The sequence below is a fragment of the Bactrocera oleae genome, chromosome 5, assembly GCF_042242935.1.
Source record: "Bactrocera oleae isolate idBacOlea1 chromosome 5, idBacOlea1, whole genome shotgun sequence".
Taxonomy (NCBI): Eukaryota; Metazoa; Arthropoda; class Insecta; order Diptera; family Tephritidae; genus Bactrocera; species Bactrocera oleae.
This window is the reverse complement of record NC_091539.1, coordinates 70,629,956-70,737,027: the sequence shown is the minus strand read 5'-3', so window position 1 is coordinate 70,737,027 and position 107,072 is coordinate 70,629,956. Positions and strand designations below refer to the sequence as shown.

Here is a 107,072-nt window from a genome sequence, read left to right as displayed (position 1 = left end):
AATTAAATTACATTTGCCATTAAAACTTTTTAAAATATAACTAATAAAATTTATAATTGCCAAACACCGCCTTTCCTAATCATAAACTTACGGAACGACCCATATTATTCTGAAGAAAATCGTTCACAATTTTTAACCAATAAAAGTTTACTCTTTAAAATAATTTTTAGTATAACTCTTTAATATAATCTAATTCCACTTAAACATATCAATGTTTGATTTATCTTATATGTGATGGATTTCTTCAGTCACAATTCCATCGTCACTTAATGCAACGCATTCCGACATTCTGATTTTCCAGTCTTTGAATTTTGGTTGCTTTTGTAGAGAGTAAAATTTACTCTTTTTGTTATTTCTTAAATAGAATGCCGTTCGAACCCTAAAATACAGTGATAATAATCTTCGTACGTATTAAATGGCTTTCAATTTTCAAGGAAGGTCTTAACCCTTCTTATATAATACCAATCCTACATTTCGTCCTCACTGCTGGTAAAAAAAATAGCATTTGTATACTTTAGAGTAGCTGTTTTTCAACTTTCGCACATTTTGCTCCATAATGTGGACCAAAACAATTCCTTGTTAGCGATTTGTAAAAATCATGAAAAAACATCAAAGTGCCTTAGAATAATTAAACTTTACACTTTAATAACTTTTTTGTTGGATATCTTTTGTAAAGAATTAAATTTCCTAAAAATATAAGAGTTGAGATTTGTTTTGAAATAGTCGATAGTGCGATATGAATATTTCTTCTAATAGTAAGGAAAAAAAAGTGAATCGGAAAACGGAAGACCTTCCTATTAATATTAAGTGCTGATGGAATTTAGAGAATTTTTTAAGGTGTCTTCCAACTGGTTTTGCGGAATATAAAATGAGAAATAAAATAATCGGTGTTTTTTACCCACTCTAATATGCTTTCATAACCTTCGATTATTCAGTTAGTACAAAAAATGATACTCACAAACTTTTTTTGCCATCATACACGTTTTTTGCCAAGAAGGAAGTGTTCAAGTAAAGCGACGGGCGGTCAGAAGATGATTTTATTGGGAAATAGATATGGCTGATTATAGTTATTTCCATTAAAAAATTTGCTTTCTGTTAAATAAAAATAAATGTAAACTGAGTATTAGCTTTTTAAGAAAATTAAGCCAACATTAGTACTCCCACTACCAAAACTTGCACATATATACCTCTCCGACTTCTCTTCTCACGTCTCTTTGTCGTTTGCTCAATTTGATTAATTGCTAACTGATTTTTCTCTCAAAGACATTCTCTAAACTAAATTATTTCTCTTTAATTACGTAAAAACAACCACACACACTTTGACTCTTCTCATTAGCTCATATTTTAACCTACTTTTTATTAGCTATAAGGACTGTAAATCTGCATCATTAATGAAATTACTTCAAAAACAACAGACTTGTTATTATATTTTTTGTTCTCAACCGTTCAGAACCTAATGGGGTTGTTGTCGGATAACTAAAATATTACAAAATATATTTATTAACAAGCATAATGCACAGTATTAGCCACTTATAGGCAAATTTAAAAGCAGTTTTATCTTTAGTTTTAAAAATGATTTTCTTGTGATTCAGAAGACAAGGCGATTATTAAACCAGATTTATCGTAATGTACTGATTTTTTTTGTGAAAAACTAATTTAAATTGATTGACTGAAATATTAATTTTAAAATTTAATGATATTTTGCTGATATGAATGCAAACATATTTGTATTGAATTCAATTAAAATAGCAATAATGCATTGAAAGCCCTTGCAAATACCTCAACAACAGAAATGAAATGATAAATGCATTGAGGTAAATGTTACATTGGACTAAATTAAATAAATGGCAAGTTCACTGCATGTGTGAGTGTGTGAAAACATTTATAAGCGGAATATAAACGTTAAGCTCAAAATATCTCAACCACAGTGGACATTATTGCCATCGAATGCCAAAATAAACTTACAGAAGCAAACAAGGAGCACAACCATTTATGCCGTTATATCTAGCAGAGCATAATTATTCAAAATTATGATTGAAATTATGGCGATTGCTACCAAAATGAGCTTTACAGAGAACTCTGGAATATATTTGAGTGACCGCAATTATGTTTGCACTTTTGCCATGTAAATATTGAGGCAAATGCAAAATCAAATGCGTCGCAGTGCAAATATTGCGACGCCTTCTGAATTTGTGCGTGTAAGTATTTTTTTGTGTGTGTATGTATGTTTGTGTCGTATATTATTTTGTGCGCATGCAAATAATTGATTCATTCAACAAACAAAGCCCGCAAATGAAGCCATTCAACGCTTATCAGTACTGCTGGCAAATTGCAGCAAAGCAGGCAATCGGCGGGGGAGATGGCAGTCTCCAATTTATTGCAATGCAGTTCGATTAAAATTATACGTCAGCAATGGAATAAAAAGCTTAGCGGAATGCAAATACATTGCGGCGATAAGCAGCGAGCACATAAACGGCATAACATTGCACTGTGCGCGTGTGTGTGTGGGCGATAATAAGAGATACATAAATAGATAGATAAAGTTTGATTTTTTGTTTAACTAAATTTATTTGCAAGCGGGTCAGTTAACCACACAGCGAGTCAAATGACTGCCAGCCAATTAATTGCTCTGCTCCATGCAGGTTGCGTATACGCCATGGCGGTCTGTGTACTTATGTGCAACAAATGATGATTACTTTGCATGCCACAGAGTGGGTGACTGCCGTCGCGGCATGACTTTCACAAATTAAAAAGCCAGAGCTGAAAGAAACAGCACAAGTCAACTAACGAAAATCAACGCGAAGTTATTCCAGAGTTGCTACTGCAACAACAGCAACAGCTGCAAAAGTGAAAGTGAAATTGCGGCAAACAGCAGGTTAGTAGGTCGCAGGTTAAGAACTCGCAGTGGAGGCGTAACAATTGCTGGCTAACTAATAACCACAGCATTAAAAGGGCAGCAAAAAGGCAGCGCGGGAGCAGAGCGCAGCAAAAGAATTGCGAAAGTTGGAAGGAACGCAGTTACAACATACACCCGGGCACAGCAGCTGAAGTTACTCGACTTTGTTGCAAAAATGGAGCAAATGAGATTCCCCAAAGCGCAGCTGGAGTAACGGGAGCGACTGAGCCGCAGCACCGCAGAGACCGCAGCTGCAAGTGAATGCAGTGGGAAAATTGCGATTTGATGAAACCGAAAGAAAAAACGCTGAAATATGGGGCATAAGTACGCAAGTACACAAAACTGTGGCGAAGAAAAGAGGAGGAAAGCGCGAAAGAAAAAGCAGCGAAATGACTCGAAGTCGTAAATCACTTAGCTTCATTTAAATTGTTAGCATAGGAAATCGTCGTGACAAAAAGCGCGGCAACAACACGCGGAACCATGTGGCATGTGTGCTGCAACTATGCGCAACTGCAACAACAACAGCAACCACGTCGAGGCAGCGAGCACGACGCCGGAGTGGCACGTGCAGCGGCATGGAAATCCGCATTGGCTTCCTGCGCGCCTTCCAGTGCGACTCAGGAATGTGGAATTGCGAAATGGCGGAATGAAGGAATGGAGGAATGTGCAATATTCATATCGTTATGCTTGCACGTGTGTTTGTGAGTGTGCGTGCTTGCTACATGCCCCAGTGAACTAATTACGCGTCGAAAGGACAATGCCGGCAAAGAAACCGACGGCAGCGCCGATGCGAGCACAAAGGCAAATGAAGCAGAAACGAAGAGAAATGAAGAGGTAGTGGAAATCAGAGTGTGAGGCAATAAAATAAATAAAAATTAAAAATTAACAAAAGCGTTTAAAATATATAAATAAAAATATAGTATCTTAGCGCACGTGCGTGTAACGCGTAAGGCTGCGGAAGCACGTAATTCAGTTGCATGCCGCGTCCAGCGCAGCTGTAGCTAACGGAAACGTGCAATAACAAAGCTTCTCTTATTTGTTTTCATCTGCTTTCGGCTTTGTTTTCCACCACATTCGCTTGGCACGTGCTGTTTCTTCCGCAGGTTTTCTTTTTAATTTGCTTTGATAATGCGGCAAAATGTAGAAACAAAAGCTGCAAGGACTTATTTGAGTCTTAGCTGCCTGATAAAATTACTTTAGAGTATCATATGAAGCGACATCTGCAGGAAATGTTTGCATTTGCTATACGAAAGCTTTGCCGGAAGTTCCTAACATGAGCTTTAAGCTTTCGAAAATTAATTAATTGTTAAACTTAAAGCTGAGTAAGCTTAATAAGGCTTAAAGTCAAGTGGCCGGCAAGCTTTGAAAATATTTTTCCGTTAGAAATTTTCAATACGGATAAGAGTGTATGTAGCGAAAAGAAACATAGAAACATATCTTTAGATTTGCTGGAATATCACAAGAAATTGAAGTTATGTACACTAATATCCTAAAAAATCGTTCCGTTCAACTTTAACATTTTCAAAATTTACTCTGGCACTTTTAGACACCATCTAGCAAATATCTGTTTCAGGATTTAATTTTTGGCTTGGTTTACTGAAATCGTAAATCACATTTTTGTCTAAATGTTGCTAATTTTTTTTTGATTTTCACGTGTACCTCAGTTACCTACTCTAATTCGCTTTTTCACTTCTACACTCTAAGAAAAAGTCTCAGCAGACTACACAAAAAGTTCTCGAACAAAATATGAAAGTGGTAAGAAGGTGTAAGTAAATGTTGGCTGACAGAGAAGTGTCCAAATAGATATTATTTTATTAAGGGGTTACATCGAGCTTTTTTCTAATATGAAAAATGTAATATTTTATTCAAACTTTCTATTATTCCGAATATACATATTTGAAAAAGATTTTGTAAAATTTTTAAAGCAAAAAATTTAAAACTCGGTCATTACGACGTCGTTTCCGGCAGTCCCTCGGAAAAAAGGTGCTTCCGCGTTGACAGCAGAGTTTCTGGCAGGATCATTAAAAGCAAAATATAAAAAATAGGTGTTTAAACTAAGACCATTAATATTCGACGGAAATGAAAATAAAGTGAAAATTGTATTTTTGGCAGACGTTTTTACAAAAACCTTCAAATTTTGATTAAAATTTCTCGACGTATTTTGTTTTTTTAAATAGTTGTACCTGAACAAAAAAAATCCTTCGCGGCAAGACCTTGTAAATTATATCTCAAAGACGTGTGCAAATCCTGACAACCGACTTTGAAAATACTCTTTCAAGAAAAACGCGTTTAAAGTTTTATGTGAATATATACCTGACCTCGAGCGGCAACTCTTCAAAGCTGTAAGTCTAAAACTATTCCCGGTAATAGTTGAGAATTTTATACGTCATGAAACCCATGTCATTTAAGTCATGAAACCCATGTAAGCTCTTAAAGATTATGGTGTCTAAGAAATTCCTAAAGACAACAAAATGATTTCGAGTTCGTTTAAAAAAGAACAAGTGATTACACTCATTAAAAATATAGAGAAAACTTAGTTCCAAACCTCTGAACGGATATTACTGTAAGGAAAAAAAAATCAACACGAGTCCGGCATTGCTGAATCGTAGAATTGCCTAAAAATTAAAATTATCTTTCTTGACCATAACTAGTGCTTTATCCTTTCTGATTTCTTTTAACTGTGCACCTCGCTTTTTCCCGATAAGTAAGCACTCACCGATTCTGCAATAAGGACTTGTTTTTTAAATACAAATGAGGTGGATATATTTATTTACGGTCAAAATCATCATACCATTCAAGCGTCTATGTTATTACCTCAAGAGATCGTGGATTCGTCAAATATTCGACATTTCTCCAAAACTCCTTCCACAAAAACCACATTGAAAGCAAAAAGAATTACTAAGAGCTTTGCAAAACTCTCTCATTGTTGTCGGTTGATCTGCTGTCATTAAGTGGTACATTAGTGGTTGATAACGGTATTGTTTTTAATTTGGCCAGCGTGAGGCACGAAGGAGCGGTAAATCACTGAAGCAACTCAACGTGCACACAATTGAAACAACACAGTGATGGCCACAAGTGACAGCAGAGCACCATTTTATACGCCATAAAATGACCCACAATTAGAAAGAACCGAGAGAATGGCCGTTTGCTGGCTGCTGGCTGTGTCTTCCCCATTGTTTATGAGTGCATGGCTGGCGCTGGTGGCAGCTGAGTGGCAGTGGCATTTGTGTGCAATCATCTGCAAGCACTAAACAAGCAATAAAATGAAAAAAGCTGGAACACAAAAACAAAATAACGGAATTTTATTTGCAGACAAATATTTGCATTGAACAAATAAAGCGCTGGCAGCAAAAGCGGACACGAGGAAACTGGGTGGGGCTTGGTAGAAGGGGGAATTTGAATTGTTATGTTGTTGTTGTTTTATTTCTTAGTTTTTATTTTGCTGTTAACAACGCTTTCAACATGCACGTACCGGAAGCGGAAGCACTCTTTCGATTGACCTCTGTATTGGCCACGCAAAACACCCAACGGATGTGGTGCAACAAAACTTCGGATTAACATGTGTTTTTGACGCTTATTGAATGCAACGGGATGCTACATATTTCTACCACTCTTATCATTTATATTTATATTTATATACAAATGTTGTTGATGTTTACTTATTCAGGATAAATTAAGCATGTATAAGCATACCTATTTAGTATATAGGAAAGTGCTTCAACATAACTACTGTTAATCCATTTTGATTTCTCTTTCTATAGTTGCATGTAACTTTTGCTGAGCATAACCTGAAGCTTTCATCGAACTCTGCAATAACAGTATCGATGATTTATTCATCATTTCATCTACCACTTACACATACAAGTTTACATACAGCCATGAGTAATATTCTCAACTAAAGCAACTCTCTCAAGTGCACTCAGCCACGACTTTATTCTATTTTCTTTGTTTTCGCAAGTGCACATTCGTCTGGATATATTTTGCGTATATTCAATGAGAAATGCTGTATATGTATTATATAAAAATATGTAAGTGTATTAGGGTACTTCAAAAAAAAATACTACCCCATTGCACAACTCTATGAGGTCGCTTTTTATACCCTGAATGGGTTATATTAAATTTGCTATCAAGTTGTAACACCCAGAAGGAAGCGCTGGATACCCTATAAAATGTATATATAAAAGATCAGTATGATGAGCCGAGTCGGTTTGGCCATGTACGTATGTCTGTATATACGCGTGCTAGTCCCTCAGTTTTTAAGATATCGTTTTGAAATTTTGCAAACGTCTTTTTCTCCCAAAGAAGCTACTCATCTGTCGTAACGATCGATATTGAACCACTATAGCATATAGCTGCCATGCTAACTGAAGGTTTGGAATTAAGTCTTTGTTTTTTTTTTTGACGAGAGCATTTGGCTGCTATACAAACTTATCGATCATAAAAAAGTTGATGTATGGAATCTTTTGTGATTATGAAGGCTTTGGTGTATCCTAAGTTAACGATTTTTCTGGTTTACTTTAGTTAATGTTCATAAAGTTTAATCTTTGAGCTTTGCTAAACTCTTAGAGAAAGTGGAGACTTAGAGATGTTCTTGATGGGAAAGAGTAGTTACAGATATTACCAACTTGCTTAACTTAACTTCAGAATTTATTTTTGAATTGTAAAAATCACCATCAGCAAGAGTTCTTGAAAGAAATTGAATTCTCTATAAGAATCCGCATTGTAAACAATTTTATTATAAACGGTTTAAAACTAGTTTCATTTTTATTCGAAAAATATTTTATACGACTTATTTAATTGGAAAACTTTTAATGCTAACCGGTACCTTTTAAATTTTAATTAAAAACCCTACCTTCCAAAGATATTTTTTCTTTGTTTATTGAAGTATTCTAGCTGTTGCTTTTTTTGACTCACCCTAATGTGTAAGAACATCGAAAAATTTCGACATTCGAGATCATGGATCACACACATAGTAGAGCCATAAAAGTTAATTGCTGTTTTGTAAAGTAACATTATTACTAAGGTCGTAACAACTTGTAAAACATTCAAAACAGAACTTTCGAATTCGAAGATACTATTTTTTACTTGTTGTGTTGACATTTTTAAAACGAGTTAACGGAAAGAATTCGGTTTGCAAAGAACTTAATCTCATCGGTTGGATTTAGATGCATAATATTTGACAACAGACGCTTAAATGTCACCGTTTTACAGAAATTTTAGCGACATCTTGACATTGCGTAAGTTATTTCGCTTGCGTCAAAAGGTCTAATTCTTCGAATTGAAAGGTCGTCTTTGTGCAATACTTTATTTGGGAATAATACAATCAAAATCCGTCTTTCACATGCTTTGACAGTTAAGCATTAAGACTGAAACGGAGATCTATGTAATTTCAATGCATCCATTCTCAATTAGCATTATCACCGATTACGCAAAGATATTTACATATATAAAAGTTAATTTTAATTAGTTTATAACCCATAAAAACAACAACTACTAAGCAACCAGCAGAACAACAACAATCGTAGTCAAATGTAACCATTCCAATGAGAATTTCATGCAAACAAATCCTAATAATATTAAGTCGGCCACACCTCCCCCTTCCAATACCATTGAGCGTTTTGCTGCATTTACGCAACACACATAGTAACAAATGCATGAATATTTATATATAAATGGGCATCAACACGGCTTTGTTTCATTATTATTTATAGCACTCTACAAGCGCTTACTCGCTCACGCTTCAACTTCAGCCAGTTATGTGTATCATGTCCGTCCACTTAGTTGTCTTACGTTTCCCTGCTGATCAGCACTATCGTTACACTTGTGAATAATTTATGGCGCTTTCAGCTTCCAGCTTGTCTGCATTAGCTTTGCATTTGTGCAAACGCCCAGAGTCACGGTCAAGTGCATTTTCCATCTTCGCAGCGTTCAACTTCTGTCTGTTGGTATCCATGATTGCACCAATATGTGTGTGTGTGTGTGTGTGTACTGAAACTATTCTGTCTTGCTGTGAGATTCTTCATTAAATGCTTGTTAGCCGTTAAGGACCTGTTTGTTACTCGCATAAGGGCAATAGTCATTGATTTATTGTTTGCTACTTAAATTACTATCCCGTTATTTTATTTGTTGTTTGCTTTTTTGCTTTCACTTCTCTGCTCAGAATTTTTAATCAAATTGGATAACAAGCAAGAAATAACTCATTAATACGATGGCAATTATTAAATTTTGCTCACTTTTTTCTTTTTTGTTTCTTTTTGTTGACACTTGGGTTTGAAGACAAAGTTACACTCACTATCGTAGAATTGTATACGACTCTTATCAAATTGAAAGTTGCAATAATAACCTCTCCATTGCTGGACAATGTAAGTGCAAGTGCCTGCATGTTTCTACCTCACCTTCCTCCCCAAAACTTGGACAAATTGCGAACTCTAAGAATTGGAGAATGTAGAATGTGTTACACATATTCAAGCTCATTTGGATCAGTTCTGGTTAAATTTGATCATGAGTGTAGAACTCATTAGTAGAGCAGCTATTTCCTCAAGAACACTAAAACATTCCTTTTTTTAAATAAACAAATACGTTCACTCAACAATTATAGAAGCGAAGATTTAAAATATTGTTACATAATTATGCACTTTTGCCTGCTCCTCTATATTCATATAGAATATTGCGATGTGAAACTGTTAAGACTCACTTCTGAGACAGTCCAAGCCATCTTGTTCTTCAAATTAGACACAGAATGATTTGTGGTGTAACTCAACGACTGAGACTCTCTCTACTCTGGTTTTGTAATGAACTTTTTTCTATTGCTACTACCAAAGTCCTTAGTTTTCGAAATTCATTTTCAGTCGATTGAAAGCGCGAAGAAGAATATCAAAGAATATTTTGATCATTTTGGTAACACTGTTTCCAATTTTTACAACTAGCATCTTTTCACTCTTCATCGTCATGATAGACACAATTATTTCTGATTTACAACCGAAATATACCCTGAATATTCTTAATGAAAGGCGATTTGGACCTTTGAGACCCTTGCTAATGTCCCTTACCCTTACTTTTGCGGATAATAACGTAACACATAACACTGTAACTTGCATTTAGCCATGCCACTGCTTCACACAGCGTCTAGTTTCTTGCTTTCTCGAACATGTTGCAAGCGTACTTCATGCAACTCACTGGCAGAGCCAACCAGCAGAGGAATGGTCACTTTCGTAAACAGTTTGCCGGCATCATTTTCACGTGACGGTACTTTTCTCTCATATATTATGTGGGTATAAGTGTGCCAAGTGTATAGATATCAATGTTTACAACAAAAGTGTTTACGTGAATATATAAATACTAAGGCATTTTGGCGCGAAGAAATTTTGTGCTTCAACCATTGGTGTAAAAACATTATAAACAAACAAAAGCCGAGTAGATTGATTACATAATTATTTAATAACAATCGGTTTTTTTTTAAATTTTACTGTTATATATTTTAATATTATATAATATATTATTAAATATTAATTTTATTTATAATAATTATTTATTATATTTATTTTTATATATTCCTTTTTTATGTTTCTTAAGCCATTTTGATAGCTCCTGCTGCCCAAAACAAAACTATTTATTAATGCTTACTACTTTTTGTGGAAATTCTTACTTCAAACACTTTAAATTTCAGCACTGTAAGTATTTGTATTTAAATTTTAAATACACAACTCCACTTAGGAAGCAAACTAGATATATAATTTAATTTCGAAATGCAACAATATATCATTTTAAATATTTCATAGACATTGCGAGGCTCCTCCGAGTAAATATTTCACTTGCCAGCATGTAAATGTGTGAGTATGTTTGCGTCTATTTGTGTTACAACTGCGCAGAGCGGCAACGAGTGGCTCCAGCACAATGGCAGCTATAAATTTTGTGGAAGGAACTGAAAATATGTTAGTGACACACAGTGCAGCCATGAAAGTGAATTTTATCTAAACTTCTGCACTTTGCAAAGATTTGTCTTCTGCTGCACATTGGAACTTTCACTTGTGATTCTTTTGCGCACACTTGGCGAAATCTTACAGGCATTTCTCATAAGCTGGTGTGTTGTTGCTACTTACACTTTATATGCATATATATATAGTTATATTTATTTATATATATGCATCTATTCTCAGCGCAGCGTATTTGCAATGCATGTGCGTGAAGTATGCAGTAAGTATGTAAAGTTGCAACGCCAAATGAAAGTAAGCTCAATCTTGGCTTTAACTTTAGTCTTTCGTAGAAAAGAAACTTCGGCAAAACAAACTATTCACATTGAGTTAAGCTTCCTTTGTATGCTTCTGAATAGCCTCATGTCAGTGTTTCTCTTGCGTTGAAGCTCTTTTGCTTCTGAAAAGTGTCCGCAACATGAACGGCCCACAACACACACACATGTGTACCTGAGCTGCCTGCGGCAAGAGAATCCAATAATGATAAGCTGCGTTGAGGGCTGGAAAAAATGAGTGCATAAATGTCCTTCGCAGAAACTGAGGTGGAATATATCTGCGCACAGTGTGTCAGTCAAAGCAATGAGCATCGGCAGCAGAGCAAAAGAACACAGCAAAAATTGCAAAATCAATTGTTTATTTCAAAAGTTGTTGGCGGCATTATTGCGCCTAGTTTGTGTTTGTATTCACTTGGCTGCGGTCCAACCTACTTTCGAATATTTGAGTTTGTTACACGATTAACGGCATTGTGGCGCGTGTTCTGTGCAACGCTGCAATTTGCGCAGCTAAAAATACAAGCGCTCACACACACACACCCACACACACACTTTTGCAATGCAAAGAGGATGCAAGAGGGCGCATGACAAACATGTAAGCGCATGTGTATGTGTGTGTGCTGTGTGATTATAATAGATATGTGAGAGCCCTTGTGTATAAAGGTAATGAGTTCTATTTTAGTCGTTCTATGAATTCAGGCTCACCTAATTTTATCTCAAAAGCAACTGAATTGGTGTGCTAATTATACACACCTGCCACACATATGTATGTGCTTAAGCCTCCGTGTTTTTGTGTGTGTTAGTAGGCAAGCCTTTTGCAAAAAGCAAAACAAATGTTGGAGTAGACATTAGAATGGCGTGAAAGTTAAATGAGAGCTTGCAAAGTGCTCGTATTAGAGCGAAAGTGAAATAAAAATACGAAAAAGGAGAAGAGAATATAATTAGCTGTTGACTAGCAAGCTCTTAATTATACATTGATTTTCAAGTTTGATTTTTTGGAATGCTATTTCCGTCAGATTACGAAAATTATTTTAATTATCAAATTTTAAGACTCTTAAGAGTTAATTTTAACACTGATGTATGTTTATATTAAAGCTGAATCTTTTTATGCGAAAAGCTTACATTATTTATAGAAATTTTGTATTATTACCATTTTTGATACCAAACAAGAAAAAACTTTAACTTTGGCTGCACTCAAGCTATAATAAAATAAAAATTTTATCGGGCATACACAGACGAACAGACGCTCAGATAGACGGACAGGGCTAATCGATTCAGCTCGTCACGCTGTTCATTTACATGCTATATACTTGTAGTACTATATAATATAATATTATAGGGTCTGCGACGTTTTCTTCTGTGTGTTACCCTGTTTAGGCTCTAAAAATAAAGATATCAACAGCTTCATAGTAGAGAATTCCACAAAAGAAAAATATTTTCGGAAAGTTTTTAAAATTATTTAAGGTATTTATATCAAATATAATTTACGGTTAAGACGTTTTTCGGGTTCCAGGTTAAGCTTTCCACATGTTTGTGGTATGTGTTCTGTTCTCACTCGTTAAATTGGTGGACTTGCCAGACTCCAAACGAGTAATCAATTCTTATGAAAAACTTTTTCAAGGCAGAAATCGCTTGATCGCTTGCATTGCCATTGCCTGAGCGACACCTGTTAGAAAATTAAACCTTTTAATATTTGTCGGAAATTAGCGTCAAACCCAGATACTGATTACTACTCCGATATTGCGATTACTGTATGACTTGAAATAAAAAGGGTAAATACGAAAATTGAGTTCGTGTCTTAAACTTAAAAAATTTTAAACTTTTGGCTACAAATGAGTACACATACATACTTTTAAACATATTTTGCACTTGATGCCGAACATCCCACAAGCGAACATTGTACTTAGTAGCTATTTACTTAACGCGTGTCTGGCGCTGTCTGCGCAACAGCAAAAGTTTAAAGTGCTACGAAAAATGTTACAATTTTGTAACGGTAATTGAAGTGCATGCTACAAATTAGCTAACGCTTGGAAGTTTTCACCAAATAAAAATAAAGCGTAAATATCAGCAAGTGAAGGTGCGCGAGAAAAGTTGCACAAAAAAGTATACGGGTTAAGCGGAAGTGGAGGTAATGAAAAAGCGCAGAGTACAGAGAGACAATTTTCCTTTTCATTGTATTTATATTTTAAATTTTTTCGTCGGATTTTAGATGATAAATTGTAGGAAACCCGAAAATTAATAGTTAGTTTTGATGACAATAATTATTTCTGTTTTATTGCTGTATTTGCAATTAACAACCCGCTAGACAATAGTCAAACAAAATTATATTATTTTAATTTGTATCGCAAATATAATTTATATATAATCAACCTATACAATATTAATAACAAATCTTCTAAGCGTCTGCCTCTCAATAAATGTTAAATCATATGGCAACCCTATTTTTGTGAAATTTTGCAATTAATTTTTTGTTTTGCAATTAACTTAAACATACAATTTGCGCAACAGGTTTAATTTTTTCAACAGCTGGCCACCCTATTCAAGAAAGCATGAATTTCCAAACAGGTAGCACAAAATTATATGCATGCCTAAATTTTACTGGCACATTTTTTATTTTAATTTGAATTTTTCATTTCGTACAACACACTTCAAGCATCACTTACAGCCTAATATCCTTTCCATCGTATCTGTCTTGGGCGTGGTGTAAAGTCAGCCAGAGTTTGCAAAGATTCTTCAACAAAAATTTTGTAATCTATAAAATACATACGTGCATATGCTTGTAATTTTACATTAGCGCAGTTCAACTTTGGCTGCCTAACTGTAAAAAAACGTAATCTCATACCTTACATGTAATTCTAGCTCGGCTCACAGCCTCATTGCCTCACACACGAACAACTTCTTTATGTTCATAGTTTGGCAAAACTTTTTGAGGAATTTTACTCATTCATAGCGCCAACAAATAGCAGCAGCGTCGCACACATAACCCAATTTTTCCTAAGAGCACACCAGATAGCTCTTAAATCTTTTCATGCTTAACCGAGTCCCTTCTGCCATACGTCTCACCTTATTTGTTGCACTTTCACATTTTCTCACTTTAAGCGCACGTTTAAGCATTAAGCACTCGAAAGTCATTTGTTGTTGTTGGCTTTCTTATCTCATCGCGAAATTGATAATGCCGAGTTTTTTGTGTCTAAAATATTCTCTACTGCGGTGATGAAAACTTTTTTTGATAACGGTTTTTAAGACTTTAGACTTTCTTTTAGATTTCGCCAAGTTTTGTTGCTTTAAGCAAAATTCTTATCAAAACAATGTCATGAAAATATATTAACTTAATATAATAATATAAAAAATATAAATAAAATTGCATTTATTTTGAAATAATGTTTTTACGTTCTCTCCCTCTCTCTTTCTCTCACTCGTATGCCATGGACTAAATATTTCATTCAATTATCGCCTTCGATAGCTCAGTTGGTAGAGCGGTGGACTGTAGTGTAAGGCAATCAAAGTGCAGATATAGATATCCATAGGTCGCTGGTTCAAATCCGGCTCGAAGGAAATTTTATTTTACTCTTTACTATACCCTGAACAGGGGTGAGCTGAGTTGATTTGGCCATGTCCGTCTGTCTGTATATATACAAACTAGTCCCTTAGTTTTTAACCAATTACTGAGGCTACCACAATTTTTAATTCTAGCTGAATTGATCTTTAAGTGACAAATGTGTTACGCATAGGCCTTCAATTAAACCCTTTCTATCTATAATAAAAATTACTAATTATGAAATACAAAAGAAGTAATGCTGCAGCGAATATTTTTTCTCTTGGAAAAATTATTTTGATAAAAAGTAGTTTTGTAGAGTCTGCAGTGTGAACCAGGCTGCTTCAAAAGCACTAGTCAGCCAATAACTAACACACAACTAGTTCGACAGGGCCCGTCAATATTTTTGTACGACAAAAAGCAGAATGACGTTTACGTCTTCTCCACCTTCATTGCTAAAATCCGCGTCCAATTAGACTGATACAACTAAACTTAATCCAACAATTGTACTCGTGTGCGTCCAAACAAGCGCTGCAACAGCGGCAAAGCATGCAATAATAACGGTACAGTGATGAAGCAAACAAAGAAAGATATTCGCTTATGAATGCACACACTTATTGCCTCACATATATGAATGTCTATGTATTGGTTGTATGCCACTGACTGCCCACAAAGGTCAACAGCGCTGAGTGTTAATATTTTCGCCAGCATTTGTATGTAAGTGCGTGTGCGTGCAATGGTCTGTGGTGGCGAAACTCTTGCCACTGTGGCATTTAACGCCTTCGCAGCCGCTTGAAAGCCAGCATAAATGCCACATGCAACTGGACTTCACTGCACAGAAGTGTGTGAGTGCGTGTCAGTGCAATAGTAGAGTTGTGGATGTGTGCCTGTTTCTGTTTACAAATATGAAACAATTGCAGTAAACAACAATAACCGCTTGGCGCAAACAAACACTTCTCTCGTCATAACAATAAAGCGACCAGCTAGCACAACAATAGCAGCAACAACAACAACATCAACAATGCCTATAGTGAGTAGTGGCGCTGCTTTGTTGCATTTATATACTAATGTTTGCGTTTTATTCTGAAAACGGAAGCGGCAAGCGGCACGTCAAGTGAAATGCCAAATTGCTGTGGGCACTCGCCGTGCTTCCTTCTCGCTTTGCCTCCTTTGTCCTCTATTTGGTATTTATATATCGCAATTCATATCTGCTTGAGAGGCGTGGAGTGTTTGAGTGAGCGATAAACCTGTAATGGAGTGTTGATTCAAGGGTCATTGAAGTTGCAACAAATTAAAGCTAAATTGTGTGTGAATTAAAAAAAATTGTTGGCAATTGTAGAACACAATGTGAGCTGAAGTCATGATATTAAGTTCACGTTGAATTGTGATCTTTTTTTATTTAATTTTTTGTTGGTCTTAATACCTGCATTTCAACATGGCACCACCTGCATATATAGCAAGGAGGAAGGCAAGTACATATATAATAAATGGTCATAGATACAACTAGTTACAGAACCGCTGAGTAAGATGTAGAAATAGTACTAGTGTATAGTGAAGTATTTCACAGTACTAAAGACACACCTTTGAAATATCAACTTAAAGTCAAAATACAAATTTCTTTTTAAACTAAATAATGCCCAAAAATTTTCAAAATCGTACGACGGATGACAAGGCCTCTTGGAACTTGGGCTTTTTGAAAAAGGGCACCTTCATCAGACACTATTATTGTGAAGCTATAGTTAAAATTTCATGTATTTAGATATGTCTAGTCTTCGCATCGGCGGTTTAAGACAGTTTCTAGAAGAATAATAAATCTTTCTTTTTCACTATTTTCACTAGAGATCTCGCCAACTAAACTTTGTAGAAGAACAGATTCGACCAAATTGTCCTTGAAAAATATTTAATGATGAACACTTTCAAGAGAGAAAAAGTTTTCAGGCAGCATTGAAAAAGCCGTAACAATGCTTAAGAGTGTCCTGGGCGGTTGGAAGTCTGTATCTGGTACACACACTGTCTTCAGTCTAACCACTTTGAACACTTGCTCTGATAACGTAAAGCTATATATTTGGTCACCTGGGAAGGGCTTAAGTAGCCGAAATAAAAAGATCTATTGGTATACAAAAATAAATACTACCGCGGCACAATTACTTTTATTTTATTAAGCAGAGTTGCCTCATCAAAGGTGAGTGCCTCCAAGCAACGAGCGCACGAACTCACTGCATTTGCAACATCTGAGCTTTTGTCAAGTGAGGCGAAGCCAGCAATGTCATTCAGAATGATTACATTTTTACTAATTAATTTTTCTTTTTTCACTTGCAACAAGATTGTTTCATCCGGGAACCTGCTCAGCTTGCGACCCTTCTGTGCCGGAATTCGCGTATTATGAGCACTTTCGTAGTTAATGAAAACTTTCGTTTAATGACTTCCTTTATGAACTGCGCAGCGGCAGCCAACAGCAGTCAACTTAATCGTATTTGCTAGTGGCAAAAGCGCCAGAAAGTATGCAAGCCATAACTGCATGGCAGCTAACTAATTTCACTACATATAAATAATAACGAGTAAAAGTTGCGCAGCGTGTGAAAAAAGCGAAAAGCGAGGCACAATGAAATTTGTCACAAAGTGCGAGATCTTAAGTAATGCAGCAATTAGCCGCACCGCATGCCGTCGTGCAACTCGCATGCCGAATGCCACGCAGACGGTGTGCTGCCTCAATGTTGCGGCATGCGGCGTCTAATTGCTTCTCGCTGCAATTTCGGCTTAATAAAGTTGACATTATTTAATAACGGTATTTGGATATTTGCATATTTTGAGGCGACTTTGACAAATTTACCACGCAATTGCACTTTACAATTCAATTATCATGTTGCAAATGTACGAATTTAAGTTATACAAAACAAGTTTACGGTTATTTTTTCAATAGCCAGCTTAACTAATTGTTGTTAGAAAGTTTTCGCGAACTGGTTGCCGGCCATTATTTTAATATGTATTTACACAATTTCCGAAATTTAATCTTGCTCTCCTGTATGCAGCTATAACGGTAAACTATGTGCTCACTTATGCGTGTATGTGTATGTCAACCTGCTTTGCATAGCGCTGCACACATCCTTTGTGCAGTATTCAAATTCAAAGTATGCCACACATTTACAAGCGCAGCCGCACACCGGCACACTTGCAGTCTCGACTAGTGATGAAGCTTCCAGCAAAGTGGCATAAAAAACGTTGTGTCGACGTTGCGAACCCATTAAGCGAATTTAAAGGCCACTATACAAAACAGGAGGTGTCATTTGGAATTTTTTGATATACGATATTAAATTTTTCGTCAACTTGAATGTCAGCTATATGCTATATCGGTCCGATCTGAACAATTGATCAAAGATTATAGCATTGCCTTTGACAATAATCGATGCCAGATTTCGTGAAAAGGTTGTCAAATAAAAAAGATGTGCATACTAGGGTGGAGCGAAAAAATTTTTTTTTTTGCTTAGCCTGAGGGTAAAATTTGTAGATTATAAAAAATGTTTGAAAAAAAAAATATTTTTAAGACCTAGAGTCGACTACTTTTAAAGTAAATTTCGTGTTAAAATTTTTATTTCGTAAAAAATTTTTGATAAGTGGTCTAGAAGCTATGGAGAGTCCTCTTTCTGGCCAATTAAAATTTATCAACTTAAACAAAATGTTTGTGGTACCTATTTGAGTTTTAAAAAAAAACTTAAACGACAACATGCTTTCCTTAAGCGTTAAAATAAGTTTTGAGTCAAAACCCGTTAAATTCGGTCATTTTTATATAAATGTGAAGAGTTTAAGCCAAAAAAAATTTTAACTCGAAATTTAATTTAAAAGTGAGTGAGCCGCCTCTAGATGTTAATTTTTTTCCAAAAGTTTTCTTTTTTATAATCTACAAATTTTACCCTCAGGCTAAACAAAAAAATTTTTTTTTCGCTCCACCCTATTACATACAAGCACTTCATTTTGATCGATGGAAGCTATATCCTGTAGTGCAGATGAGCAGCTTCTTGGGGAGAAAGAAACGGATGCAAAATTTCAGACCGATATCTCAAAAACTGAGGGTATTGTGCTTACACATACAGTTGGACAGACAGACGGACGGGTATGGCTAAATCGACAAAGCTTATCTCGCTGCTCATTTATATATACACTTCATAGGGTCTCCAACGTAATTTTCCGAGTGTTGCAAACTTCGTGGCAAACTTAATATACCTTGTTTAGGGTAAAATAAAAAAACCCATACGACCATTTGGCGCACCCTTTAATTACAGACTCTATTTGCACTTCTCTACTCACACAAGCACACATATGTGACATTTGTGTGGCGTCCACCGACCGACCTGATAATCAGCAGCGCAAGTGATGCTCGTAGCGTGCTAACGCTACTATTTCGTGATACCTCGAGCACTTTCCAGCAAACTACCAGAATAACAATGCAAAATAAAGCACAAAGAGGTGCACCAAATCGTAACTGTATACCGTTTCCACAATTTTCACCTGTGTGTGGGTGTATGTGTGCACTTTGAGCGTGTTTTTTTTTCGTTGAAAGTTGCATTGCGCTTTCACCTGCCCGACCTTGTGCCTTGCGCTGCATAAAAGAGTTTATGATTATATTGTCGGTGGTAATGTGCGGCGATTTTTTGTGCACTTCTTAAATGTGCGCCATACCCGCTTGTTGACAGTAAAAAATTTACATCGTTCTTTACTGTTAAGCATATTTAGTAAACTATTTCGAATGAAACTGCCAAGAGCTTAAAGCGCTTTAAAGTTTGAAGGAAAACTGTGTAATAGAATGCATGGAATTATTGCATTATTTACCGTAATTTGTTTGACTTCACCGCATGTAGATGACAGCAGCACCATTAAATACACTGCGTTGCAAAATTATGACACCAAGAGAGATTTGCATGCTTGCCTAGAGGGTAAGTAAACTGATGAAAGCTCTTTTGAGAAAAGTTTAGTATGGGAAACTTTAATACAATATTAACTATTGTTACTATACAAAAGCATTTTTTTTTTTAAATAACAGTTAACTTAAATGATATATGGCGTTATTTCGTTCATCAAAATCGACGTGTTGTGTTGCGACATGATTTCCGTGGAAATTAATCCTTTTCGGATATTTGTTCCAGTTAAAAACATATGAACTAAACGCAATTTTCAAAGAAATCGTGTCAACTCTGAAAAAATTGATATTTGGCCTATTGCGAAATTATTTCTTTACCAGGGGTGGAGGGAAGTACAGAAAATTAAAAAAACACCCCACGTAATTTATGGACGCCCCCTAACCTAAATTATTGTAACAACCATTGCTTGAGACTACAAAAGGTTCCACTAGATCTAGATGACATTCTTTTCATTTAAATGCGCTCACAGAAGCAAAATTATTTTTAGTTACAGTTATATAATTAGTTAACAATTTCTTTTTTTTTATAGTCTCGCAATTGCTTTGAACATTACTATCGGTAAGTTCATCAATCGCTTAATGCCCTCGACAAAACTCATTTGAAGGTTGTACACTAAGCAAGTTTTGAAAGGAATTAGACCGCAAAAGAGAACAATTTTTCTATATTGATGTTTGAGATATAGCCTTTGAGGAATCAGGAACTGTTTTTTGAGCTCTGTATTTCCCCGTAACGATAAACTAGTGTTTTACAAATACAACACACGCTTCAGAGAGTTCAGCTAAAAATGCCAAACATTTTTCAAATATTACCCACAACGAAGAGCACTAAATTTGAACGACGGAAGCTTCCTGCGATTTTCTTTTGGTTTTGTTTTGTTTTTCAGTTTCCTGTTCAGCACAAACTAAGCGTACTTTAGATCAGCAAGAGCAGATTTTTACGTAAACCGCGAACAAACTAATGAGGCTAATGAAATCCTTACAACAGCAAATAGAGTCTGTGTTCTTCACGATAAAACTCTTTTTTAGAACAAATATAAAAAGTAGTATGTATAAAAACATGTGTTGAACTTGAAGAATGAACTCATAGACCTTGTGAACAATCAATCCGTCCATATCACCTTGCACCATAATGTGTACAAGAAGTGCAAAGAGGGGCTGGTCTTGCCTAATTTTAGTGCACAGCAATGTTTGTAAAAGCCAAGTGAAAAAAAAGGGTTTAATATGCGAACCAAGTGCAAAAATAGTAATATGCTTACATTTCAATTACACAAAGAATGAAAAGAAAAAAATATAAATAATTCCGCATCGCGCTCCACACAGCATAGAGCAGGCGGCAACTCGTTTGAAAACACACATGCCAGCCGCATATGAACACAGAAGCCAAAAAAATGACTAAATTGCGGGGATTTGGTAGGTAAATAAACGAAAGCAACCGCAACAAAGCGTTTAACAAACGTGAAAGGAATCTTTTAATGAAATCTATTCGCGCTTCACTCACGCACGCCAGCACGCGCTGAGCGACTCTGTAACTCTTACACTTATTGCGTTTGTACTTTTGTTGTACTTGTTTTTGTGCTTCTTATTTGCTTTTCGGTTTTCTTTTTGTAAACTGCTTGCACTTGACTGTCAGAAAAAGTTTGCAGCGGACTTAGCGGGTTTGACGCAGCACCGTAAGGAGCGCAAAACTCAAATATTAGCAATGCGAGCTGTTGCGCTTAAACTTTGTAAAAAGAACAACAACAACAACAAATACAAGCAAACTGAAAGAGTAGCTATAAGTTGAACAGGCAGCGGTAATGCCACAAAGGAGCGTGCGAGAGACGACAAGTGTACGAGTAACCGGAAAGCCGCTAGCGCCACTCCGCAACGGTGCATTTGGGAAATTTAAGTTTTGATGCCACTTTTGTTTGAAAGGAGCAGCAAAGGACTGCAATGGCAATGAAAGTTTGCACTTTTTAATATCCATGCGCAAATAAAATTAAATAACTGTATACTTGCTGTAACCATAAAGATAGATAGCAGTTCTCAAAGTGTGATATCTCTCCTCTTCATTTGCGGGAGAGAAGTGCAAAAATATAATTCAAATTATGATGATGCAATTTTCAGAAAATAATTTATTTAAAACTCAAAATCTAATTTTGCAACAACAGTTAAGTTTATGCACCTTTGACAAAACGGTGTAATTAGCAAAGAAACAAAGGCTTATAACTCCGTATTCAATTCAGAAACTCACATACGACATGTGTGGTCACACATGAGCTGAAATGGTATTAAGTGGACTTAAATCTTATTTCAACCATCTGTCTGGATGTGATTTCAGACTAAGTTATTTGACCACCTGATTAGTTCTGTGTTTGTTTTTTATGAATCCAAAAATCCTCATTGAATTCTTACCATTTCTTATACAACTCTCTAATTACATAAAGTTGAGCCCATTTCTCCGTCTTACAAAAAAATGTTCTTTAAAAGTGAGAAGATGAACTTACGAACCCAAGGAAATTCTTACGAAACTCCTACCCACTCCATGGTACCACCCCAAGCGTATTACCTTTCAAAATTGGAGAAATATCAGAAATATATACATACGTGCATACTAGGGTGGAGCGAAAAATAAATTTTATTTTTACTTAGCCTGAGGGTAAACTCTGTAGATTATAAAAAAAGAAAATTTTTGGACAAAAAAAAAATTTAACATCTAGAAATCTAAAAAAAAATTGTTGGACAAGAAAAAATTATTTTTGGCTTAAACTCTTTACATTTATATAAAAATTATCGAATGTGACGGTTTTTGGCTCAAATTTTATTTTAACGCTTAAGGAAAGCATGTTGTCGTTTAAGATTTTTTTTTAAACTCCAATGATGACCACAAAAATTTTTTTTAAGTTGATAACTTTTAATTGGACAGAAAGAGGACTCTCCATAGCTTCTAGACCACTTTTCAAAAACTTTTTTCGAAATAAAAATTTTAACTCCAAAATTTACTTTAAAACTGAGCTTGAAAAAAAAATTTTAACTAGATGTTAAAAATTTTTTTTTTTTGTGGTCCACAAATTTTCTTTTTTTATAATCTACAAATTTCTCAGGCTAAGCAAAAAAAAAAATTTTTTCACCCCACCTTAATACATACATTATGGTTAGTTTCTAGTGCACGGCATTGAGGTTAAGTCCTTTATCGTTGCCTTGAATGAGTAGTACAGATTCGACTTAATTATTATATCGCTTTCTTAATGAAAGCGCTGCGACGTGTAGAAGACTCAAGTAAAGTAGAGTCGGTGGAGCGTTCAAGACATTAATCTTATTCAGGAACTTTCTCCCCAACCGTCGAAAAATTCGTGGAAAACCTGAGTTTATTTTCCTACAGCAGCTCCACAGATTCGTACTAATCACAGAGACAACTCGACAGCGCCGTGATTTCAATAATCAGAATAGAGCTTCGGAGAGTATATAAACCTAAACTGATCCAAGTTCACACTTCAACGCTTCACTATAAATCTAAAACTAATGCACATTTCATATTTTCTTTAGAAAATTCCTAAAAATAAGTCTGTTCTAACCTCTAAATACACTAAAAATATTATATATTAATTTTTTGATATCGCCTTAAAATAGCATGACGTGAAGTTTATATAATATGTTCTTCTCCTTTTTCTGCAATGACAGCCGAAAGTATCGGGTAACAATTCCGAGCAAAGCCGCATTGTGGGACAATATTTAGCTTTTTAGTTTAGTTGATGAAGCTTTAAGACAGAAATACCCATATTCATTTCTACGCATGTTTGTGTACTGTACCGAGACCACATTCAAATGTCCAATTGTTCAAACAGAAAAATGAACTTTATTTGATGTTTCCACAACAGAGTTACAGAAATTTAAACACAATGGCAATTGCGGAAAAGTTGCGAAAGTTGGACAGTTGTGGTTATGTAACCTCATTCGCCACACTTCAAGCATTTCCGCTCAATTAGAGCAACAGCAAAAAGTGACAAAAAGTTAAGTAATATGGCTAAGCTGTTGGCTTTTTCTAGCCTAAGAAAGCTGCGAAACCGAAAGGGACTTTGTATGCAAAACGATGTTGCAACACGGCGCACGCACAGCAAATGCATTCGTATGTCTGTCCATATAATATGCAAACAACGTAACAGACAAACTTGCCGCCACATATTCTACATATATGTGGGCGTGTGTGTGTGTGTGTGCTGCGCAGTTTCGAGAACTACTCGGCCAACACTTTTACTTTGTTGCAGCGCCGCCGCTGTGTGAACAAATTTGAATGCGAAACATGTATATATTTTCCCTGCCATATAAATTGCATTTTGCAACAGTTTCCTGTAAGAACTGCAATTTCCGTTTCCGCTGGTTTGCCCTGCTTCCGTCTCATATTCGTCTGCTCTCAACTGTCTTTTGCATTTCCAACAAGCGATTTGCATTATTTTCTCAGGCGTCTGTTGTTTCTGCTGTTGTTGTTATAATATTTTTGCACCATTCATGCGTGTGTATGTGTGCGTATAAGCGTGCTCTTCGCAACAATGTGCACAGCCCAATCGACCACCTACTCGTGAAAATTATCTGCTACATTCTCTGTGTTCACACGCACGTCAGACCGTCTCTGCTCGGACATGCATCCCGCCAATATGTCAATTTCGGTTGGCATGCTGACTCTGCCTCAAGTGTGGCAAGTCGGTATACCTGCAAATTATTTCGTAAGTGCATCTGCAGATATGTGCGTGTGTGTGTGCGTGTGTGGGCATGCAAGTGGAGCTGTCTGTTTACTTTCAACTGTCCAGTGATCCGACAGCTTATCTGCAACTGCAAGTCTCTTCTTTCTTCTGCATGTGCTTGTGTTCAAGTGTGGCAACATGGCGCTTTAGGTTATTTTTTTAACTTACTTTTTAGTGCAATTGTGCCAGCAAATGTGGCAATTTTTCATTCAACCTAATTCGTGTGAATGCGGCAAATAACTTTTATTTGTGAAGTGGATTTATTTTATTTTTATTTTTTTCAGAATTTTTTACTTACAATTTTATTTATTTTGACAGCATGTCTGGAATTTAAAGTGGCTTATCAAGGCAAGAGTATGGTCCATATAGAAAATTGCAGCTGCTTTTTCATGCAGTTGTGTTGAAGAGTAATTTTTAGACTTTCTCTTCATAATTCTGTTGACAAAATTATTATCTAGTATTTTCTGTTAAAAAAAGCTAACACAACTTTTAAACGATTTCAGATTTGTTTTTGAAGAACATACTTGAAGCGAAAGGCGCCGAAATGTATGGAACTCTTCCGGCAAAGTGTATTACTCCGATTTCTCACATTTCATATTAATTATCTGAGTTGCAACTATGAAAAAAATCAACCTGAGCATGATCTTTTTACAAACTAAGAAGAAGTTATCAGAGGCTCTGGGTATAACATACGCATTCTACTAGGATTTTTTACTAGAAAAACCATACCATAAATAACGTCAAATGGGAGCCAAAAAATACAAAATAATTCAACGAAAATATTTTAAAACTTTGTTTTTATTTCAACTTCGCCTTTTCTGCATGATAGCTTAAATTTTCTAACTAAAAGAATTTTTAGAAGTATTTTAAAAATTATACCCTAAACAGGTTATATGAAGAATGCTACGATGTTTGTAAAACCCAAAAGGAAACGACAGAGACCCTGATATACTTTATACATAAATGATCACCGTGACGAGCTGAGACGATTAAGCCATGTCCGTCTGTCGTCTGCAAATATGCGAATTAGTGCCTCAGCTTTTGAGATAACGATCTGAAATTTTGCACCCGTCCTTTTCTCCCCATGAAGCTGCTCATTTTTCGGAACAGCCGATATTGGACCACTATAGCATATAGATGCCATACAAGCTGACCGATCGCAATCAAGTTTTTGTAAGGCATCTTTGTATTTTTGGATGGTATTATAGCTTCGGTGCAAGCAAGTTAACGTTTGATCTTGTTTTTAACTTTAAATTTTAACTGCTATATACAAACATATTTAGAGCAGTAGTTCACACAACTTACATCTTGACTAAGAGGACAGTGTCACAATTTCTATTTTATTTCAACCATTATTTTCTTTTTCTTTTTTTGCTCAAACTTTCAAAATGTTGCATAATAGTGAGTATGCAAAAATATGAAAAGAGGCTTATAAAGCAGAGAGTGTATGAAATTCAGGTTGCCCGTTACTGTGGCAAAACGCATGCCAATCATGCCGACAGTTGGACAAAGTGAAGTGAGCGGCACGAGCACAACGACTGTCGGAGTACTGCAGCGCTGTTGAACTCGACAAGTTAGTGTTGAAGGGGCTTATCAGAGCAGTACTTATTCGAGGCTTTTTATCTGCTGCTAGAGATTTTTATATGTCTATATCGTATATATATATATATAAAAATAGTTGTGTGTATGCATTAAGCGAAACTGCATCAGTTAGTTTGTGGAGCGCCATGGCGTATGAGTGACAAGTGCGGCGTCAACTGGCGACTTATAGCTAGGCGTTGATGCTCCGCAGTGGCGTACGGCGGCTTAACGACACAAAACCAACTATACAAATGACGTTGATGTTAACACTTAACGAAATGAAATTCTTCTCGCCACTACTGCTGACATGTGACATTTGCGTGTGAATTCACTATGCAGAAGAATGGCAGTGAAAAGGTTTTCGTGTACTCGATTTTGATCTCAAAAAATGACACAATTCGCAAATGCTAATAATGTTAAAATGTGGGTCTCTTATTTCTTATCTTGCATTATTTATTGATTTTATTAACCTAAAATAAGCAATGAGTTTGGAACATATCATAGTTTTTACTAATTTGAGCCGATAAAATATATGATTTATTGGGTGAGATAATAGAGTATAGCTTCTATTTGTGCAGAATATGCATATCAATGAAAAGCTTTATCATATTATCAAGTATACTTATTAGTCATCTATGCATGTGCAACCAAATTCAGTAATTATCTATATCCGCCCTTACCTGTATAGTAAAACAGCTTTCTTTATTTTATTTTGTTTTCTCACTTCTTTTCCATGTTATATACACATGTGTGCCTAGCAGAAATGGTGTTGTACACTAACACGAACAAACGTTATTCAACACAGCGCCGCAGACACATAAACGTATGTCTGCGAACTTCCACCTCACGGGCAACCATGGTGTATGAGTAGCCATGTCGCCTTTAAGGTGGAGTGCTTGGCGTATGAGTAACCATATCAGCTTTTAATAGAACACGGCGTATGAGTAACTATGTCACCTACTGTATAAAATAAATATTTTTAGCTTGATTCACAAACTTTTTGAGCTATTTTAGACTCTAGTCCCAAAAATATTCGAGAAACAACGTTTGCCATTATTTACAGGCATGTGTGCAAAAATAGAAACACTGCTGATATTGAACGAACTCGAGGGGAATTATATAAGAATTTTAACACAAATTTTTACTTAAATTTTATTTAGTAGAAATTAAATTTATTTCCCAATTTTAAAAGAAATAATATTTTTGTTGTTTTTTGGCGTTGACATAAATTGAGTTTTACAATACCTTGCGGTAAATTAACTGAAATTAAATTAAGGTTTGATGAGAAAAACAGAAATGTAATGTTTCATGAGTTTTTAGATTAGAAAATAAGTGAAAGAAACTGATATAATACGAAATTGGTGATAAATAACTTAAATATAATTGGCGCTTGCGGGCATTCGAATAAAATTTGAAATTTACTAATATTGTCTGTTACAACTACTTACACAGTCAAATACCAGTATATGAGAAAATTTTTCTACTCCCTAACTTAATATGAGAAATGGTTTATTTTTATAAATTGATTATTTTATATACTTGTACATATGTATGTCTAGTCTATATCTGTAGTAGCTAGCGTTATAATTGAACTGAAGTGAATCTTAGGAAGCGCCATATGCGTGCAACTTCTTTATGGAAATAAACAACTACCATTTACAATTTCTTTTTTATGACGAAATTTGTTGATTTGATTTCTCGGTATAAAATTTTACAGTCTAACTTCCGCGAAGTGATGATTATCAACACATTAAAACTGTTAAATTGTTGGCAATCACTATTGTAATTCCAAGTTGAAGCGCTGGCATAGTTTTCAAACATACTGACTTCCATACTGACATACATATTTGCCTTTCCACATATCTAAACCAAGCAACAAAATTTTGTGGTAATTTTTAAAACTAATTCTCTTAGAAAATATTAGCGCTAGATAACTATATGTTTTTCAGATTCATATACTTTGTGCTAAAGCGAATTCACGATCAAAGTAATTTTCAACACAATTTATACTACTTTTAAAGTAAGTTTGTCTACAGGGTAGCCTAGGAAAATATATAAAAATTATTATATATAAAAATCATAAATTAATCATAAGCTATAAATTATTTTCATTATTAATTAATACTTTATCCATCAAAGCCTGTAGCAAAAGCTGTAGCTTTCTTGTTCAATTTAAACTAGTTTGCTCTGGACAAAGCAAAAGTTGCGCACACCACATTGTTTCAAAGTCCCATTATCGGCCAATTTATGAGCATATGCAAATTGAAATTATAAGTAAACGCATATTAGAGCACGTACTGCTCGGCATTACACATATACATATCTACAAGTATGTATTTGTATGTAGTTGTATGCTAGCGAAAAGCGTGTGTAAAACTTTGTCTTTACAAGGATTGGACGTGTAATTATGCAGGAATTTCACTCGTTGGCGAATTTTAAAATTAATTTTTCTGCAATTTCTTGTTGTTTGCTGCATTTACAATCACACGTTGTAAATGAAAATTGCTTGTAATCAAGATAGCTAACAAATTCGCTTGCAAATGTAATTGGCGCCAATATTGGCGCAATTACTTTCCTTAAATTAGAAGATTTTTTAAATGAAAGAAATTTTGGGAACGAAAAATTGCAAAAACTATTTCTTGAAATGGTAATTGAATTTGGGGTTTAAATATTTTAAGAAAAAAAAAGTAAAACCTGCAAACTAACGGACTATCTCACCAAAAATAAAAACCTTGCCACAAAAATGTATATTAAAATTGCCTTGCCACCTTTGCTTTCAGAGCAAAATTAATATTTTTATTGCGATTTCGCTGCAAAAGGGATGTGCCTTCAAGATAGCAGCTTTTGCGCACGGCACTTTTAATAAAGCTCTTTACTTCAGACATCACATCATTTTTAATCCCACGCGCTTCACTTTCACACACGCACATATATAAATGCATATGCACTCATAATTCCACTTTTCATTTATGCACCACTCCACACGCACACACACGTGCTCGCACTTTAAATGCTTTCACTCTTAATCTTCGGCTTCTCGACCAATTTTTCAATCACCCGAAATTCGCGAAAAAGGAAAAACACTTCGGTGTACTGCTTGATGCAATTGCTACATGGCACACACACACACACGCTCGCACACAAGTTTATTCAGCAAGTAAGTAATATGATAAAGCGCGCTTTGGAGTTGTTCGCCTGCACTTGGCTTGCAGCAGCGCTGCGTTGTTGTTGTCAGCCGTGTACGCATTTGATCGGTTGATTGCGCTTTTTATATCTCTTAATGTCTCAGTTGCACTCATACACACATACACTTACATTTTTACGTGCATTTCATGTAAACCGTAGGCACCGCAGAATCGAATGTTTGGTCATTTGGTTTGCTTTATTGCTTCACTTGTACTGTAAGCTTTTCCTCTCCAAACGAAATGGAGTAAGCAGCGCATATGAAATGCCACTTTAACTCTCTTATCTACATAAAGTATGAACCATTTACAGAATGTGCCAGCGAATTGCAAATATGTATTGAATGTAATTAAATTATTTGTGGAATCGTTGATTTCTTTCAAAAAATGCAACTGGATCAAAAATCACTACTTAAATCTGACCAATATTGTTAAATAAAATGACGGTGTTTGTGGGTTGATGGATCCATCTTAGGTCGCAAATACGCAATTGCCCGTTTTTGTATACTGGCTCCCTTTACTTGCTCAAATATATTTCGAATGTCAGGCAAACCGATCTATAAGGTGGTTTAGGTTGGTAAATATATATTGCGAACATGTCAGATATCTTACTATAAATTCAGTTTTTCCATACAACTATGTTTCAGCGCCATCCTGCGGATTCCGTAATTTTGAGAAAACTCATTTAGGTTCAGTGAAAGCGAGATCTTAAAAGTCACACACACACACATACACATATATACAATAAAAAGACAAACAATAAGAATTCGAAAAAATAAAAAAATAAATAAATAAAAATTGCTTAAAGAAGTTATTCATCTTAGTCAGTATCAAACAAATTAATTGTATCCATTATATGCAAACAAAATCAACAAAAATTGGCAAAATATTACTGAAAAATTCTAAGAAACTTTTTGATTTTTCATTTCTATTTTCCCGAAGAATTAATTTATTTTCATATTTTTGCACACTTACAAAGTTGGTAGCAATGTCATTCAGCTGTGTGTTCGAAACACACTCGCTTTATCCTATTACAAGCTAAGCAGTGTATCGTTGCGCGTCGAATATGTAATCAATTGGAAAGTTCGACCCAATTAGCTATATCAGAACATGGCTTGTTTTGTATTAGCACACGAATGTTTGCTTTTAAATATACACATGTATGCGTGTATATGTATACGAATTGCACAAAAGGCGATTTAACTACGCGCGAAATCGTCTTACTAAAAGCACATGCAGTCTTGTTTATTAAAACATTAGTGTGGTGTAATTCGAATCACAAATAAAAATGTTTCCGTACAAGAACTTGGTTTTAAGCGGTTCGTTTCTATGGCAGCTATTTGCTAGAACTCTTCGGTATTGGCGGTTTCAACAATTGAGTAACTTCTTGGGAAGAAAAAAACGTGTGGATGATATCACAGAACATAGGGTACCAGTTCGCGTACCAGTTCGCGTGGGTGTGACTAAATCGACTCAGCTTGTCACGCTGAGCAGTTATGTATTTATCACCTCACTTTTTCAAGAAAGAGCTAAATATTAAAAGTTTGCTATTTAACCCCAGTGTTTTAAATATGTATATCACATTTTAATCTCCTTTGGATTTTTTTTTCTCATATAAGTAGTTTGCCTAAAAAAACAGCGACCCGACCTAATGCATCTTCCGACCAACAAAAAAATAGATAGTCTTGTGTATATGGCCTAGTCTACATTACACACTTTGCTCAGTTTGACACTGCTCAGACCTACGCTGTGTTTGTACTGGAAAACATTTCAAGCGGCATGATTAAAGTCAAAAGCAATCTTCATCAGTCAATTATTAGAAAATTATTTTTCTATAATTAAAAAATTATAAAGATAAACTGATATAAAAAATAGATTCAAATATTTACAGCAATGCATAGCTTGATGTACCACATACTTCAGTCATAAATAAAAGCTCAGCATAGACCATTAGGAATAAATAAGTAAGCTATCTGTGTCAAAGAATCGCCGTTAAAACACCTTCAAATAAGCAGAGACCAACGTGTGAAAACCCAAAGGACAATGACTTTAGCACTGCTTTGCAAGACAACGCAACATGTCGCAAGCAAGCTGCATCAAACTTGTTCGACACCAATACTTATGCGCTTTTTATCGTAACAATTTGAAACAGTTAAGCAACGTCATTTTAATTTGGTGATTGGCGTTAAACTTGTTACTTTTATATACTACATATGTGAATGATTTGAACTAAGAAAACGATTTAGTATTCAATGTGAGACAGAACATTATTTTAAGGGAGAAGAAGCAAAAATGTTTCTCATTACCGTTCATGGTATAGTTCTTAGAGTATAAACGGACTCTCATTCTTTTATATAAAAATTCCTCAAACATTCCACTTGAACTTATAAACCAATAGGAGCTTCAACGATGCTCTTAAATAAGTCGACAATTCACAAATTGACTAAATTAGTGGTGTGGCTGAAATGCCTGCTAATATTATAATAATTGTGAATATTTGGAAGTCAATTAAAATCTAAATTGCTGACTGTGCCGCTTAGGGTTTAGTAATGAAGAGTCAGAGTATAAAATAATGTACAGCTAATAAAACAGGCCGAGGCTTTAAATTATAATCCATTTATAGTAATTTACAGTAATACCACCTACTGAAAACACGTTTTATTAGTGCTTAAAAAAAAGTTTAGCAGTAAAACAACAACTCAAGTTCCAACCTTAGTTTTCACGTACCGCAATGCTTAACACATTCACTTAAGTCATTATTGCCGAGAAGCTCATCAATTCTGAGCTAGTGAGACACTAAAGCGTGCTAAATCATTTGTAAACATTTCACACGCACGAAAAAGCTTCCACAAACAGCGCACACACACCCATACATTGTCTAAAGCAGAGGCAATAAAGACCAACCGGAAATTAACTGTTATTAGCCGTCGCCAAGCAAGAGGCCACAAAAAGCGTGGCAGATCGTCGGCCAAAAGCTCAAATTTCCAGCACGAACACCAATGAAATAAAATGGACGGCAACAAATTGAAATGGAATTTAGTATGAAGCAGTTAGCTATACTAAAATTAGCAGTCAAAGCGCGGCACTTAAAGCAGCCACCTGCCAAACGCCACCAAAGCGCCGAATCGCCACACACGCGCCACGCTTTGAGAGCTTGTGTGAAGTAGCGACCGCACTTAAACCTGCCTCTCAGTGTAGATGTTGCCACTTTGGTATTGTTGTGGTAGAAAGCGAAGCGGTGAAAATCCACTTTAACGGCAAAAACACAAACACACGCTCAGAAAATTAACTGTAGCGCAACTAAGTCAAGCGCATTTGTGTATGAGAGAATTGAAAATCTACTTGCAAACAGCAGCGTTGTTGCAACAACAACAACAACCACACCAACAATATTAACAATGGCAAAGTAAGGAAGCACTCAACCGTTTACGGTTTTTTGTTCGCGCTTTTTGCACAGCTTTCGTTGTCATCGCGACAGTTGCATTCGGTCTACCACAAAATTATCTGCTCTATATTGCTTGCAACTTCATTTTCGCCAACGTTTTTATGCAGTTAGTATACAGTTAGTGCTTATTTTTTGCAAACAAATATATTTTATTTATTTAGCTTTTCTTTTTCGCCAGCAATTCCTGGTGATTTTAGCAGAACGTAATGTTTGTCGCATTCTAATTGCTTCAGGCGCTTTTTATGTGTATGTGTGTGTGTAGGGCGGTGTGTAGGGAGAGTTTCAAAGCAGCTTAAAAATTTAATTGGTTTTGTTTCTGCGCGGAAACTCACTTTTGCGCTGAATTATTAACTCCATCATGGATTTCCTTCTTAACGACTATATTTTTTTACTTTATGAATGTATATAATGTTTATAAATGTATGTATGTATATAATGTACTACATAACTCCAAGCAATGGCAACCAGCATGACTTACAGTTTCTTAAAAAGCAACAATTTTTTATGGTTACATCACTCCACCGGTCGGCGATTCTCCTGCATACCTCGTAGCATGCATATAAAAGAACAAATGTGTACGTATATATATATCTACATATATATATATCGAAGTCCTTTAAACATGTTCTGTATTCATACGTGGGTGCATGCAATGTGATAACTTTTATTTTTTGTCAGCTCCTGACAGTTGCATATTTTGCATATTCTGATGCATGAAATTTGCATACCTCTGACACTGATATATACATATATATATTTATATATGTGTCACTGACATATACGTTATGGATGTGTGTGCGTATAAATTGCCACAGCATAAGTAGCTGTCCGCTCTTCTACACCGCTGCATAACAAATTAGATGCATTTCAAGTGGCTTTAATGTTTCGCGCATATTACGCGGTTGCAAGTCAACAATCAACGGTGCATCTTGTGCAACCGTGTACAACCGCAAGCCACAAACCGCCGCAGTTCCACTAACTCAATGAATTTACTTTGAAGTATCATTGTTTGAGCTAAAATCGTGTTGCAACAACAAATTAGAGTCATTGAAACGCACTCATCGATTTTTATTGATGAAGAAACGAAAGTAATCGGATGTATAAAAATATTAAATTATATCAATAAATGGACGATATCATGGATTGGTATTGCTTGATCTAAGCCACGTTCTCGAGAAATATAGCTTGGTAACTTGTGATTTCAATACAATTCTTAAGAAAGAGTAATCTGCACCATTTACTGATAACTGAATAATTATTTTAATTAATGTTTAATTTTCAAAAATTTAAATTTTAATTTAAAATAAAAAACTGAAAGCATTTAAAACTGATAGCATTAATCAACTATTTTAAGTCTAGAAATTAAGGATCAGGAATATTGAATACGGTATTTAGTAGTTAAACTAAATCCCACATAAAAAGTTGCGCATACGCCATGTATTTCATTTGATTTATTACGACAAATAATATAACCAAAATAGTTTTTAATTTACTTTGCAAGAAACAAATACAGTGCTAATAAAAATGTAATATTTAAATAACTCTACAGATTTACTTCCCTTTATGGCCTTTATGTTATTTTCTCAGCAGTTCTACTTGATTGCAGAAACTTAGAGACTATTATCACATAAGACTTTATCTAAAGTCAACACCAAAGCCGTGTCATTTGCAAACCGCAAAAAGGTCCACAAAAGCAAATCGAAGCAGCAGCACAAGCTAAGCAGTTGCAAACTAAAAGCCTTCAAGTGAAGCGAACCTCCTTTTTGTGCAACTAAGGAGCATTAAAGTCTAATTTCAACGCTCCTGCAATGCGGCTGGCACAGCTGGTAGGCGCAGTAGGCGCAGCATTCACAACTACACGCACATGCCAATCGAAGTTGTGTCTTCGCATTCGTGCAACTTCCAAATTGTCAATAAATGCGCATTGAGCGATTTCCGCAAACTTTTCTCAAAGTGTGCCAGTAAAGCAACCAAGCCGTCGGCCAACATCAAATGCCAATACATCGAGGAATCCACAGGGAATGTATCCAATACAAGCGCCAACACATAACTGTGGATGAAATCAAATTTGCCACATTCCAACAAAGCAAGCAACAAGCAAATCTCGCAAATGCAATTTGTGTCGCCAACAAAAAAAAAAAAAAGAAACACATTTCGAGCTTGCGAAACTAAGCTGGTAAGGCATAAAGTAAAAGCGTGTACAAAACTAGCGCAGCCACAACCGGCAGCGGCAACGGCAGCAGCAACAGTGCTGCAAAGTGGTTCAAATTAAATTTCGTTGCCTGTAATAATTTTGCATCCGCAAAACAAAAACACATACCAGAAACATTGCCACAACCATCGCAAGTCATTCGCCTGGCGCGCAGATAACATAGAAGTGACAAATAACCACTTGGCTGGCACATAGATCAACACACGCCAGCCCTGTCGCTTATGACAGTTGTTGAGCTGCGGCGGATTGCTGATTGCACTGTGTAGTTGCCACTTCACGACGCGCTCACTCACCGCGTCAAAGTCTGCGGAATTGACTTAAGTAAACTGCTAAGCCAATAAAGGTTGCTGAGGCATTTCCGGCGCTGCTTAACGCTTTGTGGTCTCCTCAAAGAACAGTGCTCGTGTAGGAACGAGTATGAAACCATAGTAGCTTCCATTAAATTCTCTGGAAACCGATGTGAATAAAATAAAGTCATTGATCGATGCAAAGCTTTACATATGGGTTGCTCATGTTCTTACAGAACGAAATTTGCTGGTGGAATTTCAAAGCGATCTTTTATTTGGAGCTTTTACCCGACAATACTACGATTAATTCGGAAGTATAGTGAGATCAGCTGGACAAATTGAGGGATGCACAAACACAAGAGGCCAAATTGGTCAATAGAAAAGGTGTAGTGTTCCACCGGTACAAGGTTGAAGACTCGCCAAAAACTTTTGCAGCTCGAATGGACCCACCACATTCTCCAGACTTGGCACCTTCGAACTATTACTTGTTATGATCTCTGCAAAATTTTTGGGATAGGAGAACCTGCACCTCAAATTAGGACGTCAAAAACCACTTGGACCACTTTTTTGCCTGCAAGGATCAAATATTTAATGCGCGTGATATATATATTTTGCCCGGAAGATGGCAAAAGGGTATGGCTCAAAATGGAGACAATATAATTTTATCTGCTGTTACTTCTAGCGTAGTGTCTGCCGCATTGTCCTCTTGAGGTTATTGGTTCCTAACTGTTGTGTTCTAACTGCTTCTTTGAGGCTATGTAATTGGCAACTAGTTGTCTAACACGCCCTGCTCTGAGTGGGGTTAAACGAAACGGAAATTTAATAAAATCGTATATTTTTTTTATAGTATTGATGTTGCACATAATGTAATAGTTTTATTCACCAGTTAGGAATCTTTGTGAAACTTGAATAACGTGTTCCATTGGGCAAAATCAATTGACGAAATATCAAGTATCATTACGAAGTCACATCTCAAATCAACAACCACCATTATTAAAACATTTGTTTCTAAAATTTTATGACACAGAGTCAAAATCGTTAAATCCCCACTTCGCTAGCATTATTTAAAGTTTATGTTCAAAGCAGCAAAATTGCAAGAGCTCTCTAACGAAACCATCACTAAATTACTAGTAAATAGTTTTATATCTAATAATGAAAATTAATTTAGAATAGTTTAACCTCATTCTAATAAATAACATATTAACGTAATTTTTGTAGAGAAAATTAAAGCTAATTTATGGTTTTGGCTCCAGTAATATCTAAAATATCCGCAAAAGAATATCCAGAGGCTCCATTTGGGCGGTTATACATCTTGGTTTCTTGCTATAATCCTCAGAATCTGGCAAAAAAGTGTTTCTCAGAAAATCCATCAGCCTTTCAGATGTCGTTGTTATTTTATGTTTCTCGTAAGTAGTGCCCCTTACTAATACAACTCCCCTTGCACTCAATCACACACAAGCGGTAAGCTAGGTATTGTTAAGCCTCTTTGTCTCAGCTAATAAAAATACTGGAATGAAATGTACATGCAGGAAATACTGAATATAATGATATTGAATAATTTTGACTATGACATTCACATATATTTAATGAAAAGCCTAGATTATAATGGTAGAAAAAAGTCAATAATTTTTTGAGAAAAGTAAACGATTTTTTTTTCACTGATTTTACTAATTATTAAGTGATCGAACTGATATTTGAAAGATGTGGTAAAATGTAGTGTTCAAATTTGTTGCGCCACCCAAATAATTTTTGATGTTTTGTGGTTAATCTTCCACAACCACCTTATTATTTTACTCTCTTCTTCTTAACTCTTTTTATCATAAATTTATAGCACTCATATTATCACTTTCTCACTGGGTTCGTTTTATTTCCACTGCACCGCTATTTGTGCAACAAAATCCAGTGCAAATGTGTTTCGGAATTTACAGCTGGGCGTTAGGGTGTTAAGAAAGCATGTCATGTACAGGTGCACATACGTTCAGACAAGCACATGGAATTTGTAATTCTAGTCGTTAACAACGCCTTGGCTTCCAAATGCATTTCTAATAGATTTTTAACGTTGAAAAAAATGTAGAAATCAATTGCGAAAATGAATTTTAACCAACGAATTTCTTTTTTTGGATCGTATAAACATATGGAATGTACATACAGTGTATAGGCGCTAAACCTACTTGAATAAATTGGACAAATTTTTTCGAAATATGTTGCGGTTGGTATCTCTTCTTGTCCATTAAATCATAATTTTTTTATAGAATCCGAAATTATCGAAAAATTATGGCTGTCAACTGTATTATACTGTATTGAATTTACTTCAGTGTAAACCAGAGCTGCCATCTTCTTAAAAAAGCAAAATAACGAATAAAGTATTAATTTGATAATGGGTTCCAAACAGCCGGTATTTTAGTTTTCGAAAAAAAGTTTCACCTAATTTAAAAAACAACTGTTTTTGAAAGAAGAAACTATTGAAAAAAAAAATCAAAATACTTTTTAAGGTTTTTGAAAGAGTTGCGAGTAAATTACCAACCAACTATAAATTGATACCCCAGAACGAGAGTCAAAATTAAAAATCGAAAATTTAAACTGAATATGAGACAGACATTGTGGCGATATTCTAGGGTAATACATGCTGTGCCCTGTTATTGACCGCTTACTTTGAAATCACTTCAATCTCTCTTGCCTGTCGAAAATCATTTTTACGCTGAACTGAGATAAATAACAGTTAATTTACAACTTATTACTCCAATTTTTTGCTGAATCGCGCTTAATTGCAGCATAAATGTTCGCTTTTATGATAAAATCGGATAATTACGAAAAGCCACGGCTGATCAAAGCATAACAATCTTTTCGATTGGCCTTTGGTTCAACGCAAACATTTGCATACATGTCTTTTATGTGTAATTCAAAGGATTTTAATGTTGCAGCGATCGAAATTTGTTTTCGAAATGGTTGCCATTCATCCGCAACTTAACCGCAGGCGAACACAATGTGCCACACAAAAACTGACTTCCACGTCAACAGTGACATCCGCTTCCTGCCATTTATTACGATTCACCTTTTACCTACGCACATATGCATTTGTTTATAGGTAAGCACGGGAAACTGCGTTGCCGAAGCATGCCCGTTGGGTAAACTGTAAATCTGTGTGAAATCTCTTGCATAGAGAATGGCCCTAAAATAGAGTTTTGAGTTGAAAACAATTTCGAATAATTTTGATTTTTCTTGGCTCGAGAAATGCATTACAACAATGGGTGAGCACTTAAGTGGTTTTGTATTCTACGAAACTTGACTTTTGATTACACTTTTGATATATTCTTTATGTTTTTTTTTAAATTAATATTATTTTCTTCATTAACATTAACTTTTAATTATTGTTATTTTTATGTTAAACTTTATATGTATATATCCTACTAAAATTCCAATTTTACTTTAATTAAAATAATAAGCTCGAAGTAAGCTAAACAACCAATTACCCAGATTTGGTTAAAATTTATAACGCATGGCTTTTCCAATAGGGTATTCGAGCCACCCACCAACTTTAAACTCAAATAGTCAGAGAATTCAAAGAGTTCCATTTGCTCCACAGTCGACACTCCCACAAAAGTGGTAAACATGTCACAGTTGTAGTCCCTACACAGCTCTTGCACGTTACACGCGAACAAAAAAGAGTGGACCAGAGCAACAACACACAAATGATTATCAAGTTTGCAATGTTTGTATGACGTCACAGTAATTGAAATTTCATTTGAACAGAACAATAATGCTGGACTTGTATGTATGTATATTATTGCAGCAGATGTCCGGTCAATCTTCGAATGGTGCACAGATTGTTTGCCACACATATGACATAAAGAGCACTTATTTGTATGCATGTAATGCAAAGCATGCAAAATGTCTTGCAAAAGTTTATCATCAGCAGTCTTTTTGTAATATTTTCCATAAAATTTTAATGCAAATAAATTTTGAGTTATTATATTTCAACACCGTTAAAGTCATGCATCAGCTCGTAGTTTTCAACATTCGATAAAAGCCCCGCAGAGCTTACTTCATGAAGGCTCCTACATTGGCTTGCGGCGCGGGCGCTATCGGCAGCAATAACAGTAATATGTGGCAGCAGCGTATGCTGCAAGGACTTGCAGCATTTACAATGCAAAAGCAAAAGTGAACAGCAATTGTGCGCCGTTAGCATTGCAGGAGATTTTGCTTGCATACACAACAGGCACATGTATGCGTTTAACGCGTAATAGTACCACATATACTTATGGTGAACGTATATATGTACGTAAGTATATTTATTGGTTGCTGAAGTTTTTTCTGGAAAATTTTAAAGTTATATTTGTGCGGAAAGGACGAGCAATGATTGAACGCTACTATCACAAAAAAAATTTCTTAAAATAAAATAAAATGTTTATATAAAATTTACACACATATTCGTGTATATGCACATACATACAAGTATAAATACAAATATTTAATTTAAAAATATGCTAAGTTTTCAAGTTTAGTTTCATATGGACTTCAAGTTTAAAGCCATGCACTTCCATAGAAGTATGAAACTCCACCCACCAGCAGTCTGCGCTGACCCACTTACACACACAACAACACATGTACATACTTGTATTGTATTTGCTGCTGTACGCGTATGCATACATTATAAATAGCTACACCATAGCTGTCCAATTTAACAAGCAGCCAGTCTTTCCCATTTCAATGTGAATGCTGCAGCTAAATGTAGCAGCAGGAGCACACCAACACACACGCACGCATGCATCCCCCGCTTTAGCACGCTTTAGCTTACTTCGTTCGTGGCCATGTGACCCCAAAACGCATAGAAATATGTTGGATGGCGTGTAACTTCGTTTGCAACTTCACACATGACAATGCGTCAGAAACGTAGTCGATTGGAAATTACGACCCGATTAACATTCAACACATATGCCGGCTGCTCAATAAGCACCGTAATACACGTGGGCATATGCTTGTATGTGTGTTTGTATGTGTCTTCTAGACAATAAGCATAGAGCGCAAGGAAGGTGAGCAAAGCGAATAACTTTCAATAGGCTGCGTCGCATTGAATGGGTACAAGTTGAACGCATACATACACACACACATATATATTGATGCTTTTAATGAAATCAGCTCAATGAGCTTTTAATTATTTACTTAGAAGAAGAAGTCCGAGCACTGGCTTGCTGCAGAACTTATGCTACTTACGTCTGTATGTTTGTGTTGCATTTGGAATTTTTTCAGTCAGCGAAATATATTCCAGAGGCGTAATGAAGTCGTATGCTATAATCAAGTCGTAAAGTGCTAATGAATAATACAAGCCGGAGCAGGAGATTTCAAATTAAATGAAAGCTTATCAGCAGAAATTCCTTTACTGCAGCGTAAGTTACACATACGCGCGAAATAAAGGTAGCACTTGTAACAGTTATATTCTCAACTCGGGCCTTAAGAAATAAGTCCCGGCACGATCGCTCGTTAGGACTAAAGACATAGCGCCAAATTAGAGGATTATATTTATTAATCACATACTGATTTTCCTTTAAGATATCTAAGTATCCGATATATCTGCTTTCAAGATATTCATCTTACCGTAAGATTAAATTGGATGAAGGCACAAATGGATATTTTCTACTTTTAACATCAAAACTCACTTCAAAATTTGATTGGCACTGACAAACAGAAAAAACAAACTACATTTTCTTTTATTTTAATAAAAATCTTTAACATCACCTTCAAAATAACAAGCACGAAAACGCTTAATTTATTTTTTTTTCAAACACTTAGCCTCAGCTGGGATAGCCATCAATGTCTGAGCGAATTTTGTTTTTTTTTTCGGTTTAATCTAATTTTTAGAGCGCCCTTCGCTATATTGTTGAACAGTTTCGACGTCATATTCATAAACCCACATCTTGTGATCAGTTTGATGAATGTAAGGTCTTGTCAAACATTTCTTTTGCAACCACTGCTCGATGTCGCTTTTGGAAATGATTCATGTCTCTTGGTACGAGTCTAGCATTGACACGCTGCATATACAAAATATTAACCAAAATATATTGAGTTCGTCCATAAGAGATCTAAAAAGATACTAAAGTCATTGAAAAAATTATAAAAACTATTTTTGACCGCAAATTTTGGAAAATTGTTAATTTATTTATCAACATAGTCTTCTTGTAGCTCGATATACTTTTTTAACCCGTTGAATACGTTTTCATTTCACTCAAATGTCTGCGCCTTGAGTGAATTTTTCAAGTTTGGAAACAAAAAGGAGTCGCACGGTGTCAAATCTGGAGAATACGACGGATGAGGCAGCAGGTCGTAAAAAGCTAAAATTTTGGCCGTGCCCATAGCAGAGACGCGAGCCAATGCATTGGAGGAACACTGTTTCTTCACCAAACATAAGTAGTATTAGAAATTCTTCCAATGAAGATTGTAGATGAAACCTCGTGAATCCATCTAATTTCTATCTAACAGAACAACTTCAAATCAAGTTCACCGGATGAAGTTGGACTGTTTCGACTGTTGTTTGGTTTGGTTTTGAGATGCCTATTGTCTCAACTATTTCCAGTGATCGTTTACCTTACCATACATATGCACATAGTATATTATTGCTAACATACTAACCCAGCTAGATTTCGAAAGTATCATCTTAAAAAAATGCTCTAACGAGCATGTTGCATGCGACATGCTCTAAGCATTGTGTCACATCAAACATGCAACATGTTGCAAGTTGTTAAATCCTTTTCACAGCTTCCGCTGCTAACAATCAAACCCTTTCGCTGCTTTGCGAATAGTCAGTCGACGACATTGGAACGCAGCGGACGTGAACCCGGAAAGTTTAGTCGTGTCATAGTGCCGTGCTGCCACATCGGTGAGTGTCTGTTTTTATAGTATACCGTAGGTGCGCGGCTTGTGTGTTGACGAGCACGCACACACGTGCAGCGCGTTGTAGCAAGCAGCCGTGTGTGAAAAATGAAAAATGAGCGCGTAGCGGAAACCGGAAACGGGAAGCGGAAAACAGCTGTGCTTCACTAAGCGATGTGTCGCGACACATTTGCTGTACTATTCTACTATATTCGGCAATGAATTCCAGTGTTTAAAAATATTATAAATTATAATGGAAAAAGCAACAAAAAAACTAACAAATATTAAATTTCCGTTAAAGCGCGTGTTAACCAATTACGGAAATTAAACCCTTAAACTACATAATAACTTCGTAATGCATTAAATTCACAAATAAATAATGAAAGCGCGTCAAATGCATTTATATTAAACGCATGATTAACTCCCCTTAGTGTTTTCGCTGACACTCTCAGTGAATATGGCAGCATTGGACATCAGCATTCCCCTTATGTGTTCCCTCCAGCCAAAGCACCAAGCAGCCCAGCAACTTCCGAGGACACCAAGGATCGTTCAAACGCATTAATGAATTACTAGCTCCATTCATTTAGTTCCATCTAATTACAGTTAAGAATTCAGCACACGTGTTTGATTGCATTCTCGATTGCGAACGCACTTAAATGCTTGTGAATGCTAAAGTGGATATCGTGCTCTTGACCGTACACTCACCATTCATTCAGCATTTACTGCATAAACATGCTTAGTGCTTCCTCTACTTTTATACAAATTGTTGGAAGACTTGCAGCAGCAAGCAGAACTAATTATTAAATTGTTGAAAAGAGCTTAATTAACTAGAATCACAGTTTTAGCAGAAAGCTGGTGCAGTGATAACGTATACTATTAAATAAAATCAATTACTGTTTACATGTCCAATTTACATAAAATATCATAGCTCAGCTTACAATCAGACATCATCAGTACACATATACAACAGTTTTTCCATTAAGACCAGTCGCAAGCCAATCAGCTTAGTGTACACATAAATGCAAAATAAAAATTATATTCTTATACAAAATATTATGCTCTACAAAAATAGTTTCCTTGGTTTTTTCGCAAAAACCTTTCTACAAAAGTTATACGCAGTTAAACTTATGCATTAAATGTGCTGAGTTTTATAAATTCTTTGTTGCTCATACGACATGGTGTACTAACGACTATTTTGGTTCAATAATATTTTAATAATAAAAAAAATTAAATTTATCCATGACATATCTTTTATTTAGTTTAGGTGCCAAAATGAGTACACTGAAGTTTTGTCGAAAGCGACGATATGGGAACACTATAGCATATAACTCCCGTGCTAACTGAACGATCAAAACTAAAACAGTCCTTGCATGGAAAACTTTTTTATTTAACAAGATTTCTTCACTAAATTTGGCATGGATTATTGCCCAAAGCAACGCTATACTCTGCCCATAAATTGATAAGATCGGACTACTATAGCATATAGCTGCCATACAAACTGACCGATCGAAATCAAGATAAAGATTTTTTATGCATTTTATGCTATTAAAAATAGACCTAAGAAGGCTATTACAGCTTTTGTGCAGCCGAAGCAACCTCTTTTTTTTTCTTTTCAACTTTGTTTTGAAAAAATTTATTGAAAAATGTATAATTATATTCTGTTGTCAAATCGTATTATTTTTATGTAAAATTGCTACACTAACATTATGTTACCGTTATGAATACATATTACAACAACAAATGTTTCCTACAATTGCATGCAAATGAGATCATCTTCGCAATTTATTGCTTGCTTTTTAGTAATACTCAACTAAATTCGGCTAAACACTACGTGGTGTGTGTTGCATACTTTACGGCGCGACTACAATCCCTCGCGTGCATTCAATAAACAGCACACAAACCTTTATGCTTATGTGTGTGTGTGTGCGTAGCGAGGTGTCATTGTATGTGAAAAGTGTGAAATTATTATGCGCGAACACACCACAGTGCCGAATGTCTTTCGCGTCGCATGTTCGCAAAATGTGAATACAAAGCCGCAAATTCATAAAAATGGTGATGATGCGAAGAAGCAACAACAGCCAGCAGCACAATCCGAACAACAGCAGCAACCGAAAATATTAGTTCATACCTCAACGTTGACAAATGCAACTACGACAGCAACAACAAAGGCAAACAACATCCGTGCCAACGGCGCAGTTGGCGAATTAACAAGCAAACAGCAACAACAAACATTGTCCAGCGACAACAACACGACTATTGGTGGCATAAGTAACGGCCCTAACCACACAGATAGCACAAAAAATACAATGCAACCGTGCAACATTGCAAATTCCGCTATGTTGCACAATCATTCGTTGCAGCCGCATAAACTCACCGCAACGGCGTCAATTGAACGAGCGAATTTCGGCAGCAGCGTCACGCAGACTGGGCGCAGAGAGCAATTTCAACAGCAGCAACAACAACAAATGTCGCAACAATCGCTTTATGGCACGCTGCCGCGCTCCATGCCAGCCGCCGCACTGCAACGCAACAGCAGCGCCAACAACAATAAAAACAACAATCGAGATTTGAACGGCATTACCGCATCCGGTGTCATTAACACGATTTCGGGCAGCCTTCCTTCGGCGACGGCGCTGGCGGCAGCAGACCGCAACGGCAGCAGAAGCAACTCGTCGCTAACAAGCGATTTGAATGGCGGTTTCACCAGCGCCACACACTCGAAATCGAATAAATTAAATGGCATTCAACCGCAGCAAATGAATAAGTCTCGAGAATTTCTCGTAACGAGGCCGGGCGGCCGGATGACGCACTACCAACAACAACGCATGCGACAATGTGGCAATAACAATGGTGTGCAACAACGCTACGGCAACGGTGGCTATTTGTGGATACTGACACCTGTTGCCGCGAGGTGAGTACATACATTTTATGGTTGTTGTTATTTTCAGAGTGCGCATGAATATTTCATAGGCGCCGCACACTTTCTTGATATTATGCAATAATTTATTTTATAGAAATGAAATAGACGGACAAATAAACTAAACTTAATAATTTATTATAATAGTATTAACATATATATACATATTCATTAGGGTGGGTAAAAAATCGAAAATTTGTTTTGCTTCGTACTCTGAAAATTAGGTTCATAAACATCTCTAAAAAGGTCTCTCCAAGTACGGTTTTTTTTTGGTTATTATCAAATAGAAAAATTCAAATCTCGCTTCCAACTACTTGAAAAAAATCTCGTGTCATAGACTTTGTAGAAAACTGAATAATCTACAAAAAAGGCTCTCACGGGTTTTCGTAAACCTAACCGTTTAAAAGATATAAACGGTTGAAGTTTGAACTTTATTGCTCTACAAAATTGTCTAATTATAATTGTGATATATTCACTAGGGTGTCCGTTATTTCCCAAGTTGATTGTTTTTTTTTGCAAACGTCCCCTGAAGTTATAGTTTTAGCTCTAAAAATAAGGTGCAACGTAAACAAGCTCTTCATTTTTAATTTAGACGGTAATTTTCTCTTCTCACATATATAACATGCGATTTCTTGATATTTTACATTAAGAAATTTAATTTACAGCTTTAGAAAAGCGATATTCTAATACCAAATTTATTGCACTATAAAAAAGGTCTTGGTAATTTTATTTATAAAATCTTTCGTTTAAAAGTTATACATCAAATGACATAAGCATTCATGCAAGTGCCTTATAAATTATATGTTACTCATACGACATGGTGTACTATATGAATACAGTACACTTGATGCATATAGAAGTTCAACTTTGACCCTGAATAACTTTGACGAAAGTGATTTTTTGAAATATGTCACACAAAAGTTTTTGTAGAGCGTTCAATTTGCTATAAAAATAATTCGATGCTGCAGCAATGGCTACGCAAAGAAAAAATTATTTTCAAAAAGTACGAAAACCCTTTGTTATTTAAATGGGAAATGAATCGTCTTTGCGGCACGGATTATCATCAATATTAAGAGCTCAAATAAGTATCATAATTTTTTTTAAGGTATTTACTAAAAATTTTAATGGCGCTGCAGAGTCAAAAATCAATTTGGGAAATAACGGACACCCTAATATTCACTACTTGTATGCAAATGAAGTATTGGTGTTTCAGTCAACCCATTAATTTAGTCAATTAGCAAATTTTCTACAACAATACGTGACGACAAAAATGCTGATTGGCTCATTTGGAGGGTTGACGTCTTTTATGCAATTAATGAAATCATGAATTTATTTCAATAAATTAACATGCCGCTTATTATTTGCCGATAGCAAAAATGTGAAATTAATTGGCAATTTGATTATTGCAAATGCATAAGGAGATTTTAAATTTGTCACCAATTTTTTTACGATTTATGCTCAGAACACAAAGACGACAGCGAAATTTTCTGGTCGAGAAATGTCGCTTAAAGCCAGCTTCTTGAACTTACACAATTTCTTTGTTGCCGTACTAAAACCTTTTACTTCAATGAAATTTCAATGCTTTAATCAAAAAAAAAAACATGTAAATAGGTTGATTCATTGTTTTAAATTATCAATTGTTATTACAAATTAAATAATATATCAATGCTATTTCATGCTTGTTGGTAAGACAACAATAGATTTATTAGAGCTTTAAATTTATTAGCGGCAACACTACAGCTGCCCATTTTTGTCAGCAAAATTAGAACTGGTTTTAATTTAGCGACTGCGACAACTGCAAGCCTGCAGCCGTGAAGTCGTGCTGCTGTCTAAATAACTGTGCCCATAAGAACGCGTGCATTTTAATTTTCGACAGATACTACTTGTCGCTTGTCGTCTGTGTGCAGCACTTTAAAGCAACGCTTAAATAAAGCTCACTTCAAACTATCATGGAAAAAGTCACACATATACTCACAAGTTCATACATTATATAAAAGTGTGTGAAATCTCAATGAACTCTTCTAGCACAGATAATTAATTAATGCCATCAAATAAGCGGAGAGTTTACACTAAAGAGCTCAGATAATATGGTGTCAAATGAAAGCAACAAAAATCAAATTAATTACATACAGTTATAACGTATTACCGCAGTCATACACGTCGCCCTAGTTGCAAAAGTAACAGCGTCATATAAAAAAAAAATCATAAATAAAAAAGATTGCTGGCTTTTGCTTCCGTTGCCGCAGGCAAAAGCTCACTTGGTGCACATGTATTTTTTAAGCGATGAAAAAGGTCAAAACGTGCAGATATATGACTTTGTGCTAAAAGGCGCTCAGCAGCTTACCCTCATACATGCGTACATTGATAAGAGCACATATGCATTTAACGTTACTTACGTGCCTTGTGTACATATGTAAATTGGAGAATCCGCCGCTTTTCTGCGGATGCGAATTGGGAGCGAGCAAGATTATTTTAAACTGAAAACACACTGGGAACTTAATTAGTAAAGATTTGGTTAGTGAAAAGCGAGCGGAAAAGAGTGAAGGTATTAGCGAAGAATGCGAAAATCCTAAGGGTGTTGAGAATACATTTTTTTTTTGGAACTTCGACTTTGTGTAGACTCTAGGTTTTTAGTTATTAAGCACTAGGGCTCCTTTTGGACCGAAATCTATGAAGAAGCATCAGAAGTAGTATGCTTGTTGTGACTTACCACCATTGTTACTCTTTTAAGACATAAAGGCATACGCATAGGTGGCTATTAACCAAAAGCAATGTTTTTACGCCGAAATTTTTGTTAGAAAATATTTCTATTATATAAAAATAATAATAAGCTTCGTTATAGCGGTTAATCTGGGTTTAACATACCAGAACGTAAAAGTTAAGCATGATACTTGAGCATGATATAGAGTATTTAAAAGTGTAAAATATGCTTAATTTTCTTTAAATGCTTATTTCATTCTCAGCGATTAATGAATAGCTCATTACTATGCCCACTGATGTTTTTTTCTACTCTCCTCCAGCATTTCAGTTGCCATTGTAATGGCAGCAATCGCTGGCCCACAGTGGCTTTTCACCGAGGAAAAACTGCCAAATGCCAACTATAACGGCACCGCCAATTTTAATATGATGGACGATGGCGCCTACATAACAAAATACACGAAATCCAGTCTGTGGATCCTGTGTACTGCTTCGCAAGGTAAGTGGTGGCTTAAGAGTCAGATGCAAGTTTTTAATTTATTGAACACTATATCGAACAATTTCGGAATTTAGTGAACAATCAATTTAGGTTAAGGATTAAAAAAGCGGTAAATGATATTTTTTGGAATTGTATCGAAATGTATTAATAATTTACTTCAAAATATTGCACTCTTCAAATAGAATAATGACTGCTTAAAACAAATTCAGCAAAATCCAAACTGCTATGCACAAACAAGTGCGAGCTTTATATTCACAACACAATCAAAAATAACGGTTTTAGGATATATGACATCGTTGTGCTATATACATATATATTTATGTGTATACAAAGTCTTTGACTATCAATCAAAGCTGCAAACACTTGTAGCCACCATAGTTATTGCAAACTCCATTTATTACAAAATCGAAATCAAATAGAGATTCTACGAGGCAATGACGCATTATGAATCAAATTAAATCTGCTCGCTTTGCAATAAATCACGAAGCGGCATTCAAACTGAATGAATGCGCGGCACTTAAAACTACTTTCAGCATTCATACAATTTACCATAAAGATGGAAATGAAAGATTACCAAATTGCTGCAACTCGATTTTCTTGGTGGGCCATAATTTGCGCTTCCGCCAAAGTTGCCCATCAACAATCAGCGCAACCAGCAGCAGCCTTGCAATATGCGGAAGCTATACGAGTGAGTTATCTGCAATTGCTGGCGAACGATAGTTGGTAGCTGGCCACTGGCAGAGAACGCAAATTATTGACAACTTAGAGTGTGGTGAGAGCCAACCGCATTGAGCAGAGTGACCGCTTTTCAGTCGAAAGATTTTGCTTTTAACTTTTTGTACTAAAATTTTTATTTACTACAATATGTTAGTGGCACAGTTTACCACAACCTTTATCTTCTGTTTTGAAAAAGCAGTAAAAATGCCAACTTTCAAATATTTTCTCACAACATTTGGAGTGAAAGTGTTTCAAAGTGTTTATTTTCCCGACTGTATGGCAACTCTATCCGAGTAAAGTTTGCTTGCACAAAAAAAATTAATGTTAACTCAACTCAGAACTTGGTTTACCGCTAGAAAATTGTATCCCCTTCCGCAATTGTAACTCGATTTCCAACAAATAGAGAGAAATATTATATTTTTATAAAATACAAGCATGCTAATTATGTGAATTATGAAAGGAATGGGAAGTGAATCGAACGAAGAAAACGGAATGGTAGAAAAAACGTATTAACGTAACTATTCGTTGGATAAATGACATAAAAATTTCTGCTGATACTAGAACTCAGAATCCATGAACACTACCTAAAACTCACCTTGGAAGCAACGCTCGCACTATCTCTCTTCTTCATCATCGACCAAAAGGCGAACTCATAAACAATACTTAACAAGCCTTTTTATAAACATACATTTCACTCCCACATAAACGAAAAAAAGGTAACAAAAAAAGCAAAACCAACAACGTTGGTTATTAACTCACAATCACATATTCATGCACATGTCTGTGTATTTGTGAGAAGGCCTTCCGGTTAAGTGGTTTTATTACACTTCATGTTAATTATTATTATTTTTTCTTTGTATGCAGTTCGCCGTTTTCGTGGTTTCTCTTTCATAATTACACACTTAATTGCATTCTTGATAAGCTGTCTCATTGTTCTCGCAATTATTGTTGTTGTGCATCGGATCAATTTCACTGCTGCAATCACCACCCGTAACAGCAACCGTTAATCATGCGCCGCAAAGTAATTAAAAAGCGCGAGACATTCGGTCTTGTCATTTTTCTTATGGTTGTTGGGTTTTGTAGTTTATTAAATTGTTGCATAATTCTATCACTGGACTATTAGAGTATACATATGTACATACACACGAGTACAAAGTGCAAGCCGTTAAAATAAAGTATGAGAATTAACTCAGTTTACTTTGTTATTGACTTGAGTTATGCGAACACTTAACATTAAGTGGCCAAATTTTGAGAACATGAAAGACAACTTTATTTCGAACTGTTAAGGTTTAAATTAAAAATCGTTTTCTTAATATCTCCTTAAAGGTTAGGCCGCTGGCGTCGTTTATAACCGGAAATGTTCTATAGTACCGCATACACACGACTACTGAATGTGAAAATCTAAAATATTTGTCTCTACATGCAAGTTCATTTTTCATTCCACGTCAGCCAAGTAATCTTCTGAAAGGTTTCTGTCTTAGGTACTTTTTCAATTAACGAAACATTTAGTAATTTTCGCTCTATGAATTAAGCTAATGGAAAGCTATAGAGAGCAAAGAATCGAACACACTATATCAGTTGTTTCAGCAAACTGGTAAAATTTGTGATGCAACCATGGGGTATAAGCTTAATTCTATAAACGGTTATATTTTGTTTCAAATATTAAGTTTTTCAAATCAACAAAAAAATCATTGTACACGTATTTTCAATTTGAAATTTATTGGTCACTTAAGTCATTCACAGTGTTAAATCCGCTCTAAAATGTGTAAAACAAAACTTGGTAGCATTAAGATGATATTGTATATTTGTCAGGTAATGATCAATAGTATAAGCTTTCCGTTAAAAATTTAAAATTTTCAAGTTACTTTGAAAAGTAAATTTTTCCACAAAAAAATAATTATCTGGCAAGCCGCATTTTGTCAAGGAAGAGTTTTTGAATAGTCCTTAGATCGTAACCTGTACTTATTATTGCCATAATAATTAATTTTGGTTTTTGGATTTGAAATAATTTTAAGTAAAAAATCTTTCTCACCGCCTGACATCTTAATTTTTTCTAGCAAATATTTCTTCACAAAAACGCGTTTTTTTTACTGAAAAATAAGCGCGCTTAAACTTAAATTTCGGTTGCTGCTCTTTTGGGCACATAGCAATCGATATTTATGAAAGAAGTCCAGATCTTAACTGGAATATCTAAACTTACTTAAGTCGACTTAAGCGTCTGTAACATATTGCTACAAATATATTTTTAAGAACTTAACAACATTTATTTGAGACTATGTTGCAAAACTATTTTTGTACCAAAAAACTTTAAATATTATATAATCTCGTTAATAAATAAAACTATAAACTACATTTCTATAAAATTGAATTTATTTCCATCGCTTAAATGCATTCTTTCACTCTCGTTTCATGGAAACAACTAAATATTACGTTGGAAAAATAACGGAATGTGTGTGTGTGTGTTAAACCAACTAACGGTTCAAATAAATAAATGGAAACCATTTAACTGTGCTTGGGCCATTCGACTAACAATGCAATAATAATGAAATAATGACATGAACCACATCGACAACAATGTTAACCACTCGCCGCACAATGCAACAACAATATGCTAACAACAACAAACGCAATGCTGGAAAACAAATGTTAAAACCATGAACAAAAATCGCACACAATAAATTAGGAGTGGAAACATACAACTGCATAAAAATCGACTACTTCCCCAAGGAGGGTTACCAGCCTGATCCGCACGATTCCACGCCGGCGATACCATGTAAGTGGATGCCATTTTGTACAACAGCAACTCTTTCGCCTGTTTTGCTTTTATTTTGTTGTAAATATGTATGTACTACATGTGTAACCTTCGTTTGTTGTAAGTAGACACACACGCACACACACACACACACACACACATGTTCTTTGAAACAAACAAAAAACATAATGAAATTACTTCATTTGTCGTTGAAGGTGGTTGGTTTTGTTGTTGTTGTTTTTATATGTCGTTTTTCTGACACACATTATCCTTGCATTGCAGCGCTTACATGCGACATGTGTGCGCGACATGCGTGTCCTTGCCACTTGAGCAAGGCTGTTAAAAACCTTCTCATGTCCTAGAGTTGCTCACAAATTGGGTTGGATTTTATTTGATACAGTTTCAGTGCGGCTAACGGAGCTTAAGCATTTTGGCATTGGTTTTTAATTTATAAAATATTTATATGCCATAAGCTTTGGTCTAATTATTTTCACTTTATCCACATCTTAACAACAACAAATTGCTATCGAATAAAGCTTTAATATTAGAGTAACTTATATAACCGTTATGTATCAAAACTCAACTTTTAAACTTTAAACATTTACGCTTGAAACCTGCAAACCTGTACACATACGAGTATTTTCTTTCACGAAAATCGCTTCATGTACCAATATGAGGCACGCTCTAAACGCTCACTCCAAAGCGCGCGCCAAGTTTGATATTCAACACTAACCACAAAACAGCGCACAAAGTTCAATACACATACACACACGCACACTAAAACAGTTTTTCTTCACTCACACACATACAACCAGTCGCTCTTACCTGCTCATACCCACACACACACACATATGTATATGCATGTGTATGAAAATATGACCGCCTGCTGGCATATTAGTTGGTCATCGCTCTATTTCGGGGTTACTCGGGCGTATGAGAAACAGTGCCACGGGGTAATGCACTGCCAGACAGTTGATTGTCATTTCCAATCAATACCCAACCTAAACGACGATTTCATATTGAATTTTTTAGCTTCATAGCCGAGCACATAAAAATCATAGTAATTAGAGCGGAAGTGTCAATACTCTTCACCGTGCACACAGGCGTATACACAACACGAGCACTAAATTCGCACACACTCACTCAGACAAGTGGAGTGTATAAAGTGAATGGCGCTCGTGTAAGTAGCTGTTAGTGGTTTTGCCGCTTTGAGCTACCCTTTGTGGCCGCACGTGAAGTGTGTGTTCATTCACACCCGCTCACGTGCGCACACACATACACACACACCTCACTCGCATAACGGCGCATAGAGGGGCGTTCGATTGTCGTTGCGCTGTGCGAGGTGTTTGAGGCGCGTCCAGGCACGTGTGTATTGTGAAGTCTTCTGTGTGCTGCTGACCATTTATTCATTACAGTTAATTTAATTTACCAAAGCAGCGGAATAAAAAGGTCTGTAATAGCATTGAAAATGGCACTGTGCATATGCACATCATTGTAACGCTACTTGTACTCGTATTAGAAAATAGAAATATATATTTGCTCATGGATACATATACTCGTACGCACACATCAGCGAATCACAGTTCTTAGAACATTTTAATTACTGCAATTAAAATAACACAAATACATATTTAGTGAAAATTCTCTTCTTTTTTTTTTTTTTGAAATACTTCACCGGCACAATATAACAGAAATTTCACTTAAATAATGTATGTATTTGTGTGCATGCTCGCATATCACTTACAAAAAATATGTTAACAGGAAAGTGATGCATAGAAATGAATTTGATATTTAAATTACGAGCAGCAGACCACATAACCACACTTTAAGCTGCAAGTGGCTTTTATGAAAATATGTTCATCATTTGAAATATAGAATCCTTTAGTATTCCACTTGGTCAAGTCATAAATGCTGTTACACAGAAAACTCGACGCATGAACCAAAACGCATTAAATACTTGACTTTAACTCGAAGGTTCCAGGCCGAGGCATACATATAAATATACCAAGTATCATTACAATATCTCAATTTTTACTCAAATTATCGCTTGCACGCACAGCCGGACGGACAGACAGATAGTCACTCGGTGTTCAACCTGATCATTTATATATTATATTATATTATATAACATTCTAACTAACTCAATCAGTTTTAGGTGATACAAACAACCGTTAGGTGAATAAAACTATTACACTCTGTATATATATATTAGGGTGGAGTGAAAAAAAAAATTTTCTTTGCTTAGCCTGAGGGTAAAATTTGTAGATTAAAAAAAGGAAAATTTTTGGACAAAAAAAAATTTTTTAACATCTAGAGGCCCACCCCAAAAAAAATGTCACTCCACCCTAATGTACATATGTGTATTTTTATATATGTATATGTATATATGTATCTGTGTGCACAATACATTGTTTTCGAAACGAGTTTCAAGTTTTTGCTCCGTGTCAAATTGTTAATTAGAGCATAAAGCAATTGCAAAAGGGTGTTACTGTTTCCTCTCGAATAAGAGCTGATAATACATTCTTTCATAAATATATTGTATAGGGACACATGCCAGTACTTTTATAAACATATAAATATGTATATTGGAGTTGGAAACGTTTCTGCATATAGCAATGGAACAGGAACGGAGTTCACAATAGTGCGAGATTCTCCGCTTCAAATGCCTTTCTCTCGAACCTGTCTGAAACACTATTTAGCCTCTAAGAGATTGTTTGCTGCTCGAAAGGAATCGGTTGCCAGATACTTCATTTTACTTATTTCATAATTTTTTAATACAAAAATACATACGTACATGTGTGTTAATGTGCGTGTAAATATTTCTGGCAGTTGTGACGCGCTTGTGTTGGCCAGACATTCGGCTTATTAAAGCTTTTAAATGTTAAACTTTAAACACAAAATTTAAACATACAAATATCGTTTTATTGTTGTAGTTGCAAATTAAATCAAATAGTGAGAGTTATTTTAATTATATCGTAATTAAAATTATGAGTTCAAAGATAGTTCAAAATTAGATCAGACTATTAGCTCGGATTTTTTATTCCTTTTTAACGCGATGTAAACCAAAAATGATAGAAATATCCTAACTGCAAAAATTGTGTGAGAATAAATGTACACACGTATTTATGAATTCATGCATGTATTAGTAAAGGCATTAATATTTAAAACCTTGCCCATTTTCAGCTCGCGAATAATAGATGAACGCGAATTTTTGATAATCTCTTCTCTTTTTATAGCTTCTGCTGCGCATGAAAGTTTAAATTATTTAATATTTGTGCAAATTAAAAATAAATTCCACTCAAATTTGATAAAATGCAAAATATGCAGGAAATTCAGCCACAATTTACATTTTTCGTCGAGCAAAATAATCAAAACTCGGTCATTACGACGTCATTTCCGGCAGTCCCTCAAAAAAAAGGTGCTTCTGCGTTGACAGCAGAACTTCTAACAGGATCATCAAAAGTAAAAGAAAAAAATACGTGTTTGAACTAAGACCATTAACTAGGTATTGGATGTAGAAAAGACAAATAAAGTGAAAATAATATTTTTGACAGATGTTTATGTAAATTTTGGTGAAAACTTCTCGACGTTTTTTGTTTTTTAAATAGTTGTAATTGACCAAAAAAAATCCGTCTTGCAAGACTTTGTAAATTATATCTCAAAGGCCTGTATAGCTGACCTCGAGCGCGCAACTTTTCAAAGCTGTAACTCCAAAACTATTACTGGGATCAACTTGAGAATTTAGGACAATATTCTAGAGCTGTTATAGAATTAAATAAGACAATAATTTCTTTTTATTGTTTTTTAAAGCCGTGAAACCCCAAAGCTGTCTTGGCATTTGATTGTTGTGTTAGGTTAGGTCTCATAGCTTCATTGTGATTTTATATATTTTTTCGTTCCTTAAAAAAACATATTTCGCCTCCGCTCGATTACAGGCAAAGCATTTAGTACGAATAGACTACCTTTTATTTAATTTTCGTAAAAATCGTGGCTTTGGATATATTTATAAATTATGTTCACTAACTTTATATGGATATATTTACATAAATTGTTGCTCTTGTAAAGCAATAAATCTTGGAATATTCATGTCAACTAGTGTTTATATTATATATGACCATTTAGCACACTTCTCTAATCATTTATATATTTACATATATTTATGTACCTAACATATAAACGTAGAAATAAGAGTAAAAGTAAGCAATCGTTTGAATTCATAAATCCAAAGATTAAATTAACAAAAAACGTTCACATCTGTATGTGTGTGTGTTTATAAATAAAACCATATATTTTTTCAGGCCTAGCAGGTAAACCAATAAATTTGATTGCACAAGTAAACAATTTCAATTGAAAATAAACTTTAATTTAGAGAACGCAAATACATACGCACATACAAATACATGCACATACTTGTATGTATATGCGGAAGACCTTCTCACATTTTAAAATGCTGACTTTTTTATGTTGCAATAATTCTTCATATGCCTTATTTAATTGTTAGAGCCCAATAATTGCTCGTTTCCAATGCATGTCAGTGTGTGTGTGTGTGTGCACTGTCAATAAATTCTCTATTGGAAAATACATAAATCAAAGTTCAATAGTTTTTAAAAAGTAAGAGATATTCTTTTAATTCTGCAGACACTGTCACCAAATCGTGTCCATTCTTTCTGGCGTCAGGCGTGTTCCTTCTAATCAGCTTTATCGTCTTCCTTGTGCCAACCTGTTCGCATCAGAATAATTTATATTACTTCAGTGCGGGCATAATGTTCATCGTATCGGGTGAGTAAAATGCAATTTTTTAGAGATATATAATATATATGTATACATATTTACATACAAGAAATACTTAAAGTTAGACAGAAACAAAATATGAAAATAAATCATTTTTATCTAAGCATGTTATAAAACGATTTTATTTAATTTAATTTTTATTATCAGAGAGCATTTGTACATATATAGTTTATTGGCGACAAGTATAAAAATATTTTTTCTTTCAAGAAAATATTTTTTCTTTCGAGAAAATATTTTTCCTTTGTTTTCAGAATACATATTATTGAAAGATATCAATGAATTCCTGAAATGTTTCATTTTAGGTTTATTAATGCTCATCGGGCTGATTGCCTACATTTCCATACTAAAAGCAGAAATCGGATCGAAGCTGCGTTCGCGGTCCAGCTTGCAGCCACCACTCTTTAAGGTCACCTACGGACAGAGTTTCTTCTTATTCGTGATCGGCTTTATAACAACGGAGTTTGTTGGACTATTGAACATATTTCTCTATATTAGCTTACAAGAAATCGGTTACTACAACGTGAGTATGGCAGATTAAATTAAACTTAAACATAAAGCGCTTAAAGTCACTTAATTCAGCTTGCTTTAAAATAGTTGTTTTACTTCAAAGTTGCAAAAAGCTGAAATCTCCATTTAGATCACAACGATTTTCCTCCTTTTACTTGTTCAGCCTCAAAATAATCGCCCTTATAAAATAGAACATCTAGTATAGTATTAAAAAAAATAGCACTTTGCAACTCCGTGTACATTCAGAACTCACAACAAATACAAGACTAATCGAAAGCTCAACCACAACAAATCCCAATATTGCACTGAAAATGATTTTCATTTGAACAATACCAACCGCTTCCTCAGCCGTTCAATATCCTCACATAAAGATATGTTATTGGACAATGTCCACACATGCATTTGAACATTTCACACCTCTTCCTTTACAGCATCTGCCTTGTTTCACCATCACCAACCTGCAGGAAAAACTGAAAGAGAGCGAAATTCCACAAAGCCACACCTACAAAAGCTACAAGCACTCAACATCCTCGGCAGCGGTCGCACCCACTGTGCGTAAGCCTCAACAAGGCCCACGGCTAGGCACTAATAGCCATCATCAGGTGCACAATGTGTGTCTGCCGCCGACCACGGCCGAAATGGAATTGAATGGCAAGCAGTTGTTGCAACACACCCACGGTTTTGTGCCCTGTCGCAAGCATCCGAATGCAGCGGAGGCGTACGTCAACAGTGATTTGGAACGCAGGTGGAATATTTTTGCCCCATTGCCCATGTATATTTGCTTAGCTTACTGACCAACTGACTGACTCTTACATACATTGAGTCACTTTGGCATTTCTGTATGTACAATAACGGTTTTCCCTTTACATATTCCAGGTATTATTTCGAAAAGTCACAGCAGCCAAAGTGCAATTTGCATTCCAAAAACTTTGCCAAATCTCTTAATGAACTCTACACTGATTCGGTTGCTGGTCTGCCACCGCCGCCGCCATCAGCCGTGAAAATGGGTGGCGTATCTCAGACCTTACCTCGTATGCCGCTGCAGTACACACAATTTGGCGACTTCACGCAAGATTATCCGCTCACCCGCAGCGTCTCGACCACTACAGACATCTACCCCAGTCACAATACTCGGCACGCCACACCGCACATTGAACGTAGAAACCGTCGCAATATGGCGACGAACACACGACCTCTTGACCCAGCGGTAGTGACACTAAGCGAAAGTGAACGCGGCGATGAAAGCGAAAATGAAAGAAATCAGCAACGCCGGCGGCAATTGGCCGACAGCCAGTCCGACAGTTGCTACGATGATGATGAGCCACAGCGACTGTGTGGTTTGAAGCGGGGCATACGTAAGACTAAAGATGAACTCTTTCAGGAGTTCTGCAAACGCGCTGGCATGCGTCCAAAGCCCAAAAACATTTACTTTATTGCCAGCGAGGAAGATACGGCGGCGACATCTGACGACGAAGCACAACAACGTCGTCACTGCAAAGCCACTAGTCATATTGGTAATGGACAACATAATGGAAGTGCTGGTGGGCGTCGAGATTTTGGCAGAAAGAATTGCCAAATAGATGATGAGCGGCAACATCCGCGGGAAACAGATGAGGACGATGAGGGGGAGGGTGGATTTTCGCAGCTACAAGACGAGGATGAGCACATTTACGTTATTCAAGGTGAGCAATATAATGAACACACTGTGAAATGGCTGTAAATTAAATGAGAGCATGCCACACTTAAAAGCATTGTTTTTAATTTGATCAACAACATTATTTTTAGATAATCCTCAATATTTAACCAACCCAACATATCGCAATCTTCGTCGCTCTTCTATGTTCGTCGAGCCGGCACATCTGCGTAAACTCAACTCTAATCTTTCACTGGCCGCTTTATATCAGCCCGAAAGGACTGCCCAGAAGAGCTCATTTGCTGTGGACCGCAGCGACTCGGCAATGGAAATCTGGCCGCCACCGCCCAGCTTTAGCAACGGTGAACCCTATTTTGCGACTGCCAAAAGTGCCTACTATGGTTCGCAAAATCGTCTACACCAGGATTACCAACCCAACGTTCAAATATTTCAAAGTCGCACTTTGCCACGATCCTTTTTGAAAAATCAAACGAACTCGCAGAACAGCCTTGGCTCTGGCTCGCTACACGCAAGCGCTTCAGCATTACACAACAACTATAGCAGCAGTCAGAGTCGCTTAACAAATTTGATGTTACAACAGCAACATCAAAATCAACAGCAGCAGCAACAACTACAACAGCAAAATCATTATCTGTCACAATCACATGCCGCCGGAATCTACAATTCGGCCTTTGCGTTGCACAAATCCAGCGAAGACCTTGCTGCGGCACGCAACACCGCCAACTATGGTGAACGACGCCAGCAACGGCCACAAAACAACAGCAACAACAATGATGGAAGACTACAGCAACCAGCAGTACATTGGCCTGCCGCCATACCGTCCTCACCGTCCGGCTACGCACCCAACTATCAGCAAATCCAACAACTGGGCGCACCGCCGACACGTTCGCACCATGCAACAGCTCCCCACTTGGCGCACGCGCTTTTAACACGCTCCTTCAGCAGTAACGCCAGCGGCGGCGCTGACAGCGGCATTGGCAGTGGAGGCGGGAGTAGCAGTGTGGTCAGCGTACCGCCGAAATTTCAACGCGCCTACGCTTTCGATGAGCAGCGTCGACCCAGCGCTTTATTGGGCGAAACATTCGACCCCGAGGAACTTGAGCGTGAAAGGCGGCGTTCGCATGCCAGTGTCTACAGCGGCATATCCATGATGGGTGGACAAAATGGTAATAGTGGTATCAATAACAACAACAATACTGACCACTATGACTTGATTAATGGCACTGCTGTCTGAGAGGGAGTTCACTGGAATACCGCTAGCCGGCAACAAACTGAAAGGACTTTGTTGGATTGGCTGCCAGCAAAAGCATCAGTTGAATGGTAGTAGCCGCAAGCGGCGCTTTGTCTAGTATAGCACAAAGCGGAAATTGATGATTGTCGATTACCAAATGGTTGTACGTCCGCCCTTCCCCTATCACCCCAACAAAACTGGCCAAATGGTCGGCTTAGTGTAATTAAAACTGAAACTTAGGAAAACATTGTTGCACTGCCAGATTAGTATAGGTATAGCAGTCGTGAGGTGCCGACAAACGTTGGCGAAAATATTTGCCATTCGAGATTCGGCTTAGAGGACTGTAGAAAATTTATGGTTAACAAAATTTAGTAACTAAGAAACTGCACTGATTTAAAGGAATGTATTGTAATTTATATGTTGTGCACAAAGTTAGAATAAAAGTACATGTGATTACAACAAAAGTACTCAATATATACTTTTTAGGAACTCACTGGATCATTGATCTTATATTGGCATTAGTGGCGATTATAAGAAATCTCTGAATGATGTTCAAACGCCAAGGCTACGAAGAACGTTAATCTCTGTGCTGTGAATTTTTTTGTTATAAAACTATGCTGGGTAAAAATATAAAAATGTCAAAACTAGATAGCAATTTACATTCGAAATCTCTCTGAACCGGATTACTGGCGACCATTACATGATGGGTTAAGGCTGTAACACGTCAAGTATAATCTGAGACATACTCGCTGTAGAATCAAAGCTCTTTGCAAACCGACGGACCGTAACAATCAACCGTAAAGAACTTTCCAGCAAACACACTAACAACTTCAAAACACGAAAGTTTTCCCTTAATTACAATTTGATTTGTATATTCTGTAAATTGTTACAAATAATTTCTTTAAGAATTCTCATTAACATTAATTTGATAAATTTAGATGAATTTATGAAAATTGGTTTTAAAAAACAAGCAATTAAAATTTGGTGATTGGCGAACTTAAGTGATGATTCAAGTTCTGTTATCAACTGTCGGCTTTAAAACTTTTCTGCTTCATTTATATCTCTGCTCACACTGCAGCTCATTTGCGCGCTACCGTTAGAGGAATTTTACTCCCAGAAATCGCTGCCACTATCACTTTTCTTTGTGCGTTCCACACCGCCGCCACCGCCACCGCCAACGGACATGTGAACCGCACTGCTAGAGGAAGAACTGATACCTGACACCTCTTCGATAGCGGGCATTGGCAGCGAGCTCACTTTAACACTGCCCATTGGTTCGTACTCTTCATCGACTTCCTCTTCGGCCTCTTCCTCCTCTTCCACCGCAGCGACCAGTTCTTCCAATTCTATCTCCTCATCGACAGCCTCGACCATGCTAGCGATTTCGAGCGATGACTCGCTCACCACTTCCTTTAGGTTATCATCTACGCATATGGAGAAGGTTGTTGAGGATATTGTTGGCGCCAGAACGTTGATTTCCGTCGCTGAACTTGTAATATTATAGTGCTGCGGCCTTGATGCTGGTACTGATCTTTCCACCGGCATATTTCGTGCCTCCACATCAGAGCAGGCAAATGTATTCAATGCGTCCTCAGCGCGTCCATTAGATTTCGGTGTTTCCACGCTTTTTGTGGTTTTTGTTCGGCGCTCCTTTCGTTCCATTTTATTCTGCTTGTATTTTCGAAACGTGCTAGGGTCCTCGTTGGTCAGGGATGAAATTTTGCCACCTTTTTTAGTTTTTGGACTCATTACATGTTGCTTTTGTTGAATATTTTGCTGAATTCTGTGTTTTGGTTTACTTTTCTCTTTTTCTAATAGAACGACGCGTGAATGCGGCAGCTCTTCTTGCATTACGCATGTTGGGGTGTCGGTGAACAAGCGTTGCATTCGCTCCATAGTTTCCATCAAGTTCACTGTGGCCTCCACTGGATTGGTGGAGTCAGTGGTTTCACCACGACCGATCTTTTTATCACGACCTCCTACTTTAGCTCTTGCACTTCCTCCCTTTTTGGCGCTACGTGTACTACTAAGTGTGTCCGTTGCCTCCTCCTCGACACATATATTGCTTTTGCAGCTATTTTTGCTGTGATCACTTGCACTTTGACTGTCCTGAATGTCATTATTGAAGTTAGATGTGTGCGCTGCAGGTTCCAGGTGTTGCAGAAGCCCATCCGGTGTCCGCTCGTCGGTATGTCGGTTTGCTCCCTTCGCAGCAACAGCAGCTGTGACAACAGTAGATACCGAAGTAATTTTGGCAGTTACTGTTGGCATAGTTGCTGCTGGCGCTGTTGGCATTGGTTTTGCAACAAACGTTCTTGAGGCTGCGGCAGCTGCGCTGGTAGTTGGTTTACTTGTGAGTTGGTTGATTGTTGGTATGCTTGCCTGTGGAGTATTTGGAAGAACTGCATAGGCTCTATGGAGCGGAGCTCCATTGCTTCTGGCACTCGCTGTATTGGTGTTGTTGTTGAAATTGCTGTGTTCTGTAGGTGGCTCAGTTATCAGAAGCCTTGTAGGATTTTCATTCCATTGAGATAAGTGCGCATTGCTCGATATCAAATTACTCTGGGATTCGCAAGTACCGAAATTCCGATTGTAATAGTAAGGCTCAAAACCAAGAGGTTTGAATTCTTCATCGTCACTACCCATTTTGCCATACTGTCGATCACCTTTAAACAGTTTTGTTTTCGCCTCCAAAATTGCATTGCGATACTGATTTGGACTTTTATTTTCCTGGTCAGTTAAATCTATCAGCGAATCTTTTGATTGGACCGTTTTATTGCGGCTTTTAGTTTTCACCTCCCGCCGTTCGTTTTCAGCTCGCAATGTGGAAGATGTTCGAATATCTTTTAAAGTCTTGCGATAGCTGTCGGCAACTTTTGACACATCCTTTTTATTGCTCTCGGAAAGACTGGATACTACTTCGCGCATAGTTTCGGCCTGCAACCGCTGTCGGTCCAGATAATTTCGAAAATTCAATTCCAGTTTATTGCTTTCATTCTCAAGCTCTTGAATGCGCATCCTATAGAAAGTAAATTGATTGTAGTTGTAAGTTCATGTCAATTTCAAAGTATTGCTTACTTAGCTTCATAAACGATTTGGTCCACAGTTCGCTCTTGCTGCACAATGCTTTGAGCCATCTTCTGCAGTTGCTTCTGTGTATTCACAACATCCTTTAACAAGGGATCTCGGGCTCGTGTGTCGGAAACAGTAATTTCTTGCATGTTGTTGGAGCACTGAGGACCGCTTGGATTCATTTTGGGTTCCTTAAAAAAATTTACGGAAAATTAAAAAAAAATGTACAGTGAATTAAAAAAAATGTACGGTGAATTATAAAAAAACATGTACGGTATACTAAAAAAAAAATGAAGGCGAATTATAAAAAATAATTTACGGTCAATTTAAAAAAAAATTTACGGTAAATAAAAAAAAATTTACGGTAAATTAAAAAAAAACGGTCAATTTAAAAAAAAATTTACGGTAAATAAAAAAAAATTTACGGTAAATTAAAAAAAAATTTACGGAAAATTAAAAAAAAATTTACGGTAAATTAATCAAAAAAAAAATTTACGGTAAATTAATAAAAAAAAGGTTACGGTAAATTAACAAAAAAAAACAAACATTCGTATAATTTCGAATCGCTTAATATAGTAATACCATTTCTCTAACAACTCTGCGCACGATCTCATCCGTCATATCTGTTTTTGCATTAGCATCCGCTGCATCTTCTTTTTCTGCTTCAGTGGTGGGTAAGTTATTGGCTTCATGCTTGTGTACATCTTGAATTTTCTGCAGAAGTTCCGCATGTCGGCTCTCGAACTCTTTCAATTGCTGTCCAATACTCTCGTTGAGCATTCGCGCTTCATTGGAATAGTCATATTGTGGAAGACGAGAAACGTGCTGTTGGCGGAAGAAAACTAATTTAATATCCGTACAATGGAAGTCTTACTTAAAAACCTTTACCTCCATTAATTTTTCCTTGTATTGTATTTTGAGCACTTCTTTTTGATGTCGTAGTTTCTGATCGGATTCCTTTCTCAGCAGCTCGCGCTGCTTATTTAGCGCTTTCTTTAGTGATACTTCTATCTGCAATTATGCTTTAAATATGTCGTTGTTGTACAAAATAACAAATATTTACTCTGTCTAAAAACTTCTGTCCGTTTTTCGTATGGCGCATCTCATGTACCCAATCGGTGTAGGATTTTTCTGCTGTGAGCTTCTTATTCTCGGCACAGTTCGGCCTTCCATAGGAAAGGTCTACCTGCACTGCGGCTTGCGAAAGCACTGGCTTCGGTGGCAATATATGTTGCAATTGACTTTGTTTCTCATTGCTGGCAATCAGCTCTCTCGAAACCGATCTGAAACTTTCGACGCACTTGGTAAACTGTGTCGCCAATGCGTCGACCGCTGAGACAACTGCGCCCACTTGCTTGTTTTTGCGCTTTGTGTGCGTCATATGCTTCAGTTGACTTGTTACTCGCTCTAGGCTGTGGTTTAACTTGTCGTAGCGACGAATCCTCACGCTTTTCGCAAGACGTGTGGTCGGCAAGCTGCCGCGTTTATACCGCAAGTCGTTTAGTTGCTCAGACATTTCCTTTACTTTGGAGGAAAGTATCACTAGATATTTGTTGAGGTATCTTATGTTGGCGCTCGGAATCTCATTTTTCACATAACTTGTTTTTATTGAGTCGTCTGGCAGCTGTCGACGCTCCGGTTCATGAGTTGTATTGTTCTTTTCGACAGTTTGCGTTCCTTCAGTTACAGTGCCAGGTTTTATAGAGGCAATTCTCTTCGCGAATTCCTCCTTCTGTCTCAATAAATACCGGATGAGCACCATCAACAGTGAAATATTTTTATTGTGTTCATATTTTCTAATAATGCTATTTTTAAATGGAGTCTCTTGAGGTGCTTTACTAAATATGGCTTCTAAAATTTCTTTGATCTCATCACCGCTGAACCGGAAATGCGGCGAGCTCTCAAAGTCAGGAAGTGTGTTTCGAAATGGGACCTCAGTGCAAAATACTGACAAAGAAAAATGACAGTTTTGTGCATAGAGAAATTCAGCAACGAGAGTGTTGAGCGCCAACACTAATGGCGAAAGTGTCAGACGCTGCGCGGAACCACCGGTGGTGGTTGTTGTAGTTTGTGCCAAAATTTGACGTCCTGAAATTATACAATAATTTTATTCCATATTTCTTATGTTTTTGTAACGTATTTTCCCATCACTGATGCAACTACCTCGACACTGCATTGCCGACAAAAATATTATCGATAAAGACTGCTGCTATGGCAACGTCATAAATGAAGGCTTAGAAATGTAAACAAAATAATTTATGAATGAAATCCCATTGCGTATTGGTAGAAATACATGTGTAACACAATCTCTTTCCAATTCATTCATTTGTGAACCGCTTTAATGACCTCAGCCCCTTTATCGACGAGGAAGACACTCACCTAATGCAGTTTTGTTGAAGTTTGATATGAGATCTGTTCGCAACTTTGCTTGTAACGAACGCGCCACATCGTCGCGCTCCATCCAGTCACGGAAATGTTTTTCGAACTCCTTAACTGGTAGTTTAGATAAATCAGTGAGGTTGGCTCTCATATCCATGTCCGCATTAGCCATGTTGGTAGAATTCAACACGAAAAGCTTTCTTTTACCTTCATAAACTTCAATTTTTCTTCGTCTTTTTCAAAAGTTTCTTAATTCTTTACCTTTCACAATGTCGAAAACTCACTGTCACTTGTTTGGAATTTTGTTTGTCCACTACAACACAATTTGAATTTTTACTGGGCGCAGTGTACAATATATTTGTGCAACAACCCCCTTAAACACTGATAAGCATTCATGCGTAACGACAAATGTCAGTACAAATATAAAATTATTTTGAACGCGAAGTATGTTCAGTGCTAACTTTATGTAAAAATTACCCAACTCACAATTCAAATACAAAGTTGGTGTAAGCAACGACTTTATATTAAGCAAATACATAAGAGAAAACTGAACTTTCTTTTCTAATTATAGTGTATGATAAGTGACACAAATTGCAGAAAGATATAAATAGAAAATTGTACAAACTTTACTTCAATTCCATTTATTCTCCCTTTAGTTGGAAAAAATGTTATTTAGAGAAATAAATCAAATATATTTATTAATATTTTAATATCATTGTATTTTTTTAAGGGTAATATGGTTGGGGATTAAAATTTATAATCTACTTAAAATAGTTTTGATATTATTTTTTTCCTCGGTCCCCATATAGTAGTTTAAGATTTACAACCAGTAGTCTCTGGAATACAATTCTGTAAAATTGCTGCAACCCTGCGACGGATAGCCATATGTTTACGTATCAAATTCATTTGTCAATACCTGATGATTCGGTATAAAAATACAAGAAAGCAAATATAAAAACAAAATAGAGAAAAATTTGTCTAGCGAAGAAATTGTGAAATATTTGTATTGTCATTCAACTTGCATCAGGTTAAGAGAAATATCGTTTTCATTTACAATAAACTACTAAATATTTGCGAGGTCATGTCCCACATAGACAATGTCATCATTCAGGTAAGAGCCCGACTACAGCTGTTGGGCATTAAATTGTGGGAAGAACCATATTATTTCTCCGATATTGGCAGTATAGAATCGGAAATCGATGTGAGTTTACTTTAAAAAATAAAAAATATTTTTTGTAAAATGTTCTCAAAATTCAGTGCCTCGCACAAGATTTTAGCACAAATTTGAGTATCAGTCTATCAAATTGTAAATTAGCACTAACAGAGCTGCAAGATGGTGCTTTACGAAAGTTGGCTGCACGAAAAGAGTTCAACGAGACCGGTAAGACATCGAACACTATTTTATTAAGACCTAGTTTAATATTTGGCTGCGTGTAGGTCTCGCTACGTTCAGCGTTAGGCGCATCAACAACCAAGAAGGTACGCAAAATATGCTAGAAGTTAAATGCGATTTAAATGCGTTGGGGAAGGACTTGCAAGGTAGTATTGCCGAAAAACTACAATTGAATGACCCGAATCGGGTCAAGTGCATATCCGCCGGGAAAATTATTGATCCAGATAAAACACTCAATGCACAGGGTAATTTTTCATTTCGAATCAAATGTCACAGCTAATAAAATTGTAATATCTAAATTTGTAGGCCTGAAAAATAATCAACAGCTTATGGTTATTATCAGTGAGCTTGATCGTGATGAAACAAATTCCAAAGAAGCCATGTATGATCGCATACGAAAAATTAAAATGGATGTCGAAGCAATAGTAGACTCAAAGCGGCAGTTGTTTGAGGTACGTATAAGGTTTAACTATCCATAAGCCTAATTAAATAAAATGTTTGTGATAGATGGAGGACCAAGATGGCAATCCTGTATTCCTGCCTCCAAATGAGAATCGTGCACTCTTGATGGCGATGGGTTTCTGTGAAAAGGCGCGGGCCGCTATAAAAAGACAGCATTACGATGAAGCTTTGATTCTTCTGCTCGAAGCTGATGAGAAATTTACTACCTGCAATTCTGGATTTCTCGAGTCGGTAGACAACTATGCCCTAGTAAATCTAGACATTGTTTGGTGTTATTTATGTCTCAAGGTATGTTGCAATAACGAATAAAAAAGAATTGAATAAACGCAAAGCTTCCATCACATTTTTAGAACGTAACGCAATTGCCCGACGCGCAACGACGTTTAGACATTTGCGAGAAAAGTTTTCGTCGCAGCTACGGTGAGAATATGAACCGCCTAATTGCGCTCAAAGGTAATGCATGTCCAGAGCGGGCACTTCTGATGCGCCTACACCTGCTGCAGGGTGTGGTGCTTTTCCACCAGAATAGACGTGATGAGGCCTACGAACGGTTAGAGATAGCTGGCCGTGAATTGCGCGAATTGAAAGTGGACGACAGCGCTGTGGAAGCACTGGTTGAAATGGGTTATGAACCGTTTGAAGCGCGTTTGGGTTTGCGTGCGTGTGGTGGCAATTTAGAACAGGCTGTCAATTTCATACATGATCGCAGGGAGAAGAAACGCGACGCGCGTGAACGTTCGCATAAAGAGCGTAAAGTAAGTTCAAAGTTATCGCGGAAAAACAGCGACAAAGACTGGGTGAATCCGCGCAGTGTCTGCACACTAATGGAAATGGGTTTTTCACATGATCTTGTTGTTGCGGCGCTGAGAAAGTCTAATAATGATTTGCAGAAAGCGGTAAATGACTATATTATGAAATTAATGTGTAAAATATTAAAGATTATGCCATTTTACAGCTGGATTTGTTGCAAACCAGTAGTGACGAGCTCTTGAAAAACTTACCAAAAAAAGAAAATGCTGATACCGACTTATTAGAACAGGTACATGAGTTATTTTACATTTACAAGGTTATTTTACGTTTACAAGGTTTCTGAATATAATTATCCTTTCAGCTAAAGCAACTTGGTTTTAACGAAGACATGGTACGCGTTGCTCTTGAGACAACCTCAAACAATATGGAGAATGCACTCGATTTTCTTGTTAAAATATTTGGAAACGAAGAGGAGCTTGTGAAACAGTTGGAGCGCATAACTGAAGCAGGTAAAATCGTCATCGCCGGTGATGATACGCCTTCAACATCAAGCGGCATTGGTTCGCTTGTAAATACGGCTTTGGGAAAAGTGAAGGACGAAATGGAATCCCTCAAGGCATATGAACGTTTCAATGAAGATCTCACATCGAATGAGCAGGACTACCTCGATTTGCCACTACTGCAGGAGGAGCAAATTTTAGCTGAATATAAACGCTTTTTAGAACAATGATTAATAATTTTGCCAATACCACCCAATTTATTGTACGCGTATAAATTGATTTATATGAGTGGGATTTGTATATTTTACCATAAGAATAATACAATAAATATGACAACTGTAATATGCTGTTTAGTAGTCTTCAAAGTAAAGTAATTATTATTAGCTATCTTCGATTCGCCATTTAACTGCTCGCCATCTTTGCGCGCTGCTCTCTTGTCAAAAAAAATTACATGTAAAAGCAACAACAAAGTTATCGAGTGAGTTCATACAGAGGAACATGCGGATCCCCGTGTCCACGACAGTCGGATCTACGTAACCGGAACAGATCCGGATTTTTATCCGGCCAAGGACAGGCAACTCGACAGAATACTGCCGCTACAACAACAACTACAATGTTTGTATCACCTAAAACTAATAGAGATAGATATAGAGTTATATATATATGTAAGTATATGTAAATGATCCGGATGACAAACCAGTTGAAATCCGAGTGACTGTTTGTCTGTTCGTCCGTGCAAGCGATAACCATTTAAAATTTGGTGTTGTAGATGGGCGTAGTCGGACCACTGGTACGCCCACAAAACACCATTATTCGAAAATCTATAAACTGCTATAACTATGCCCCAAATTATTAATTATTGTTGTGGTAAGGGGTACCTATAGTTTGAAAATCTTTCAAAAAGTAGGCGTGGCCTCGCCCGCCAATAGGTTTAATGTACATATCTCCCGAACGACTTAAGCTAAAGCAACCAGGTGTGCCACCTGATAACCAAAAATTGTCAAAATCGGATTACAACTATTCAAGCCCCCAGAGACCGAAATGTGAATCTAGTTCCTATAGCGAACTTTTTATCGAAAATATCGATCAATCTGTGAGATATATAATTGAAATTCGGAAAAAAATCTGTCCTGTTAATATTATGCCCTTATCTCAAATATAGATAGAACCGGATCAATACTTCATTTAGCCTTATATAAAGATTTTCGAACTTCCAGTTGATCGTTGGAAGTTGTAAAAATATGATATGTTCGTTTGCATCCGAACTCGAATGAAATCCGATGAAATCACGTAACGTAAGGCCAGGTCGCGGTTGAATTGCTTAGGACTATCAGTTTTGTTTGGTCGCCTCGGATAAGTCGGCCACCAGTATAGCAACACTTGTCAGCACTCCTGATCAATTTAATATAACCTTAACATGTATAACATACATCTATAATGTGGTGTGATTTCCGTTGTTGTTATTAGCACCAGGCACCATTCACCAAAAAATTTGGAGGAACGTTGCTGAGTGGAGAGACCTCTGCCGTATTAAAGTACGGTTATATAAACCCGACTACTGCGGACGGATGGAGTTAAGCCTTACTAGCGCCAACAGCCATTTTCCCAACATCCGTTAATGCAGCATTGAGTTAACGATATTACTTATACTGAAACCACAGCGTCATCATCAATCAAAGCAAAAAACATCTGCAAGATATACAGTTATCGAATTGGGGACACTCATAATTGACAACCCAACTTTGTTGCACCCTACTATCTTTACACTAACTCTACAAACATTGTTTTACCAATTAAAACAAAACCAACAACAGCCATACACCAACCATTTCTCACGCGTTTAGAATGTCAACGACTAATACATCGAATGTCAAGGGTATGTAGAATCTCCCTTCTTCAACACTTACATCCAAACTAACACCTACTCCCAAGCTAGATATTTCCCGAATATCAGGAGTCTCCTATATGGTGGTAATAAAGTCGAAAAAAAGCTGTGAGGTGTAAAACAAGTCTTTTGACGATCGAAATGGAAAAAAGATCTCGTATCAGTATAGAAGCCACAAAATATAATGTATCACTAATGGTTTTAATTCACATCGTTCAAATCCCGGATGGGCTCAATCAAAATCGTCCTTACGTTTATACCGTCGTGGTTACTCAAAACCTGTCCGAGACCACCTTCCACTATCGTTCTTTAACTTCTCATACGCCGTTGATTACACTAATATGACAACAATTACTATTTCAATGGAGTTTTAAAGGTCTATTATCTTCTTGTGATCTTTTTATCAAAATGAACAAGCAAGATTTTTCTAAATCGTATAAATGTCAGGCTAAGCGTGGAACAATAAATATTTCGACCATTAACCACTCTAGGCGTTGCCTTGTTTTTTTGGCGCTGAGCAAAGAGCTCCTCATCAGCAACAAAATCTTCAAATAAACCTCGATCTAGTGGAAACGCATGAAACCCTGTTCACTAAATACAAAGCAATAAGCCATGCATATAATCTCAGTCAGCGGGAAAGAATAAGCTCTTTAGGATGGATTCAAGCTACTTTATAACGAATCGATAGTCATCGCTCTCTTAACAACCAGCGCGACTTACTACATGGCGTCTTTACACAATTAAAACTTCAATATCAGTAAAGCGCCTCAATATTTTTAACTTCTCACAATTTATTTACCATTTTTTTCAGAAAAGCTAAAGTTCACTTCCACAACTTTCAAAATACTTGAAAATTAAAAAATAATAACAGTCAATGTGCCTACCAGCTATAGTATGTATGTATGTGTGTGTGTGTGTATGTAATTATTAGAAGAATTAAATTTGAAATAACAAAATTTAGATCTGTTATCAGAAGGCATTAGCCAACAGCAATTTAGATAGCATAGTCCACCGGCAACCAAGTGTGTCTACTGGGAACTGCATCGAAACGTGTCTTGCCTGCTGAGTTATAGCTCAACGCGAATGTTTAATGTCTTCGGTCGACTGTCACCGATGCGCTTGTCTTCATGTTTTCTTCGCTTCATCTTAATGTACAAGTATAAAATTGAACTTTTTTGCACAAGACTTTTTAATTTTAATTCAAAATTTATTTATTTTTTACGCTTTCTCGAAATTCTCCACACATATGTATGTATAAATATATGCCCTCGTACAATTGCCAGGAGTAAAGTGCACCGCTGCCATAAAGATCTTGTCAGCATGCGCGTGGAGAAGAATTTAAATTGTTGCATAAGACAAACGCGAGTTTCAGTGATTCCCCAGGGATAAAGTGCACAGATTAGCCAGTGTAGAGTTGTAGATTTGCAAAACACGAAAATTACACGGTTCTTAGCTGATGCCTTGATGCGTGTATTCTTGTGAACGTAAAAAATATTGTAAAATAACTGAGTAAATTAATTAGCACGCTGCCATAGAAGTTTGCGGCTGAAATTGCATAGGTGACGCAGCATCATTCCGAGTTCCTATAATTACAAGCGAGGGCGGCAACAATTTTGCCACTTTGTCGAGACATGCAATTCGAAATAATACAATATTTCCGATATCGATAGGCACCAATTAATTGGTGAAACATGCGGAAATGTGCCTCGAAACATTACATTAAACACATAAAAGACACACATTTATATAATATTTTTGTGTAATTTGCGAAACACAAATAATTTTGTATATAAATTTCTGTCTATTTCTCAGCTACTAATTTAAGAATTACGCAATATGTATTTAAATAAAAAAAGTTAGTTAATGACACAACAATTTTGTAATTTGACACAAAAGTTTTTACTTTTTTATTTAATTTGATTTTTTAATTGCCCAAACCCAGAAGTTTATCAATATTTGCAATTTATGTTTTGTTTTTTAATCATTTTAATTTTTTTTGTTGCTTTTTAGTTTTTTCTGCTGAAACTTATTATTTTCTAATTATGATGTTTTCCCATTTTCATTTTCCATTTGTTAATGGCTTTGATTTTCGCACTCAGCCAAGTATGAAGTTCATTTCCACATAGAATTATTCTAGGCAAAACTAAAAATAAATAAAAATATTAATAAAAAAATCGAAAAAGAATACTGGCTGTTGTCGAATACATTTGATTTGTGTCGCGTTGTGTGTGCGCACACAAAAGTCGTGGTTAGTTGTGGTCGGCTTTAATGTTTGGGCAGCGACTTCGACTCTCAGGTGCGTTTGATTGAAACAAGTGTTTTCGAAAATCTATAAAAGTTTGCAATTACTTTTAATAAACTTCGATCTAAGAGACAAATACACTATGTCACATTATTAGGCAAACATGTGTTTATTTTAATAACAGCTCTGAAATGTTATAACGAACCGGGATTCTAAAACTAAAACAAAATATATACACTTAAAAACACGTGTATTTTGTTGTTTCAAGTTCAACAATTGCAATTTCCAGTTGATTTTAGTAACATAAATGCTGAAATTGATTTGTGGACTCGTATGTTAACTTCCATAGAGACAATTTTTAAGATACGGCAGAAAATATGTTTCTTTTATTAAAAGCAAGTAGATATATTTCGGAAAATCTGGAAAGTCCAACTATTATCAGGCGCAGAAAGAAATGTTATACTATGAACGTGACCACTAGAAGAACTTCGTTTCACATCTCCAATGTGTGTATTGAATAATAATTTTTTTAATTTAAATTAATTTTTAGATCATTGTGGTAGAACGCTACCGCCATACTAATATCATCAATACATTAAAAGGACTGCTATTAACATAGTTTGCCACCCATGCCGAGCGTTACTCCAAGAATAATTCGTAACCTAAAAACAGCAACAACAAGGAATGGCGAATTGATTTTTTTTTCTATCTCAAAAGCTCAGTTCGTTTTCCATACAACTGATGTTGAAGTCAGTCCAAGAATGTGGTGTTAGATCAAGCTAATAAATAGATTTAAATAAATTGATTAGAAAATTTATTATAAACTACTGTAATGTTGTAAATATCGCAGTACGTCTCGAGTCAAATGGTTGAAATTAAAGTTGCTTTAACTCAGCGAACTTGTACACCGTGTTCTACAATCCCTTAGTTCTGTTATGAAACAGCAAAGAACTTGTAAAATACGGTCGAAGCAAGTGAAACAACACTTATGCAATTAACTCATGAAACCTCTTATGATATTGAAACTAGAGAGAGGAAAAGATAAAGAGAGAGAGAGGGAAAGATCGCCTCTAGTAATTCTTAATCGTATTCATTGCTTCATTAAAAAATTGTATGTTCCACAAGTTTACCTAGAGCCGACATGCGAAGTGAAGCTGCTTAATTAGATACCTTGTTTGGGCATCGGAACGGATTCGGTTGCAGTGGGTTGTCTGGCAGCTTCGTCACGGATTCTTCAACAACTTAGCTTAGGTTATTGTTATCGTAGAAGTTACATATGCTCATTCAGATTTTTAATCACCGCGGCAATGTGGTAAAAATGACGGCAGCGGCCCGTATTGTCAATAAGACAAACCAGCATGTCTACTCTAAGTTGATTTTTGGTAAAATTTATCTATAGAGCTAATATCAAATAATATATTTACGACTTCAATAGGGATCTGTAAAAAAGTTGAGTTCGCCTTGACCTTTGATAAAGATCATAATGAAGGTATCCATTCAAGGAAAACTCAAATATCAAGAACGACAAACATACATAGGTAGATTATTCCTTAAGCAACGTTCACACCCAACTCGCAATCATTTCTTGCAGATACAAACTCTTAGCAAAAATGTCCCTCTAAATATATACCAGTTTCTAAGCTTTCATTTTATTGTTTCATTTCCTTAATGTCAGTGATGAAGTATTAACTTTAATTTAAAGAACTTCCAATTGAAATTATTAAGTATGCTCCAAAGGTCTCCAATTAACTTATCAGCTTAACCAACAACTATAAAACACAATGAAAGATCGTGCCGGCTTAACGTCGGTTTGTCGACAATATTGACACAGCACACACATTACGAAAGGTGCATATGTACAATAAATGTCGTTTGCATTCGGCTAATCGGAGATGTGTTGCCTACCACAGGCATCTTTCCGACCAGCATGTAAGCCATTCAAGGTGGAGTCGCTGCATTCGAATGCCGGCAAATTCGAAAACGCGCCAAACATATTTGCAAGACAACAAACAGGTCTTCACCCACCGCCTACCCTCAACCGCCAACCGCCAACCGCCAACTACCGACAGCTGTCTAGAATAGCAGCAGCAGCAGTAGCAGTAACTGCAACAACAAAGTGAGCAAGAATAGACAAAAGCACAACTGTGATAATGATGATCACCACCGGCGATGATCAGCAGCGATCGATCGATCTGAATGTGACGAACAACAAGCGACGGGGAGGAGCGGCGAATACCGGCGACTAAAACTAGGCAGAGCAGCGCACGAATGGGCGCTGTGCTGTGTGGTGCTGCGGTGCTGCGTTGCTGGCTAAGTCGAGTTGATGATTTTTCAACCGCGCAAGCGGAGCTCAGTTCAACTACGGCAACTTGTGACGGTGGACGTGCGAAGCGGAAGAAGTATCGAAAAGCTTAGTAAAGCGCGCGTTCTTCTACAAATATATTTAAACTTAACAAACAAGCTTGTTAGCAAATTTGTATTTTTCTGAGTTTCGAGTAAATTTAGTAAAGCGAACTTTTGAAATTTAATAGAAGAGTGTGGAAATATCGAAAATCGGTCGCAAGTAAATTTTGCCAAATATTCGAGCTAATTCACAACAGCATAAAAGTAAATTCTACAAATAAAAAATCCGTAAAAGGCTTTGCTTTCTGTGGCCACCATACGTTGATTCAGTGGAGTGGCGTAGCGTGTGAAACTTTGAACGCCGAAAAGTGGCGGAAAGGCAAGTGCAACTGTCATAGTTATTGACTTCAAGATTGGACTCCAGTGCAGCAACTACAAAAACATAATACCAACAAATACAAAAAAGTAAAATTAAAAAAAGTTACACAACGTTCAAGCGAGAATCTGAAAAAACAAAAAACGGAAAGCAAAACAAACGGAAAAAGCGTGTAAATTAGAGTGTTCAATTGTTAGTGAATTCATGGTGTGCGAAAACGCGATTTTACAAAAATCCCATAAAAATATTTACACACATAGTGAAGAGTGTAAATAGTGTAACGCGTTATTTTCTATAATTTTTTCCGAGTTGTTTTTGTTGATTCTTTCGGTAAGTGTTTTTATTGGAATATTTAAATATTTTAAGTGCAATTTCTGACCGTTATTTCCAATTTGAAGTCGATATTTTTAGCGCTTTCGTCATTTTCTACTTGCATTCGCTTTATTATTGCCATTATTTTCATTTTTGTAGTGATTTTGTTTCGAACACTACTCACACGTATTTTGTAACGCATCACACGTTCGTAAATGATAAGTGCGAATAGTATCAGCACAGTATTACAAAGTGCTCAAACTTCAATTTTACTAATGTCTCTTTTTCTACAAAAATATATTAAAATCGATTTTTAAATTTAATATAATTTTTTTTTTCTACAGTTTTAATTTTTTTTACCATCCACCAGAATATCATAACAGTTTCACAAACACTGCTGTGTTCTAACTACTTTTCGTTTTGAAATAAAATTAAAAAAGTGCATGTTTCTTCACTGTCATAGATTTTGAGTTATGTCAATATTTTTTAAGCATGCTACATATATGTGTTTTTTATTCAGCTGCAAGAGTTTGCTTAAGACATGCATATGTTTTTATGACATTTTAGGTTATGTTATTTTGTAAAGGTAAACTTAGATGATTTTGTATTAATAATAAAAAAGTGTGCAAACATTCTTCTTCCGCTTCATGATAATTAAAGTACTAACGAAATTGATACATTCCAAAATTAATTTGTTTATATTTCTATTTCTATTTCTATTTTTGTTAAACCAAAACGCGAATTTGAGGAATAATTTATTTAAAAATCCAGCACTTTGTTTTCATTAGTATAACTTATGTTTATCATAAACGCTTACGAGTAAATGAACACGATTTTAATTATTATATCACGGTTGCGCATAACGAACCGTGGCACTGTGCCGCTTTCGGTCGGCAGCGCGTCGCACGCATAGAAAAAGTGAAACCGGATTTGTTGTTAATTTAGCTATTCAATATTAAACAAAAAGAGAAATAAGCGGAACAACCCAGCGCTCCCGCCACCTCCCGCTGTCGTCCGTCTCGATTTTCAGCTTTTCACTGCACTTCCTCACATCGCACTTGCCATTAACACCTGCCCCCGTCGCCGATTCTCTCTTCACCGTTGCCTTTCATGTGATAGTTACTGGCAGAGACGCGCGCTGCAGTGGCCGATCGCCCGACTGCGACAATTAAGGGTTCTGCGCTTTCAAATCTCTGTTTATTAAATGTTTTTATTTACTTATAGCCAGCTACTGTTTTTCTCCACTTTTGTTGTGGCTTTTTTTTTGCTTCAATTTTTACAACAGGCATTTTAAATTATTTTGCATTATCTATTGTGCTATAATTGTTATTGCTTTTGTTGCAATAATGACAGTGATTACGCCTGTGTGTGTGTATGTGTGTACTTCATTTTCTATTTTCATATAATAATTTGTAGTAAAACAGTCATGAATCGTTGTTAACGGACAAACGGTAGTCTACAAAACAAATGACACTTGGCAGTGCCACAAAACACATGTCGATCGGTAAATTATTGTTTCGCGCGACGATGCGACGAGCATCACAAACAGCACATATTGTGTCGCCCGAGTTGCAGATGGATTCATAAAACATATTGATTAACAGACATTTCATATTTATATGCTTCCATGTGTTCTCTGATACCCACTATTGATGGGTGGTTAGTTGTTGATCTCCTTGTATCGAACGTTAAAAATGTCAAATGATCTATTCTATAGGGTACATCTAAACTTTATTCTTCGCATTGCTCTTTCAGCGAGAAATGGAAGTTCTTCCAATCGTTAGACTGTCACAACTAAAACCGCCTCTGTTGACACATTTTATACTGCGTTTTCAATTTTGTTCTGGTGCTTCGTCTAGTTTAGTGTTAAGAATTACAAGATGTCACCTAAAGATGCATATAGGTGTTCTGATGTTCAAATATTATAAAAGAATAAAGTTGTGATCATTGAATAAAGAAATATCACTATAACAGCAAGAAACCAAAATCAAAAGGAATATGAAATTTTTAACGAGATTTTCACTGCTGCCAATAGATGGCTCACTGTATTAATATACGACAAATTTGTTTAATTATACGCAATATAATGATTATAAAATCATGCTAAGAAAAATAAAGGAATTCAAAACTGATTTGTGCATCTGATAATAGCGCTTCTAAATATTGCTGCGTATGAATTCGGTATTTAATTTTAAGCAGCTAATGTGATTTCGAAAATGATTTTGTTGAATAACTAATTTAAGATCAGCTAATGCAGTATATTAATTAATCGCAATTAAACCTTCAAAGTAGCGAAAAAAATTGCTAACGACAGGTAAATCGTCTGAACGCCGCGGCATCAAGGTGCTTTAAGAAGCTTATATAAAAAATAAATGCGCAACAGAATTTAAATGATTTATAAAAGAAGCGAGCACACAGCGGTTCAACAGCGCAAAACTCGATAAAAAATAACCAGTTTGATATTGCATTTAAAATGTAGTATTATTTGGAAATTATTAATGTCTTTGCATTCAATATTATTAGAAATTTATATAATCAACAAGCGTCGAAATCGGAGAGTGTTGATGACTTGATGTTTTGTGTAGAACTCGTATGTTCTCTATAGGTTCAGATTTTGTACACATATACATACACATATTTATTATTGCAGCCTGTTTTTAATAAAATATTATTTAGTCAATTTAATAAAATTTCCAGCTTCCAAATAAACATTATTGATATCAATTTTATGTGCTGGAATATTTTTTGTTTGTTGCTGACGCTCAAATAATATTTCAAAAGCTTCTTATGCTAAATTCCTAGCCTGTATACAACAGTAACTTCTATTAAAATTCCGCAAGATATATAGTGCGTACAAATTCATTTACATTGTAGATAAGAACTATAGACCTCCGAAGTTTCAAAATTAACTCCAAAGGCACGTTCCTCTTGACCATGTATATCGAGTCTATTTATTTACAACTTATTTTGTAATTTTTTTTTTAGTGTGTCTTCACGTCGTACGAGTATATATATTTTTTTTTGTTTTCGAATATTTCGTTCTGACTAACCCATAAACTTTTACTCAAATCAATAATCTTGCGCAATATGTTAATTAGCACTAAGTCGTGGCATCGTTTTTTATGCCAAGTCAGGTTTTCTGAATATTTTCGTTATTTCCGCAAGTTAAACGCTGTGTTTTGTTGCAGAAAACTTTGAAGTCAGCAAGCATTTCAAGTAATTTAAATAACACTTAAGTGTAGAAGTTTGAAACAAAAGAAGGTTCAAGTTAAATACGTATAATAATATTAATAATGTAGAAAAATAGAGTAAAGATCACAAGGAAAAAATACAAATGCTTATTTCCGAAGCGATAAATTTAAGAAATGAAATGTCAAGATTTCTTAGTGCCACTTACAAAAATGCAGTTTAAAGAGAGGGCAGATATAAAAAAGAGTACCGTTATTACGCTTTTAAGAATTTGCTCATAGTAGTAAAAAGAAGACTGTTTTACAGATCCGTTAGCGGTATAGTGGATTTATTTTGGTCTTGCTGTTCTCCAGTTTATGGTAGATGGATATTGCTATACTGTACTCGTATACTGTATTAATGAAAATTGATTTATAAATATAGGAATATGTATACCACAAAATTTTATTGAGACTTCAATAACTTCAAAACTGTGTTTAATTCATCAAAACTTTGAGAGCGGCAAATCGAACAAACTGAAACTACCTGTAATAAATTATAATTATAATATAACTATATACATATGTATATATTATTTATTTTTCTTCCAGCCTTAATCGCTGCAAATCTGAAATTATTTTCACCATTGGAAAATGAAGCGTTAAAACATAAACCATTCAACATAATTGCCAATATGTATACATATATACCATATGTAGCTAAGCAGCTATTCTGTGCAATCTTTAATGAAATTCCAGCAATAAAGAAGTATAAACGTCATGGCACCTTATCATTTGAGAGCTTAGCCCGATTTATTATCTCAGCTCTTCACTTGAGTTATGCGGTCTACCTTTACATACCGCTTTGTTAACACAATTGCGTATACAAATATATAAGACCTTCGATAGCTCAGTTGGTAGAGCGGTGGACTGTAGAGTGTATGAAAAACGTTGTAGAAATCCATAGGTCGCTGGTTCAAATCCGGCTCGAAGGATTGGGGAACACATTTTTAACAAAACTTTTTAATATTCATTAATTTTATGTGTCCGTTTTATGGGATTTTAAATTAATATATATATTATTTTATTTTATTCAAGTATCAGTGTCTAAGCATAAAAATGTATCAGTATTACGACTCGAAAAAATGTGTTTGAACATATAATACACATAAATAATTAACTCCTTGTGATGTGTACTGATCGTTATTCGACACATTTTTCTTATAAATTCAATACAATTATTATATTTTCTTAAGCTCCTTCTATTATTCAGATACTTGAGATTCCAGCGAAAGGTAAACAATTTGCTCTACTCATATATGTTATACATATGTGAATATATGCCGCTTGTTGCCGCAATATGACACCCAATTTGTGTCGCCCTTCAACTTCGCATTTATTGTAAGGTATATACAGACAAAAGCAAATATTGCACTCCACAAATACATTAAATAAATAACTGCCGGCATTTACAGACCTAAAGAATGTAGGCAAATATCGAGCAAAAGTATTCAGTGTTGATTATTTTATTTATGGAAAAACGTGCGCTTCTTTGTTTTTGTAAATGGGAGCACTATATTCTTGCGAAAGGCAGTAACACCTGTTGAATGGTATGAATTCTCGAGCAATCAATCAAGTCACACACACGGCAAGACAAGTGGCTAAGCGGCAAAGCAGCCGAACTGCCGATAAGAGAGCCGCTCTGAGTGCGATTTGACCGATTTGTCGGTTAAAGGCCACTACTAGCCAGTGGAAAGTGAATTTGACTTTTGCTTTTGTTTTTGTTTTCATTTTCGGTTTTTGCTTTTTGTGCTATTTTCACGCTTTGTTTTCATTACAATTTCAACCCGCGCCTTTCTTATTATGTCTTTCTTTCTTTTCCCCACAATTCTTCGTCACAACGCCGTTCGGAGTTTGTTGATCGGGAGGAGTGGGAGAGAGAGGTTGCGAATATTTGCCGCTTCGACTCGAACGCTTCCGCATGCTAATTTTTCTGCGTGTTCGCAATTTTTATACTCTTGCAACATTTTGCTACAGAGTATAATAGTTTTGTTCAACTAACGGTTGTTTGTATCACCTAATGCTAATCGAGATAGTTATATATATAATATATATAAATGAGCAGGATGACGAGACTAGTTGAAATAAGGGTGTCTGTTTGTTCGTCTTCCGTCCATCAGTGCAAGCTGTAACTTGAGTAAAAATTTAGATATTTTGATGAAACTTGGTTCACATGTTTCTTGGTAATCGGACTGCTGCCACGCCCACAAAAATGCCATTAATTGGAAAATTATAAGGTGCCATAACTAAGCATTTAATTAAGATATAAAACTCTTATTTGGTACCGATGACGGAAGTGGCTAGGGCTGCCTATATGCTAAAAATATTGAAAAATTAGGCGTGGCCTCGCCCTCTAAAGGGTTTAATATACATATCTCCTAAGTTCCAGCTTAAATGACCAAATTCGCTCAGGCAGAATCTCTTAAGCACCCCTACCAACAGTGCTCAAATGAATAAAATCAGATGAAAGCCCTGCCCATTCCCCATATAACGGTACTGCTAAAAACTACTTAAAGCGCGATAAATCGATAACTAAATACGCCAAAAACATTAAATTTATGGTATAAAAGGACTTTATAGGAGCCGTGGTAAAAATGGAAGATGGGCGTGGCATCGCAAACTTTTAGGTGAAATCACAATTTTAAACTCGTCTGAATGTCAAAAATGGTTTGAATCGGGTCTATACGGGAAGTATTAGTATTAGCCTCCATGTACCTAATAGAACGAACTTCCGGGTGACTGTATTCCGCATATATTGAGTATAGTGAGTTATCTCAATGAAAATAAGAGATCGTATTTCACTCTTAATAGTGTATCATTGTACCTATAATGGATCAAATTGGCTAAATCTTGACCTAGCCCACATATAACTAATATCAGGATTTTCGAACATTCGTCTGACTTTACTCCTTATGATTGGTGATGGTTTGTGAGGTACCTTAATGAAACCCTGAAGAGCATTTTATTGGCCTTGGCATGTTAGTAGTATGTGGTATTGGGAAAAATTTATAAATTCGGGCCAATACTACCCCCAACTCCCATATACTACTTGTAATGATTTTCGCTAACAAGTTTTATGCCGGTCAGTGAGTATTATTTGCATATAAAATTGCTTCAAAATACGTTCTCGAGTATACCTGAGCAATGTCAAAATTAATGCAATCAACGCGTTCTTTTCTCTATTCTTATTATACCACATAAAAATATTTCCGTCATATTTTTAATATAATATAAAGCTAAGTATTGCTATATTTTATTGTAGTCCGCGGCAGCAAAAATTATATTATATTACGTTAATGATCATCAATGTAAGTCAAAACGATACCAAATTTGATTGTCATCCTTTCTCGATTAAATCGAATATGGATGTTTAATTCTTTCGCAACAATTATTAATATAAAGTTTTGCCAACATCTAAAGGTTTTCCCCGTCTTTGACCCTTGCAAGTTGCAAGAGTATAAAATGTTCGGTTACACCCGAACTTAGCTTTCCCTTACTTGTTATTTGTTGTGCTTCTATATTCGGTTGTGTTGTGGATTTTGATTTTATTTCGAATTGCTATTTGGTTTTTTTCTGCTTGTTTGATGTTATTTAAATAAGCATGCATGTACATATTTACGTATTTATGGTCATTATTAACAGTTGAACATATTTACATATGCACATACGAACACATGCGCACATAAATGTTGAGCTACTTATATCTGTGATTAAAATAAGAAATAGATATGTAACAAATACTGTACATTGTTGCAACCATTAATGGAGTAATAGTATTAATTTGCACAGTAAAAATAGAGATTTATTTAATAGAAAAATATTGGCCACCACTTGCCACTATAAAATAATTCAACACTGCTGAGCTTATAAACTACTTAGTATACCCGGAAAAATTTTTAACCACAGGTTTTGTGACATAAATTTAAATTTTTGCACACGTCCTTTTCTCTCCAAGAAGCTGCTCATTTGCTGATATCGGACCGCTATAGCATATAGCTGCCACACAAACTCGATCGATCAAAATGAAATGCTTCTAAAGAAAAGTTTTTTATTTGACAAGATATCTATACGTAATTTGGCATGGATTATTTTCCAAAGCAACTCTACAATATTGGAACATATGCATTGTTAAAATCGGACTATGTCCGCTTACGTTTTCAGATTTAGTGACAAATATAGTTGTTGAATTTTTTATCAAAGAATCATTTAGGGCGAGTTCATATTTATCAGTGTTTATTGTGACCATTCTTTATCCTCTGTTAAATCATCGTGATATCTTTTGTGTTAATGCAAATCTCCAGCAATCATCATGTTGATAATTATTGGATTTTTTACATACGTTTACTGTGTTGTAGCTATTTTCCTACCTGACTTTGTGTTTAAGGTTAATTAGCAGCATTTTGATTTAATACCCTGGCGAAAAGAAATTAACAATATTGTTTATATTATATACCGAAAAGTTACTTCTTTCCAGAAATCTTTTATTTTCAGAGTTCAAAAATCAGTGAGTTTCAGCGTGAAAAAGTATATTTTTTAATTTCAGCGATTTGAAAAAATGAATGCCTTAATCCTCTAATATGTATAAACGAAAAACTTAAAAAAAAAATTTATATTGTTCTTATAACTACTCGTATGCCGACATCAACTCTTGTCAACAGTCAAGACTAAAGTTGCGACGTCTCTGCCCATATTTCTTGAAAACATTCAGCATAAAAATTGTGACGAACCAAGCATGACCAAAAAATATGCATCTAGATATAACAAGCTAAGGTCTTACTGTCCCAAAACAATATATTATATATTGAATGCAAGTGATATCGCTGAATAGTTCATTAATAATTTATCAGACGACAAACAAAAGACTTAAGCGAGAAACTTGAAAATGTGCGCAGCTGGACGGAAGCAACTAAAGTTGTCCTTCTACAAATCGGCTACTTTGCAAAATAAAAGAAAATGCGTCGCTAGCCACGTCTGCCACATACATGCATGCACACGCATTTGCATATTTATGAGCTGCGAGATTATATAACACGCATTGATCGGCGCAAAACGTTCGCCGAAAAGCAGATTCTCGCTTTTCAGCAGCGAATATATACACAAACACACATGCAAATGTGTAGTTATGCGCATTGGCTTGCATGCAGCTAAGTGAACTTGAACATTAACTGGCAAAGCTGAAGCTGAATGAAAACGACGCCAGCTCGCATGCAGCTGAGTGGGCAGCAATAAGTGCCGACTGCTGATGTTGCAGTCACAACCGTTACATATGTGCGTGTGTTTGTGCATGTGCGCGGCTATGCAATCTTTTCGTCTAACTGTACATTTAACTGTCAAGCGCGTCTGACTCTTTATTCTAGCTGGGTTAACTGAAGCAAAGCTTCCTGGCAGCAATCTATAATTTTGCGCTTTGTAAGTGCTTACATATCTATATGGAAGCTTCATTTGCTGGCTGCTATTTACTTTGCTCATCGAATCGCATTTTCCGCACGAGCATCAAAGTGTGATATTTGCAGGCAATTAGTGTTTTGTCATTTATCAAGCACGAATGCAAATTTAAGAATTGCTGCGCACCTACCCATTCATTTGCGAAACACAATTGACTTTTATTTCCCATGAAAATATTCATTTTAGATAAATGCAGATTACATTTCGTGAGTGTTTTCGCAAAAATAATGAAGATGTTTCTAATCTATAGATGTGTTTGTCAGTATATGTGTTGAAAATAAAAGCAACTGCAGCATGCGCACAAATATATATACATTTCCGATTGTTAGTGAAAGATAGTTCATAATGAAATTTGTCAATAAAATGCTGATTCACAAAAGCTTAATCAATACAAAAGCTTAATCAATACAATACAAGTAAATTAAGTAAACAAGTCAAGTTTAAATTTGCGATTCGAACAACCACTGAGTTTGTGCTGCAGTGGAAGAAAATTTTATATCTTCTTAGCTAATAGATAAATCAAACAGATATAACCAAAATTTTTTATTAATATTGCATATAAAGAAAAATAGTTGATCGTAACTATTTTTGTTGAGATAGGTCGTTGCTTATCTATGTATGTACATTTAATATTATGTATCATGATCTAACCAAAAAAAGTTTGAAAGTAACAAGGGAGGAAAGGACGTGCCCAAAATTTCAGATCGACATCTCAAAAACAGTGCGACTAGTGCGGGTGTATACAGATGGACAAACGGACATGTCTAAATCGACCCAGCTCGTCATGTTGAACACTTACATACATATATGTATATATATATATATATATATATATAATAAATATATTCCTATATGCTTAATGGAGTCTTTGAAGTTTACTTCTGCTTATTACAAACTTCGTGACACACTTAGTATATTCTGTTCAAGTTACAAAAAGTGACATTTGAGCCAGAACTGCTTTCTAATGTTATATTATATTAAATTTTAATAACAAAAACCAGAAGAAAAAAATCAAACAAAATTTGTTTAATTAAATTTATAATTAAATTTTTTTACTTCTTCTTTTCGGCATAAAATTAATTGAATCGTTAATTTTGTCTTTCTTTCTATACTTTTGAAAGCCAGTTTTTAGTCATACCCATATAAAAAACCACTTTTGGTATTTAGGATTGCCTTCGAAATCTAAAACCCAATTTCTCTGTTTACTTTTCACAGTTTGCTTCCAAAAGTGATTATATTTTTACTTCTTCGCGATGCTCTTGAACTCGTTTGAACTTAAGCTTAGCATACAAACACGAATAACCTTGTAATGGTAAATAAATATATATTGTATATATATATATGTATATATATATATGCATATATATAAATATATTTAGATGTATTTGTAAAGAGGCTTCACCTTATCAATTTTTGCGTAAGTGCAAATTTGGATATCGCTGATTGAGAAGAGGCAAAATAGGCACATAAACACAGCATTAATAGATTGCTCGAGTTATAATAAAATAGTTTCTTTTAATATGCGCTAGTTAGTAACGCCGATTTAATAAAATATTGGAAAATTATTTCCGCTGTCTACTTAATGGCTGTTTTTTCTTATATATATTTATTATTATCAACTTTATACTATAAACAGCAACGTTTTGACATATTTATTATTAACATATTGTCGAATATATTATGAATCATCATATCATAATCAATCATATTAAATTAAAATTTTGTGAAGATACTTCATTAAATGAAAAATTTTTCTATACCAAAACTTGATTCCGCTCGTAAGGTTTGTAAATCTGCTATGTATATGCTATAGTAGTTTGATATCGGCGGTTCCGATCAATGAGCAGCTTTTAAGATAAAAAAGGGCGTGTGCCAAATTGCAGACTAATATCTCGAAAGCTGTGAATCTAGCACTCGTATATACCGACGGACAGACGGACATGACCATATAGATTAAGCTCGCCACGCTGCTCATATATGTATACATTTTATAGGGTCTCCAACGCTACCTTTTGGGTGTTAGAAACATCATGGCAAACTTAATAACCCTGTTCAGGGTACAAAAATAAGGGAGAAGTGTAAGCGCTTAATTTATCAATATATTAATGAAAACATCATTGTTTGCAAAACGACCTAAGTACTGACATTTTTCTAAAATCACATAACTTTTATTGTTGTTAAGAATTATTATATTCAAATAGACTCAGCTTGTTCAATGCGCTAACACAAATGCATTCATACGTAAAGTTCGTTGAAAGCAGATTTTGTACTGTTAGGAAACCAACTCAACTTTCCGCTAGACTACATTCACGACCAAAGTACTCCCATGATTCCGCTGCAAAAATTCTGCGTAAAAGTTAATTGCATGGTCTCTTAATAATAGTGCTACAGCAGAACAAAAATTCCATAACCGAGTGATCAGCAAATCAAAGCATAAAATTCGACTACATAACAATGAACAATGTCTAAAAATTCATTAGTGTGCTTTAATTTAAAATTACAGTTTTAATGTTCGGAAAAAACATTATTTTAACAATCGATTTTATATACTATTTCTTTAAGTGTTGAATACAATTACCCAGTTGTGAATTGTATTGGTAGCATTTGAACTAGTTTACATGGAATTAATATTAACCGCTAGCTTAACTAGTTAGAAAACTGTAGTTTTTTTACAAACAACAGATATTTATAATTGAAAATACTTCAGGGGTACCAATTGTCAAATTTCGTTTCAAAATATATCCGTCAAATACTAGTTTCCAACAGATAGATACATATCTAGGACAATTTGAAACAAAACGACTAGTCTGGGTTTAGTACAGAAAGAAATAAAAGTAAATAAAGTGATAAATCCACAGTTAAACCTCTTTACTAAGTATTGCTAGTCTAGGGTAAATTAAATTGAAATAAAAACTCTCCTTAACCAAATCCTATTTTATTAGAGTCCGTTTTGTCACTTTTAGGCTAGTTCTTTAACAAACTAGTTAACTTTCTGTTGAGTTGTAAATAAGTAAACTTCATTCTTATACATTTTGATGCATCACTGTAGTTTTTTCATACTTCTGTTTTTTTATTTCTCCTTATTTTGTTTACGATCAGTAAAGATGTAGCAAACCTGTTGGGAAAATGCGATAATAACAATTTCAATTTCGAGTGAAACTATATCACCCTTAGCTCATCATTGCTCGCATATTGCTATTGTGGAGCTAAAGCGTTGTTCATTTAAGTATGCGTCGTTATGTGCTAAGTACTTCTGGATTCTTTACAAACCGGCTGACCTTCAAGCGTCCAATTACTGCGCAGCATCTGACAATCGACATCGACGTGCGTTCAGCTCTAGAAACCGGGTTTTCGTTTCGCTCCAAGGGAGCTAGGTTTGTTTATCATAAATAAACAACATAAAAGATTCTGTAATTACAGTCCACAATGCGTAGAACTTGTTTAGCATCCCAGTTACGAGTGTTTACAAAAGTAACGACCAACTTTACGCAAATTCTTAAGTGATTCAGTTGATATTTTATTCAACGAAATCGATGCAGAAATGAATCAACGAATGTCAAAGTTAGTTTTACAAAAAAAAAAATTATCTTTGACAGCGGAAAACTCCGCAAAATAATTTAAATTTATAATTTATGACAAAAACAAGCAAGGAAGATATAATTTAAAAAAATTGAGGGTCACAGTTTGAAAATGTGTACATTGTAATTTCGTTTAGGAGGCTTATTAAACTTCAAGATATTTTCGACGTTCCCACGAAATAGTGTCTTCGTATCCGGCGTGTAGCAAAGCTCATTCCCGTTCTAATTTATATTCCATTGAAACACTTCAAGAATACTATACCATTCTTAAGTGTTTTATCGAGGGGCTCGGCATTTACAAAATGATAGTCATAGTGGTGTTCCTGGTGTACTGCTTCTATGATAAAGATATCAATAAATTCTTATTACCAGTAATAAGTATATTAGGTAGTCAGGCCAAGGTGAATTCATTAGAAAAATCGATTATCCGTTCCGAATTTATAGCGAATTTCACGCCTGTCACGTTCTTCTCGATTAATGTCATTGCTTTGCAAATATTAATGTTTTTTTTTTTTCTACGGCCACATGTCTATCTGTGAGCATTTGGTATTTAATGCGAGCGATTCAGTATGCATTCCAATTTTTCCACTGTGCTTTTACATTTTTCATATCAACCATTTCATATTCCAGTACGATTCCGTATGACTATTAACCGAATAATTGCCATGAAATTTATCTGTTTAGAATCATTTATATACACATACATATCTAAGGGTACACACACATGCGGTATATGACATTTGTAATTCAGAATTAGAATCTATAATTATTTTCTTGTGCACTCACGTGTACCTTGAAGTTACCTTGGAAGTCATGCTCACCACAAACAATTATACTTGCGTTGGTAATTATCCGTACATACGTAAAACTACTTAACACGCAAGTTATTTACTTAAATCTTCGTATTTACTTTATTATCTGTAAGTCGTTGAGTACAACAATAGATCTCGGAACGATAAGGTTTCGTAGTTTTAGAACATTCTTAAGCACCTTTGGCGTGGAACGGCATATAAAAAGTCTTATAGCGGCATAAAATCATCCATCTATGCTGAGATTTATTTGAACAAGTGTTTGTATGGGTTTCATGTAAGAAAACATAAATGAAGTGTTTATTTATTATTATGCATTGTAATTTCGAAGTTCATGAAAAACTTTTCTGACTATAAGATTAAACTATAACATTTATTACTGAGAAATTTTGAAAATTCAAATTTCGTTGATAGATTTTAAAACGTTTAACGTTTGCTCTTGCCATCGACATAAATATCCATTAGATCTTGCAATGTAGACTTGTATATAGATAATAAATAATTTATTTATAAACGTTTCAGACAGGCTCTTAATTCAGTCAATTAACAATTTTCTGTATAAGATAAACATTTTAGACATTTAGAAATTTTGCTAATAAAAGCTTTTCATTCTTTAAGTTGTTGCGTGGACTTAATAGGTTTAATATTTGGATATTTGAAATTTAAGACAATCATTCTTTTCACCCGAATGCAATTTAGTGTAATCCCCATATTGTTACATTTTTAACAGAGATCCAAATGGTTTAATACTCAAATGCTGTCCGAACACCCTTTATAGTAATGTTTATGTAGGGAATTACGACAGAAGTTGTCAATGAAGATTATATTTAAATATATATTGACTTTCAAAATAACAACAAACGACAAATGCACACATATAAACATTTTGTTAGCAAATTTCTGAGCAATTAGACACAAAAGGTGTGAAACATCTTTGACACAATGCTGTAAGCTTTTCTGGAAACATATATGTACATTGTTTGCATTTCTTTGCAAATTTCGGCTACATACTTGTATATACTTGTATATATATAAAACGAGAACAACAGTCAAAAGCGATTTTGTGAATTGTCATTAACTAATGTTTGTGTGTAAAACTCTGACGTTTGTTTGAGGTGATTAATTATGCCAATATTTTCTCAAGTACTTACGATTTAATTTTGTTTCGTTTGACATTTTCCTGCTTAGTACCCAGCAGGACAATTTAAACTGTGAGATATTGGTTGAAAATTTGTAGGAACACACGTTTACGTGAGAAAACACATAACACAAACTAAAATTTTATTCACGTATATGAAAGTAACGCTATTGAAGGCTTTATCGTATATTTAAATATTTTCCTTTAAGTGCTAGAACATGTCATTTAATTACCAATCTAAATTTTAATTTAATAAAAAAAATGAAAGATAAAACATTCTATTAAAAAGTTCTTTAAATAAATGTGTTCAAATGAAATCTAAATTTCATAGTAACATTAATGCTCGCTACAATAATTATTTAATGCTATTGATTCTAGATTGATTGCTCATATCTGGCTCTCAAATCAAAGTTCATTGAGTTTCTTTGCATCATTCAGCACGTAAAATGTTATGTTACGTAACCCAAAATACGAAAAAGAAATATTGTTTACCTACGAAAACAAAGAAAGATCTTCTTGTGTAAATATTTACTTATAATAATAAAACAATTCGCTTTGAGATGTTGACTTATCAAGCCAACACAAATATTATATGTGAGATCTAACATGTGTCAATTTAAGTTCTTAGTATAAATACAAAATATTTTAATAACTATAGATTAAACGCAATTTCTTTTAATAAGTAGTAAACAATTAAACTAAATTAACTGTCATTATGGCGTGCAATGGCTAATTTTAAATAAATAATAATTTTTATCTATCTTTAAAGTTTATTTTTCTTTCAAGAAACGTTTATGTTTGTATATTTTAATTGTAGTGCAAATGTTTGGAGAGCTTTCAAATAACATTTATGGAAAAAAATACTATAGGAATAATAATAAATGATGATTTAACCAGCCAGCTGCACATATTATTTATGCTAAAAAGATGTTTTTTTTCTATTCCGGCAATACTGTAAACTAAAACACAATAAGTATGGTCAGCTGAGTGTAAAAGCGCTTTCGTGAAGTGCAGTTGGAAATATATTTAAATTTTAAAAGCAGTGAACCGTAAAAACTCGAATGTATGTTTAGTTATGATGTTGCAATCATTAATTAATTAGTATATACATTTTGCCAATAAGTTTATGCTAATACAGTTTATACTGAGGTTTTTTCAAACGTCTCGCCTGCTGTTCATTTGTAATATATTACTACAATGGCAAGTACATTTTTAGAGCAGCAGATTTTAGATCTGCTCGTGAACAGCCATATTGAGGATATGTCCGATGATGAAGAGGACTTGGAAGGAGAATATGTTCGGCTTAGAATAAAAATGTTAATAAAACCTCTGCTATCGAAAGATGTAAGTGTAACGAAAATCAACGTTCACCAATTTGGGCTATTTTTGACAAAAACAAATATATGCGGTGCGTAAAGAAGATTGCAATAAATAAACACATTTTAAGTGCACATCATACGACATATTTCTATGTATCAACACTGAGCAAATTCGGAGTTTCTCTCTTAATTTATTTTATTCTTTTATTTAATAAAATCTCTTTCGAAGATTTATAGTATTTTTTGTGACTTTACAAATATGTAATTCAAAGATTTAAAGTTCCTTTATCAATTTAAAAGTATGGAAATTGAAGATGTATCCTTTTCCACGTATTTACAAATATTTATTTAAACAGTTTTGGTTTCGTAATGAATATAAAACTATGTAATTTGAAGATTTATCGTTTCTATAATGGAATTTGAAGTAAAGAAATTTAATATATATTTCTCTATAAAAATGTGTTTTATTTAAGTAATTTTCAAGTGTCCAGCCGGCTGCACCTGCATTATCTTAGAGCTCTATCGTTCTTTATGTCCTTGGACAAAGTTTTTCTTCAAATGAAAGTATGAAAAAAGCATTTTTAACAACGCTTAGCTCTTAGGTTGCGCTTAGGACTGAGGAGGATAAGCACCCAAAGACGTCTCTGTTTCACTTTATATTTGATGGCACAACGAAGTAGATTAGATCTCTATATCTAACATCCGAACTGGATTTGCATGCATTATAGCTACTTAATGTAGTCAATTAGCAAACTTAAGTGCTGGAAAAATTTCTAATCAAGCTATAATAAGGCTGGACTTGAATCAAAATATTGAAAGGAATTAAAACGAACTCCTATAAAGTAGCGTGGTAAATTTGAGAATCGCTTCTAACTTAATAATATCTTCAATCCTTTACTTCCTCCGTTTATGCTTCTTCAGCTATATTAAGTTATGGGTTGTTTTACATCATAATTAATTTATATGTGTTTGATTTTGTTTTTTATTCAAAATAATGAATTAACTGAATAAGTCGGGATTGTTTTTGTTTTAGCTATTGTTTTACAGTTGTGTGTTACATTTAAATTATGAAGTGGGCACTTCAGAATTGCTATTCTATGAAAGTGCTTTTTTCACCAATCTTTTGGCTAAGAAATATACTATATATAAATATACTACAGAAACCTTTTTTTTATTTTTGACTCCTCCGACGTTATCCTCTCCATTGTATTTGTTTGTGTGCATATGATGTATAAGAATAGGCCATCGGCACTTTTGTACAAAATTAAAATTGTTTGCACTAAATTTCACAAATTTATCAGATCCATATTATATAATATATGAAACCATTTATTTTTCTTTATTTAAATAAATATAAATGCAGACTGAAGTCTTTTTGAATAACATATAACATATATGTACATATTTCATAGATCAGATGTTAGGAAATCATTACAATACAATAATTAAAAACTTTCAATATTAAGTCTATTACTAGCTGTCAGACAGTATTAACCCTATTAACCTTTAGGGCTCCATGCATTGCATTATTATATAATTTATCAGATTATGGGTGACTATTGTATGGTGTAACTCATATAAATTTAGTTCAGTAAATTTTACATGAGCGACACATTTTCACACTGGACTTCGCTACTCGTCCATCCCGTGGTGACCTTTTCCCGATTTGTAATAGCTTCGCTTTTATTCATTTATAAATTCCATGTTATTTACAATAATTAATTGTTATTTACATATTCTTGGTTTAAAAGTAATAAATCGTTTATTTGCTGAAAAATCGCCAATGGCGAAAACCGGTTACTTTCACACAACTTCCCCGCAACAAGAGTGTCTTTATAAAAGTGCAAAACGCACAACGGCAGTCAGTCACCGAGTCAGCCGGCATGGGTGGTTAGTCAATCGATTAGGCATCGAGTCAGTCAGTGACTGCTTTTACGCGCGTTTGCAAATCTGTTTTGCTTGAGTTTAACTCTCTCGCGCTCTGCTTTCTTGTGTTGCACAAATGTTGGCTGCTCCTGACCCCATTAACTAGTTTTTCTTAACGCAAATAATTTTCCGTTTTCTTTTCATTTATAAATCGCATAATCGCCGTACACACACATACATGCGATGAGCTTATGTAATGGCAAACAACCGAAATGCAAAAAAATTGCAATAACATAAACAAAAGCGAATGAGCGAACTAACTTTCGAATGCCATAATAGATTACACTGCTTTTGTTGTTGTGGTAGTGGATGCTGCTAGACTGGCACGTGCTGGCGCTATGCACTTACACACACATTTATACCCATACATACTAATCCAAGCTCAACTACATAAGTAGCGCTCCAAATCAAAGTTTACACTTTGCTACTTTGAGCCAGTTCGCGCTTTAATTGCATCGAGCAAAAGCAAAAGCGAGCAATTGCAGATAAGTAATGCAACACATATTTAAGCTGGAATTAACTAGTGACGGTAATTAATGTAAACTCATTATTAGCAATGGACGTTAGAATATCATTTTAGCCGCTACTCTGTCTCGATAATTCCTTTTCAATTTGCATACAAAAACAATTTATTTTAGTCATAATTTTCATTTCGAAAATTAATTAAAAAAGACTTGTTGATTTTAATTGACAATAAAAAAAAAGTTGTACTCATAAACAGTAGTGACGACCAGTGTTGTCTGTCATATTTCTGACATTAATTAATGATAGTAAAACAGGGTTAAAGATTAAACGATAACAACAGCAATTGCAAAAGCGTGAAAGGTTCATTTAAGTAAAACAGACGAAAACAGGTGTAACGAGCTTAATAAAAAGAGTTTTATTAACAGTCTTTCGATGAGCCTACTTCCTCGTGGACTTAAGTATTTAAGTACCGAAGGTAAGCAGCAGACAGATAGGGATAGGCTTCGAAACTCATAAATACAGTACTGAAAGTGCGTCATATGTGGATTTGTGTTCAAAAAACTCCTTGACTACAAATCGTAGTGCAATTGTCAACTTTAAACTCACCCTGAATAAGAACACTATATCGACCAAATAAGTTTATACTCCTTTGATTAAAACCTCCAAACTCAAAAGAAGTCACCCAGAAGAAAACTTCGGAGACCATTTAAAGTATATATAAATGATCAGTGTGATAAGCTGAGTTGATTTACCCATATAGCTGTCATTCAAACTGTCCCTTAAAAATCAAGTTAAAGTTCCTTTTATACCCTTTCATGCTATAAGAAATGCACCTGTCAGGAGTTTTATAGATTTTTGTAATAAGTTACCTATTTTTCTCAGATATATATAAGGTTTGTCTTTGAATTTTTAAAGAAAGTTGCGGAAAGGTAATCTACAATATTTAATGCCTTCTATCTGATTATATCCCACAAAGTCATGACAGCTAATTTAAAAGAGTTGTTTTCTCCACTGACTGAGCAAAATATAATATTTATTAGTCGTATCATTGCAATAAATTTCTCATTTCCATATCCACAAGTAAAAACAATACTTATTAACAATTATTCAGCATTTTAAACTGTAACAAATTGATGGCATTGTCATTGTTTATAAAATATTGTGTTATAATTTTGTAATTAAGCGGTCTAACTTTTCTGCTCCATGCAACGTTCAATCGCAGCTATTTTAACAGTTATTATTTTAATAGCCTTTGCATGTTCACAAACAAGCATGCCAATAATTTGCATATGTCCAAGTACTCTCTCTGATAAGGGAGAGCATATTTAGGGGAACAATGTTCTACTAATCAAATCATTTCCCTACACAAAACAATTAAAATAATTTAGTCAATTTATGCACTACAATATAGCAATGAACTAATTACCAATTAGTATTTAATAATTCAATTTTATTTTAAAATCCCCATACAACCCAAAGATATAACATACGAAAATATTATTAGCAGTCCAAAACGTTTTTCTTTTCATTGAGTTAAAAAATTCATTATATCATTCAAATGTTGCCCTAAAATTATCAAACTTCAACCGTTAACATCTCTTAAACAGTTAGATTTTCGAAAAAATCGCAAGAGACCATTTTGTAGAGCATTAAATTTCCTACAAAATCTATGAGCCAGATATTTTTTCAAGTAGTTGAAAACGAGATTTGAAACATGAAAAAATGTTAGGCTATATGTTAATACCCTTCACAAGTACAAAACATTCCTTACAGAAACTTTGATCATTCAGTTTGTATGGCAGCTATATGCTATAATGGTCCGATATTGGCCTTTCCGACATATGAGCAGCTTCTTTGTGAGAAAAGGACGAGTGAAAACTTTCAGATCGATATCTCAAAAACTGAGTGACTAGTTCGTATATGTACAGACGGACGAACGAACGGACATGGCTAAATCAACTTAGCTAGTCCCACTTATCATTTATATATATACTTTATAGGATCTCTGACGTTTTATTTCTGGTGTTACAAATATCGTAGCAAACCTAATATGCCCTGTTCTGGGTATAAATAAAAAACTGTAAGGTGGAGAACCTTCCCGTTACAATTAAGAACTCATACCTGAAAAGATTTTCGGAGAGGAGTGTAGAAACCTATTTTTCAGAGTACCAAGGGAAAAAAGGGAATATTGTTTTTACCCTAATATATTTTTATCTAACCTTTTGACCTATATATATATATTTACACAGATTATATACATATATACATTCCAGTGAACCAACCTTGCCCATTTCTTTAATATTTTACAATAATATAGCCAACGTATCAAGTATCAAATTTTATTTCCATGCCTTAATGCCTGAGTTATTTATTATAAGACAACAGAATTTAAATAGAGCCAAATTCAAACTGTTTAATTTTTCTTTTTTCAAATATGAATTGGATATAGCGTAAGGGATCTTTTTCACTGAGTTAACTGAAGGAATTCATGAAATATATGGGTATATTTAATATTATATAAAGGAATATCATGGACGTGGGATTGATCAGATAAGCTTTTGTCGTCTATAATATACAATAATTAATTTTTTTTCGATTATTTTTACGCATTTACTAAACGAAAATTGAGACTTTCAGAAGATTGCAAAATCGGTGCCAATGACTATTTTTTAAGCAGAAGCTAGTGCTAAAATAAATCTATAAGTTACATTATATACATAAAAAATATTTATATATATATTACATTGTAAATGTTCAATATGTAACCATGAGCAGGGTCGAGGTTACTTTAAACTGGATTCCAAACGGGGTTATCAAAGAGAACCTAAGCTTTGCGATAAGAGTTCAGACAAATTGTATGCTTATTGGGAAAATATGCATTTATTATAAATTAAAAAATTTAGCTTATTTTGATTTATGTTTAATTCTTTAATAAGCCCACGGTCTCTTTTATTTATTTTCCTAGCTCAAAGCAGCTGAGAACTAACCGTTGTTGAATAACTATATTTCAACTTATCATATACAATTTGCCGATGTTGCCAGAATAGTGAGATATCTAAAGTCAAACAATTAAAATGCAATTGAAACGATCATTCAGCGCTAGCCAGCTTCGGGCGATGCTGCGCAAAGACGGCCTTGTGCGACTGCGTCAACCGGTAAGTTACTTCAAGCAGCAAAAAAGCCACTAGAATGTCAGTAAATCTTTCTCTGCGCCCCCTTCCAGGTTATGACGGTTGTGCAAGTGGCTTGGCCCTGCATGATATTTATGCTGCTCTACCTTATTCGTCTCAAATTCGGTCCCGAACACATAGAAGACTGCCAATTTCCCACGCGACTGCTGCCCACCAAAAATCAGGTTCTACCAAGTTTCTACTCTTACATCTGTAGTTTAGAAAATAATTGTATGAAGACGACTCCATACGAAGAGACAACGAGTTGGCAGAATGCACCGTAAGTAATCAATACCTATCTTGCAGAAGTACTTATAAATACCCAAAGAGGTACAAATGACGCAAAAGCGAATTCATGTTCCATTTGACGTTTCGTATTGAAGAAGTTCGTTCACACTGGGTGCGTCATTAATGCCTGTTCGGAAGCAACTAAGTTTCACCTTTGTTAGTTTCTACACAGATCTTTTACTCAAGCATATTTTATTCATACATACTTACATATAGTGCATATAGATGTTAAGTAATTACTTATGTCTGACATTTTCTGACATTAATTATTTCAGCATGAAGCCAATTGTTGATATCGTGAATATATTTGTCACCGACGATCGCATGTTCAACGCTGTCATCGATTTGCCGGAAAAGGCGAATTTCATAAATGCCGTAACGGCTGTGGTCACGGGCGGCCATTTCAACCAGATACGACGTAAGTACTCACGCACTGCATACGAACTCCAAAAACCAATTAAATGCCCATGCACTTTTAATTAATTTTATCGCTAAAACCACACAGAACGAGCACTTCAGAAAGCTTTTGTGGCATTTGTCTGTCCTTAAGGCATTGAGCGCGAAGTTGTGTAATAAATATGGACTTTAATTTTTAGAGTGACAACAAAAATGTTAATATTAATTACGAGTATTAACGCATGCTTATATATGTTTTGTCACCACTACTTGCAGAAAGCGTCGGCAGTGTTATCAACCTGGTGCCCCAAGTGGAGGATTTCCTAAATGGCACATTCGATATAAGGCGACTCTTTTCAGGTATTTAAATGTTTGTTATATTGGTTCAAAAGAAATTTTTTAAATATTTGATTGCCATTTAAAAAATTTTCTATAATGCAAAAAACAAATGTACGAAATTCCTCGTCTTTTACTCAACAAAACACGATCTTTCGAGTTCGAACTTCATGATCAAATCGAAATTTAGAGCATATACCTGCATATTTATGCATATGAAGATTTCAAGTTCTTTCAAAATTTCAATATCCTTATTAAATGAATTCACTCACCTTCCAGATCGAAAAACTTTTGTTAAGGCTGGTTACCTTATGTGTGGTCATCCGTTCCCCAGCACCGATACTATACCCCTAGTTAATGATATTCTCTATGACACCGAAGACTTCAGCAAAATAAATGATGACGAGATTAATGTAATGCCCAGTAAGTTCATTCATAACGCTTGTAATATTTGCAAAGTAAATACTTTATACTAATCCAAGAATATCTGCTTACTTCGCAGCGAAATATTGCAAACAACTTTACTTGAATATTACAACAACAACGACCGGCAAGTTGACATGGAACGTGGTGAAGCCACTGATACATGGCAAGATTTTATTTGCGCCTGTCACTGAGGATACTCTATCAATTATGACGCATGTGAGTTTTTTAACTGGGTATCTTATTGCAACCCTAATTTTAACTGTCAAACAGTCTAAATGATCTAATCCAATCTGATAATTTAAAGATTGAAACAATTTTACACATATATGGAGGTGTTCGTATATCTTCCGAATCTTTAAAATTTCACACATCTGTATTTACCGGATTATTAAATGTTTTCTAATAGCACTAGTCTTCCTGATACCATAAGTTTCGATATTTTTCAGGCTAACACAACGTTCGAGGAGTTGAGTCGTTTGAAACGGTTATCTGTTGCAGTCGCCGATATTGTTACCAAGCTACGTGAAGATGGTCCATTTCAAAAAGGCTTTGATAGCCTCCTCAAGTTGGCCACCTCACAAACTGTACGCTCTTACATCGGAGATGATATAAACGTTGACGAAATTGTTGGTGTTGTAAATCGTATACGAACCGATCCGCTCGTATACGACATTGTCATGACCATCAAGAATATACTGGAATGTTTCTCCGTAGATCGCTTTGTGCCATTGGCAAACGCCAAGGATTTACAACTTACTGCATTCGAATTGAACGACAAGCGTCTGTTCTTCGCTGCAGCATATTTCAACAAAACCGGTAACGATGTGTCCTACAAATTGCATATGGACACCGAAAATACACAACCGACCTTTGAGAACAAGAACCGCTTCTGGTTTCCGGGTCCGTCGCGCAGCATGATACGCGACATGAAATACCATCGTGGTTTCGTGCAAATCAAAAATGCCATCGACATGGGCATCATTAGACACCAGAAGTTGTTACATAAAAACTTTACTGAGGAATCCTCCTTCGAGTTGAGCACAAACAGTCCCATTTCGATTGAAATTGAGACCGGTAGTGGATTTGGTGAAGATGAGGATGAGGACGACGATTGGTCGACACCGAATAAAGAGAGTTTTCCACAGGAACACAATGATAACGGCCAACCCAGTTCAATGGAGACTATGGTAAATCTAGATGATCTGAAGGTGAACACTCGCAGGAGACGTCAAGCTCTGCTCGATTTACTTAGTGTGTTTGGCGGCAATAACGCAGACACGCTGAGCAAGTACGGAGTGGATGGACTGCAGATGTACACGAAGCAATTTCCATATCCCGCTTACACACACGATGAGTGAGTTCTCCCTTCAGCACCCAGCATATGTTATATTAATTAAGTATATTTGCAGCATGAAAACGGGTATTTACCTAGCACAGGCCATACAAGTCGCCTTCTTTTTGGGCCTGGTAGCACAAATCGCCAATTGTGTGCGCCATTTAATTTGGATGCGTGAAAGTCGGAATACAATGGTAAATGGAGCTATGTGAATCTCAAGCAATTAGTGACATTTACACTTTTCTTCTCTTCATGTATAGATCATGCGTTCCATGGGCCTGAAGCCGTGTTCGGAACTCACTTCTTGGATTATTGTTACTTTTGTGGAACTCATTTTAATTTTCGTGGGTGTAACGTTCATCCTGTACATTGGTGGTCTGCTGAAGTTTGTGTCGATTATATTTGTCATGTTCTTCCTGGTTATATTTGGTGCATGTTTGATCTCCTTTTGGTAAGTTTCTTTTTCCATCAATGCTCTTAATCTTCAAGTGGTACTCTCTCAGTCTGATACGATGATTTGCTTCTTCGTTTGTGATAACATGTATGATGAGTAATAGTTGAGTGGTATGAAAAGGTTTAATGCAAATATTATTTACGAAGGTTTGATAACTTCCGCTAGTATAGTTTTCGATCAATAGTCGTAAGAGATTACAATGTTCTTCTTTATTTTATTTCATTTCCAGTTATATGTGTTCAACTTTCTTCACGTCGGCCACAATTGGAGCCGTGGCCGCGGCACTACTCTTCTTTATCTCCTACTGTCCCTACATCATTGTTCTGCTCTTTGACTCTCATCTCAATTCGTTCGAGAACTTCTGCATCAACTTATCTTTCACAACGGCTTTCTCGCATGGTTGGAGCCATGTTATGCGCATGGAGTTACAGGAGATCGGTTTGAGTTTTGTGCAAGTCTTTCAAGAAGGTATGAGTGGCGAATTTGGGTTCGCATTTATTATGATAATTGTGGACGCGATAATTTATGGCGCTATCGGTTATTTGGTGCGACATTTCATGGATGGTAAACTGTTTTGAACTTCGAAAGATAGAATATTTCAGTAAACCATATTTTCCAAACGCAGATGAGTATCGATTCATTGAAGTGCAGCGCGATGATTTGGATGCAAGTGTTGGTGCAACACTGACAAACGTGAGCAAGTTATACGGTGAGCAAGTGGCAGTGAGCGATGTGAACCTGTCGCTGTCTAGGGATAAAATCACGTGTCTACTGGGACGCAATGGCGCTGGAAAGAGCACAATTATGTAAGGAGTAAATTTGAATTATCTTTTTGATCTTATCATCTTTATCTTCTACGATTCCTCAGCAAAATGCTTACGGGTCAAGTGGTGCAATCGACGGGGCGTGTTATACTCTCACAAGCAATGACAAGTGACGAAGAGTACGATAAAGTGGGCGTATGCTCTCAAGACAATATTTTAATACCTAATCTAACAGCGCGCGAACACTTGGAATTGTACGCGTCCATCAAACTAAAACACAACTACAACTCGGAGGTGGATAAAACACTGAAAAGCTTGAAATTTGGAAAATATGAGAATTATCAGGCCTATCAACTGTCGGGCGGTTACCAACGTAGACTTTGCGTCGCTCTGGCCTTCATAGGTAAGACAAGAAGTATAGATTTATGTCACTGTTTCTCAAAACAAACCGCTGATAGGTTCACCAAACGTTGTGATTCTGGACGAGCCGTGCAATGGTGTCGACTCTAAAGCACGCAAAGATATCTGGGAGCTGATACAACGATTGAGAAAAGGGCGTGCCGTGGTTTTCGCTACACACTTCTTGGACGAAGCGGAATTTCTAAGTGATGTGATGGTTATCATGAAGAACGTAAGTAAGCTTGAGATTTAGGTAAGAACAAACTAATATCGAAAATTATCATCGGCAGGGCAAAATCATAGTGAAACATACCCCAGAAACACTCAAAGAGTACTGTACATCCGGCTTTGATGTGCTCTTCCATTGCAGCGATAGCCAAACTATAACTGAAATCCGTACAATGGGTAAAGATATGCTCTCCAGCTTTAAAGAACCCGATTGGTTAGAGAGTGGGGACATTCGTCTACAAGTACCATACGACCAGGGCGGCTCCAACAAATCACTGACTTATCTTGATTATTTGCAAAACTTACAGTACGGTGGACTTATTGCCAACTTGCGCGTTGAAAGTCGTAATTTAGAGCAAATATTCGCGGACTTGCACGAAGACAAGGAACACGCCAGCAAGGGTGTAAACACAAGGTTTAACATGAAATCGGTGGAACTGAAAAACTCGACAGTGGCTAATATAGTGAATAGTGGCTCGTTAGGTTTGCTCACCGCTGTTCAGAATTTATTACGTAAACGCATTATACACTTCAGCAGAAATTATCGTATTCTTCTGTGCGTCATCGTATTACCTGCGATATTCGAGCTGCTCGCCATGTGGTTCGTCACATATCGTTTGGAAGACGACTACGATAAAACAATTAGTTTCACTCGCGAGCTATATACGAAAACAACACAAATGTTCAGCATGGAACTGAACAAAACACTGACAAATGCCGCTTACGATGGCTTGGCGGAGCAATGCTCCGCTGAGAGTCCGTGCCGGGAGTTTAGAAACTCAAGCACAGCCTTCTATTGGATCCTGCAGTCAATGAATGATTATCATGAGAAACGTTATGGTGGCTATTCCTTCAATGACACGAATGCTATCGTCTGGTACAACAACAAAGGATATCATGCTATGATGGCTTGGTTGAACGATTTGAATACGCGATTGCTACAAGTAGAGATGGACGACAGTAACTTCAGCATCGCGAGTTTCAACGAACCATGGAAACTTGGCGCCGCCGAGCTCAGCACGACCTCAGTGTAAGTAGAAGTACACAATACTAAATCTGAACAGATTTTTTAAACCTCGTTCGTTTTTCTCGCAGTTTGCGTCAAGCTGGCGATTCGTCCATGGTCTTCATACTTCTCATCGCGTTCAGTTTGGTAGTGGCCGTATCATCCGTTTTTCTAGTAAACGAACGCGTAAAAGGTGAGAAACTGCAACAGAAACTTTGTGGTGTAAACTTAGCCACCTACTGGGGTGTGGCATTTGTTTGGGATTTTCTGGTGAGTACTTTCTCAGCAGTTACAGCAGTTATATTTACTCCTATTCTCCTGGTCTACTAGATTATGGTACTCGCCATATTGGTCTGCGGCGCCATCATATTTGCATTCGGATTGCCAGTTTTTGTTGCTCGTGAAAATGTTTCCGGTATATTCGTGTTGGCGCTGCTCTTTGCGTAAGTTATAAACAATAATACAGTTGACTGTTTAACTAAATGCAACTCAAATTTTTAGGTTTGCCTGTATACCAGGTGTACATGTGTTTGAGAAATGCTTCAACGACTCCAGCGTAGCGATTGTAACCATATTCTGCATGAATATCATAATTCCACTCTTCACCATGGCCAATATCGTACTGCTGGGTGTAATCGGCGACTCAGAAGTCTGGGACAATTGGCGCTACTTCCTTAACCGTGCCTTCCTTATCTTTCCGCAACATGCTTTAGGTGACGGTTTACTTGAGATCTGTAAAAATTATATGGTCTCACTCGTCTTCCAACGGTATGATATCGATTCTTACAAGCATCCTATTTCGAGTGATTTACTTCGTCCACATATGCTGGCCCTATTCTTAATCGGTGTCTTCTTCATCATATTGAACGCAATGCTGGAGACCGGTCGAATTTATAAATTGCGCGAATCGTTAATAAATCGTCTGCCTTTCTATCAAAAATACGCGCAGAAACAGGCGGAAGAATTAAAAATCGTGTCCATACAGAACTCGCTCAAACACGCCGATAAGGACGAGACACCGCAAGTACTCAAAGTAGACAACCTCTGCAAGTCTTACGATCGCGGCCAGTATATTGTGAAGAATGTCACATTCGCAGTGAAAGCCGGTGAATGTTTCGGTTTGTTAGGCAAGAACGGCACCGGCAAATCGACTATATTCAAAATGCTTTCTGGCGAACTGCAGCCGAATGTGGGCGCCATTAATTACTTCAACGTAAGTACACTATTACAACAACACCAAGTCCTACTAACAACACAAATAAATATTTCTATGCATAGGGCGAGATTGCCTATTGTCCCCAAACAAATCCTCTGGACTCCCTGCTGACTGTCGAGGAATGCATCCGCTTTTATGGAAATCTGCGGCGCGTCGCTAATATGGACAAGGTAAAAAATTATTACTTTTTGTATCGGATAGGCACACGCTTCTAGTCATGACCCGTGCAATAAAACCCAAGTGGGGTAAAGTTAAACACAGTACATACATATTTATATCACTATGAGATATACGAGTACATAAAAGAAGCACACATTTACTATCATTTCTTGCATCTTTGCTAAAAATCAGGGAAATATTTTATTGATCGTATTCATTGATCATAACCTCCAGGTGAACGCAATCGTTGCCATCATGTGAAAGTATATTGATTTCACCGCTACTTAAACGTAAGCTGTTTGTATCGTTAACCAGAAACTCGCTCGGGTTTTGTGACTCGTTGAGCTGACGCACCTGTGCGATGACGCTGCGCGACGAAGTCATCGTCCTGTCGTAGGCGGTCAGAGTGCAATGTATTGGCTTGGTGGACTGCACGCTCACCAGCCAAATCACGAGTAGGTGTTGATTCAAGTCCTCTGGCTTCGTTATTCTAGCTTCGAGCTGCTTATCCTTCAGCATAGCACTCCAAGACGTGCGACAAGCCATTATCAGTATAGGCAGATGTGCGTCAAGATGTTCGTGTGGCTTTGGTAGGAAGGCGTTGTGTATGCAAATTCCCCGCTGAGCGGGCGGATCTGAGCTAAAGACCGAAATCGGAATGCAAAATGACTACTCACCAACACTAATCGCATAAATTTTTGTACTTACCACTTCTCCTTAACGCCTCCATAGGCGAGCACACCCAAACACACATTATCACGGAAATCCAATGTAGTGGCATCGAAAATCAACACTGAGCGCTTCCCGCCATAGATCTCTTGACATTGTACACCAAAATCTTCGCTGTGATCACGCAGGTAATGCGACAATACCGAGGTCACGCCTATAGTTCGACCGCAAGCGCCAATCGGGCATTGTACGGGTGTACGTGAGATCGTCAGCAGCGAGTCCTTTTTCTTCAGCGACTTGTCGCCGACGCTCGTACCAGTACCAGTGCCAGTACCTGTAACCGTAGCAGTGCCAACAATGCTTGAAGCGCCCCCCTCAGTTGGCGCTGTAAGGCTCTCCAATATCGAACGCTCACCATTTTGTGCCAAACGTATTTGCTGACGAAACAAAGCCACATCCTGCGTACTGAATTGATCGAACATCTCCTTGCTGCAGCTGGGATTCCAATTCGTAAAGTTAGTGTTCATTTTGAGCAGCTCTTCCTTGCGCTTTTCGATGGCCTGCGCCTCTTGTTTTTGCATTTTGAAGCGTTGAAAATTTTGAAAGTGATCGTACATTGTGGGCTGCTGGAACTCGGGTCGCACCGGTGCACTGCCCGATGATCGTGGCTGCAATCTATCACAATCCTTACAGCAATTGGCCATGTTCATTGTTTGTCTAGATATTTGCTTAAGTGTTTTGGCTGTTGCTTACTATTGACGATGCTACTACTACTGTAATTAGCTGGCTAGTGCTTTTTATTAGGGGAGGATGAGTTTCAGGAAATAAGTTCAGAGAAATTTGCTTTGATAAATTTTGAAATTTTAAAGTATGAAACACTTAAATTTATTTATAAAAAACAAAAATAGAAGACTGTATTTTGACAAATTTTTATTTGAATTTCTGGCTAACTTTTGACAGCTAATAGAACACATACTGGAGTCATTCCAACTGAAGTCGTACCGTCACGTGTTGGTTAAGAATTTGAGTGGCGGCAATCGTCGTAAACTGACAGTGGCGCTCACTTGTTGCGGTCGCACCACCGTCGTGCTAATGGATGAGCCCACCAGCGACATGGACCCGGTGACGCGTGCCATTGTCTATCGCACCATACACGATCTACTCGCTACACAACGCGCGGTTGTACTCACTTCGCACTCGGTGTCAGAGATCGATGGAATTTGCCATCGTATCGCCGTGCTCAAGGACGGTCAAATCCTGACCTGTAGCAGCCCGGAGAGTCTGAATAAACAGTACGGTGGTTACTACAATGTCGTAATTTATGGCGACAACCAATTGATCGAATCGGTAGAGAAGGTAAGTCACCAGATATGAGAGAAAATCGTGTTCATTTAATACCAAATTACTACTTACAGGCCATACATATACGTCTGCCACAGTGTGTGGACTTTCAGACTTATCCGCATTCCATAAAGTTTAGTCTCAAAATCCAAATAGTGAAGCCGCGTGAGGTAAGCACTCTCGGAGTACAAATAAATATATAACATGTTTGTAAACTTCAATCTTTTTTGTTTTTTGCTCAACAGCATGATGTGGGGGCAATGGTGCCGCCTCAGAGCGGCAAAGTGCTAAGTTTGGCAGATCTTTTCCGTGAATTGAACACGCTATCAAATCAATATGAAAATCGCCTGCACTACACAGTCAACCATTGTCGTCTGGATGCGGTGTTCGAGCGCATCGTGGATTCAAGCGAACAGCCACCTACCTTTGCCAATGGTCTGGGCAAGGCGAGCTTGATGGGCAGCCCTTCCACTGGTTACATTCACAATGGTTATGTGGAAACGGAGACTGTCACATGACCATCCAGCGCGTCGTTGCTTCCGCCGTCCCCAGCTAATGCAACTGTTGAAGGCTGTGGCTCTCCGCTAATATAGCCGAAGCTAATTGTACTTACATACATATCGTATATGGCGCGTTCGGCCGGCAGCAACGATCTTGATTACCAGCGACAAGTCTTATAGTCCAACTACACATTTACTTAATCACTCAATGCGATATTTGTTTGTGATAAGGTTTAATTTTACTCCCATAGGGCTTAACTTTATCGTATTTTTTTGTGTTTTTTTGTTTCAATTTTCGAGGATGTAAAAGCCTTGGCTTTTTATCGAATTAGGATTTTTGGGTGGATCTGCGTAATTATTGTAGTTAGTTTTAGTGTATTCGTAGCTGTAATGTGCACATTTGTGTGTTTTTATGTCCGAAAGAACCTTTTAAATGTGTTTTATCGATGTGTAAAATGTGTATGTATGTTTCTCTGTCTTTGTTTCATATTTGTTTCCGGAATGTATTATTGAAAGGCGTCGCAAGCGCCGAAGCTGAGCTTCGATCTGAAGCGCAGTTGCTTACAACTAATCTAAGTGAAAGTAGTCTCTCGCTAAATACTATAAGTATTAATGTTTGTGTAGTCTTCCACTAATATAAATATGTAATGTCATGATATTAACTATTATATGTTATATCACAAAGAAACTTCTACCAAATTTGTCTTGAATATAATAAACACACAAAAATATGCATATTTTATAATAATGTTTAAAAAATGTGAAATACAATTTGTGAGTACGAAAAAAAATTAATAAATCATAGCTTTTAATATGAATAAATAATCAGAATCCCACACTTTTCACTCTAGAGTTAATTATTCAAAGCAAACACATCTCAAGATCTCTTACTCTAATGAGCCCTAAATCATCCACTTCCAAAAAGTTAACAATCTCTAAACAAATATTTTCCTATTATAAAGAGCAAAGATTCAGTGCACGCCCCTAAACTGGTGATATCCGCAAGCTCAAATTTTCTCAAAGAAACGAAAAGTGGGAAAATATATGCATGGGAAAATATAGGCACTTCGGTTCTAACTTACTTTCTTTATGGAAATTAATATGCGAAACCCCGACGAAAAAAT

General features: G+C 35.9%; 5 protein-coding genes and 2 non-coding genes across 8 annotated transcripts; 5 read left to right on the top strand and 2 right to left on the bottom strand.

Annotated features, from left to right (window-relative positions):
• The first annotated feature begins 14,591 nt into the window (after positions 1-14,591).
• On the top strand, positions 14,592-14,693 carry TRNAY-GUA (transfer RNA tyrosine (anticodon GUA)). Its single transcript has 2 exons — positions 14,592-14,628; positions 14,658-14,693. It is a non-coding gene; the product is annotated as a tRNA-Tyr (tRNA).
• A 28,883-nt stretch (positions 14,694-43,576) lies between these two features.
• Positions 43,577-60,103, top strand: stg1 (stargazin-like protein). The gene is made up of 8 exons (XM_014246882.3): positions 43,577-44,785; positions 47,812-47,987; positions 51,388-51,477; positions 56,095-56,235; positions 56,550-56,767; positions 57,186-57,499; positions 57,631-58,436; positions 58,540-60,103. Exons 1-8 carry the CDS (start codon positions 43,842-43,844, stop codon positions 59,640-59,642), a joined length of 3,792 nt encoding a protein of 1,263 aa, XP_014102357.2. The 5' UTR covers positions 43,577-43,841; the 3' UTR covers positions 59,643-60,103.
• Positions 60,104-60,483: 380 nt separating this feature from the next.
• Positions 60,484-65,536, bottom strand: unc (uncoordinated). The gene is made up of 6 exons (XM_014247089.3): positions 65,091-65,536; positions 63,775-64,799; positions 63,600-63,722; positions 63,294-63,536; positions 62,718-62,902; positions 60,484-62,658 (listed from the first exon to the last, which is right to left on the bottom strand). The coding sequence occupies exons 1-6, from the start codon at positions 65,260-65,262 to the stop codon at positions 60,747-60,749; spliced, it is 3,660 nt and encodes a 1,219-aa protein (XP_014102564.2). The 5' UTR covers positions 65,263-65,536; the 3' UTR covers positions 60,484-60,746.
• A 476-nt stretch (positions 65,537-66,012) lies between these two features.
• Positions 66,013-68,526, top strand: LOC106626935 (NEDD8 ultimate buster 1). Of its 2 annotated transcripts, none has more exons than XM_070109769.1 (8): positions 66,013-66,201; positions 66,348-66,471; positions 66,528-66,728; positions 66,790-66,935; positions 66,991-67,233; positions 67,296-67,841; positions 67,901-67,984; positions 68,057-68,526. In XM_070109769.1, the coding sequence occupies exons 1-8, from the start codon at positions 66,172-66,174 to the stop codon at positions 68,423-68,425; spliced, it is 1,743 nt and encodes a 580-aa protein (XP_069965870.1). In that variant the 5' UTR covers positions 66,013-66,171; the 3' UTR covers positions 68,426-68,526. The 2 variants fall into 2 exon arrangements, with proteins under 2 accessions (XP_069965870.1, XP_014102311.1); XM_014246836.3 differs by having other exon boundaries at positions 66,013-66,291.
• A 6,140-nt stretch (positions 68,527-74,666) lies between these two features.
• Positions 74,667-106,779, top strand: ldd (lipid droplet defective). The gene is made up of 22 exons (XM_014247019.3): positions 74,667-75,371; positions 96,226-96,415; positions 96,484-96,710; positions 96,994-97,136; positions 97,391-97,474; positions 97,730-97,873; positions 97,953-98,092; positions 98,323-99,230; positions 99,286-99,406; positions 99,473-99,663; positions 99,896-100,230; positions 100,292-100,472; positions 100,535-100,833; positions 100,889-101,061; positions 101,120-102,087; positions 102,153-102,333; positions 102,394-102,506; positions 102,565-103,276; positions 103,342-103,449; positions 105,068-105,463; positions 105,523-105,618; positions 105,694-106,779. The coding sequence occupies exons 2-22, from the start codon at positions 96,335-96,337 to the stop codon at positions 105,964-105,966; spliced, it is 5,874 nt and encodes a 1,957-aa protein (XP_014102494.2). The 5' UTR covers positions 74,667-75,371; positions 96,226-96,334; the 3' UTR covers positions 105,967-106,779.
• On the top strand, positions 79,420-79,515 carry TRNAY-GUA (transfer RNA tyrosine (anticodon GUA)). Its single transcript has 2 exons — positions 79,420-79,456; positions 79,480-79,515. It is a non-coding gene; the product is annotated as a tRNA-Tyr (tRNA).
• LOC106627043 (uncharacterized) lies at positions 103,526-105,072 on the bottom strand. The gene is made up of 2 exons (XM_014247020.3): positions 104,147-105,072; positions 103,526-104,078 (listed from the first exon to the last, which is right to left on the bottom strand). The coding sequence occupies exons 1-2, from the start codon at positions 104,815-104,817 to the stop codon at positions 103,640-103,642; spliced, it is 1,110 nt and encodes a 369-aa protein (XP_014102495.2). The 5' UTR covers positions 104,818-105,072; the 3' UTR covers positions 103,526-103,639.
• Positions 106,780-107,072: the final 293 nt, after the last annotated feature.

Excerpts from the sequence above, each read along its gene's own strand:
- LOC106626935 (XM_014246836.3), top strand. The coding sequence starts at position 66,172 with ATGTCCCACATAGACAATGTCATCATTCAGGTAAGAGCCCGACTACAG. Across the intron at positions 66,472-66,527 it reads AAAAGAGTTCAACGAGACCG|GTCTCGCTACGTTCAGCGTT; the intron begins GTAAGACATCGA and ends GGCTGCGTGTAG. Across the intron at positions 66,729-66,789 it reads TAAAACACTCAATGCACAGG|GCCTGAAAAATAATCAACAG; the intron begins GTAATTTTTCAT and ends CTAAATTTGTAG.
- ldd (XM_014247019.3), top strand. The coding sequence starts at position 96,335 with ATGCAATTGAAACGATCATTCAGCGCTAGCCAGCTTCGGGCGATGCTG. Across the intron at positions 99,407-99,472 it reads GTGAAAGTCGGAATACAATG|ATCATGCGTTCCATGGGCCT; the intron begins GTAAATGGAGCT and ends CTTCATGTATAG. Across the intron at positions 102,088-102,152 it reads GAGCTCAGCACGACCTCAGT|TTTGCGTCAAGCTGGCGATT; the intron begins GTAAGTAGAAGT and ends TTTTTCTCGCAG.
- stg1 (XM_014246882.3), top strand. The coding sequence starts at position 43,842 with ATGCGCGAACACACCACAGTGCCGAATGTCTTTCGCGTCGCATGTTCG. Across the intron at positions 44,786-47,811 it reads CTGACACCTGTTGCCGCGAG|CATTTCAGTTGCCATTGTAA; the intron begins GTGAGTACATAC and ends ACTCTCCTCCAG. Across the intron at positions 58,437-58,539 it reads GCACATTTACGTTATTCAAG|ATAATCCTCAATATTTAACC; the intron begins GTGAGCAATATA and ends CATTATTTTTAG.
- unc (XM_014247089.3), bottom strand. The coding sequence starts at position 65,262 with ATGGCTAATGCGGACATGGATATGAGAGCCAACCTCACTGATTTATCT. Across the intron at positions 63,723-63,774 it reads GACAGAAGTTTTTAGACAGA|ATAGAAGTATCACTAAAGAA; the intron begins GTAAATATTTGT and ends GCATAATTGCAG. Across the intron at positions 62,659-62,717 it reads CAAATCGTTTATGAAGCTAA|GATGCGCATTCAAGAGCTTG; the intron begins GTAAGCAATACT and ends TACTTTCTATAG.
- LOC106627043 (XM_014247020.3), bottom strand. The coding sequence starts at position 104,817 with ATGAACATGGCCAATTGCTGTAAGGATTGTGATAGATTGCAGCCACGA. Across the intron at positions 104,079-104,146 it reads GGAGGCGTTAAGGAGAAGTG|CTCAGATCCGCCCGCTCAGC; the intron begins GTAAGTACAAAA and ends TTCGGTCTTTAG.